Genomic DNA, 141,399 nt, shown 5'->3' with positions numbered 1-141,399 from the left:
TGCCTGGGAAACAGAAAGCCACTAATCCCTTCTGCCAGCACTGGCACTCATGGGGTTTTATTTCAGATTAAATGTGTCCTGACTTGTGAATATTTCACATCTCTACACTTCAGGGGTTTCATTCATTTATTTATTGTATTGGTTTAGTTTTATTTTACTTTATTGTTATCTGAGGCTGAGGAAGTTCTGGTTCTGCTGCAGTTCATCAAGGGAAAGCAGCAGGTCCAAGCATATGATTTCATAATGCATCAGAGGGTTTGTGGCTGTTACGCCGCAACTACAAAGCGAATGCTGTGCACTGCTTGGATGTGAATGTAGATGAAAATGGATTTAAACATATGCATGCAAGGGGTGGACACCACAGTCAAGCCATCAGGGGCTTGCTTTGTGAGCCAGCACTTTTCATGAGTCAGGAGAAAGCATGAAGTAGATGAGCAAAGCAACTGAGAGCTGCGGAGCTGATCCAGTGACCACATTTCAGACATAAAAAGTTAAGAGTGAGGAAGATGGCCAGTGAAGTTCCCAGGCAACCAGATGCTGTGGTAAAAGTATCTCAAACTCAGTGTTTGGTCTAGACATGAGTGAGAAGTGAGAAGGAGTGGGAACAAGACACAGTAATTTTGAGGCACAAGGCACTGTCATACCAGGTCAAAGAGGTTCCTCAGTCTGTTTCAACCCTTCTCATCCTCATTCACATTTAGACCTTTTTAATGCTTCTGATCAGCTCTCCTGCTCTTCTCCTACATCAGCTGAGAACTCAGTAGTGAAGTGACAACTGGGCCTGCAGCAAAGGTGAATTTCTTGCTGTCAGTCCCAGAAAGTGCCTTTAACAGCTCCAAAGATGTGTAATGTTTGTATACCGAGTCCTCAAACTCTCACCTTCACCTCTAGCAACAATTAATACTAATTATAACATTGGCATTTTTCAGGAGATTTTATTGTATTCCATCACATACAAAATAAAGGGGGGGGGAGTAGAAGTTGTGTATATATGTGTGTGTGTGTGTGTGTGCATGTGTGCTATTGACCTCAGTCTTGGCATGCTAAAAAAGTTTAACATCATTTAATTAACAGCTTGTAAGTTCATGTCAGTGTTGGAATGAATACCTGCAGTTATTTGGTGGTCATTCCCTAACTGCTTAGACAGATACTTGCTAAAACTCACCCAGCACTGAAACTGCAAGCTTCCTCCAGGCTCAACTAGCTTAAGCACATGGACTGCTCTGCTCCAGCACATCTGTGGTACTGTTGTTTATCTCCCTCTTGTACATAGCTTGGAGACTTTGGGTTTGACCTTCAAAAGCTTTGTTTTTCATTCATTTTTAGGTGTATGCTGCCCTGCAGCCTCTAAAGCTCTGATACAGTCCCCAGACTCTTTACAGAGATTAGAGACGGTCAGCTCTGCATCCCTAAGAGCATTACTCCTTTATTTACTAAATGGCTCACTAATTAGGTCCGTACCAAGGGACAGGCATCTGCCCATTAAGATTTATTCAAGGAGATTTCATATTACTCTTGAAAAGCTTTTCACTCTCCATGGAACTGGCTGATGCTTCTAGGTCTGCTCAGCAAAACAAATTGGGCAAGGCAGAGCTCAAGGCTGTGATGGCAGCCACACTCCTGGCAAAGGGGAAAGATCAGTTCCCTTGAAGCCAAAGCCAAGCTTAGTCAGCTGCTGCTTTACCCTTCCCCAGCTCGTCTGGACAGAGAGCCAGCTCTCAGGGCTGAGCTAGGTAAAGACTAAGTCTACCACAAAAACAGTGAGCTTCCAGCCATCTTGCCTCCCTGGCTGGGTTTGTGGTAGGGAGGGAGCAGGAACTGGGGAGGGAGGGAGCAGGGAGCTGGGGTAGGAGGCTTGCAGGTCTTCACTTGGTTGGTCACTGGGACTAATTTCCCTCTGGATCTGGGCTTTCAGGCACGTGAAGGTTGGGGAGGGTATCCTTATGTGGGGTTTTGAAGATCTTTTAGAGCAGAGAGTGTAACCATTGGGTTTCCACCCTTCCTTCTCCAGAGCCCTTGAGCCTTGTTTCTGCTCTCCACTTCACACAGAGAAGCTGTATGCAGCCAGCCAGGTTCAGCACAAAAGCAAATGTTGCTCTGTTTGCAGAGCTGCTCATCCGTTTGTTCCTCTTGCTTTCCAGAGTCCCCATCTCCAGCTGTGAACTGCCTCATGCTATGAATCTGAGCATTCTCAATGGCCTTTCTGTAAAAAAAAAGGGCACAAACCCTTCATTTGTACAAAACTCAGGCATCTTGACCTAAGAGCAGCCTGCCAGCTGCATGGGTTGGCCATGGAGAAATGTCAGGAGACTTTCTCTACTTCCCTCCTCCACGAAAAAGCTGGACACAGCAACAGCCCCTCTGCCATGGCCCTGTTTCTCCTTACTGCCCTTCATGACACAGACCACTTGAAAGGGGACTGGGAGGCACTTTGTCAGATTTCTGGGAGCACATCATGGATCAAGTTTGAGATTTTATTATTTATTTGCATTTCTTTTTCTGAACCAGAGTTACCAGCACTAATTGAAACCTGACCATGCTGCTGAGGCTAAATTTCATGAGAACAACAAAGTTGCTTAAAAAAAAACCAGCACACAACAAAACAACAACAAACCCCCCACCACCACCACCAAACCCCAAACCAAATAAAAACTGATTCATTCCTTACTCAGTGCACTGTCAGTTACTGGTACTCCCCACGCTTAGTGCCTGAGGTAGCTAAGGGCATTAACACATGAAAGAAATCATCAACATGCTTTTGACTCCCATTAGGATCCTCTATTAAAATAGTCCTGACACTTTTTTCCCCCCCCTCTGTTTGTAGAGCTGCCATGCCAGCAGCCACCCCAGCAGCACTCTGACCAAGGGAGGGAGAATTCCCAGAAATGCAGGCTTTGTTTAGACTGCTCCAGATCCACCTACCTTGACCAGATAACCTCTTCTGGGCCAAAGGAGTATCTGTTCAGGCAAGGCAGAGCCACTCTCCAGCAAGGAGCACAGCTCTGCTGGAGCTGCCTTGGGCAGGCACAAGGAAACAAAAGTGTCTCCTATTTATGGCCATCCCTTGCATGGAGGCTTTTCCATTCTATCCCTCCTGCCCCAGAGTGCACACGTTGGCATAGCTTGGCTCTGCTCAGGTCATGCAGTCAGGAGGACTCCACAGAGCATCTTAAGGGAAACCCCTGGTGCCAGGGAACTCCCATGGCTGGGCAAGCAATCCACCAGCCATTAGGGAAAAAAATAAAGGATGTGTGGGAGATACAGAGTGGTGGCAATATTGTCTTCTGTGGAGTAGAAGTGGTGGTGAGGTATGGCCAAAATAAATAATGTTCCAACAACTGAATGTCCTTTCTTCTGGAGAGGAGGGAAGGAGGAGAAGTTGGGTGCTCGAGCTTTCCCCTGCACTGTCCTTGTTTGTGGACCACTGCACCCTTGCTGCTTGCTTTCTCCTCCTATCCTCCTCCCCCCTGCTCTGCACCAGTCCTTTTTACCCCCAAAAAGCAGCAGGGAGGAGTGAGTCAATGGGGAACAAGCAATTCCTGCAGCAGGAGGCACTTCACCCTAATCATCTGAGCTGTGGCTTCACCTCCAGACCGTAGACAAGTGGTCTTTATCTAGCTGCTGATCAGAAGAGTTGAGAAGGGAAGTGAGCCTTAACCAGGAAGACAAAACATTACTTTGGAAAGATGCAGAGGCTTAGCTAGAAGGTTGTGGTGGTAAATGACCAAAGCACTCATCCTTGTGCTGGAAGGGAAAGCAGAGGGTTCTAATCTCAAATGTCAGCACACATTCGTACCTGAGCTCATGGCAAACAGCTGCTTACCTCTTGCCTGTCTCTTGGACCACTCCCTAATGCTTCACCACATTCAGAACCATAGCTCCTGAGATACATTTATGATGCTGGCCAGGTCCTTGTCTAACATCAGCCTGAGACGATCAATGAGCAGGAAAATAAAAGACAATAATCCAAAGGCTGATCAAACACAACTAAGTCAGTGGAAGTGTGTCTAAAATCAAGCCATAAATACCCCAGCTCTCAGCTATTTTGGGACAGCTTCAAGCACCAAATAATGGTAAAAAATCTTACAGTGGTGAATCTTCCTCTGCTGAACTGAAATCCCCAAGGATTTGTGGCAGAGATATGTTTCAGAAGTGATTCCTTTCTTTCCTCTGGTCTGGGGTAAAAAGCCACATTTCCTGCAAAGCAACAATTCCAAACATTTCAATTTGCAACCTTAGATGCATTTTGTTAGTGTCCTACAGAAAATTTGCAGAGACTTGCAGAGCCCAGGAAATTAGGGCAGATGTAGCATGTGCAGCATATTCAAGCTGCTTCATAGTAGTGATACTCAAGTACATATTTGCTATTCTAATGCATGATACTTTCAGTTCCAACACATGCTCTTTGCTGTTCCAATACATTATATTTTCATGCTTATAGGCTATCCTAGAAATTTTTACTTAAAAACCCCCAAAATAATACAGAATGCAGAATTACCCAGGGTGGAAAAGACCTTTGAGATCACCAAGTCCAACCTATCACCCAACCCCATCTAATCAACTAAACCATGGCACCAAGCACCTCATCCAGTCTCTTCCTAAACACCTCCAGTGATGGGGACTCCACCACCTCCCTGGGCAGCACATCCCAATGGCCAATCTCTCTTTCTGGGAAGAATTTCTTCCTTACACCCAGCCAAAACCTCCCCTGGCACAGCTTGAGACTGTGTCCTCTTGTTCTGGTGCTGGTTGCCTGGGAGAAGAGTCCAACCCCCTCCTGGCTACAACCTCCCTTCAGGGAGTTGTAGAGAGCAATAAGGTCTCCCCTTAGCCTCCTCTTCTCCAGGCTGAGCAACCCCAGCTCCCTCAGCCTCTCCAAACCCCTCCCCAGCTTTGTTGCCCTTCTCTGGACACCTTCCAGCACCACAACATCTTTCCTAAACTGAGGAGCCCAGAACTGGGCCATGATCATTCTCCCCCTGCCATTCAGCAGCAGTGAACTGGGCATGTTAGTTATACTCTGAGCTGCCTCCCCTTGAATAATTCTCCCTTGGTTTCCCTCCTGCCTCTCTTTTTCTCAGTGGCCTCTCTGCAGTGCTAGGCATAAGAGGCAGCTTGGAGTAGCTGTGTCAAGAGGAATTGGTTACTGCTAAGGGGAAAGAATTCCTGACTTTCCAGTGGCCCACAGAACTTGTTGTAAATTCAACAATTGACTTCTGCATGCTGAGCTCCAGCATACAGACCCCTCCTGTGGGCATGAATCCAGCTTTTGGACACAGGAAAGTTTCACTGTACCATCTGGCTGTGGTTAGTGGTGGGAAATGTTTCACCTCCACCAAAGCCTGCTCTGGCTGGACCTGCAGCATTACTGAGAAGGGAATTTGTCAGGACTGAAGTTTGGCATTGCTCTGGTGTGTAAATTCAGCTCCCTCAACACCAGTCCTCAGTTTGCCCAATCCATGAGTGCTTGCATGTCCAGTTTTAGGGGTGCTGTGCCCTAGTGAGAGCAGCTACCCCTGGGTGGATGGCAGAGCCTGAGACACGTGGCACTCAGCCTTCTACAGACCACTTCTTTTGCATTGCTTTGGGTTTGAATGCACTAGACCTATTTTTACCAGCCTGCATAGGCATTGTCTATGTCCTCTGAATTAGCTCATGAAGTAATTAGCCACTCATTTGTGATGTTAAGCAACCACAGCCTGGACTACTATTAGTGCATGTGTGAGCCTGGCTGGGGCAGGCTTGTCTCAGCACGTATCTATTGCTGCAGCTGCCATGGCTCACAGGGAACATGGAAGACTTTCTCTTGTTTCCTTCAGACTCGAGATAAGTCAAGTGGTTCATTCCAGGACTCTGCACACAGGTAATCAAAATGTCCATCTACCTGAGAGATAAATCTCCTGAGGTAGCACTGTGCATCCATAGCTAGGAAACAAGCTCCACAGCTGTAGGCCAGAGTTTGAGCTAAGTGCTAACTCAGCTTTAATCTACATCACCCCAGGTGTTGCTCACCAGGAGTAGCAGGAGCTTCTCTTCTGCCATGGCTCCTCTTTCTTGAGGTCCCAGCTCTGATTTGGTGCTTTCCCTTACTCACCCTCCTCTCTGCTCCAAGGGAGAGCTGTGCCCTTCCCCAGGTTGCTTGCACAGGGCTGCGCCTTGCCATGCATGGCCTCATCCTGGGACCTAACATACAAAACCAAACTGGTCACAAGAATGATCAGAGGATTGGAAGCCCTGTCATATGAAGAAAGGTTGAGACAACTGAGTTTGCTCAGCCTTGAGGAGAGAAGCCTTAGGGTAGACCTTGTGACCATGTACCAGTGGTCCCCCCCCTAAGGGGGACTCCAGGATGATGGAAGCTCCCTTTTCACAAGTCCTACAGAAAAGACAAGGGGTGACAAGTTACTGATTGGAATCCAGAAGGTTTTTCACCATGAGAGAACAGTTAGACATTGGAATCATCTCCCATGGGAAGCAGTGGATTCCCCTACATTGGTCAGTTCTAAGACTCAGCTTGACAGGCTGCTGGGCCAGATCATTTCAACTGCACCATCACCTAGAAAGGTTGGTCCAGCTGATCCCTGGGGTCCCTTCCAACCTGGCATTCTCTGACACACAGAGAAAATGTGGGTTTGGTTCTGGACATGTAAAATACATCTGCTTGGGTTTAGTCAAAAGCTCCTTTTCCCCTACCTGCTTCAGCCTCCACTTTCATCTTGCCATTCAAAAATGCCTCCCTTCTAAGCTTTATTTGGAAACATGAAGACCTCTCACTTTCTCCCTGGAGTGCTAACAGAGCACCACCCATAAGCAGTGCAAAATGTTCTTCTTGTCCCTTTCTTCTCTCCTAAGTGTTACTTTTGGTGGTGGTTGCTGTTTATTAACCCCGCAAGCCTCAATTACAAAGTCTGGAGTAAAACAAAAACATAACCAAAAATCAACAACAACACAGCAGTTGTGAAATCTCCAGAGCTGGCATTGTGTCCTTCTTGCCCACAGCACGTAGTGGTGTTGCCTAACAATCAATGTAAATACTCCTTGTCCCTTCACTGCTCAAGCCACTAAAGCCGTCTGCCGCCTGGGCTCCCAGAGCAGCTGGGAAGCTTAATTAACTCTGCACTTAGGCAACTGTCATTGCACAAAGCCAGGAAGGCTGAGCTTAGGTGGACCCGGTGCTACCTCTGAGATGATTGCTGTTCTGCCCAGGGTATCAGAGTTTCACAGCACATTAGAGGTTGGAAGGGACCTCCAGAGATCATCGAGTCCAACCCCCCGGCCAGAGCAGCATCACCCAGGGTAGTCTGCACAGGAATGCAGCCAGGTGGGTGTTGAATGGGTGCAGAGAGGGAGACTCCACAGCCTCTCTGGGCAGCCTGTTCCAGTGCTCTCTCACTCTCACTGCAAAGAAGTTTCTCCTCATGTTGAGATGAAATCTTCTATGTTCAAGCCTGTACCTGTTGTTCCTTGGCTTATTATTGAGCACCACCAAAAAGAGATGGGTCCCCTCCACTTGACACCATCCACTGAATGAAACTTGGTGTCTCCTCTTCCATGGTTAAGTAGGAGCCTGAGTCTGATGGATGGGAACTCTTTGTGGGCTCTAATTCCTGTTGAGCTGGGAAAACATCAGAACATCAGGAACCTGGCTGTGAACATCCACCTTTCTCCTCCAAATTTGAGTGGTCCCATAGCGGGCTCTGCTGGTAGTACTGGCAGTGCCTGAAAGGGAACCTCTAAAAAAGCCAGGAAACCTCAAATAAAAACCCAAGCTGGGAAAAAAAAATCATATATATATATATATATATATATATATATATATGCTTTCTTTATTATTCTGTCACTTTCTTCTTCTTGCTTAAAAAAAATCTAATAATAAAATAAAATAGAATATTATGCAACTTACTCCTCACTCAGCGATGCACTTAATCCCATAACAGAAACAAATGATTCATTACAGCTCAATGCTTCACCTCCTGGATGGGTGTTTTCTTCCAATTAGGAATGGGTAATTGCTATGAGGCTAAATAACTGAGGCTTTTTTTTTTTTCTGAGAACAAACAGCCTTCTGAGAGACATGAAGTATTGCTCTCCAGATTTTCCATCACCAGATCTTGGACAGAGCATCTGATGTCTTGCAAAGCTGCTGACACGATGCCATTATGTTCAGGGTCTGAGAAGATGGAAGTGGAAAATCCATACTGGCTCACAGGGAAGAAATGCAAATTCCTCAGGCAGAGCATGAGTTGGATGGAAATAATCTTTCACTTGGATTTAAACTTCTTTAAACTTTATATATATATAAATCACGGAATCACCAAGGTTGGAAGAAACCTCAAAGATCATCAAGTCCAAGCTGTCACCACAGACCTCATGACTAAACCATGGCACCAAGTGTCACGTCCAGTCCCCTCTGGAACACCTCCAGGGATGGTGACTCCACCACCTCCCCGGGCAGCACATTCCAATGACTCTTTCTGTGAAGGACTTCCTCCTCACCTCCAGCCTAAACCTCCCCTGGTGCAGCTTAAGACTGTGTCCTCTTGTTCTGGTGCTGGTTGCCTGGGTGAAGAGACCAACCCCCTCCTGGCTACAACCTCCCTTCAGGTAGCTGCAGACATCAATAAGGTCTCCCCTGAGCCTCCTCTTCTCCAGGCAACCAGCACCAGAAATAATTTCATACTTCCCAAACCAGTGTTTTATAAGAAGAGTGGAGAGGAAATTTGGCTTTCAAGGTAGGAAGGAAATTAAGTCAAGTCTGTCTGGGATCCTCTTACTTTCCACAATTCCCAGATAATGGCTTTTAACAGAATCCTAATCAAAAGGTTTATCTGCAGCCTGTCTTCTTAAAAGCATAAATAGGCAAAGCTAAGGGCAAGCAGGAGGATCTTTCACAGTGAATATTGATGAAATCAGATCTTTGATCAGATAGTATAACCCTTGTGCTGTCTTCTCTGGTCAGTACCGGAGGGAAGGAACTGTAGCCCTCACAACAGCTATTTTTTGCTTCAAGTATTTCAGGGATTAAAGTAAATCTAAAGCACCTAACAAAAAGGAAGTGTAAAATAAACTTAATTGTTTTCCAAAGCATTGAAGTGGGAGCTGCCAACTGATCTCCTGAGGGCTGACTCTCAATATTCCATTTATGCCCCCCCAATTTTCACTGACTTCTGTCAGAGATTTCATTGTCATTTCATTGTTGTGTCTTCCAGGAATAAAGAAAAAAAATCAGTTTCTGAGAAGATAAAAATAACCTTCATTCCTAAACATCAGTCTTTTATGCCCAAAACCCAGGCTCTGGAGTGTTAGATTCCATCAGCCATTTCTAAATACTTCTTCAAAATCCATCTACTGTGCAAGCACAAGACTAGTTCCATTTGAAATACCTCCCCTTAAACAAAATGTGGGGTTGCAGTGAGCCCCATTTAGAGCCCATGGAAGCAAATCAATCCACACATTTATAGCTCATCATTCAGCCCTGGGTTTGTTTGGAAGTATCTCTTTGTCTGTATTTATAAGGAACAAGGATGTCAGTGGTTTACTGCTGCTTGGGTTTGCTTTCCTTTGTTCATTAGTTAAGAATCAGCTTCTTGGGCATTTTGTGGTTTTTCTTTTAGAATCACAGAATCAATAAGGTTGGAAAAGACCTCAAAGATCATCAAGCCCAACCTGTCACCCATGACCTCATGCCTACTAGACCACAGCACCAAGTGCCACATCCAATCCCCTCTTGAGCACCTCCAGGGACGGTGACTTCACCACCTCCCTGGGCAGCTCATTCCAATGGCTAACAACTCTCTCTGGGAAGAACTTTCTCCTCACCTCCAGCCTAAACTTCCCCTGGCACAGCTTGAGACTGTGTCCTCTCATTCTGGTGCTGGTTGCCTGGGAGAAGAGACCAATCCCCTTCCTGGCTACAACCACCCTTCAGGTAGTATCTCCACCACCAATTGCTTAACAACTTCAGGCTTCCCCTGTTCACCTTACACCTTGCACATATTTAGATGCTACCAGGCATCCTGACAGGTAAAATTCATCCTGGCAAAAAAAAAAATTGTATATAGATATTCCTGTTTTGTGTTAACCCAAAAGCTGATGCAAAACCCTCCTGATTCTTTCTCCTACAACTCTCTGCTGATCTGGCTGGGAAGTGGTTGCTTTCTCCTGGAAAACAAACCAAAACAAACACAAAAGAAGACTGAAACAAGCAGATAAAAATTAGGCTCTTTATTTCATTTTTCCCCTCCTGGCACACTTCTCAGAGAACATTTGGATTTCAGCTCTCACTCTGCAAAGCAGAAGAGGCTAAGCATAGATTTACAAAGTGAGTTGTTGTTGTTATTGAAAAACGTGGCTGTGATGTCTCCTGCAGGTTTAGGTTGTGTTGGCCCTCTCCCAGGCTTTTAAATCTGCTCCATGGTCCTCTTTTGCAGCTTCTTGGACAGATGAAATACTAAGGGAAAAAAATTGAATTCAGTTGAAGTTGGCCACCCCAAACGTCTGTGCTTCCACTAGGACACTGGGGGGTGAGCAGACTGATCAGGCTCGAAAACTGTTGATCTCTAGCCTAGGATGGAGGTGATGGGCAGCTGCCCATCTGGACATCACCTTCCACTACAGGGCTAACAGGGTCAGTGCTGTTCTCAGACGTGCAAACAGGAACCTGGCACCAGGACAAAGGCTGACGTTCACTCTTTTCCCCTTTCTTTCGGGAGCCAAGCGTGGCTGCTGGCTGGGAATGCTCATCAGTGGAGAGGTGCTGGACCAGGCTGTTCCCAGGGGTCCCCCGGCTCCTCGCTTGGGTGGGTGACACAAACCTGAGTGTGTGAAACCCTCGGTAAAGGGAGATGGAGTTTCCATTCCGAGCCTGTCTCACCGCTTGTCTGGAAGTCTGCTCTTACCTGGCAGCCGGGGAGCGGCTGGCACCGCGCTCGCCCCTGCTGGTTTTCCAGGAAGGTGACGAGAGGAAACTCCCAGCAGCATTCCCCAAAGGCGACTGTGAGTCATGGCATCCTACAGCTGGGGTCAGAGCCCTACAGACTGGCTGGCTGTCTACAAGCATACTACAGCCCAGTTTGTATAACCCCATCTGCTGCAGCAGCACCATCAATCCAGCAGAAGGTAAACTGCCCCAAAACAATACAAACCCGAGGCAGGAGTCAGGCATGGATGGGAAAATCTTCTGCAACATCTGAAGGAAGGCTGGGGAAGGACTGTTTAGAAGGGCTTGCAGCTACAGGACAAGGGGCAATGGTTTGCAACCGGAGCAGGGTAGCTTTAGGCTGGACATCAGGAGGAAGTTCTGCACAATGAGAGTGATGAAACACTGGAACAGGCTGCCCGGGGATGTGGTTGAGGCTCTGTCCCTAGGGACATTCAAGATCAGACTTGATGTGGCCCTGGGCAGCATTCTGTAGTTCGAGGTGTCCTTGCTGAGTGCAGGGGGGCTGGACAAGAAAACCTTTGAGGGTCACTTCCAACTCGATGCAATCTATTAATCTGTGAATAAACATAGAAGAGACACCAGCCCCCTCAAGAGGGTAGGTATGGGAGCAATGGCCACCCATCTGAGAAAGAAATAGGAATCAGCCTTTGCAGCTGCCCTCTCACACTGCATCTGCACACGCATTGTACTGGAAAATGTCCTCAGAGAAATCCAAACGAGCTTGAAATGCAAAGCCCTGCAGTTGATAGCCTTCAAACTGCTCTTCAAGTGTTTAAGTGCACTGAAAAGCCTCGGGTTTTTTTCCTTTTGAAAAACTTGGTTGAACTTTTGCTCTGTCAGGAAAAAAAAAAGAAAGAAAAAGAAACACCACACAACTTGTCAGAGGCAGAAGTGCCAAAAGTTTTGTGGAGGACAGGAAAAAATCGTTAAAGTGTTCACAACTCCTCATACCCAGGGCTGAATCATTGTTTTGAGTTACAGGCAGTTACTTGTGGACAAGATGGCTCTGCTTTCTCAACAGAATACTCCTATATGAACAGAAAATGCATCAGGGCTTCAGCTGCTGTTGAGTTCCGCTGTGAGGGCTCAAAAATCATCCAATGTTTTCTCCAGGCTGGTCAGAGTAATTAAAAGAGAAGTGGTGTTGTTATTATCTCTGGTGGTAGCAGGGCTGTGGTCATCCCCAGCATGCTTGTTCCCATGAAAAGTCACACAGACTACAAAAAGAACAGATTCTGCTTGGGCTTGGGAGTCTTCTGCTTTTTTTCCTTTCCCCTGGACCACAGATCTGTCGGGTTATTGACTAAAAGAGCAGCATCAATCTTCTCCAAGGGCTTGGAGTGCTTTGAAAATGTGGCAATGAGAGACCATCAGAAGCAATGCTATTTCCAAAGCCTTTTCCCTGGAAAACACAGTGGTTGTGTGCTAGGGGTGAGCTGGGTGTCACTCAGTTAGGGAGCAGTAAAGTGTGATTTCCTCAGTCCCCTTTGTCACCCCCTATCAATACCCCTGTGATAACCTAATATTTATTAAGAGTTTGTTTTGTGGGTTTTGTTTGCTTGGTTTGGTTCTTTCTTTGTTTTCTGCTCATTTAAAAGGTGTGTTCTGCAGAACTCATTTTTTACCTTAAATTCCTAAGTTTCCTTAAATTCTTTGATTTCCTTAAGTTTCTCTCTCAATAAGAGAGATTTTATAACCATAAAGTGTTCAGCCTGGAGAAGAGAAGGCTCCAGGGAGACCTAATAGCAGCCTGCCAGTACCTGAAGGGGGCTACAAGAAGGCTGCAGAGGGACTGTGTGCACAGGCAACAGGGAGAGGACAAGGGACAATGGTTTGAAATGACAGCAGAGCAGATTTAGATTGGATGTTAGGAACAAGTTCTGCACCAGAAGGGTGGTGGAATGTTGGAACAGGTTGCCCACCAGGGAGGCAGTTGAGGCCCCATGCCTGGAGATATTCAAGGTCAGGCTGGACAAAGCTCTGAGCAACCTGATCTAGTGGAGGATGTCCCTGCAGGAGGTGTGGACTAGATGGCCTTTGGAGGTCCCTTCCAATCCAAACCATTCTATGATTCTACAAATGCAAACCCACTTGGGGAATATTTTTCACATGTAAAGCATTCTTACTAGAGTGCTGTTCCTCGTGATCTGATGTGTAACATCCTACCAAGGTGTCTTTATTTGGCTATAAGAGGAGAAAGCAGAATAAACCCAAGAGCACCAAGTAGCATATATGACAGAAATACTAAGAAATGCTGAGTGGATGGGGGAAGGAAATTACTTCAGAGGCTGAAGGGATGAAAAGAGGAAATTACTTCATTCCCCATGTTACCATGCAACATCTCAGCATCCAATCACAGGGAATGAGGCAGGTAAACAGGAAAGGAGAAGAAGAAGTAGGACATTCCCCAGTGAAACGGGAAAGGAGCACTGTTAGTAACTGGGGCGTCACGGTGGCCTCGGGAGATGTCCTGAGCAGTTGCAGCAAGAAAGGATGTTTACAGCCTACCTGAATTTGGTCATAGCTCTCTGACCTTCCTAGCAAGCAATCCAGGGGACTGGAAAAGCTGTGGGGCCTTCTTACTACTAAGTCTAAACAATTTGATTTTGGTTTAGGTTTTGAAACTTGATTTTATTGTTTTGAATGTATATGCTTTGAGCAAACCCATTCTTCCATACATAAATCTTCTGCTGCAGATGACTCTGAATAGGCTGGCAAGCAACACATTTCCTCCCTGTGGACACAACAATCTTTAAAATCATCATTATGGGCAGTCTCTCTCCTGCCCAGCACAGCTGAAGCAGTCCCAGTAAGTAAATTACTGTGAGCAAAAGAATCATGACCTAGAATGCTGCCTTCTAGGGGAGCCATCAGCACAGCAAGGCCCAAGTCCATTTGTCTCCAAAGTGGGACAGCTGCATGCAAGCTTCCCATCACCTGTGGTCTCTGCCCTCACTAACTGCCAGGTTGTGCCTGGGAATGGCTTGAGCCAACACCGTACAGCAGAGACTCTTCAAACCATTCAAGAGAGGCTCACCCCCCAATGCCTGGGAACACTTCCAGTCTAGTTTGCTCACCTGGGGCTGCAGTGCTCCTGTGCTGAGCTGTGTGATGTGGTGTAGGGGTTTAAAACCCAGGGTCTGGGCGTGTGTAATCTCTTCTAATACCTAACAGCATCAGGGGAAGGTTCTTTGGCAGGCAGCAGTAGAGTGGATTAGAGCCTGAACCACAAGGGTCTCTGAGGAATAGGTAGCACATTTGCAAGGCTCTCTTCTGACCCAGCCCAGCTAGTGGCAAAGATCTCAGAGGTTGATAGAGAGGCCGTTGAGTCTCTGCTGCCTGCTCTGCTCACCCACTTGGTGACTTCTGCCTGAACCAACCGCCAGGAAGCAGCAGTCTCTGGCTTTGGTTCTGTGCCAGCTTCTGCTGCTCCAATCCATCCTGGCAGTGCAACGTCCTGCTGCAGCCTTGCTTCTGCAGCATGGAGCAGGGAGGTTTAAACAGAGATGATTTTTTGTTTTACTTTCTGAGTATTCCCTCATTTCCTCTGGGGAATGTCCCAACAGCTGGACCAGCTGAATAACTTGGCTCAGAGATGCTCCATTTTGTACTGATTTCTGTGATTACCATGACAAAAAGCTGTGGTATCAGGCAGGGTTTCACTAGGATCCAGAGAGCTATAGGAAAGAGTGCTTTGGGGGCTTGCAGTGCATGCAACATATGACACTGATGGCTGCAGATCAGCCCTGTTCTGGCTGCTTTATACAGCTCCACAGACAGTTCAGGTCTGTGACTGGTTTGTATCATCAAGATGATGCAAAGCACCCCAACATGCCAGTGAGTGTGGCCCGTGGAATGTATCATCTCTCTTTGTACCTGGGGGAGATCATTGTTCTGTGGACCGGAATGCTCCTTGTGATCCTGAGCCCTTTTTGATTGCAGACATAGGAGCCAGCACAGGAAAAGCATCCTTAAGCCAAGTTATCCCACTCATCCAGCTGTTAAAAAATCCCCAGAGGAAATGAGGGAAAACCCAGACTTCAGGAAAGCCTGAAGCTTTGTATTAGGGCTGTATTAATAATTGATTTACAGTCCCCTTTTGGCCAGTTCTGGGTTAATTTTCATTTGTGTACTGGCCCTAAAGTTATAATGCTCCTAGACCAAAGCAGTCTGGCTTGTGTGGCTCAGGTCTGGATAAGCATCTGATCTCTGGAGAAGGAGCTGAACTACTCTGCCTTTTGATAGAGAATCAGAGAATCATTTTGGTTGGAAAAGACCTTCAGGATCATGGAGTCCAACCATTATCTAACTACCAAGCCTGGTATTCCTGCAGCTCTGAGCAACATCTCCTCCCAGGAAAACCATTTGGATGGTACATGAGGCAACTTGCTTTGGCATCTGAGGAGAAAAGCTTTTAAATGTGTGTGAACATCAAATAAGGAGTAAGGGAGCTCAGCCAGCAGGTGATACTGGAGAAGTCATCAACACTTTTCCTACCTAACCGGGGGGCCACCAGGCCCCCCGGCCTTTGTTGTCACCACCACCATCACCCAGTGTGCACCATGGGCACTCACCAGTGATGAGAGGAGGATCCCTCAGCCCAGATGGGCTCAGCTTAGGGCTTCTGCCTTTCCTGAGGGGGATTAAAAAGGGGAGTGGGTGGGGAGGACAAAGTGGCCACAGCTGGGGTGGGAGGAGACTCCAACAGAGCCCAGGTGCTCTGGAATTTAAGGGGGAAAAGGGGGTGGGTGAGGGACTTTGAGAGTGTCAGGTAATGGTAGAACTGGGGGGGATGGAAAAAAAATAGAAATGCCTAGATTTAGACTGGATGCTGGGAAGAAGCTCTTCCCCATGAGGGTGGTGAGAGACTGGCAGAGGTTGCTCAGGGAGGTGGTGGAAGCCTCACTCCTGGAGGTTTTTAAGACCAGGCTGGATGTGGCTTTGGGCAACCTGATCTAGTGTGGCAGGGGGGTTGGGACTGCATGATCCTTGAGGTCCCTTCCAACCCCAACAATTCTATGATTTTAAAACAGTTTTGCAGATGAGGCTGGATGTTAGGAAGAAATTCTTCACAGAAAGAGAGATAGGCCATTGGAATGTGCTGCCCAGGGGGGTGGTGGAGTCACCATCACTGGAAGTGTTTAAAATAAGACTGGATGAGGCTCTTAGTTCCATAGTTGATTAGATGGTGTTGGGTGATAGGTTGGACTTGATGATCTCAAAGGTCTTTTCCAGCCTGGTTAATTCTATGGCACAGAGAACGAAGGTCCTCCCACAAATCAGCTGAATTTGCTGTAACCACCTGACATTTTCTCCCTGTGTTCACAAGCTTAGGGACAAAAATTCTGTTTAAAGCACTCCTTTGTTTAAGGAGGCTGTTTTATGAGGAAAAGCAAGACCATAGCACATCGTATTAAACTCCTGACAACCTCTTTCTGGCTGCACATGAGTTAAATATGCTCCCGGATCTTGCATTTGGGCAGTCATGCTTCTGACCGTGCCTGCTTGATCTCGTTCCTGCAAGCTGCATAACGAGGAGGAAGTTGTAATGACTGGCTCCAGCCAAGCAATATTTTTCTGGAGGAGTCTGAGCCTTTGATACTTGAGACTTAGGTCTTGGTGATGCCTGTGGTGTATGGCAGGGTAGGGAGGTCACGGCAGCATGGGGGCTCAGGAGAAAGGTTGGCAAGAACCAGTCCTGTGTTAAGGCTTGCTGTACTAAAATGCTGATTTTGCTGACTAACTCACCTGTTTCCTATGAAGTGCTCCTGTTCAGAAGGCCATGTTCCCCTCCTCAGTGTCAGCAGAGGGATTAGACCTCTCTAGCCTCTTTCCTTTGTCCACTTCCATAGCCCTCAATGCATCTCAGAGGTGCCGGAGCTGATTCCCTCTGAACACTCTGCTCAAAGCAAAAACACGTTTGGAAAAAGGAATCAGAATGCTACAGTCCAGTAGAGGACATCTTGGGACCAAGGGATTGGGCAATTCTCTGGTGTGAAAACACACAGGTAAAACTCCTGGGAGAAAAATTATGGCCTGCCCAGGAAACTGAGAGAGCTTAGAAGGATTCCATTCGTCTGATGCTTTGGTGTCATCCTGACAACTGCTAAGGCAATAATTAAGTCATTAGTGCTGTGGCTTTTTGGCATTAATTTCCCCTGCAGAAGGACACTGCAGTGAGTGTGTTGGTTATGTTGGGTTTAGTGGGTTGCCCTGTTGCAACCAATTTTTATGGGTGTTTGGAGTGTCTCCTTCAAACCACTGAAAGCATTGAGTAGCTCAGCATAATAAAAGGGTAGCGATGATTCCACTGCTCTCCGTGCTTCAACTGTTGTCAAACGTAATTATTGACTACAAAGAAATGCTGACACTGATCTCTGTGGACATCTGCTCCACCCTGCTTCACAAACATATGGAAAAAGGGAGACATTTGCAACAACAACAGAAAATAATGTTCAGGGAAGTAGACCTTTACAATATCACTCGCTGAAAAAAAATGATTAAACTCTTTCTCCCTCGGGTGTTCAAACCCAGGCTCGATCACACCCTTAGTAGCTGGCCTCTGTCTCTGAGGGATCCTCAAGTGTCCCACTGGAGCTCCCAACCTTTCCCATCAGTTCCCTGCCCCAGGCTTCCCCCTGCAGTTGCAGCAGCTCTCCCTGTGGGGCAAGCACCGGGGAGCTGGGTGGAATTGAGGCCATCTGAGTGTAACCCCGAGGCAATCAATGAAAGGCTATGTTGCTTTGATCTCCACATCCAGAAGAGTTAATTGTGAGCAGCTTCGCTGAAGTAGGAAGGGTATTTCACCAGGGAAAGGAGCCTGGGATACCAACTGCACTCTGGCTGCAGAAGGGTTGTGCTCCCCTAACAGAGAGCAGATTTGCTGTTCTGCTTGGAAAAGATCAACAGCACAAGCAACAAACAAATGAAGCTAGTATCTTTAAAATAAAGGAAGGATTTCCAGTTGGCTGCTTCTCCTTCATGAAACTATTTATGATGCACATTTTTGTGTAGGGATGAGAATATTAACATGCAAATACATCAGAAGGAAATCAGTAGGGTTTCTTTTTATCTCTCTTTTAAGTAGAAAGGACAACAAAAAATGGGATGGGAAGTGGTGAGGAAGGTGAAGAGTCTAAAGTAATTAAGTGATCATATGTATTTCAACTCTGCCCTAATATCCAGCTCTCTAGCAGTTTGAAATCAATATACCATGGCCTTACAATCACAGACTCACAGAATGGTTTGGGTTTGGGTTGGAAGGGACCTTTAAAGGTCAGCTAGTTCAACCTCCCTGTAGTGAGCAAGGACATCTTTAATTAGATCATGTTGCTCAGAGCCCTGACCTTGAATGTTTCCAGGAAAGGGGCATCTACCACCTCTCTGGGCAGCCTGGCCCAATGCCTCACTGCCCTTCTTTTTATCTAGTCTAAATCCTACTCTCCTTTAATTTAAAACCATTATCCCTTGTCCTGTGACAACAGGGCCGTGCTAAAAAGTCTGTCCCCATCTTTCTTGAAGGGTCCCTTTTATATGCTGAAAGGCCCCAGCAAGGTCTCCACAGAGCCTTCTGCTCTCCAGGCTGAGCAACCCCAACAAACAGGTATCTGGAGAAAACTGGGAAGAGGGCAAAAACCTCTCTGTCCACCCTACTGGTGAGGAGATGGATGGGCTGCATGAAGTCACGGTGCCTTTGCCACCTGCAGCTCTCCACAATGTGTCTGAGCACTCCAGGCCACACATTCCTCAGCAGCTCTCTGTTCTCTGCATCCTGCTTGGGGCTTTCCATTTTGCTTCTTTGTTTTCAGGTACTTTATTTCAGCCTTTCTTCTTAGCTGTGCTAACAGTTGCATCAGTGGCATCCTCAAATGCCTGACAGTCTTGAAGTCTTAGGAAAGAAAAAGCAGGCAATTTCCCCCCTAGTTGACATCAGTCCTAGGTTAGCCACTTTTGTGCTAGAGACAACTTCACCTGCTGCTGCAATCAGTCTGAACAGCACTTTGCATTGCTCAGGTGTCTTCTTTAGACCTGCCTGGGGGTAGGAATATCAGCATGCAAATAAAAACTCTCCCATGAATTCCCTCCAGTGTTTGCTAGGGAAAATAAATCCCAACTCTTCTTTCCATGTCTCTCTGGCTCCAGTTGTACGCAGTCCTTCTGTCACTCTCAGTTTTTCACTTTAATTTGGTTTCTAGCTTGCCCTGCAAATGGTTGAGCTGCTGAGCCTTGGAATTCATAGTTTGGAGGAGGTGGGGTGAGAATATGTTGTCCATCAGCACTCCCAGGTCCCTTTGCACAGAGCTGCTCTCCAGCAAGCCAAGCCTCTAACCTGCCCTAGTGGCAGGGGGTGTTCCTCCCTGGCTGCAGCACCCTGCACTTGCCCTGGCTGAATTTCATGTCACTTGGTAGTGACTAAAGGACAAGTGACATGCAATGCAAGTTGCCTTGGTATCCTGCATCCTGAGCAGATTGAGCTCATCTTCCTGCCTAATTTCCTTTGTCTTGTTTGTAGCTCTTGTTCTCCTTAATGGCTGCTCTAGCTGGTCTTCAGAAATCGCATTGCCGCATGTTTACTGGTCAGGGGCACACAGTCCCCATGTGACAGGACGTGTGTGCTCCAAACTGACAACGTGTGTGGATCAAAGCCAGCAAGGCAAAGAAAAAGCTTCATAAACAATGCTGTAAATAACATCTGGGTTGTCCAAATATGGAAGAACGTGGTAGGGTTTTTTCCCCCCCCTCTTTGTTGTTGTTTTGCTTTGTCGTGGACATCTCCCTGTAGACACAAACAAGTCTGAAGGCAGTAATTATGGCACAGATTATTTTAAGCTAATTCTCATCACCCGCAGCATCTACCAAAGTGCTGCAGACGGAAAAACCAGACAAGGTGAAGTGAAACTTCAGGAAATGAATGAAGCAGTGCTGGAGAACAAAGCCAGCAAGAAAAAGAAAAGAGAAGTATAATAAAATAAATAAATAAACCAACCAAGCTAATTAAGTCACACGTGGAAAATGATTAAAAGGATCTCAGTTTAAACATCCTCACCTCATCCTGCCACAGGAGGTGTTGACACACAGTTTTCCCAGCTTATCTGACCCTCAGCGATTGGAATACAGACAAAGGAGAGATGTCCAAGCTCAGAGAAGAATGGGAATGAAGGCAAAATCAGTCTTGGGGCCTGAAAATGCTCCTGCTTTTGCTCTGAGTCAAAGTTGGACTGGATGCTGCTTTGTTAAGATTCCTGGCTGGGGGTGGTGAAGCTCAGCTGCTGCTGTTGCGTTAGCAAGTTGGATAAAAAGGATGGTGAGCAATTCATTTGCCCACAGTGCCAAGGTTATCAGACACCAGCTTTCTTGGGGAACCAGTGGAGAGATGAGCTGTGCACATTAAGCTCCTCCAGTGGGCATGTGGTGATAGCACAACATGGCAATTAGCACTCCTTCCTTCATTCCACTTGAGTTTTTAGCTTTCTCTATTGAGAGCTTTTCATTGTACAGGGTCCAGCTCTGCAGAGCCTGCTCTTGGTTGGAACCTCATAGAGGTAATGATAAAGCCAAATGTCTTTGTAAATGGATAAATTCATTTGAATGCCTGGATCTGTGAATTCAAAAAGCTTTTAGTCTCCATCAAGATTTTGGAGTGTTAAGACAAACTGGATAATACTGAAACTACTCTGGCTGCCAGTATTCCCTCTTCAGAGAGGTAAATGGATGTCTCTTGGATTGTGTTAACTCTAACCCAGAGTGGTGACTAAAACCAATACAACTAGAGGCTTTTCCTGTACCTCTCCTCAATCTTTGTGGTCTTATCTCAAGGGGAATAAGTAGTCCTCCTTGTTGTTGTGTAAGATCTCATGCATATTCAGGATAACCTGCTCCCTGAGGACCTGATTAAACATACCATTATATCTTCCCACAAATGTACACAGAGTTCTGGCTGGGTTCAGATAGTGCTGACAGGCTTGGGATTTGGCATTCAGTCACTGAATTTGCACTTTTTAACTCAGTTTCATTTGTCTGCCTTGTGCTCTGTTCAGAGGCTCTGTCACCAAGAGAGGAGATTGCAAGGAGCACTGGAAGGAAAGGGCTTAGTTGGGGGTTGGATGGGGAGAAACATCAGATGCAAAAGCTCATCTAGAGTCATAGGATTGTCAGGGTTGGAAGGGACCTCAAGGATCATCCAGTTCCAACCCCCCTGCTATGGGCAGGGACACCTCACACTAGATCAGGTTGCTCACAGCCACATCCAGCCTGGCCTTAAAAACCTCCCAGGGATGAGGCTTCCACCACCTCCCTGGGCAACCTGTGCCAGTGTCTCATCTGCTGGCTTTCTTCATGTTTCTTCATGTCCCATTTTAATGAGGGGACCTTGTCTTCTAAGTCATCATGGGGGAGCTGTGATACTCCACAAGGCAGGAACTGTGCTCAAACACCTTAACCATTGACATAAAAAATAGTTACTGCTGGCATCACATCAGAGGAAACAGGATAATCAGATTAATTCACTTTATTTTTAAACCAAGTAAACTTCTGCTGCTGATAGAAAAGCACTGATGAATGAAAATGAGAACATCTTTTCTTCTCTTTTTTTTTCCCCCTTCAAGATTTATATTGCCTAATGTTGGTAATGCCTTCATCAGGGCATTGTTTTGGTTGTGTTTTCTTCCATTCTTCAGCCCAAATGACACATGCCTGGAAATAGAATACAGAATTAACCAGGTTGGAAAAGACCTTTGAAGTCATCCAGTCCAACCTATCACCCAACACCATCTAATCAACTAAACCATGGCACCAAGTGCCTCATCCAGGCTCTTTTGAAACACTGCCAGTGATGGTGACTCCACCACCTCCTGAAGGTAAAACCTGAAGGTAAAACAGGAGGGTAGCATCCCACATTACACCTCCATCAGCAATCTTATTTGGTGACCCCATGGGTTCTGCCCTACATGAGAAGAGGATGGTTTCAATTAAAGATTTAAATAACAAAAACTACGAGGAGGGGGGAAATAGAGTGTGTGTGGGTGGGTGGGTGGGTGGGGGGGAAATATTTCTTTCTCATGAACAAACCAGAAAACTTTGGCAAAACATTTCCTCCCCAAAAGAGACTTATGAAATGATGGGCCTGATAATCTTCTTGCCTGTTTCAGTTTCCCTTTTGGAGCAAAGCCAATGGGAAGCTTGTGGCAGGAGAGCTATTCCCCTGAAATATTGATTTCCTTGAGCCTGTTGCTTTAGCTTGCAAGGCTGAGTATTAGACAAAAGTGTCATCAATCATTATCTGTGTGCAGGAGGCAAAAGTGTCTACAGAGTTCTCCAGATTTGTTCTAGCCTTTGATATCAGCGTTTTGAAGATTCATTGATCTGCCTCTGCTAGAAGCAGAGAACTTTGTTGGTGTCAAGTAGCTTACTTCTGATTTTCTCTAAAGAAATGCCCAGAAAGCTCCAGTTTTATCCCAGAGGCAGTTCTTCAGGCAGCTCTTCATTGCATTTCCTACAGAGCATGGGCAGATGATCTCTGCAAGATGTGAGGAGGAGATTGTTCTGAAGTAGTCACTTTGATGATCTAATGGAGCATGTCCCTGCTGACTGCAGAGGGGGTTGGACTATATGTTGGGGGTCCCTTCCAACCCAGAACAGTCCAGGATTCTGTGATTCTATGATTCTGTCATTCTGTCATTCTGTCATTCAGTCATTCTGTGATTCTGTGATTCTGTGATTTGTGATTCTATAATCATTCTACCATTCTTTGATTCTCTGATTCTATTGGTTCTATGGTTCTATGATTGCTTCTATCATTCTATGAATCTATGATTGATTCTATAATTGATTCTATCACCAGCAAATAAGTTTTTTCCATATCCATCTGGTGATGTATATAGCAGGTAGAAAGCAGAGAGCTTGGGTGAGAGTGTTTTAGACAGAATCTGAGGGAAGTGAGAGGCTTTATGCTTAGACATGCATGCCATGCCCCACTTGTGTCGCACCCACAAAGTCCAAGTGTGCTGCCCTGTCCTGGCAGTGAGGGGCTTCCTGGCCTCTTCCTTTCTGAACACCTGCAGAAGGACATTTATTAAGCTGAAGAGAGGAGTGTTTTCCCTAATAAGTGCATGTGCACAGGCTCTGCCTCCTCACTGGAGGGTTGTTGCTGTAGACTCTCGTCCCCATCCTGCCTGGTTTCCTGCTCCATGTGTAGCAAACCAGAATTTATACCCTCATAAAAACAAAAGCCAAGCTCTTGGTTCAGAAGAAAGAATGTCCCCAGTCGAGTTAGCAGGAATATTTCCTTCTGCATCAAGACTCCTGACTGAGACAGACACATCTGACTCTGGATTTGGTGCTGTCCAAGCACGTGTAGTTTTGACTTCGGGGTGTTAAAAATAAGCTGGTGATAACCGGATCATTGTGTGTTTTGAAACAATCCTTTCCTTGGAAACAGAGAGAGGGAGACAGCCTGTGTGCTGCTAACATCTGCACTGCTTCTTACATCTGAGTGCATGAAAACAGGAAAATGACATGAAAGGCCTGCAGTGGAATCTTTGTTGAATCACCACTCTGCCAATGGATTTCCACTGGAAAGAAATGGACAGTCTTAATTGTGTTCTGTAAGCGTGCAACACACAATTCAGCATTGTCTCATGTATCCTATGATTGTGAGATACTCTTTATTACTCATTGTTGTATCAGGCAACATTTCTCTCCCGCTTACATCTGGTTTTATATAGTTCCTAGGACTGGGGGAAAGAAAAAAACACAAAACACAACAGAGCACATGCTTTGTGGTATCTCTTCACAGCTGAGCTTCCTGTGCTTGCTTTTTAGAGAGTACTTAGCATTTGCTTGGAACTTGATATTTTTGAAGCGAGTCTTTATTTACAAGTGATGACATTAAAGATGAATAACACAAAGGCAATCAGTTCAGCAATATAATTTTGAAGTCAGTCAAGAAACTCGTGGTAATTAATAGACACTTCATTTTAATCTCTTGCAACAGATGCATGTGCTTCTCTTGGCAGTTAACTGCTTTCAGGCACTAATTTGACACCATATGGGTGTCAGATTTCTGATCTCAACAACTGCTTAATTAATTGATGTCTTTATCTTTGAATGGGTTGTGTCAGCTCAGACCAAAAACCCAAGCATGCTGTAATTGTAAATAGAGAGAGCTTTCTTTAGGGACTAATGCAGCATAACAGCAAAAATTGGGATATGTTATGTTTATGATTGATTTCACTTGGATATCATGTTGCCATAAGTGTGAGAAAGAGAGAGGAGCCAGAAACCAAAGACAGAGCTGGAAAGCATATACATTAGTATTGCTAACTCCCAAAATCATGAATCACTCTCCCTAATAAAAACAACTAAACAAAAGCAGGCCCCAGAGATTGCCCTGCAAGCTGTGTGCTGTGGAAAGAGATGAACAGAAATTTCAGGTCTACAAATTTCCTCTAGCCCATTCCCATAAATGGAGCTCAGGCTGGTATCTGGAGAAACTTGCAGCGTTAACTATGTGCTTGGACATTAGATGCTCCAAAGCTGTTTCCACAGCTGTTGCAGTTCCACTGCAGTTTGGTTCATTCCATCTGTAGAAGGCAGAGCAGAGTGAAAGAGATGCAGACAAAAAGGTTAAGAAAGATGCTGAGAGGTGTGGAATCAGCAAAAGAATTCTGTATCTTTGGCTGGTAAAAGGGATGGCTAATAGAACAAAACTGCTGTGTTTACTGATAGAGGCAAGGTGAGCAGGCACCATAGGTGAATAGGCATCACTTAGATGTCTACAGACATCTATTTCTTACCATGCAAGAGGGTACCTTAATTGTGTGCTAATTGTACAGTGCCTGCAAAAAAAACCCCAACCCAACAAAAGCAGCAAGTCACTTTTTCACCCAAAAGGATAATTAACAACTCGCTGCCACAGGATGTTGTGGAAGCCAAGAGATATAAATGGATTCAAAATAGGAATCCAGAATTTTGCAAAGAATAGGTCCATTGATGAGGATCAGAAACAATAGCCCAGATGCGGCCCTTGGCTCAAAGGTTCTCTGGACTCTTGGTTGCTGGCAGCTGCAGCCTTGCCCAAGGAAGGCTCAGTGGAGTTTGCCTGTTTGCTCCTGTTCTGTGCTTAGCCATCCTCAGCTGGCTAGTGTCAAAGAAAGGCTGCTGAGCTGTGTGGACTCGGTTGGTCCCACCATAGTCCTTCCCTTTGCCAAAGGAGTTAGCAGAGAAGTGGAGTTTGGGGAAAGTTCCACATTTTTCACCTCTGTCAGTTGTTTCTACTGCAACCACAAAGGGACAAAGAAAGATTTAAGCATCTAGAGTGAGGAGAATCTTGCTGGGGAGCAGCCTGACAGTTTACACAGGCTCTGCACATTCACAACCAAGAAATATGACTTCCATCAGGAGAACCAGAAGAACTGTGCCTTGGATCCTGCTCAGGAATTGTCACAAATGCTTCTCCAAATGTTCCTTTTCAGAAACCTCCAATTCTTCTTTCAAAAGAAAAAAAATAATAACTAGAGAATGATGTTGTTTCTTGTAGCTGTCAGAATAAAAATACTCTGTTGTTTCTGGCAGCTGTGTCAGAGAGGGAATTCCCTGTCTCTGTGAGGAGCACTGAGATTTCTTCTGAGTCAGACATGTTTCTTACACCACAGTCAGAGGAGAGTAAAAGCTAACTTGTGCTTTAGTTCCAGTTGGAAAGGGAGTTTCTGGATTCAGAGTCTGAGCTGCTGGGTCATCTCCAGGAGAAATGCCAAGCCAACACTTGGCACCTCCTTCCCTCCCATCCTGCCCAGGAATGTCCATCCCCACTCACCTGTTGCACGCCCATCCCAGGACCCACAGGCTACACTTCAGCCATGGCTAAGCAAATGCAGGGAACATGCTGCTGCCTAACATTTGATCTTGCTCTTTGCCAACAGCTCACTCCCACAGAGGATGGAGACCACTAGAAGCACTCTACACTGTTTACTTGGCTCCTGCCATTTCTCCACCAGATGGAATTCATGAGCTTCCAGAGCTGTGAGGCTGCCTGAGGGTGAGCCTGGTCTGAGGTAGGTGATCCACTGTGGTTCTAGTGTGTGACAGTGCTGGGAGGACTCTCAGTACTCTTGGTGCATCCTGAAGCTTAGGTCAGGAGTGACAAGGTCACAGCAGAATGGCAATGGGGACCACCAGCTCCCATCCTTGGGCAGAGAGAGAAAAGGAATAGCACCACCCTGCATCTGTAGTTTTCAGCCTCTCTTTTCCTGGAGATATGATAAGGAAGCACAGAAAACAACTGGGTTTTTTTGGATGAAACTGAGTAACTTAAATGCCAATTGTCTTCTAAATCACAGAACCACAGAATTTCAGGGGCTGGAAGGGACCTTGAAAGATCATAAAGCACCCAGGGGGGTGCGTTAGATCGACCATTCATGCTCCTTATCACGAGTTAGTGCTTTAGAAAGTATTGCCTTCACTTTGTACTGGGCCAGGCTGATGGTTTTCACCACATAAGGAGCAGTACACAAAATGAAAATGAAAATTGATTTGGTCTTGCAAGAAAAAGGAACATCCAAATGAAACAGCAGTTACCAGCAAGCGCCAAGTTACTCCAAATGACGTGTGACTAGCACTGGGTGAGGTCTGAACTCTTCAGGTTTGTGGTTTCATCTGCCTTAGCTATCAGGGATGCAAAACCAAACAACAACAAAAAGGAAAAAAGAGAAGCAGAAGTGTTTTCTTAAAGTAAGGCTTTCTCACCGACACTTGCTGGTGAGAACTGAACTCCAGCTGACACAAGTTGTGAATCATAGTTATTGGAAAGCACTAGAAATGTGTGCCTGTCCTTGCCTCTGCTGCTTCTCCTGGCAGAATGCTTCCTTGATGCTTCTCATCATGTTAAATGGTGGCTGTCATGCAAGCTATAACTGGAAATCTAAAAATGCACTGCCAGAGCCTAATAGTGAAACTGTGGGCTCAGACAACTGATGAAGCAGAAAGGGTAGGTGTGAGTTTCTAGCACAGCCTGCACGTTGACATGAGTCTGTTTCCTGCTCACCTTACTCACACTGAGTAGCCCTACTGAGATCAGCTACTTAATTGTGCAAGGAAAACAGCTTCTGAACCTCTTGCTTCTCTGCAGAGATCTAAAATGCAAGAGGCTGGCTTGTGATTCCATGTACAAAGCTCTTCTCTACTGTCCCTAGTAGAATCTTCCTCTCTTTTTGAGAAGTTAGTTCTTTCTCCCTCGTGTAGCTCTCCTCATCTCACTCTCTCTTTCATCTCTGCATCTGGTGAGTACAAGTGGAGCAGTGGTTTCTGGCCCCCAGACTAAGCAGTGTGTGCTAAAAAGGAGTGCTTATGACCAGTGCAAGCAACTAAATATGACACAAGTACTTGAAGCTGAAACCCAGAATTTGGAACAAGCAAAGCAGGCAACTGCAGTGACTGCACAGGAAACACAAGTACACAGCACCAGCAAACACAGATGACTGATCACATTTGGCCTTTTGCTTGGACTCATTCCAGATATCCAGCCACACACTTTCTGCTCAGTATCTCAGTGTGGGATCTCACAAAGGTGCTGCAGAAACTGCAGAGCTGGTGTCCAGCCTGATGCAATCTTGTCTAACCATTCTCCCACAGCCGTACATTGCAGCTCGTGTTTCCTGAGTCCCATGATCACAGCTCTTCTTCCCTTCCCCTTTTATCTTCATCTTCCTCCCCCTTGCTTCCTTTCCCTATTCAGCCAAACCCTGCTGCACCATTGCCTTGTCCCCTGTCCTCCCAGACACACATTCGTCAGCTGGTGTAAATCAGCTTCTCTGCATTGACATCGGGGCAGTGACGGCAGCTGAGAACCTGGCTTGTTTGAAATGCAGACATTCTGTCTGGCACCCTGCCTCTCCTCACTGTGAGTGCTCTGATTCTGCACTGGATGTGGGTGCCTGCCACAGCCCTTCCTCACCATCTCATTCCCTTCAAGTGTGAACCATTCACAGGGCTCTCTCTGATGGCAAGAGTTAGGTGCTGGGGAGAAAAAGGGACCTGACAGCCTGAGAATCACAGAACCATAGAACCATAGAACCATAGAACCATAGAACCATAGAATCACAGAATCACAGAACCATAGAACCATAGAATCATAGAATCACAGAATCACAGAATCATAGAATCATAGGATGGTCTGGGTTGGAAGGGACCTCCAAAGGTCACCTAGTCATCTCCCACCGCTGCAGTAAGCAGGGGCATGGTCAACTAGATCAGGTTGCCCAGTTCCCAGTGTCACAGCCTTGTGTTTCTGTGACACTGGTGCTGAGGAGTAACAACAATTGAGGTTGCAACAACAATTGAGGTTGCCTTCCTGCTCTGTCAGGGTGGCTACATTGGGGTCTTTGCACCCTCACCACCACTCAGCAAGATGCCCAAGCTCTCAGGATTTGTTCTTGCCATCTTCCCATCGTTTTTGAAGCTCCCTCCCAGCAGCCCTTCTGCACATGCGTATCGCACGCCGGCTGCAGGCTGCCGGCCTTGTCACGTTAAGCAAACAATGGCTTAGGTCCAACTCCTGTGTTTTCTTTCTGTGGGATGATCAAAGGGCTATAAACAAAGGCACGGAGAAGGTCTCCCAAACCAGTTTCTGCAGCGATTGCAGACAATGGGCAAAGTACAGTAGGGCAGTGAAAGTGAAGAGGGGGTGGCAGGGAAAACGATGTTCTCAGAGACCTCAGCTGATGAAAAGGTGATTTACTGGCCCCCTCTGATTTCTGATTAACTCAGTGACAGGCCTCATCAGGAGAGTTTTGGTTGAGCTGTTTCATTCTGAGGGTTTTTAATCTCTTTTACCTTATGACACTATTGTTCCAGCCCTCTGCCCCAGAGAGAGCCTGCTCGCTCCCCCCCAGAAGCATAGCGAGAATGATGGTGGATCCGAGGGTGCTGGACAAGCCTGTGGCATTGTTTTGCTGTCATGCAAACCTGGCTGCATTATCATTATTATCATAGACTGACATCTTTCATTGCCTTTGCTGTTTTCCAAGACAAAAGAGCCAGCTGAGACAGGGAACAAAGGAGAATACAGGGAAAAGGAGAGAATATGTCAAGCAAGAATAGTTTGGAAAGGGCCAAAAGTGGAAAAGGAAGTCTAATTCTAGCCTCATCCAGGGGAAAAAGAGTTTTTTGAGCAATGTAAACAAATCAGGAAATCCTGGCACTTACTCCAGTTCCGATTTGGCGAGGCACACCAGCCCTTTCCCTGTGTGTGAGCTGCTGTTTGTGAATGAAATCCAGATTAGGTTATTCATTCAGCCCTGCCAGTCCCCACAGCTTCCAGGTTTCCTTTTGCCTATGGCATAGCTTAAACCTTAAAATAATAATGATAATAATAATAATAACAATAATAAAATGGAAAAAAAAAAACCCCAACCCCAACCCATATGCATGTTATTAGCTCTCCATATTCAAATGGAAATACAATGCTATCATAAATCTCTCTTCTTTTTTTCCCCCCCTTCTTTCTTTTTCTTTCTCTCCCCCCCCCCCCCCCCAGTGTAAATTCCTTTCTCCAGCATGAAGCTGCAGGAAAGCCATTGTATCTGTGCAATCTAAACTTGAAAGGGAACTTTTGCTAAACTAGTTATGATAGGGGAAACATGTTTTGCACTGAGCTGAAAGATTAAAGTTGGCCATAAAAAGGGGCGGAGGGGCTGGGGGCAGGATTATTGCTTGCTCAACTAATGATTAGATACAGGACTTCAAGGACAAATTAAGGAGCAGGAAAAAAAAAGAGAGATTCCTGAAGATAAGTGAAACCAGTTCCAATAACACAAAATAAAAGATACCTTGTTTATCAGGGGGTTTGATCTCCCCCACTTCTATTTCACCCCTATTAGTCTAATAAGGCAAGGAGAATGTAAACCCCAAAAGAGACAACCAATCTTTTGTAGACCTTGAAGTCTGCCCAGCCTATCTGCCTTCCAGCTTGCTCTTCTTTTGCCTTTCTCTTCTCTTCTGATTCCAGCTCAAACTGCTGCTTTGTAACCTTTCTTCTCCCCTTGATTCTGTACTTGATTCCTTACAGAAATATGACACCAGCTGCCAAAATGCCCTTTACCCCCCCCCCAGTTCTAAATGTTTTCTGGCTCATTTAAGCTGCCTGTTCAGGGCAGGGAGAGAGGAGAAGGGATTGAGTATTGCTGCTCTTACCTCAGGCAGGGTTTTTCTGTGCTGTAGTACAGGGACTGTCGGGGGCTAAAGCAAAGGATGGGTCAGAGCTGATAAAAATACAACTACCCAGGAGAGGTGGAATTCATTGTGTAGCTCTAAGTGGCCAAAGCACAGGAGTGTGTGGCCTTTGTCCATGGGGAAATGACAAAAAGAGTTTTGGAACTAACAAGCAGTAGCAATGATGAGCTCTCCTTAAAAGTCTGCAGAGTGAATTGCAGGGAGTCAAGGAAAAAATCCCAGTCTATCCCAAAGGATTTGGGCCTTATGCATGGCTTTGACTCAGGACTGAGGAAGCCCAGCAGCAATTTCAGCCCTGCTCTGAGGTGGGCACACATGTAATGATGCAACTGAGTGGTTGCCTCTGTGTCTTTCATGTTCTCAGTCAAATCCCTGTGAAATTAATGCATCAGAAGAGCTGCTGGAATTGCTGGGGATCTGTTGGAGCCTTGATTACATCTCTTCTGCAGTGTGTGTGCGAGCAAGTGCACTGTGTGAGGGAAAAAAGAGAGGAGGTGGTGTTTGCACAATCAACTTTACTGTACAAACAAGATTACATCCCCTGCTTGGAGACAATCAATGGGTGTGAGCCATCCTGAGCTAAAATGTTGTGATAGTCCTTCAACAAAAGCAACTTCTTTACTTGAGGGGTGAGGGAGCACTGGGCAAGGCTGCCCGGAGAGGTCATGGAGTTTCCTTCCCTGGGGACTTTCAAACCCCAGCTGGACATGCTCCTGTGCAACCTGCTGTGGGTGACCCTGCTTTAGCAGGGGGGGGTTGAGTGGATGATCCCCAGAGGTCCCCAGCAATCCTCACCACACTCTCATTCTGTGAAATCACAGTGCAAGCAAGATGTCTTCATTTCACTGTGACAATATCAAAGCATCATGATTCTATGATTCTATGATCTTGGGGGCCCTGCAGTATAAGATCCTCACTCCTTTGACATCAGTAGAGGGCTTCCCATTGCCAGCTGAGGCAGAGGCAGTAGCAGTGAGTCAACTATCCTGAACAAGACACTGCCACTGCATTTCTGCATCCAAAAGAGGTATTTGTGGAACCTATAAAAATAAAATGCACATTTTTGGGTTTGGTTTTGTTTTGGGGTTTGGGGGTTTTTTGTTAGTTTCATTTTACTGCTGTTAGGGCTATAAAAACAATCCACTTTTTTTTTCATGCCAGGGTGCAGTTAATGGCAAAAAAAGAGAAAGAAATAAATCTGGAGGGAAATAAAGTTACAGACCCATCTCTGCCTGCCTTCTGTTGGTCTGGCAAAACCCACACCATAATGCAGCACATGTGGAGGAGCACTCAGAGGAGTGCTTGTGAAAGCCATAGATGGTACATCTCTGTTACCCTGTCAAGGGAAAACTGCAGCAGTGCTATTAATTTCAGGCTGTTGCTGTAACCTGCACAGTGCTGTGTTCTCCAGTGTGGAAAAGAAGGGAAACAGGTGCTCCATCTCCTCAGCATCTGGTTTGGATGACCACAATACTCCAACCACCTGCACTTTGCAGTCCTGCCAAGCCTGGCCTGCTATTGTATTAGGCAGGACTGGGCTGCCTGTAGCAATAAAAGCCCTTGTTTATCAATTGTACCAGAGGAACATGGGTTGGGAAGAGGCAACAGAACAAACAAACCTGATGGGGGGGGGGGGGGGGGGGGGGGGGAGGAGAAGAAGGGTAAAAGAAGGAAGGAAGGAGAGAAGTAAAGAGAGAGAGAGAGAAAGAGAGAGAGAGAGAAAGAAAGAGAGAGAGAGAAAGAAAGAAAAAGAGAGAGAGAAAGAAAGAAAAAGAGAATGAGAGAGAGAAAGAAAGAAATAGAGAAAGAAAGAGAGGAAGAGAAAGAGAGAAAGAGAGAAAGAGAGAAAGAGGAGAGAAAGAGGAGAGAGAAAGAGAAGAAAGAAGAGAAAGAGAGAGAAGAGAGAAAGAGAGAAAGAGAGAAAGAGGGAAGAGAGGAAGAAGAGAAAGAGAGAAGAGAAAGAGAGAAAGAGAGAAGAGGAAGAGAAAGAAAGAGAGAAAGAAGAGAAAGAGAGAAAGAGAGAAGAAAGAGAGAGAAGAGAGAAAGAGAGAAAGAAGAGAGAGAAGAGGGGAGGAGAGAAGAGGAGAAGAAAGAGAGAGAAGAAAGAGAGAAAGAAGAGAAAGAGAGAAAGAGAGGAAAGAGAGAGAGAAAGAGAGAAAGAAAGAAGAGAGAAAGAAGAGAGAAAGAGAGAAAGAAAGAGAGAAAGAGAGAAAGAGAGAAAGAGAGAAAGAGAGAGAGAAAGAAAGAAAGACAGAAAGAAAGAAAGAAAGAAAGAAAGACAGAAAGAAAGAAAGAAAGAAAGAAAGAAAGACAGAAAGAGAAAGAAAGAAAGAGAAAGAACAGAAAGAAAGGAAGACAGACAACCCACCCAGTAGGAAATCAAATCTGTCTGTAGTTTGAATGCTTTGGCCATGGAAGATCTGAGGTGCTGGGGGGCTGTGGTTTGGGGTTGGTTTGGGGTTCTTTTGCAGACACTGGAAAAGGGAAACCAACCTTGTGGCAAGTTTTCCTGTCTGAAACAGACAGTTGGCACTTGTGTTAAGAGAGAGAGAGAGAGTTTTTTAGTATCAGGGTTTAGGACTGGAAGAGGAGCTGTAGTTTCACATTTGAATGCAGGGTTGTTTTTACAGACTGTGCTGAGTTTTCTCTCTGTAGCTCTGACTATAAACAAGATGATTCACAGCTTGCTAAGAATGGATTTAGGGCTATTTAGGATTCAAACTGAAGCACTGCCCAGAACCTTAGACACTACAGCTTATTCTATTTTAGATTTTCACCGTTCGGGGCTGGCAAAGTCATCTCCCTGAACGTGAAACAAGCAATACACTCAGGGCAACACATTGCAGGGGATGCCGTGAGCTGTCCTGGTGGAGTCAGCGCTGCCCGTTATATCCTCACAGTCAGGCACAGATTCCAGGACCTTTTTAAGATGACAAATTACTCCATATTAAAACAAAGGATTGGCAGATGGTCTACCTACATCCTGCCCTGCAACCTGCAATGCTTTTCTTTCCTGCCTTTGTGAAAGCTGCTTAATTGAAGGGCATTTTACTCTTCCCTGCAAATCCGAGGCGGCTCGGCTGGTTCCGTCCCTTGGCCGTCAAGCACCAACTAGCGACAGACGGGCAGGACTGCGGCAGGCTTTGGGCAGCTGAAGCGGACACAGATTTTTCAGGGCGAAGTCATGTATGGTGAGGAAAAAGCTAGCCTAGCCCCCCCTGAACTGGAGCTAGGTCCTCTGGTCTTAAAATACCTGCCGCAGTGGTCTTGGATGCCAAGGAAAGATGACTGTGTTGTCTCTCGACTTCTTTTTCAGGTGGGGGCAAGTCAGTGCTCCACCAAGGTGGCTTTGCAGGGGAAAAGCTCTCCTCAGGCTGGCATGAGGAGCACTTTGCTGGCAGGAAATACTTTTGTGGGGTGGTGGACAGGGTGATAGAAACAGATAAAGAAAATCTGACAGAGCTTACGTGAAAAGTTAGAGCCATTAAGTACTTGAGTGGAGCACATAAAGGGACACCTGCAAGACAACCTATGGAGCACTGGATATTGTTAGATAACAGCTTCTTTCTTTGAGTTTGCAGCAATCCAGTTTGCTACATCTCACACATAAATGCCAGTGCTCAAAATCCACAGCTACCCTTTCAGGTGAATGATGGCACAAGACATAAAGCTGAAAGAGGAAAGAGAAAACCAAGTGGGAAAAATGGGACTAGATGGGAAATATCATCATGCTCATCAAAGGGTTGACATGCAGCACATGCATGCACCCACTGCTGCACTCCATGGACAGGGTTAAAGACAGAAACTCATGCTCAGAGAACTTTGGTGTTGCTCCAGTAGTGAAAGAAGTGCTTGCAGTTCCATGCAACTTGGGTTTCTTGGTCTCAGCAGATGCATCTTCTCAGATTCACTCTGTTTTTACAATGAACACTATGGCTAATTGCAGAGTAGGGTAAAGAAAGGGGAATCTTATTTGCAGCATATGAAGCATGGTGATTAGCCAATTAAGTGTTTCTCTTGCTGGTCCCTATCTACAAATCATGACATTTAAAGCTAAGATAAAATATATCTCATCTATTACACACAGGGAGAGAGAGAGATGAGAAAGTGTGCTTTTTAAACTGGTAGAAACTCACAGATTTAAACTCAGCAGTTTACAAAACACTCCTAACAATGAAGCTGTGCTTGGAGGCTGCAGAATCTTTATTCAGATCGGTGAAAAGATGCAGTTGCACTCAAAAGAAGAGTTTTGTTTTAAACCAACTTCTGATCCCCAGGGTCTGAGCACACTGGCTATTGCTTGTACAGCCAGGAAAATCCTGTTCTTAGCAGTGACCACTTACTCCTGGTAATGATTAAATAGGTTCCAGAGGATCATTTGAAAAGTGGTTTGTTTAAATACCATTTACTTGAAGGCCATTAAGTCTCTGCAGTTCAAGGGTAGCAAGGGAGATAATGTCAAGGCAATGATATCACACCTCTGTTTTATGACACCAACTGCCCCATAGATCATACTTTGTACATGGGTTAGGTGTGGAGAAAAGCTGCTCTATGAATCCATCTTATCTTTCACCTTCTGGCAAGACAGTTCATATGAAGAAAGGAGCTTAGAATAAGGAACTTAGGACATTATCCATCAGCAGTCTCTGTCAAAAGCTGCAGCCACTGCATTGCAAGATCTTTGGGGTTACTGTCATCATGTCACACACCTTTGGTTCACCATCCCCTAAGCCCCAGGTTTCTATATGTCCTTAAAATCAGTCTCCTGCTTGGCTGGCAGTGTTTGGATGCTTGAAGGCTCACTCCAGAGGTGCTGCTCTCAGAGGTACCACAACCTTGTTTGGTTAACAAAAAGCAGAATGGGTGGAAGTCCAGCTCTGAGGAAGTGGGTGGCAGAGCTCCAGCTGCATGAACTCAGGCCAGGATCTTTTTCCCATGATGTTCCCATAAAGTGAATAAAATAAAATTCTCTTGAACAGTGAAAGTAGAGTTCAGCAGAGAGCTCTTCACCGCCACAAGCTTGCACCATATCCTGCCATTCACACTCAGGCGCCAGCGCCTTGGAAATCACTGAGTCAAGGGGAGCCTTGCCTGACAAAGAGCCACGAGATTACATCCTCAGATTGTTGGAGTTTCATGAGTGCACCTCGACAGAATTTCCTCTGAAATGGGAGACAAAACCCCTTGGAAGGTTAAAAAGTGAATCTGAATTTCGTGTTCCTGGGAGTCCCTTAGCTCTGGCCTTGGGTCTCGTGTTCAGAAACACAGAGCTGGATGGGAACCAAACCTTTTTCAGCACCTCATCATTATTAACTCAGCCTTTCTGTGTGAATGTGAATTTTCCAGTCCTCACCAGACAGGCAGACAAAGCTAAATCAGTCAGGGCATGCTTGACACATCTGCTACAGTGAAGGAAGGAGAGTGAAGGAGCTTTAAAATGGGCATCAAAACATAAAGTAGGTAAAATGAATACTTGAATAGATATATGCATTCATTGAATTTCTCTGGACAAGAGAGGCTTGACAGGGCTCAGGGCTCTAGTGGAAGATGTCCCTGCTGACTGCAGGGGGGGTGGACCAGAAGGCCTTTGAATGTCCCTTACAACCCAACCTATTCTATGATTCTGTGTGGCACTCTCTTCATTCACATGCTAGAGCTCCTCACTTCTGCTTAAACCACCACAGCTCCCATTATCAAGCCCAAGCTGCAGCCACATAGGAGAGTGGCTGGAAATCACCCTGCACACCTGCAGATAGAATTCCTCTGCTCTATTTTAGACATGCACCTTTGACTGAGATTAATTGAACCCCAGATGTGCCCATTTCTCTTCACTGCTTCCAAAAATAGAGCCTTAAGAGCTAACTCAGACATGGCAGACATCTCATTTTGGACCAGAAGTTCCACCCAGTAGAGCAATGCAGCAGATTCCAGCATGGCTCCACTCTGGGCTAGGCAGACATACACCAGGTCCAGTCTGGAAGTGGTGTGGCTGTGCTGTCATGGCAGCAAGCCCAGGCTAATGAAGTGTGTTGGGGAGAAGCATGTGGCAACCATAAAGTGGCTACCTGACTTCTGGAAGGCAGTGAGCAGGGTAGGGCTGGCTCTGCTCTAAGCAGAGTAAAAAGGCAGCTGCCTGCACTTGTTTGTGCACCTTTTCTGCACTGTTCAGTCTTCACCAAAACTTGTGACTGGCACTGGGTCTGTTCTGCATTCAGGATTCAGGTTTAAGTGCCTGAATCAAGTGCCTTCTCCCATCTGCTCATTAGGTAAATTCTACTGTATCACATTAGTGCAGAGCAAGTACAGAAGCTTACACCCTGCCAACTCAAATGTTGCACAGACTACGACTTAATAGCTCTTAAAAGTCTTGCCAGCTCTGCTGTGAAGTGTGAAAAGCTCACCTGAAGCACATAACCATGCCAAAAGTGCTCTGATCTAGATACAATTAGATGGGCAAAAAATATCCTTCAGCTAATGCAGTTTATTTACAGCAATGAAAATCCCAGTCCCTTACAGCTGTAGTGTGCAGCTCGGTGTGCATCGACACCCACAGGTGCCAGCTGCGGAGCTACCGGCAGGCACACAGCAGGCTGTCACCACTGAGGGCAAGACACTGCTGGAGGAGGATTTCATAGATTCATAGAATGGTTTGGGTTGGAAGGGACCTTAAAAATCATTCAATTCCAACCCCCTGCCATGGGCAGGGACACCTCCTGCCAGCCCAGGTTGCTCAGGGTCTCATCCAGCCCAGCCTTGAACACCTCCAGGGAGGGGGCAACCTGTTCCAGTGTCTCACCACCCTCACTGTAAAGACTTTCTTCCTAATCTCCAGTCTAAATCTGCCCTCCTCAAGCTTCAATCCATTCCCCTTCATCCTATCACTGCAAGCCCTTGTAAATGGTCCCTTCCTGGCTTTCTTGGAGGCACCCTTCAGGTACTGGAAGGCTGCTCTAAGGTCTCGCCCAGAGCCACCTTTTCTGGGCATGCTTTTTGCCATGTGTGCCATGTGTGTTGTGTCTGTGGAAAGGCTGCAAATGTTTCCTCTTCTTGCTTAACAGGATATAGGTGCAGTGTTTCCAGTTTTGAACTTGTCAGGCTTTTTTATAGAAACTAATCCAGTTGAAGGACAACAAAGCTGGTGAAGGGTCTGGAGAACAAGTCTTATGAAGAGCAAGTGAGGGAACTGAGGTTGTTTAATATGTAGAAGAGGAGTCTGAGGGGAGACCTCATTGCTCTCTGCAATTCCCTGAAAGGAGGTTGGAGGCAGGTGGGGATTGAGCTCTTCTCCTTAGTATCAGGTGATGGAATGAGCTGAAATGGCCTCAAATTGTGCCAGAGCAGGTTTGGGCTGGATAGTAGGAAAAAAATCTCTAAGGAAGGAAGTGATCAGGCATTGGAACAGGCTGCCCAGGGAGGTGGTTAAAAAATCACCACCCCCACAGGTGTTCAAGGAATGTGTGTGCATGGCACCTTGGGACATGGTTTAATGGTCATGGTGGTGTTGGGAGTTGAAGAGAGCAAGAAGGTCTCCCCTCAGCCTCCACTTCTCCAGACCCTTCCCCAGCATCATTGCCCTTCTCTGGACAAACTTATGTCTCTCTTAGGCAACCTCTACAAAAAGCAAGGCAATGCAAACTAGGGCCTCTTTCTGACCTTGTTTTCTTGCTCACACAAACAAAGCTCTCTTGGGTTGTTTGGGACAGATTTTCAACTTGGGCCAAGCGGATTTGCCAACCAGTCTATTCACTACCCTAAAAAATTACCCCACTTAAGCAATCAACAAGCCTCATCCTGCTATTTCTATGTGCTCACTATCAAAGAAGGTGAGCTGTGATGAAGCCCTGTCTACCAGATGTATGTGGGGGATCCAGGCTGTCCTTCTAACAGACCATGTTCCAACAGGCTTTTTGGTACACTGCCACATTCCAGTGTTTCCCTTATGAAAGAGAGGCATGCAGCAGCACATCCTCCTGCACACCAACCCAGGAGCTGTTCATCAGGGCCCTAAAGAAGGGATGGGTGAAATTGTTTTGTCTAATTTCCAACCCACTTGAATGTCATGGGCTGTAAAGTTCAGCAGCCTCCAATGGTTATTTGGATTGCATTCCTCCAAGGTGAGGCTGCAAGGGTGGAGTGAAGCAGAGAGAGGTCTTGGATGGAAAATGAGCCAGAGGAGACAAACAAAACCAGAGAGAGAGAGTGAAAACAGGAGCAGAGGGGAGGAAGAAAAACAGTTTTTAAATTGAAGCATAGCTGTAGGTAGCCTCTGTAGGGCATCTCATTGTATGGGGCTGACATGAGCCTCTAAGCCAAATGCAGTTGCATTCATTTTGGTGAGACTCAGGGCCTTGGGGCCAGTAAGGAGGTGAAAGAGGGAAAGGAAAGAGGAAAAAGAGTTAGTCTTCATCAGACCAAGGCATAATGAGCTTCCCCCAGCTCAAGGGATTCTTTTAGTGTATGTAAAAAAACCAGAGATGGGATAAAGAAAACTGGAAATACTGAAAGCAGAGAGAAGAGTGATCGAGAAAGGAGCTTGGTTCTTGGGATGGGATTTAATTAGGAGGAGATTAGTTACATGGAAAGACAAGGAAGGGAGAGCAATTATGGGAGAAAGTCCAATGGCAAGGGAAAGAATAGGAGGGAAGTAAGAGGGGAGGTAAAAAGAACTGGGGTGCTGGCTGGAGGAGGCTGTGGTGACCTGCCCGTCAGTCACTGCAGAGTCACCATTCCTCCTGCAAATTCTGCTTTCATACAGAGCTGTCATCACCTAGGGGCTACCAGAAGACTCTTTGGAAGCTTTTTTCCCCCTCTAAATCCCTCTTTCTCAGGAGAAGCAGAAGCTTGTGCTTAGCTAGATGAACTAGATGATGGGCACTGCTTGCAGAAAAGTGTTTTCAAATTCCAGAAAGGACAACCGTAATTCAGTCTCCTGAATGAGCCCCCCAAAAAACAGCTCCTGGTGGCTCTTTTTCCCCCTTCAGCATGACCTGGATTCTCCAGGCAGCACATATGGCAGAGCAGCAAAATGGTTTACTCCCATTCCTGGAGGACCTGCCAGAGCTCCGATCAGAGAAGGGCAGAGATGGAGAGATAGCAGAGCCATCCTTCTGTCATCTTCCTCTCTGACTTCCCTGCTAGGGAAGCCCAGTGTGACAGGAGCAAAAGCACACAGCTTCAGACACCTCCAGGTCACCCTCTGCAGCCCAGGAAGATCCCTACCTCCCCTGACTCCCTTAACTGAGCTGCCCCAGGGCCAGTGTAGCTCTGCACCACCCCTGCTGCCAACCTGTATTTAGAGAGAACATCGAGTTCCTCGCTATTAAAGCAGAACCTGTAGGTGTTGTGTGTGCTGTGGGACACGTGCCTGGTGCTGGGGAGAGCACTTCTGAATAGAAGGAGTGCCATCAGCAGCTGAGCAGGTGGTGTGAGGTAATGGAACACTGAAAGAGTGGACAGTTTCTTGGCAGGCTCCAAGCAGAGCTCTTGCATCACTGACAGCGTTTGGCTTTGCTGGGAAGGGCAGATCAGGCACCTTGCTGCTCTGCAGCCTCACCTGCAGCTTGCACTTTTCTTTGGCACACGACTGCCCTGAGTGCCATCAGCAGCTTCCTCTGTTCTGCAGGAGTGCCAGGCTCCCCTTCACACCAGGGGAGGTTTAGGTTGGGAAGGGGAAAAATTTCTTTGCTGAAAGAGTGGTCAGGGATTGGAACAGCTGCCCAGGGAGGTGGTGGAGTCCTTGTCCCTGGAGGTGTTCAAGAAATGTACAGATAGGGCACTTAGGGGCATGGTTTAGTGGGAGGGGTGGTGTTGGGCTGATGGCTGGACTTGACCCTAGAGGTCTTTTCCAGCCTTACTGATTCTCTGATTCTTGTGCCACAGCCACCAGTTAGTTTGCAGCTTTCTGCTGGGATGCCAATGAGAAATGACAACCAAGAGGGTGCAGTAAGAGAACAAATGTCAGTGAGATCATATTCTACTTTCATTATCTCTACCTGCCTTCTGCATTCACCTACTTGCAGAGATAATCCCCAGCCTTTAATTTAATGACTTTTAGTGCAGCCTTACGAGCAGCATTCTTTTGATGAGTATTTTTAAAGCAGAAAAACAAGCTTCTCAGGCAGGGTTCATCAGGCTCTTGCAGCTGCAATTAAAATGCTTGCAGGAAAAGGAAAGGGGGGGAAGAAAAGGAGAAGAAGAATTATGTGTTAAATTTGTGATGAGATGCTTGTGGTCTGCATGGCTTTCTGGACTCAAACCCCCTGCTGCTCTCACTCACCTCATGTGATAAAATCTGCCAGATGAAAGCATCAACACATGATGCTTCCACAAATTCTCCAGAGCAGAGGCTGGAAACCACTGCATTGTTTGTTTTGTTTAGCTGGTTGGGTTTTTTTCATTTAGCCTTTTGAATGAAAGTTTTTAAATGGCCTTCACTTACTAGAAACTCATTGAGATGGCAGAAGAAAATGACTCTCCCTTTTCTTTGCCCTGCTTGATCAAGGAATATTTGCACACCCTGTCTGTTGGGCTCTTGGTGCTTTCCATTCCTCACTTTTCTGACTCCCACAAAGGAAGAGCTAATTTTTGAATCCCTAACCTTTCATTAGCAATCAGAGGCCCTGGCTGATGTCTGTCATGAGCTGGAAGTGGTTTAATGGCCATGGTGGTCTCAGGCTGATGGTTGGGCTTGATGATCTTAGAGGCCTTTTTCAACCAAAAACATCTCTGTGACTGAAAATTAAATTATTGCTATTGTACAGCTCTACAGTTTGAAAGACAAATTCATTAGCTAGCAATAAGCAGATGGACCAAGGAGTCTCTCCTCATTTTCTCATGGTAGCTTGCAACCTGGAGTAGCTACTCCATGGTCAGTGCCTACATCCAGTGTGAGACAGTGCCTGCCACACTGAAAGGATAAGGGGAAAGGAATCACAGGGTCAGAGGCTCGCAGAATCACAGCATCACAGCATGGTAGGTGTTGGAAGGGACCTCAGGATATGTACCAGTCCAACCCCCTTGCCAAAGCAGGTTCCCCTTAGATCAGGTTGCACAAGAACACATCCATCACTGGAGGTGTTTAGGAAGAGACTTGATGAGGTGCTTGGTACCATGGTTTAGTTGATTAGATGGTGTTGGATGATAAGTTGGACTTGATGATCTCAAAGGTCTCTTCCAACCTGGTCTACTCTATTCTTTTCTATTCTATTCTATTCTGTTCTATTCTATTCTATTCTATTCTATTCTATTCTATTCTATTCTATTCTATTCTATTCTATTCTATTCTAAAGCAGACCTAAGATATCATGAAGGTTATCTGATGATGCAGCCCATCATACCTCCTGGAGCTATTCTTTGACCAAAGGCATTGCCTCAGCCAACCCAGGCAGACAGAAGTACTCACTGCTGGGCTCCTCAGAGGAGCAGACATCACTTACTTCTGCCCTCTGCCCATGTCCTATTTCTCACAGCAGCCACCAAGGATCACTCCTGACCTGTCAGGATGTGTCTGTGGCATCGTTCCAGGCAAGTAAACAAGGCTGGACAGTTTGGGAATAGCGGAGCGGGAAGGGTTTCGAAGCACCATCATGGGCTGTCTCCTTCATTGTGTTAGCGACTGAACCACCCAGTGCTTGTTTCCTCCCAATAGCAGCCCTGTAATTGTTTCCTCTTGTCTAGTTCATTTTTAGAACTGTTTTAATTTTGCCCATTGTTGACCCTGCTGGTTTAGTCTATTAAAGCTTTACATACACATGGAAAAAAACAACAGCACCTCGCTTCCTGCCTTCCACCAGCCTCCAGAGTAGCTCTCAGGGCAACACACAGAGGGGGCTGGGAAAGGGAGATTGGAAGCTGTGATGTTACCACAGTGGGCAGGATTTAAGGTACGAAAGGGCAGCTTCTCCTGTGTGGTCTTCCCCCATGTCATTCACTCTGCAGGCACTGGGGCTGGGCTCACACCCTGCCCTTTGGAATGCTGCCCAAGGGCTGGCAGCTGTAGTGATCTGCTCTGGTTTTCTTTCTCACCTCTTTTTGTCCCTCAGAAAAAAATATCAGTTGCAGGCTCCTGATGAAATTGTTGGGACATGCTGCCTATTTCAAGATAATACTTCATGTTTTGATCTGAGCTCCCTGATAATTTCATAGAATCATAGACTCCTTAAGGCTGGAAAAGACCTCTAAGATCATCAAGTCCAACCTTCTACCCAACATCTCCATGACCATGCCCCAAAGTGCTACACCTCCACATTCTTTGAACCCATGCTCACCTTGTGCATGATGCCACAGTCCCCTCATCCAGGAAGCAGGAAATCTGGCTGTTATCCTCAGCCTCAGAAGGCTTGACTCCAGAATTCCCACATCCCAGAAGAACCCTGTAACCACCAGATTGGCTCTTGTGGGAGACAGACACCTCCACCCTTCCTGCTGGAGATGAGTCAGGGTCAACTACACCAGGGCAAGCCAAAGGTTCAACAGGAGGGTAAAGCAGAAAGCACGTGGTGCTGTGCTGGCCTGAGGAGGGCTTGCAGCAGGGCAGATGGAGTGTTCCCATCTGCCCAACAGCCTGGAGTACAAGTGGAGCTCACTGGGAACTTTCCTTTGCTGTTCAGAGAGCTGACTCCAAAGCTGAAGCACTTTGGTTGCAAACACTGTGGTGGGTTTTGTTTCTTTTCTTTTTTCCCCCCCAAGTCAAATCTGCTTTCAGTTAACTAAACATAAAAATCCTGGGAGAAGCTGTGAATTTTAGGCATTTATTATACTTGAACAAGGAATTTTAGGGCTTTATTATGCTTGAACAAGGAGGCATATAACATCTAGCCAGCAAGAGTGGGAGATGGAATGGGATACATTTATATACTGAGACCTTTTGTGGACAAAGCAATTATATCATCAGCAAGCACTAGCCTGACTCCTAACCTTAATGACTTTCCCTGGTACACAGTAGGGTGACAAGAAATGCACACAAAACCCTGCCTTGGGTTTTCTATACATATTTCTCCTCTTATCTTTTCATATCTTGTTGCTTTCCCAAAACCAGAAGGTGAACTGAGGTCTCCAGTCCTTTTCAACCACATGTTCCTGATTCCAGTTTCATTTCCAATTCTGTCTATTAAAAGCAACACAAAAAAAGGGGCCTTGAGTGAACAAAAATAATTGAGGTCCAAACTGAACCACAGAATCATAGAATGGTCTGGGTCAGAAGGGACCTCCAAAGGTCATTTAGTCCAACCCCACCACAGCAAAAAGAGACATCCTCAATCAGATCAAGGTGCCCAGAGCCTTGTTGAGCATCACCTTCAATATCTCCAGGGATGGGGCCTCAACTACCTCCCTGGGCAACCTGTTCCAGTGTTCCACTACCTTCATGGTGAAGAACTTGTTCCTCAAAGGTGCTCTCCGTAGGCAAAGGCACAGCTGGAAAAGAGGGATCAATGCCTCTCTGCCATCTGGTGCACACACTGCTGGAAGTGTGCTTCAGTCACAGTGGAAAGGATGCTTAGCACCATTAGATGGGAACAGAATTGCTGTGGGTAGGAAATGCAGCAAGTGTCATTCATGCTCATCCAGGCTGGCTGGCTCATTCCTGCCCATCCAGGCTGGCTCATTGCTGCCCATCCACGCTGGCTTATTCCTGCCCATCCACGCTGGCTTATTCCTGCCCATTCAGGCTGGCTCATTGCTGCCCATCCACACTGGCTTATTCCTGCCCATCCACGCTGGCTTATTTCTGCCCATCCAGGCTGGCTTATTCCTGCCCATTCAGGCTGGCTCATTGCTGCCCATCCACACTGGCTTATTCCTGCCCATCCAAGGCTGGCTTATTTCTGCCCATCCAGGCTGGCTCATTCCTGCCCATCCAGGCTGGCTAGCACCCTTTTCTTTGCTGCAGCTACAAGTTGCACTGTATTTTACACATAAGTTGAATGAGCAGCCTGGTCTAGTGAGAGATGTCCCTGCCTGTGGCAGGGGGGTTGGAACTGGATGATCTTTAAGGTCTCTTCCAACTCCAGCCACTCTATGACTTTTCAACAGACAGCTCCAAAAGTATCCCTGTGGAAGCCAAAAGGACATTTCTTTCATGTTTGGCAGTGGTATTGCTGCAACAGCATTTCATGCACATTTCTGAGCAATGGAGGCTTACTTCTTTCTATCTCAGGGTGCTGCATTCACTTATCATAAAACATGAATCACACGCCACCAAGGTTTACTTGAAGCACAAGAGGAAATCCAACAGTTCCCAAGTGCATTGAGCTCTCTTCTTCCCTCTTTATCTCACCACAGGCTTCTAAACACTCATGTATACTTCTTCCAGTACTTACACTTGGGTGAAACATGGCACTCAAGGTAGCACTGAGTTCTGAGGCGAGCCTGAAAACAGATTTTGCTGATAGAATGCAAAACAGCAATCAACAATGAAATAAAAAACTGAAAGCTTTTAGGTATTTTGAAACCAAATTCCTGAGGCCACTCACATTTAAAGTAGGAGCACAGACTTTCCCTGCTCAACAAGCATGGGTTTACCTCCACTGTAACTACATAGTGTTGGGGAAGATTATACTTTTACAACATAGCTCTTGTGGAAGCAAAGCCCTTGGAGCTCTTCACACAGACAGTGTACAACAGTTAGGTGTTTCAGCTCTTAGCAGAGTTTCAAGCCCTACCTGAACCACAACTCTTTAAGCACTCCTGAAACTCCAGTTCTTTACCTATCACCCTGAACAAAGGGAGTGCTGTATCAGGTAGAGCAGGGTGACAGTGTTTGCTGACATGCCCATTTGTAGAAAGCAAGAGGAAACCTAATCCTAAAAGGATCCTGAGCACACAGGTTGCCAGACTTGTTAATTTTCAAGGAGGGGAGAGCTGCTGGGCGTTGAATTGCATTTACCTGCGTGCTGCTGCTCAGAGAGGAATGCGTGAGAGAAAATCCATTTATCAAGGCTCTGGTTGCCTGTTAGTGTGCCCTGTGAGTAACTGTGACAGCTCCTCTCTGCCCTCTGTGCCACTTGGTATGACTACAACAGTGTTTACCCACCTGCACGTGCCTCAGGATGTCTGACAGCCTGTGCCAGGATGTCACAGCTTGTGCTGTGTCACTCCAATGCCTCTCGGGGCATTAATGACACAGTGCAACAAAGCAGAAAGACTGATGTGACACTTCTCAATAGGAAGTGTTTACCTCTGTCCATTCAGTGCTTCATTGACTTGCAAACCACTCAGGACTCCTCAGGCATTAAATGGAGAGATCTTTAGAAGGCAGCAACGCTTTGCATTAAGTGTCTTTAAGTAGACTTGTTCATAGGAGAAATGTCCAATAAAGGATCACAGAGGATGCCAGGTGGGAAGGGACCCCAAGGATCATCTGGTCCAACCTTTCTAGGTGACAGTGGAGTTGAAATGAGCTGGCCCAGCACCCTGGGCAAGCTGAGTCTTCAAACTGTCCAGTGTAGGGGAACCTACTGCTTCCCTTGGGAGAGTCACACTGAGTATTAACAATGACATTAACCTTTGGGTTCTCCTCTCTGTATCTCTGAAGGGAAATCATGCTAAGCAGGCTAAAAATATTTATGGTGTTAAACAGTGAAATCTCTACCCATATTACTTCACCTTACTCCATTCCAGTTTGTGCTTTGGAGTCTTACAGCTCAGTCATCACAAGCCTTTGAGTAATTAAGACATTACAAAGCACAGCTCATGTCAATCATATGCTGCTTGTTTTCTTGTCCTCTCCCCAAGAGGAGAGGCAGATAGTGAATGCTTTGGGGTTGGCACAGAGTTCTGGCCTTTGTCCTTTTTGCCTTCCATTTGTGTTGTGTTTTTTTAATACACACATTACTGTGTGGATCTAAGACTACCCCACAGAGTGCAGTACAGAGAACAGGTCTAAAAGGATGCAGAGCACATGGATTCCACATGTCTCCATCTACCACAAGCCATATACTTCCTGGTGTACCACAGGAAAAAAGACTTGCTCCCTTCTTGTGGGACTGTGGAGCACCACAAGAAGGGAGCAAGGGAAATCAAGATCACTGACAACTTCCTGTTTATCTTTGCTATTTGGCTTGCTCACAGGGTTGCAGGAAATTATTTATTTGCCCCTCAGTAAAGCAGCCCCCACTGCCTCCCAAACACCTCACCAGGATGGCATGAGGGAAAATGAGTTCCTGATTCCAAATCTGTTGACTACTTTGCATCCCAGGTTGGAGCCCCAGCACATCCTGCACGATGTCCTTGTCTTACTGCAGACAATGTGTACTGCTGGCAGAAGGAATGATTTTAAACCCCAACCAAGCTGGGGGCCAATCATAATATCAAAGAAGAGGGGGAGGAAATCTTTGGTCTCTGCAAGCAGCCAGCAGAAACCTGAAGCCTCCTGTTAGTGTGACACAACTCATCTCATGAAGCACATCTACTTTCTGTTCTGGTGGTCAGAAGGTTCAAAAATTCAGCAGCCAAAGACTGATGGCTCAAACATTAATCTGTAAACTGAGTTCATTGTGTTTTGCTGCCCAGGGAGGTGGTGGAGTCACCATACCTGGAGGTGTTCAAGAGGGGATTGGACGTGGCACTTGGTGCCATGGTCTAGTCATGAGGTCTGTGGTGACAGGTTGGACTCAATGATCTTTGAGGTCTCTTCCAACCTTGGTGATACTGTGAGACTGTGATAATCCCACCCATAAATTTATCTTGAAAGTCATTTGGGAGTCTTCCCCAGACAATTCTGTAGGAAGGCTGTTTCAGAACTGGCTGTTTCACTGACTGGAAAGTATTTTCTAATACAACTGATTCCTGCAGGGCAGGCAAGGATCAAGAAATGGGCCCCAATGTGCCAGACACTTGGAAGAGAAGCTGGTGACATTCATGGTAATCCTCAGAACCCTTCACGAGTTCATTCAGGAGTCAATTTGTCTTCTGCAAAGGTTGTCTTAGAAGCATGCAGCAAATTGCTTCTCTACCTTAAATTCCAGTCCCAGATTAGTGAAGTTTTTTGTCCAGTGCATATTTTTAGCAGCTGATACTCCACATAACTGCATGTTACAGCAGCAACCTCATCTCTTAATTCTACCAGCTCTGCAGGTCCTTCTGAAATCACTTGCACTGCAAACACAAACAGCAGTTCTATTACTTACAATCTCCTTTCAACTTTCATTGTCACCAAGACAAAATGGCTTAAAAAAACCCCCCACAACAAAACAACAACAACAAAAACCCCTCTCTAACACAAACAAACGAATGAAGGCTCATGGATCCTCCCAAACAACAATGCTGCTGCAGGTCTATTTTGGTCCTTCTCTTGGCAGGGTCATGTGGAAGCTTCTCTCAAAATGAACTGCTTCCAAGTTTCAAGGGAACAGGTCATAAATAGACTGTTCAGGAAATTCACAAAGTTTGGGGACAGGAGTGAGAAAGTTGTTAATTAAAGGCAAATTTGGAGCCTACCTATCTGGCTGGGTCACAGCAGCAGGGGACTTGTTGCCCAAGCAGGGCACCAGCTTGCTTCTTTTTCCTAACTCTCTGTGTTGGTTTTTGGTTTTGGTTGGGGTTTTTGTTTCCCCCTGAATTAAATCCCCATCCTTTCCTTAGCAGAGACTTTATCTCCAGAGCCAGAGACAGCCTTTGAGGCAGGCAAGGAGACGATACAGTACAATAAAGGACACAGAGGTCTTTGTGATGACAACAGGAAAAGCTCAAGGAAGAAAAGAGAGTAGCGCTGAAGGATGTGTGCCAGAGAGGGACAGGGGAGGGAGGGGATGCCGGAGTCAGAGAGGGAAGAAGGTGAAGGGGTGCTGGAAGTCACTGTTATTTCAAGAGATGGCACAGATAGGCAGGGAGCAGCCCACAGAGCGTGGCCACTGACCTTTCACAAGCTTCATGTTACAGCAGAGCACCCACAGAGCCGATCCGTCTGCGGCAGTACCCCAAGAACCCCTCACTGCCTCGACTCCTGCCTGTCTTATGGACAACACTCACCTTCCACAGCCTCCTATTTTAAACCCCTGTCAACCTCCCCGCTAAACAAGCAGGCAAAAAAAGCACAGCAGGAGGAAAGGACTTTTTGGTGTCTTCACCAAAACACAGCAATTTATCTTTAATCATTGTGAAAGGAAGCAACGTGGACGGCTGAAGCATTTCCAACTTTCCTTTTCTTATCAGAGGGGGAAACATAAACACAGAATTCATTCCACTGTCAGGAAATCATTTGAAGAGGACAGAAATCATGTGGGAAGACTTTCTCTTCCTTTTCAAAATCTTTTGTTTTCCCCACCAAAGAGAAGCAGCCTGCAGATTTTAGACCTTTTGTCTTTTTCTAATAGCATCTTTTCTTTAGAATATTTTCCCTTAGAATATTTGTTCTGTAGATTGCTTTCTTCTTTAGAATATTTTCTTCTGTAGAATATTTTCTTCTGTAGGATATTTTTCTTTGGAATATTTCTTCTTTAGAATATTTTCTCTTTAGAATATTTTTCTCCTTAAAATATTTTTCTCAGAATATTTTTCTCTTTAGAATATTTTTCTTTAGATTTTTTTCCTTTAAAATATTTTTCTTTAGAAGATTTTTTCTTTAGAATTTTTTCTTTGGAATCTTTTTCTTTAATTTTTTTTCTTTAGATTTTTTTCCTTTAAAATATTTTTCCTTAGAAGATTTTATTTTTCTTTGGAATATTTTTCTCTTTAGAATATTTTTCCTTAGAATTTTTTCTTTATCTTTTTTTTTCTTTAGATTTTTTCTGTAGAATATTTTCCTTTAGAATATTTTCCTTTAGAATATTTTTCTTTAGAATCTTTTTCTTTAAATTTTTTTTTCTTTAGTTTTTTTCCTTTAAAGTATTCTTCTTTAGAAGGTTTTTTTCTTTGGAATATTTTTCTCTTTAGAATATTTTTCTCCTTAAAATATTTTTCTCCTTAGAATATTTTTCTCTTTAGAATATTCTTGCTTTAGATTTTTTCCTTTAAAATATTTTTCTTTAGAAGATTTTTCTCTTTGGAATATTTTTCTCTAGAATTTTTTCTTTATCATTTTTTCTTTAGAATTTTTCTTTAGATTTTTTTCTTTAGAAGATTTTCCTTCAGAAGATTTTTCTCTAGAATATTTTTCTCTTTAGAATATTTCTCCTTAGATTTTTTTCCTTTACAATATTCTTCTTTAGAATATTTTTTCTTTAGAATATCCTCTCTTTAGAATATTTTTCTTCAGAATATTTTTCTCTTTGGAATTTTTTTCTTTAGAACATTTTTTTCTTTAGATTTTATTTTTCTTTAGATTTTATTTTTTATTAGATTTTATTTTTTATTAGATTTTATTTTTTATTAGATTTTATTTTTCTTTAGATTCATTTTACCTTTAGATTATTTTTTTCTTTAGGCTATTTTTCGTCAATATTTTTCTTCATAGTCTATTTCCTTTCTGTGTGAAAAGTCCCTCTCCAGCTCTCCTGTATCTCCCTTCAAATACTGGAAAGCTGCTCTAAGGTGTTCTCTTCTCTTCTCCAGGCTGAACAGCCCCAACTCTCTCAGCCTGTCCCCACAGCAGAGGTGCTCCCAGCCCTCTGACCATCACCACGGCCCTTCTCTGGACCTGCTGTACCAGTTCCACACCCTTCTTGTGTTGGGGAAAATCTTCACCAAACAACTTTCACTCTGATTTCCAGAGTTTCACAGAGTTTGCTCCCTTTAAAAGCAGGATAAATACCAAGTTAAATCCTGCAGCCAGGCTTGTCCTAACGTGCATGCGACTGAGCACCTCCAGTGAACACACAGCCAGGCGCTGCGGAAGGCATCGCATCAAGAAGGTGCAGCACAGCTTCCTGTGCTCTCAATAAAAAGCCTCTTGTGCTTGTTGCTTGGAAGCTTTCTTTTTGTAGCTTCTGGCCATCCCCTTGCCTCAGAACCGTTTTCTGAGCTCTGTGAAGAGCTATGTTCTCTTGTTCACCTCCCCCCAGCCTGTTTTGTGAGAGTAAGACAAGTTAATTGTGCTTGACGATATGGATGACCCTTTCAAGTCATGTAAAACGATACAGAGCAGCTTATCACAGGTAGATAGCCACTGATATCACGTGCACTGCCTATGGGAAGAGAAAGGGTCTTGTTTGTTTTGAATGTTTTCAAAGGTGGGAAACAAAGGGTCCAGTGGGGACAGCAGCAGGCAGCAGACAGTGCTGCCATACAAATGGAAGTTAAAAGACAGGAACCTGCAATAAACATGGGTGAAAGACAAAAACCTGCCTGGGTCTTCAGAATTGTAGCCAGGTGGGGGTTGGTCTCTTCTCCCAGGCAACCAGCACCAGAACAAGAGGGCACAGTCTCAAGCTGCACCAGGGGAGATTTAGGCTGGATGTTAGGAAGAAGTTCTTCATAGAAAGAGAGATTGGCCATTGGACTGTGCTGCCCAGGGAGGTGGTGGATTCACTATCACTGGAGGCGTTCAAGAGGGGACTGGACGTGACACTTGGTGCCATGGTTTAGTTGATTAGAGGCTGTTGGATGATAGGTTGGACTCAATGATCTCAAAAGTCTCTTCCAACCTGGTTAATTCTATTCTATTCTAATAAGGCTAAGTCATTTTTACTGAGGCACCCCAGCAATGTTGTATTGAACTCAAACAGAGCTCCTGGCCAGAGCCAGGAACTATTTTTAGTGGATGAAATCCTTGGTTCTTACACATTTTTTCAAACTGCCTTCGTGGGGGTGTGTGTGTTCATAAAATCTCTTAAAATAAGGGGCAGCTCTTAGAATCTGGGCTAGAAATAAGACCCAAAGAAAAAGAAGGGAGTCTAGAGCCTGAATTCTTTGCATTAGTGTAACATTATTCATTACAGCCTAGGATCACAAGCCGCAGTCCTTGGGCAACTACAAACACCACATCTCGGGGCCTTTCTCTGCAAGCGTGGGCACTCAGCTCCTATTCAACAGAGGGCCAAGGCAGGATGAGGAAGAAACTAGTCAGCTGGGTAAGTGATGGGAGGATTTATGAGCTTAATTTTCCCTTTGGGGAAATATCTAATACCCACAAGGAGAAAATTTTTTTGCTTGATTCAGTCTTCTGGCATCAGCGGATTTTGGAGCTAGCCTTTGAACTGCTTGTTTGAAATCAAACCAAACCAAACACAAACAAAACACAAACAGCATACCAAACCTCCCTACAAAGCCTGAAAGTAAAAGGCACCTATTTCTTTGTAGCATGCAACATGTATTGTACTCAGTGGAATCATTTTTAAGTCAGTAGAAAACATCTCAACAACTTGAGCTGGCTTTGAGTCAAGCTTCTGAAAGTCTTGAAAAGACTTTGCCAGCGTCTGAGAGCTTAAAACAGCCTCAATTTTGGAAGCAGAACATAATCCTTCTCAGGGCTATTTTGGGACTGTCTAAGGTGCACTGTGTCATCTGTGATACAACTATGTGGTAACAAGGATCGAGTTTATAATTCATTTGACGGATTTTGTGTTCTCTGCAAAACAAGAATGTCAAGTATAGGATTGCTGAGCAGGCAAAGAGCTGATTGAGGAAAGGGATCTCTCAACAGAGCTCAGTGGAAACCTCCCGTTCCAGAGGATAATGAAGATCCCAGATCCCCAGTGCCTCAGCCATTTGGAATAATTAGGGGTTCACTTACTAAGGGTCAGATCATCTCACTGACCTCTAAACTTTCTGATCTTTAGGAACCTCCTCAAAACAGGAAAAAAAATCAAACAAGAAGGCACTATTTGCATGTCTTAAGCAGGCACCAGTCTCTTCCAACTTCATTTTGCAACAGTAATAGGGACTGCTGGATCTCTGCTATTCCAAGGCAAAATTCTTCTTCAAAGCAGTTTTCATGTAAGGTTTCCTTTTATCTACCTGAAAACCCTCAGCTATTTTGCTGAATCCTTTAAGAAAGGCTCCACTGACCTACATGGAAAATAACTTGCAAAGATATACTGTGAGGATAGATTTCAGAGCTCTCATAAAACATTCTGCATGGGACAAGTGAGGCCATATTGCATAGAAAAATGGACTCTGTCCATAGAATTATCAGTTAGGTTAGCAGTTAATATGTAAGCTTCAATCTACAGACCCTGAAAAATGAACTCTATGCACTCGATATCACCTTGGAAAATCTGTAGCTATAGTCACTTTCCATGAGCTCTTAACTTTGGTGCTGATTTGGTTGAAAAACACATGCTGAAAAGCTGCTTTAATATCCTTTCCATGGTGAAAAAAAAGCTACTCAAATGCTCCAGCTACAAAACTTCTCACACTAAAAAGCCTCCTTTGCTGCTTCCTCTGCTGCATGCATTTTCATTATAACATTTTTACCTCGACAAAGCATTGAAACCATTTCAGGTTTCCCTAAATGATATGGCCCAGAGCTCTAACAGACAAATAGAGGAACATCTAGAAGGTGTATTTCACTTCTTTAAGGACCTGATACACCCTCTCATATAAGGTACTCCCCATTTTAATAACACTGTGCACACAAAGATCCACTGACTCTAAAATTTGGGGAGGGTTTTGTTTGTTTGTTCTTGCTTGTTTGTTTTGTTTTTAAGCACTGTTATAGCAGCCAAGCCTCTGTGCCAAGCCTCATTTAACTGCTGTCACTCTTTTACTGCCTTCTCTTCTCCTCACAAACCATGGGGCAGATACAGGCAGCGCAGAGCTATGCAGTTACCTTTTATAACTGTTTTATTTGTTGCTACTGCACCCTGGAACTGGAATTCCCACAAAACACAATCTGTGCCAGGTAAGAATGGGTTTGGCTACACCATTTTCCTCTGGTATCATCCATACTCACAGGAAACTTACTCAAATAGAAACAAAAGATCTACTCCAAGCTTCAGGGGGACATTGTGTTCCCTAAAAAACCCAAACCCTAAATAAAGACTTTTTTTCCCCTAAATTAAAACCCTATTCCCTAAATAAATACAAAACCCAACAAATCCTGCCTAGGAAACCATGAAAATGGCTGAACTTTTATTGAACCTCCAAGTTTTGGCTTATCTCTTGGGCAATGGCTGGGCTGGTTCTTATTTATATCCCCATTTAAAACAAGCAGATTAATTCTCAGGTTTGCTTTCAAATTTAGTCACACATGGAATGTCTTAATTGTTTGTTAAAGGAACAGCAGGTTGTGGTCAGGGTCAAATGCCCTTGTGCTCAACAGATTTTAACTTTGCATAGCACTTTACTCTTGAGACTGTGATAAGCAGGCAAAGCAAACCTAGAGGAAGATCTTCATGGTGTGTGTGAGGGAAGAGCTGAGTGTGCAGGTATGCAAGGGCAGGGAAAAGAGAGGAGAGGACCTGAGTTCGTGGGGCTGGGCATTTTTCACCATACCAGACTGGTAAATGAGCTTTTGGGGCATGCAAGTCAGGGAGGATGGCATTCTGCAAGATTAATAGTAAAAGAGAGTTAATTGCAGAGTTAACCTGGATGTTGGCAGAAAGGTTTAGGTCTATGGGCTGGAAACTTGGTTCTATGTTGTCCTTTTCAATATAAAGGTAATTTTAGTTGTTTTTGATGCCTGAAGACAGAAATCAGCTTATAAAGTCCTTTTGCAGCATACAACAGCAACAAAAAGAAGAGTTTGGAAAGGCAAAAGCAAACACACACACACACACACACACACACCCCGCCAAGCATTCCTCTTCCCATTTTACTAATACAGAGTCATATTATGGAAGAGATGGACATCATTTAGGAATCAAACAGTTGCAGAAAATCAGCAGGATTCAGGCTCTTGAGTCAGTGCTTCCAAAATGGAAATACAATAGAATCATAGAATGGCTCGGGTTGGAAGGCACTTTAGAGACCGTCTCCTCCAACCTCCCCACCATGGGCAGGGATGCCTCATCCAGCCTGGCCTTGAACATCCCCAGGGAGAAGGCATCCACAGCCTCCCTGGGCAGCCTGTGCCAGAGTCTCACCACTCTCATATTGAAGAACTTCTTCCTCAGCTCTAGTCTAACCCTGCTCTCCCTCAGCTTCAAACCATTCCTCCTTGTCCTGTCTCTAGACACCCTCATGAAAAGTCCTTCTGCAGCCTTTCTATAGGATCTCTTCAGCAATTGGAAGGCACCTATAAGGTCCCCATGGAGTCTTCTCTTCTCCAGGCTAAACACCCCCAGCTGCCTCAGCCTATCCTCATAGCAGAGCTGCTCCAGCCCTTGGATCATCTTTGTGGGCTCCTCTGGACTCACTCCAACAGCTCAGTGTCCTTCTTATGCTGGGGACACCAGAACTGGAGGCAGTATTCGAGGTGGGGTCTCAGCAGAATGGAGTAAATGGGCAGAATCCCTTCTCTTGCCCTGCTGGCCACACTCCAGATGCAGCCCAGGATATGATTTACCTTCTGGGCTGCATGAGGGCAGGGCTGGCACTGCCTTCTGCAACTGGAGTTAGTTGTACACCTCAGCACACGTTCATGGCAGTGAAAGACTGAGGTTCTGCTGACATCTGTTGGTAAATGTCTAAACATCAGGACTGTTGTCTGGCAATTAGGTCAATGAAATCATTAGATAGATATAAGAGAACAAGATTAAAAGGTACAGACCTACCTTCATCCCTACAGCAGCAAAAACATCAGTCATTGCTGCATCATGATGGTGGAGTGGGGTTGGGGAAGGGCTGAAAAGGAAAAGTAAACTCAAAATTTACTGCTAAATCTCTTCTTTCTTTTTTTCTCCCCTGTCAGACCTTCCCTGACAAGCATGCTGAGCTCACTTCCTACTGAATCATTACACTACTCGCAGTGAGTCATTGCGGAGATGCTGACTAAGCTGGGGGAGATTTGCTAATGACTGGGTGATCAGCAGATGTCTAATTAATATCAGCAAAGACCAGTATCTGTTTTGCAAATGGCTACATACATGCTAAGATGGAAGTGTGATAAGGTTGCAGGGACTACTGAGGTCTTGTCAAACTTTATCTATTTGTTTCTTTTATATAAGAGAGACTTTTTTTTTTGCTTACTCAGCAGCCTATCCTCAAAACTCAGCAAACATTGTATCTGAACTCTGCTGGCTTGGTGAGGCCCAAGAAAAATCATAGTTTAGGTTGGAAGAGACTTCATCATCATCTCCAGCTTCCCCGCCATGGGCAGGGATGCCTCTCAATTAGTCTCAGCTGCTCAAGGTCTCATCCAACCTGGCCTTGGACATCTCCAGGGAGGAGGCATCCACAAGCTCCCTGTGCCAGAGTCTCACCACCCTTGTACTGAAAAACTTCCTAAGCTCCAGTCTAATCCTGCTCACCCTCAGCTTCAAACCATTCCCCTTTGCCCTGTTTCTAGACACCCTCGTGAAAAGTCCCTCTCCAGCCTTCCTGTAGGATCCCTTCAGGTTTTAATCAAATTTTAGTTGTTACAACACTAAACAGCTGAGATAGGCTTCAAAGTTTCACATATGGTACTGTCCTGACGTGGTGTTAAGCAAACATACTGATCACACATGGTCTAGCTGGGGATGTCCCTGCTTACTGCAGGGCAGTTGGACCAAAGGACCTCTAAAGGACCCTTCCAGCCCAGTGCATTCTATGATTCTATGATGAAAAGGAGAGAAGGTTGCTGCACCATCCATAATAAGGATTTGTGTTACCAGGCTGCACTCCCTCTCAGTTGTACAAGGGGTGCGTGTCCCTGGTAGGAAAAACAAGTTTTTTTGGCAGTGTTTTACCCACCCTGTAGCCTGTATGAACTGGTTTTTCTGACATGAACAGAGCAGACAGTGTACATTTTCTCCTTTTCCTCTTCAAGTGGGATCCTCCCCCTACAGAAACAAAGGAGAAATGTACAGTAAAGAGAAAATTCACTTTCTGTCCCGGGTGCCTTTGAAAGAGAATTACTGCTTGTAAAATACATGCCCGAAGATCTTATCTGGGACAACCCCGCACTTGGGTTTCTGTGTATGTTCCCACCTTCTCCTGTATCCAGGATGAATTGGAAGGTATTGTCATGGATAATTACTGCAATTCCTGGATGCTTGCCATGCCTGTTCAGGAATTACCCAGCCCTGGATGGAAAGGGTTGCTGAAGCCTGAAAAAGCAGAGGCAGTGTCCTGTGTCAGCCGCACAGCGCAGCGCAGGCTGCCCTCCTCTGGCACATCTTACCTCTGCCTCTGCCCAAAGCACAGCTCCCCAGAACCTCCGGGGCACCTCAGTTTGGCTGCTCTCACAGCATCGAGCTGACCCTACCAAGATGCTGTGGACATGACCAGGGGACTGGATGCGCAGCTGCTCAGCCACACCTGCTTGTAAGTCTGAGCCAGCTGCTAAACACCCAGGGAACATAGAATCCAGGATCATAGAATCATAGGATCATTAAGGTTGGAAAAGCCCTCTCTAAGTGCCAACCCAACAACACCATGGCCATTAAACCATGTCCCCAAGTGCCATGTCTACATGTTTATGAACACCTCCAGGGATGGGGACTCCACCATCTCCCTGGGCAGCCTGTTCCAATCCCTGACCACTCTTGCAGTAATGAAAATGCTCTAAACATCCAATCTAAACCTCCCCTGGCATTTCCTCTTGTCCCATCACTTGTTACTTGGTAGAACAGACTAATCCCCACCTCACTACAACATCTTTTCAGGTAGTTGTAGAAAGCAATAGGATGTCTCCTCAGCCTCCTTTCCTCCAGGCTGAACAACCCCAGTTCCCACCAGGTCATAAGACCTATTTTCCAGACCTTTCACCAGCTTCTCTGCCCTTCTCTGGACACTATCCAGCACCTCAATGTCCTTCTTGTAGTGAGGAGCGCAAAACAGAACCCAGTATTGGAGGTGTGGCCACACAAGTGATGAGCACAGGGGAACAATCACATCCCTGGTCCTGCTGGTCACACTTCCTGAACAGGCCAGGATGCTGTTGGTCCTCCTGGCTGCCTGGATCAACATCAAGCTGATCTACCAAGACAATGTGGAAATTGCCAGGATAACTGGAGGTACAGATGTTCAGCCACAGCTACTTGAAAGTCTGACCAAGCCACTAAATACCCAGAAATTCTGAACAAATGTAGAATAGATTCATGCTGGACAACATCCTCATGTTAAAGAAGCAGATGTTTGCTTCAGCCAGACTACAGGTCTGAATCAAATGCCAGGAGTGTGGATTTGCAGTGAGCCTGCTCAAAACGTTCAGACAGAGTGTGCACGTCCAGCTTGTTTGCACTGCTCAGGGGCTGCACACAAGTATGGAGCTAATCATTCTCCCTCTGATTCAAACTTGCCTGCATACATAATTCTTTCTGGGAGGCTCCAGACAGAAAGTGGCAGCCTTTGCCTGCCAGTATTTACTTGAGCAAGTTGCTCAGACAGTTAGCAAGTTTCTATCAGCACTGGGCATGCCCAGGCATTGCTGTCAACTGCCTGTCTGGTAGGATGTTCTTGAGTGCCAGAACAGAAGGTGTGCTCCTGCTCTGCAAAGGGAGATTAACACAGAAATAAGGGAAGAAGGGGGGAAAATGACCAAAAGAGAAGGGATGAGAGGCAAGAAGCTGTGTAGGCATTGTTTAGGATGTAAACGGAGCTGGTGAACACAGTTGTGTCACTCAGTAATCATTCTAGGGCTCATAGACACACAACCCTCAGCCCTTCTCACAGGAGTGAGGAGTCCAAAACTGAACCCAGTGCTGAGTACTGGGGCATGATCCCTTCTGGTCCTGCTGGCCACACCATTGCTGATCCAAGCCAGGATGCTGGTGGCCTTCTTGGCCACCTGGGTGCACTGCTGGCTCACAGTCAGCCAGCTGTCAGCCAGCATCCCCAGATCTTTTTCTGCTGGTCAGTTTCCAGCCACTCTGCCCCAAGCTTCTAGCATTGCTTAGGGTTGTTGTGACCCAAGTGCAGGACACAGCACTTGTCCTTGTTGATCCTCATACAGTTGATCTCGGTCCCATCAATCCAGCCTGGACAGATCCCTCTGCAGAGCCCCTCTACCTTCGAGCAGATCGACACTGCCACCCAATTCGGTGAATAAAAAGCCGTGATTTTTTTCATGGTTATATTTCAACGTTTATTATCAGCAACTGGCCAGGTGCCGAGGGGCAAAGAGCACTGCCATAGGAGCAGCGCACGTCAGGAAGGGCGAGCAGGGAGCCGGGCAAGGCGAGCACAGACATCAGCGCCCCGGCCTCACCCGCGCCAGCCGGCAGCCGCCTGCGCGGTTCGCCGCGGCCAGCCGGTGCCTGCGTGGCGGCTCCCGGTAGGGGGAAGTGTCGGGCTCCTCTGCGCCGCGGTCGCCGCTCTGTGAGCAGGGGCGGGCTCGGGGCAGGCTCTATGGCGGCTGTGCTCCGCCTGGGCCGCGCTGCGCGCCTGCTGCCGGCTGCCGCCACGCTCCGACCGCCAGCCCCGCGGCCGCCTCCGCGCCTGGCTTCATCTTCCTCCGCTTCTCCTGGCCTCTCTCCGCCCGCCATGCAGGCCTTCCAGTACCCCGAGGTGTACCGCGACGAGACCGCCGTGAGTACGGAGCCCGCCGGGGCAGCCCCGCGGCGTGTGGCGGCCGCCGGGCCCGGCCGCGGGCGCAGCCTGGCTCGCCAGCCCCCGAGGGCCGCCGTGGGGGCGGGTGTGGGGCTGTCTCGGCTTCCAGGGCTTTGTTCGGCCCCGGCAGTTAAAAGTCCCTTGAAAGGCGCTGGGGGGTTTAAGCTCTGCGGGCCGCGGCGGCTGCAGGGGGCTTGTGGACGGCAGGATTCGTGGCCGCGGGGACCTGCCGGCACGACCCGCGGGGGCGGCGGGGCCGGGGGCGCTCCGGGCCGGGGGCGCTCCGGGGAGCCAACTCCCGGCAGCCAACTCCCGCAGCTTCGCCAGCGCAGCGTGTCCCGGGCAAATGCAGGCCTCCGCCTGGGCTGCAGCAGCAGGCAGAGCATCCGGGAGCTGGTTTGGTGTGCCGGCACATCAGTGAGACAGCCCGGCTCCCGTTCCCACCGCGGGGTTACAGTGGCGATGGGGCTAAAACGGCGTCTGGGTTGTTTGTTTTCCCCCCTCCTTCTGCAAAGGATTGGGCTGTTTGTCCCCACCCCAGGGACTATTTACAGAGCCAAGGTAACACTTTAACCGAAGTGTTCGCCGACCTGAGCCAACGCTGGCCAGGCTTCAGTGTTGGCTGGCTGAGCGCAAGGCTGAGCTCTTCAGCGGCTAACAGCAGGTAGCTCACCTCGCTCTGTGTGCCGGGGGAAAGGAGCAGATGAATTCAACCACGTGTGCCAGTCTCCGTCGGTTTTAATAAATGACCCAGCATGTACTTCTCTCACGTGTTTGTGAGCAGCAGTGGTGGGGAGGGCTAAGCCAGAGACAGATGTCTAACCAGCAACGGTATTTGGGCTGCTTCCAGTCAACAGGCAGATTTTGTCACCTGATTTGTACACCTGCATTTGGGTTTGTTGTTGGAGGGTTTTTATTGCTTTGCTAAGATGTTGTTGTTGGTGTTCTGCATTTCTTTGGTGCTCTGTCCTTTTATTATTATGTTTTCTAAGCAGAGCTCTGCAGCCTTGGTGCCATCACCAAAGAATGGCAGTATTAACAACTCACCTGGGAGCAATGTGTTGCTTGTCTCTATCTTTCTGTGGAACTCCAAATGACTGTCATTCCTTGATGAACAGAGTTTGGTTCTGTGCATGCCTTCTTTTAATGCATTGTCTTTCATACATTCAGGTGTCAGATTACCATGGGTGTAAAATAAGTGACCCTTACTGCTGGCTTGAAGATCCTGATAGTGAACAGACAAAGGTAACCTTGCTTTGTGTGGCTGTTTTGACATGAGCCTGAGACCATATTGCTGTCTACAACTACCTGAAAGGAGGTTGTAGCCAGCTGGGGGTTGGTCTCTTCTCCCAGGCAACAGAACGAGGGGACACAGTCTCAAGCTGTGCAGGGGGAAGTTTAGGCTGGATGTTAGGAAGAAGTTCTTCATAGAGTGATTTGCCATTGGGATGTGCTGCCCAGGGAGGTGGTGGAGTCACCATCCCTGGAGGTGTTTAGGAAGAGCCTGGTTGAGGCACTTGGTGCCATGGTTTAGTTGATTAGATGGTGTTGGGTGATAGGTTGGACTGGATGATCTTAAAGGTCTTTTCCAACTTTGTTTATTCTATTCTATCCTATAGACTAGGAGAATAGCTTTGTGTTGTTTAAGTGTCCTTTTTTTAAAGCACCTAACAATACTTTTTGAAGACCTAAATAGTAAATGTAGGTAGTGTTACATGCAGGGACACAAGCAGGGGTCTGACAAATGTCTGAAAGCACAGCCTGGCATGGAATGCCGCTCTTGGCTGTGTGTTGCTGTGGTGGTGAGGCAAATGGGAGGGGGAGTGTCTCCCTTCTTCTCTGCTCACTCTTTGCCATGTGCAATGTCTGTACAACACTACCTGAAAGAGTTTCATGTTCCAGTCTTTCCTCTTTTTTTTGCCTGAAGAGATAAGAAATGAGTAAACATTGATAGCAGTCAGTGAATGCATGCCAGGTTCTCTGTCCAGCAGCTGCAGAGCTGTGCAGCACAAGCTCTGGAACATGGACTGTAGCCCTGCTGTGGGTGGTGCCCTGTGGGGAAGCGTGGCTCTGATGTTGCCATGCACTGATCAGCTTGCTGTGGGGCAGTTCCAGGACAGGTAGAAACAACAGCTTCTTTCAGAGCAGCTGGGAAAGAGTCCTGTGGAAGCAAGAGATGAGTGGATGGGGGCTCAGGCTGGAGATGAGATACTGAGGTCCAGGGACGACAACCACAGCAGTCATTGCAATATCAGGCTCTGAGTTATGGCCACACACAGTCTCTTGTCCTTCCTACTCCATTTCAGAGACAGAAAAGCCTGCATGACTGGTTCTGGGCAGCTGTGGTTCACCTTAAGATGCTTAGGCATGAGTGTTATGGTAATGTGCTCTAAATAGGGATGGTGAAACACCAAGGGAGCACCATTTGTGCCGTGCATGCCATGGAGTGGCAGCCTCTGACGAACATCTGGAGTGGTGATGGCTTTGGCCACTGTCTTGAAGTGTTTGCAGGTGAAGTGTTAGAAAGACTCCTCCAAGTGCTCCTCTCAGAGATGAGGCATTCTTGCCTTGTGTAGCCAAGAACTGATCTGGGGACAGTACTTTGGCCTTTCCAAGAAATACTGGCTGGGACCAATCCTGTGTGTTAATAGGATGAACAGATGGTGGGTGAGACTGTTTGTATCATCTCCCAGCCCTTCACAGCTCCTGAAATGAAAGTGCAGCCTTTGGACTCTGTTCTTTATCTGTTTCCTAATGTACTTATCATAGACTGTTGTTTATTTGTGATGAAGTGAAGGTGATATTTCCTGGATGTGTGCTCTGAGTTAGCTTCCCTGTGCCACTGAGGAAAATACAGAGAGGTTTTTAAAGAGGAATGGCAGGAATCTAGCTTGTCCTTGGCTGAACCTCTGGTTGCCCCAGTGTGTGCCCTGGAGAGCTGTTACTCTAGACAGAAGCTCAGACCCAGTACAGTGTTGTGGCTTAATGCAATAAGTAAGACTCTAGGTGTGACACTACACAGCTTGTGTGAGGGGAAAGATGTCTGTGATGCATTACTTCAGAAAGTAGGCATTTTTCCTTGAGTTAATTGTCTTTGGGGGGGTGGGATTGTTTTCTTTTAGGCATTTGTGGAGGCTCAGAACAAGATCACAATTCCCTTTCTGGAGCAGTGTCCTGTCAGAGGACTGTTCAAGGAGCGCATGACTGAACTCTATGATTACCCCAAGTACAGCTGCCCCTTCAAGAAAGGAAAAAGGTATGTGAGGAATCCCTTTGTAGGTGCTGATGATGTGAAGCAAGTCAAAAAGCAACTGCTAGTTAGGAAAACAAGTTGTTTATTGCCTTGGAGTTGGGAGGCAGGAAGAGTAAGCCAGTGGCTGCATGATGCAGAGCACAAGGTGCTTGGCTGTCTCCAGTTCCCAGTCATTTTATCTCCTTGTTCTTTTATTGGCTTTTTGTAAGACAAATTGTGATTTTTATCACAGCTGCAGCAAGTTTGTAGAAGAACTGTTGTAAAAGTAGGACTTTGAGCTGTTCCTTTCAGGGCTGGTCACTGGCAGTGCAGTTGAAAGCACCTCCTGAAAAGGTCACAAGTCTGTCATGGGTGTGTGTTCTGAATCTGTACTACAATGCTCCTCTTAGGTTAGCCATACTTTGGGCAGCTTGTAGGGTGGGTGTTTAGTCACAACCAGTGAAAAGCAGAGGGAATTCCCTTGTGGAAGAAGGGAATAAGGGGGAAAATCACATGGAGGACTTAAGGCAACTGAAGCAAAAGATCTGTCTTCTAAGAAACAAAGAAGTCCTGCTGAATTCCACTACCCAGCCTGTTTGTGTCCCTGTTCTAGTTCAGTGGCTGGGTAAAGAGAGTGCTGCAGTGGCTTACCCAAGGGCTGGAGACTGCAACTGCTGCTCAGTTGTATGGCACCTCTTTCAGAAAGGCATGAAACTGCTGGGTAACTTAGTAACATGGAAAGGCTGTTTGAGCAGCTGAGGCAAGAGGTAGTGCAAGCAACCAGCCATTCTGAGTCATGGGAAGCCCAAATAATCTTTTTCAGGCTTTCCAGGTTGTTTCACCTCTGGTAAGTAGTTTGGAACATTGGGAAATGGAGATGAAACCATTTCAGTTTACTTACTCTTCCCTCTTGTATTCTTTTAGGTACTTTCACTTCTACAACACAGGACTGCAGAACCAGCAAGTTCTATATGTACAGGACTCCTTGGATTCAGAAGCCAAAGTTTTTCTTGATCCAAATAAGCTTTCTGATGATGGCACTGTGGCTTTACGAGGTTAGTGAGGCAGAGGCTCCTGATGAGTAAGTTTGGGTCTGCAGCAGAAGTTGGGAATGGTTTCCAGCTCTTCACCTATTGGAGTATGGCTGGAGGGGCTTGTTGTAATCCAAGCAGTCACAGCAGCCCTTCCTGGAATTGTGCACTGTGTCAGCAGGACTCTTGTACATCTACACTGTGTTCACAGTTAGTTCAGGTCCTCCCTGTCTTTTATAGCAACTCTGTAACAAGCTTGCACTGAAATCTGAAGAGTTTTTGAGGCTGTCCATAGCAAGGGAAAAAGAAAGTTGTTGTATTTATTTGACTCATTCTCTTAAAATTGTGGCTTGCATCTCCAGCACAAGCCAGCCAGTTACAGTGAGAGGCTGTGAAGGAGCACAGCACATCAGAGTTAACTCTTATACAAATCACAGAGTTCCTTGTGTTCACCAGAGCTTTACTTTGTCTTGGCAGCCCATCTTCTCACTTCCTCTTAGCTTCTTGTAGAAGCAAGACTCTTGGGCCTGTAATTCCTTTAAGTCTGTTCAAGGCCAGTTAATAAAAAGAGGATAGATTTAGTGGATACTTCAAGTGTGGCCTAGCTGGATTAATAAGGCCTTGTTTTTTAGTGAGGGGTCCTGCCTTGAACTGTGAGTACAAGGAATTGGCTTCATACAATCTTGATGTATTTCTAGAAAGCTCTGGCAAAGCCTCATTCCAAAAGACTTATGTCAGCTTTCCTGGCTTTGCAGGGCCAGTTTTCAGTGACTACAGGATTGGAAGTGGGATTTGATTTATTACAGGATGCATTGCTTGCCTCTCAGTTTCTGTTAACTTCTTTGGTAGTGTTTTTATCTTAAAATCTGACTGAGTTCTCCACCTGAGTGCATTTTCAGTCTCCAGCCCTTCCCCCCTCCCAGCTCAGGAAAGCAGAAGAGTTATTACTCAAACCACAATTGAGCTGTTGAGCATAAGTGCTGTTACTGAACATCCTGAGTGTTTATGCTTGCTCTCAGATCTGTGAGAAGTCCACAGGCTCTGGGAAAGAGCTGTGAAACCCAAATGCTGGCAGATGGAGTTGCTTGTACTGTCTGTTGGGAAAGAATGCCTCTTCTCTGTACCCAGTGACCACAGCTCTTTTAACTGCTTCCACTTTCCTAGGTTATGCATTCAGTGAAGATGGAGAATACTTTGCATATGGCCTGAGTTCTAGTGGCTCTGATTGGGTCACTATCAAGTTCATGAAAGTTGAAGGTCCTGAGGATCTTCCAGATGTGCTGGAAAGAGTTAAATTCAGTTGCATGGCTTGGACCCACGATGGAAAAGGCATTTTCTATAACTGCTACCCAAAACAAGATGGGAAGAGTGATGGTAAGCATGGTTGGACTAATTGCATGTGATGTGGGAGAGAATTGGTGGAACAAGTCATTGGCTCTGCTAGTTTTGGCTTGGAGGGGGAGTGGTTATAGACTCAAGGGGCACAGAAGGTTTTCTAAAGGTTTTGTTTGGGAAGTTTAGGCTGGAGGTGAGGAGAAAGTTCTTCACTGAGAGTTGTTGGCCACTGGAATGTGCTGCCCAGGGAGGTGGTGGAGTCACCATCCCTGGAGGTCTTCAAGAGGGGATTGGACGTGGCACTTGGTGCCATGGTCTGGTCATGAGGTCTGTGGTGACAGGTTGGACTTTTTGATGACCTTTGAGGTCTCTTCCAACCTTGGTGATTCTGTGATTCTTTGAGAACTAATTGGTTTAAATATCTGCATTCCACTAGGCACTGAGACCTCCACTAATCTGCACCAGAAGCTGCATTACCATGTACTGGGTACTAAGCAGTCAGAAGATATCCTGTGTGCTGAATTTCCTGAGGAACCAAAGTGGATGGGTGGAGCTGAGGTATGGTAAACAGCCTGAGTGGTCTGGGTGGGAAGGGACCTCCAAATGTAATCCAGGCCAACCCCCTTGCAGTCAGCAGGGGCATCCTCAGCTGGAGCAGGCTGCTCAGAGCCTTGTCCAACCTGACCTTGAGTCTCCCTGGAGGTGTTGCAGGAGCTGTAGATGTGGTGCTTCAGGACCCAGTTCAGTGGCCATGGGAGTTGGGTTGCAGTTGGACTCGGTGATCTTGGTGGTCTTCCAACCTTAGTGGCTCTGTGAGTCAAATCAGAGTTTGCTGTAGGCTCTGTGAATAAAGAGAACCTTTTATACAATCTCTCATCAGCCCTTTAACAGCTGCCCTGAGCAGTGGTGGAAACTTGCAGGGGGGGCTTTGAAGGTTGTTGCTTGTTTTTATTTGCTGTTCCAGAACTGAGCAGTGCTGTTGAGTTTCAGTGGCACTACAATGGAACTTGGAAATCTTGCATCCTTATTTTTCCCTAGCTCCATAAATAAAATGGGCTTTCTCTTGCTAACAGATGTCCTGTAGTGATGTAGCCACTGATTCACAGGGGTGATGCAGATCATTGTTATCACTTCTAGTGCTTTGCAGTGACATGAGCTGAACTACACATGCTGCAGTGAGGGCAGATTCATTTTCTGTGGGAGAGGGTTGTTGCAGTCTGACTCATTAGTCAATACAGCTGAAATTGGCAGGTTCAGGTGGTATAAGATCACTTGAAAATTCTGTCTGCTGTGTTAGGTATAGAAGCCTTGTCTTAGGGATAGCAAACCCCTCTTTGAGATAATAGCACACTGACAGAGCCTTTGTTACCTAAGCTGAAGAACTTAGACAAGAGCATTCCAAGATCAAAAATTCAGAGTTCCATGTGAGGAGGACCATGGAACAGAACCACAGCACAGAGCCTGTGGTGAGCAGCAGGGGGTTTGCCATGGCATTGTGCAGAGAAACAGCCCTGCTGCATCTCCTGGCTCTTCTCTTGTGCAAGAAAGGCTTGAGGAAGCCTTAAATGTAAAAGAAGTGGGGTGGTTCTCTTTCCTTCTGACACTGAAGGTCCCAGGTAATTTTTGTGGTTAGTGGGAATCTGTAGCTCTTATGTTAAATGATAAAAAGGTCTTCAGGGTGTGAAAAGAGGAATGGTAATAGTAACTCTTGCTGTAGAATAGGAAACTACCAGAATGTAGCAGCTCTGAAGCCACTGGAGTTGAAGCAGCCCCATAAATACTGGAGAAGCAAGGAGGTGAATAGAGAAGCAGCTCCCTGCTGTGGCTCCTTGTTCAGTAAACTTACTTCTTGACCTTCAGGAGGAATAACCTTCAGGAGATGTTGATATTTAAGAGGCAGTGGTGCTTAAAGAAGTGGTAAAATAGAGCTCCACCTTGGTAAATAATCATGAGCTTAGCTAAGTGCCAGCACTTCTAAATCAGTTTATACTCTGGGCTTGTGCTGGAGCTCCAGCTGTTAACTGAGGAGCTGCCATCCTGATACTGATGACAAAAGGGGTTCAATAGTCAGGGGAAAAAAGTGACAGTTAAACCCCAAACAGACTAAGGAAACAAAACCAACAGACACAGCCCTCCAGACAAAAAAAACCTCCACAAATAAACCCAACAACAACAAACCAAACAAAACCCCAAACACAAAGCCAGTAAAACACTGCAGCTGCACAGTGTGCACACAGCTGGCTCTTGTCCAGCTGCTCATCCACCAGCAGCCCCCAAACCCTTTTCTGCAGTGCTGCTCTCATTTTCCTCATCCTCCAGCCTGGACTGGTACCTAGGATTGCCCCAGCCTGGGTGGAGAACCTTTGCCTTATTGAATCCTTCAGAGACTGCACAAGTAATTGAGTGATCTCAGGTGCACTGCAGGCAGTGGGTGTGTGTGTGGGGGGTGGGTGTATGTTCAGTGGAGAGAAGAAACTGGGTCACTGATTAGGGCAAAGGAGGGTTGTGTAAAACTTTGTCAGCTTAATACATGCAAAAGGCAGCATGCACCAAAAAGCAGCTTCAGGGTTTGGGTTTTTTTCCCCCTTGCTACCCATTCAACACTAAGCCCTGCTATGCTTGATCTAAACAGAATCTGTGGTGCTGAGAATGGTGTTGGCATCAAAGTCTGGGTGCACTTCCAGCTCCTCACTGGAATGGATTGCTTGTGAGCAAATGCTCTGTTTATTGTTAGATAGAAGCTTTGAAAGAGGGGCTGGCACATCTTTTCATTAGACTAGGGAGAAGTGTAGTCCTGGTACAGAGTCTTGGATGGTAGAGGCTGTAGGAGTTCGTTGGAGGGCTGGAGTTTGAGTAGCATCCCAGCAGAGGGCAGCCTGGGATGAAGATTTTGAAACCCTTTTGCTCTGCAAGGAGCTTCCCATGCCTCTGTTGAAGTGCCATTCCTTGCTTCCTCTGCACACTCGCAGAGCCTAGCTCTCTGTCACAGCCAGCCTGTCATTCTCACAGCTCAACAATAAGTTATATAAGAGCCTTTCACAGTTGGTAGTGTGAGAAATCCCTGTAGTGCTGGCAGGAAAGTAAACAGGAGAGAAAGGAGGGGGTGAGGGAAATCCTCTAGAGCATCCCAATCCTGTCAGGAGTGGAAGAAGCACAGGTTTGCATGGTGCTGGCTAACAAACACTGTGCACAGCACTGTGCCTGGTCCCTGAATTGACTTCTATTTTTGTGATGTTTAGAGCTGTCAGTTCACATCAGTGCTGCTCAGCCAGGGAGATAATCTTGCAAATGACATTTGGAGCACAGGGGAGTGAGGTGTGCCAGATGTGTGCTGCCTGAGGTTAGTTTCCATGCAGGAAGGTGGAAGTGCAGCATCCACAGGGTCAGAGTGAGCAGCATGAAGGGGAAGGGCTCAGGACATTGTCATCTTGCTCAAGTGAGCCTGGCTGCAAAATGGGGCTGGGGGAGGTTTTCTGAAGCTTTACACTGCCTTTCTCAAGGCCTAACCTGGGATAGAAGCCTGCTGTGAATTCCTTCCTTTAGTCCTGGCAATAGGTCTGGAGAAGTTCCCTATGAAGAAACAGGCAGTGTTCTGGCTGCACATGGGGCTGGAGGGGGGATTCTTTATGCTTTGGTGCTTTCATTGCACTCAAAGAGAAGCTGAAAGCCACAGGAAGAGCAGTGTGATGTCTGTCTGTCACCTCAGAGGGTTGCTGCTAGATTTAGGAATGAGAATGCATGGGGGCAGGCACATTGCTGTGGACAAGGCTGCCTGGAGCCCTGTTGCACCTGCAGTGAGTCACAAGCATGTTCTAGGGATCTCTGGATAGTTTGCTATTCCCAGGACTGAACACACAGAGTCCAGTTACTAATTTGGCCCTGTTTGAAAGCTTTGATTCTGGCTATCAGTTTTGTGAGCCTTCCTCCTTTCAGTCTGTGATTCATTTGTTCTGTTTAACTGGCAGTGCATTAGACAGCAGTGACAGTGACCTTGTTCCAGATGCAAAGGGCAGTAGTGCATGAAGGGCAGTAGCTGGTGAGGTAAGCACAGGTGCAGCTCAGGTTGTAGCTGATTGCAGGGGTGATGCCTGCATCAGGAGGAGTTGGTTTGTCTGTTCCTCAGCACAAGCATATCAGCTATGAACTGACTGGGTGAATTTTTTCCATGTCTTGTTATTCAGCAATGAATTAGCCAGGGATTAGGGCTGCTTTGTTTCCCAGCTTGATAATAAAAAGGGCAAGGGTGGTAAAACTTTTAATTAGTTAGCTTCCAAGGGAATGATGTGTGTATAGAGAACCACAGAATGGGTTGGAAGGGACCTCCAGAGGTCATCTAGTCCTGCAGTCAGCAGGCACATCCTCCACTAGCTCAGGTTGCTCAGAGCCTTGTCCATCCTGACCATGAATAGCTATGGGATGGGGCCTCAACTACCTCCCTGAGCAACCTGTTGCTATGTTCCACCACCCTCATGATGCAGAACTTGTTCCTAACATCCAATCTAAATCTACTCTTCAATTTCAAAGCATGGCCCCTTGTCCTACCACTCCTTTGTGTGGTTGCCTTGATAATAACCCTGTGCCCTCAGAGGGCCCCTGTTTGTCAGCTAAAAATAGAGAGCTCTCCCTGCTCCTGAATCTTGCAGTGCTGACAACAAGGTAGCATTCAAAGAACTAATACTCAGTGGGGTTGTTCTCATGCACTGCACTTGGAAGCAAAGCTCTGCTCTGCTGCTGGTGTTTTAGCTGAAGGGTATTATACAAAGGCAGGAAGTCTGGAAAGCTGTCAGCCTCCTCCTCTCCATTCTTCTTCTTTTTTGCTTTTCTTTTTAATTGTGGATGAATTTTTGGTCTGAAATGTGCTTGCTTGTGGACAAAATACTTCAGTGCAGCTTTGCTGTGGAGCCTCACAGGTCATAGCTGCAGGACACACCACGCTTTGGGGTTCTTTAGATGCCGTGTATAATGCATCAGCTGTATCTTGTAAGGAAAGAAATGAAGTAGGTGGAAAACTTCTTTTATTAATTAGGCTTCAAATCATTCTTCTCTTGGTATCCATTGGTTTAGTGAAGCTGGAGGTAAACCACTTCATCTCTTGATTATTATTTCCTGAGCAGTGGTTACTTTTTCATCCACATGGAGATAACAAATAACACAGACAGAAACTTGCTAGTGAAAACCTCCCAGTGTGCTCCACTCTGACCCCAAACTTCTCTAGAAGGTCTTCCTTTGAAGAGTGTGATCCTTGCCAAACTAAACAGACCAGTTCCTGGGAGCACAGCTGCCATGAGGCTGGGTTTGTGTGGTGTGAAGGTGGTCACAGCAAGTATTTGAGAAAGAAGAGAGTAATGATCAATTCAGAACTGCCAAATGACTCAGTGGCAGCAGTGAAACTACAAACTGTATCCCAGCATCAGCTCTGGGGAATAATCCTTCCCTTGCTAGTGCTGAGCTAGGGATTAGTGCTGTGTTATGCCAATAAAATCATTGTGATGCTGAAGGGCTTTAAAAGCTCCAGCTGAAAGGCTACAGAATCTCCTCTGTCCTGTTTTGACAGAACCTAAATGTCACTCTGAGACGCTGGCTTGCTTTGTAACCTCCTTACCTTTTAGCAGTGGGTGGTGGTTGAAATAATAGCAATGATTTGGATGAGGGAAATGCACACTGACTGGCATCCTGGATCCCACAGAAATGCTTGGGCTGTGCTTCCTTTTCAGCTTGGATGTGGGAAAGCAGGAGAATGGGATTCTGACCCAAGCTGTCAGTTGTGACGTTACAGCTGTCTCCCTTGTGCAGAGCCATCAGTGCATTCTAAGAGTTGGGTGAACCACTGGTATGAAATTTCAGTTCCTAAGTTTCTGGGCCAAGAGCAAGGGCTGCAGTTTGATGGAGATGATGTAGCAGCACAAGAATAACACACAAATATTATCTGGGCAATCCAGTTGCCATTCTGAAAGCCAGGCTTCTGCCTGCCACAGGCGAGTCAGTGGCACTCAGGCTGTGATTGCAGTGCCTGCCAGCTCAGCTGCCTTCAGCAGGCCCTGCCCCTGGCATTCATCTTTCCAGCTGCTGGCTGCAGGCTCTCAGCTCAGCCAGTCCTGCAACTGCACACTGAACTGCCTGAGAGATTCCTCTGGCAAATGCATTTCTATTCTTTTGTTACCTTTTTATTATCTTGTTCTTTATTTTTTCCCTTGCTGGCTTGTTCTGTGGTTTATTCTCTGCTGGTTTTTGGTGGGGTTTGTTGGTGCTTTGCTTTGTTGGCTTTTTTCTTCTTCTTTCTTCTTCTTTGGGTTTTTTCTTTCCTTTTTGAGATTGTTGGGTTTGTGTGCAGTGCTATCTTCTTCAGCTGGGTCAGCTCCCCACTCTGGCTTACCACACAAATGGTGAATCACAGAATGTTTGGGGTTGGAAAGGATCTCCAGAGATCATCCTCTCAAACCCCCCCAGCCAGAGTAGGGTCACCTAGGGCAGGCCACAGGAGCACATCCAGGCAGGTTTTGAAAGTCTCCAGAGAAGGAGACTCCACAACCTCTCCGGGCAGCCTGCTGCAGGGCTCTGTCACCCTCACCATAAAGAAGTGTCTCCTCATGATGAGGTGGAACCTCCTGTGCTCCAGCTTGTACCTATTGCTTTTTGTCCTGTCACTGGGCACCACTGAAAAGAGCCTGGCACCTTCATCCTGACACCCACCCCTCAGACACTGATAGACATTGATCAGATCCCCTCTCAGCCTTCTCTTTTACTGACATGACTAGGACAATGAATTTGCATGGATTAGACTTCATGTGGCCCTAGGCAGCCTGATCTAGTTTGAGGTGTCCCATCTCATAGTCTGGTGTGAGGGAGACCATCTAAAGTCTATCTATGGTGTCCACAGAGTCACAGATTGCATTGGGTTGGAAGGGACCCTCCAAGGTCATCTTGTCCAACCCCCCTGCAGTCAGCAGGGACACCTCCAACCAGAGCAGGCTGCCCAGGGACACACCAAGTCTGATCTTGAATGTCTTTGGGGATGGGCCCTCAACTACATCCCTGGGCAACCTGTCCCAGTGTCTCCCTACCCACATGGTGTAGAACTTCCTCCTAATGTCCAACTTAAATTTCCCCTGCCCCAGTTTTAAACCATTGCTCCTCATCCTATCCCCACAGATCCCTCTAAACAGTCCCTCCCCAGCCTTCCTGTAGGTCCCCTTCAGATATGAACTGTAGCTGTAAGGTCTCCCTGGAGCCTTCTGCAGGCTCAGAGCCCCAGTCCTCATGTGTCAGCAGTCTACTCTTAATTCTCAGTGTGAGCAATGAGTGTGGCTTCCTGGTGAGGTCTCATATTCCTTACGTGTCTGTTCACTCAACTAGCATCAGCTAGGGGTGCAGGGCCTAACTCTTCAAGCTGGGCTTTTTGTGGTGGTTGTTCCTAGAGGATTAATTGTCTTTGGTTTCCCTGCACACCCTTCCAGGTCTCAGTGGATGGTCGCTATGTCCTGATGACCATCCGAGAAGGCTGTCACCCAGTGAACAGGCTGTGGTACTGTGACCTTCAGGCAGAGCCTCAGGGTATCTCAGGTATGTGTTTGCTGCTTTTGCTTCATTTTTAAGCCAGTGCAAGACTTGAGATCATCTTTGTGGAATACAGACATTTAAATATGTGCAGTGTTTAGCCTTCTGGCTTGTTTCCTTTGCCCTGCTCCTGCTAGCATCCCATTTTCACTTGTGTGTCAGTGGATGGGAAACTCCAGCTTTAGCTCTGTCATGTTTAAAAGGTCCCAAGGAAAAATGGAGATATTATAAAGATGCCAATTTTCCCCTGCATTGATAGTGCCTTCCTGTGTTTAATGGTTGTTTGCATTATGAAAGGCCTCCTGTGTACACCCAACAACCTTGAAGAGAACACGGGCGTCAAGCCTTGAAGAGGCAATGAAGCTTCTCCTCTGTACTACCCAGCAGAAGTTAAACCTGCAGCTTAACCTTTCCTGGGCTTGCAAATGCCTAAAAGTAATAATAATCTGTTCTCTGAACCAGTCTTGACCTGTTTACAGTGATCTCTGTGTTCAGAAGTCTGTTCCAGTGTTCAGAATCTTACTTTTGAATAACTGTACAGACCAGCAGGAGAGCTGGTGTTTTTCCTGTGTCCTAAGATGCTCCTTGATACAGAGAAATAATTACATTTTCAGACCCATTGTTTTACTCCCTCCTTGCTCTCTTAATCCAGGTTGGCCAGGTAGTCACTCAGGAAAACAAAATCACATTTGGTTTTATGGTTTAGATTTTGCAAGCCTCAAGACCCTGCCACTGTCAAGTCCCTACCACTGTCCTCTCTTCCCCAGACTGCTATCTGACAGGAAGAGTGTAAAATAGTCGAAGACCAGTGGCTTGGAAAGATGCACTGAAAATGGAGCAGCAACTGGAGTTCACAGCTTGCTGGTTGCTTACTCATTGCCAGCTGGAGCTGCTGTGTCCTAGACTGGCAGAGACAGGTTGCAAGAAGGAAGTGAAGAGCAGAGTTACCAGCCATAAGCATTCTGATTCTATTCCTTTGCTTAGGACATTGCTCTTTTGTTGTTGTTGTTCCATGCACACACTCTGAAGAAAGGTGGGAAAGCAAAGGTGATGTTTGTCCACCTCTTTTGCCAGGAGGATTATCTGGCTGCTTGTGGTTGAGTTTAGTTAGGCAATTCATAGGACTTTCTTTTAAAGCAAGGGGGAGAAGAAAAAGCAGTTGCTATATACAGTAACATGAAAGGAATGAGTCACTCTGTGCTGTGTGGCCTGAAAAAGTGGATCCCAACCTTTGTAATGACAAAGGAGAGTGAGGAGACTGTGAACAGGCTAGAAAGAGCAATGGAAATTGGTGGGAAGGAGAATACTTTCCTGTGACTGGGAGGTGGGGTTTGAAAGTTGCCTCAAACTTTGCAGTTGAAACAAGGCCACTCTGCTAGTTCCCTACCAAAGAGAGGGGAAAGAATCATTTGAGTTTGGGACAATATGTGGAAACCTCAACAATGGAGTGTCTAAGAAAACACTTCCCTGAAATGACAGTTCCAAACAGTTTTGCTTTCAGTGTTTTGAGGGTTTTTTTTTCAATTGGAGGCAAATCATTAGCAATAAAATTAAGTAGCTAATTATTAATTGGAGCAGAGAGATCTTCATGCTACTGGTGTCTGGCTGGACATCCCATTTAGGGTGTTTGCAAGGCAGTTGGTTCTTAGGTTATCACAGAACATTAGGGGTTGGAAGGGACCCCCTAAAGATCATCCAGTCCAACCCCCCTGCCAGAGCAGGATCACCTGGAGTAGGTCACACAGGAGCACATGAGGTGGGTTTTGGATTTGTGCTTGGTGTATGTTGGAGAAAGCTAAGTGAGAGATCACCTTTGGTTCCTGTTTTCCACTTACTGTGTTCTGCTGCTTGAGGTCATTAAGCTCTAACTCTCTCCAAACAAAGCATCTATCTTCTCTTTTGAGTGATCACCCAGGTGGAAGGAAAATAGAAGCCTTGAAAGTGATTGAGAAATCTCTGCTCCTGAGTGCTTGATTCCTTTCTTCTGGGCTCATCTTTGATATATCTTGGCATGTCTGAACTTCTTAACTCCAAGGAATAAATATTGCTTCCTTCCATTTATTTGTTTTGTAAACTGCAAAGACATTGACTTCCCATGAGCTGGGTAGCAGCCATCCATCATCCTGCAGGGTACTGAGAGCCCTCTCAGTACAAACACAGCAAAGCTGGATTCATAGATTCACAGAGTGGTTTGGGTTGGAAGGGATCTTGAAGATCATTCAGCTCCAACCCCCTGCCATGGGCAGAGACACCTCCCACCAGCCCAGGTTGCTCAAGGCCTCATCTAGTCTGGCACTGAACACCTCCAGGGAGAGGGCATCCACTGCCTCCCTGGGCAACCTGTTCCAGTGTCTCCCCAGCCTCATTCTCAAGAACTTCTTCCTAATCTCCAGTCTAAGTCTGCCCTCCTCAAGCTTCAATCCATTCCCTCTCTTCCTGTCACTACAAGCCCTTGTAAATGTGCCTCCCCAGCTTTCTTGAAGGACTTTCACTGGTGTGTGTGTCCGAGTTCACTACGGCTGGATGCTCTGTGTTTCTCTGGCCATCAGAGTAGGGTTTCTCTCCAAGTTCTAGAGTAGCTAGAGGGACTTGGCAGGGGGTTTCTTTGACATAAAATCTCTTGAGAAGGACAAAACTTAGGAGCTCAGCAAAACTTTAGATTTAACATGCAGTTGGTTCCCTCAGAGGCAGGACACTAAGTTGAGTGGCTTGTCTGGGAAGTTTGTATTCTGTGGTATGAAAAGTAGCATTTAATTGGCTAATCTATCACTTTGCATGTAGAGACAGGGAAGTTTGCCTTACACCAAAATGGCAATTAGGAGTTATGAGCTTTGTGAATGTACTAAGCCTGGCTATACTCTCATTACATTTAATGGCTTTAAAATGACCTTAGCTCTCTCCCTGCTTCCTCAATTACTCTCTCTCTCTCTCTTTTTAAACTTAATTACAGCTCAGCTGTGATCTATTTCCATTATTCTGCTCAGCTTTCAATATGACAGGATAACCTGATGTGCTGCTTCATTGAGGCAGGCACTAGAGAGTTCCCTGAACAGATTGGTGCACAGTTGATTTGCTTGTACTCAAAAGCAAAGACCTAGGCTTTAGTTTTAGGGAAGAGGCAAATTGTGTTTTAAGATCTAAAAGCTTTAATTTCATGGATGGGTGAGTCCTGTGATCTTTCAGCATAGCTAATGCAGGATGCTTAGAATAGTAAGTTGGGCTGTAGATGTAACAAGCATATTATATATCTGAGCTAGCCCTGCTGGTTTTTCTTCCTGCTGGCTCCTAACCTTACTGCCAAGCAGTAAAATATGGATGAAAATCAGTAGAGCCTTTCAGTCCAAGTCCAGGTGAAGAGTGATGGCACTGAGACCTCCACTCATCTACACCAGAAGCTGCATTACCATGTACTGGGTACTGAGCAGTCAGAAGATATCCTGTGTGCTGAATTTCCTGAGGAACCAAAGTGGATGGGTGGAGCTGAGGTATGGTAAACAGCCTGAGTGGTCTGGGTGGGAAGGGACCTCCAAATGTAATCCAGGCCAACCCCCTTGCAGTCAGCAGGGGCATCCTCAGCTGGAGCAGGCTGCTCAGAGCCTTGTCCAACCTGACCTTGAGTCTCCCTGGAGGTGTTGCAGGAGCTGTGGATGTTGTGCTTCAGGACATAGTCCAGTGGCCATGGGAGTTGGGTTGCAGTTGGACTCGGTGATCTTGGTGGTCTTCCAACCTTAGTGGCTCTGTGAGTCAATACTAAGGCTGTGGCACAGAGTGAGTAAACTGAGGCAATTCATACTTGAGAGAAGGGCACTTCTGTTAGTGAGTGTGATACTCTAAAAGGCTGCTAGTGAAAGTGCAGTTTCCTTCTTAACAAGCCCAGAAGTTAACACCTTAGCTGTCTGACATTGTCCTTCGCTGGGGACAGGCTTCTGCAGAACGCTCCAGGAAATGGTCCTGAGCTGACAGGGGAATTCCTGATGTTGAAGTTCATTGTGCTCATCCAAAGAGCATCTGTTCTAGTCTGTGGGAAGTTCTGGGCTTTTAAGGAGGATGGAAAGCTTTCCAGTTGAAGAAGAGAAGAAAAGAATCTTCTGTCTCTCCTAATTGAGTAACTTTCAGAAGGCCATTAAAAATGAAGCTGTGCTTGGAAGCTTAGTGCAGAGGCTTTTCACTCAGCTGCAGCTCCCTGTTCCAAGAAGTCTGTAGGTGGGAGCTTGTGAGCTCTGCTGGCAAAAACCTGATGTGCTCAGCAGCATTGGCTCTGTGGCAGTCAGTGCAGAAGCAGCACATCTGTAGCAGACATCTGAGCTTGCCAGCAGCCCCTAGGGAACGCTGGTGCAGTGCTGGCCACGGGCAGCCAGGTTCTGGCAGTGTTCTGGGGGGGGGGTTACTTAGAAATTCCTCAAACCCAGTATGTTGACCTGTCTGTAAACTGTTGTTTTCCCCCTGCAGCCCACTCATCTGGAGAACTCTGGGGAGGTTCTTCCCACTTGGTGCATATTCAGCCCTTTCCATACCTGTGCTCGCAGTCGCTGTGCTTGTTCAAGGAGGCTGCAGCAGCTGCCAGGCAGAGCCTGCCCTCGGGTGTTACAAGGTCTTGTTTGAGGAGCTCAAGGTTGTATGTTTGCTCCTGCAGGAATTCTTCAGTGGGTGAAGCTGATAGACAACTTTGAGGCTGAGTATGAGTATGTCACCAATGAGGGACCAGTCTTCACTTTCAAGACAAACCACCAGTCTCCAAATTACCGCCTCATCAACATCGACATCGACGACCCCGAGGAGGCCAAGTGGAAAGTTCTTGTCCCTGAACACGAAAGAGATGTCCTGGGTAAGAGCTGATGTCGCAGAAAACTTTTTCTACTTTGCTTTTTCTCATTCTGTTGAGTGAAAGGTGATTCTCCACCTCTGCTCTGGTGAGAACCCACCTGCAACACTGTGTCTGGTTGGGGTGCCTCCAGCATAAGAGGGACATGTTGCTGCTGGGAAGGGTCCAGAGGAGAGCCATGAAGGTGACCAGAGGGCTGGAGAAACCTTCCCTTGGGGGACAGGCTGAGAGACCTGGGGCTGTTCAGTCTGGAGAGGAGAAGGCTCTGGGGAGACCTTAAAACAGCCTTCCAGTACCTGAAGAGCACTACCAGAAAGCCAGGAAAGGACTTTTTAAAAGGGCTTGTAGTGATAGGAAGAGGAGGAATGAAGCTTGAGGAGGGCAGATTTAGACTGGAGGTTAGGAAGAAAGTCTTTCCAGTGAGGGTGGGGAGAAACTGGAATAGGTTGCCCAGAGAGGCTGTGGATGTCCCCTCCCTGCAGGTGTTCAAGGCCAGGTTGGATGAGGCCTTGAGCAGCCTGGGCTGGTGGGAGGTGTCCCTACCCATGGCAGGGGGCTTGGAGCTGCATGATCTTTAAGGTCCCTTCCAACCCAAACCATTCTATGATTCTCTGTAAAATGTTTCCCTTCCCTCAGCCAGACTCTGCCCTCCAAGTGAAAACCAGTATTGTTCTCCACACCTTTAACCTGCTGGCTGGTTCATAAGTGCTCAAGGGTTTGGGGTGTTACTGCAGCTGCATTCTGCCTCTTGGCACTGGTGAAAGCATGAGGGAAAGTCTGGAGTGAGCACCATGAAATTGTTGATCCTGCATGACAAGAATGTTCATGGGTGTGAGTAATCCCTCCTGCACTCCCTTGCCCTGGGGTGGTTTTCAGAGTGTCCTTAGCTTTACAGGCTTGGGACTGTGGGTTGCAAGGCAGATGCATGAGGGATTGTGTGACTCTTCTAAGGAGTAGTTGTGAGACCACCTGTGTGTAGCCCAGAGGAAGCACCCTGTGGAGGGAGACAGTGCAGAAGTGTGGCAGAGAGGGGGGAAGTTGGCTGCAGTGCAAATGGCCAGATTGATCAGCTTCTGCTGTGAAATGTGGAGAGGCAAAAAACCCAGCAAACCACCTGGGATGTGGCTCAGCTCCAGTGTCTCCCAGCAACAGAAAGCACCCTCTAAGGTCTAGCCAAGTCAGATTCACTCCCTCAGTCACTGGGGGACATGGGGAGAGGATGTGGTGCAGATGCCTGTCTCTGACTGGAAGTTTTCTTCTCCTCCCTTGGCAGTGCTTTTGTAGCTCTGCTAACTCTGTTTACCACAGCAAACCTGCAGCAGTTACAGATGACTAAAGCCTGTGGGCTCCTCATGGAGGCATTGCTCCTGATGTTTGCAGCTCCAGAACAGCTTTGCTGTCCTGACTCTTTCCTGTTTGTGTGTCTCATACTGGGAGGATGTGGGGTATAAAATCTTTCTCTTGTTGAAATTGGTTGGAACTTCTGCAGCATTTTCATCAACATTTACTCACCATTGCTTTATGTTTTATGCTCTAAACTGCTCATTCTTTGCTTGCAAGTCCTCCCATAAGTAACTTTGAGTAGTGGTTCTGGGTCAGTTGAGTTGAGGTCAGCACAGGCACCTGTTAATCTGCAGAGGCACTCAAGGTTGTGGTCACTGTCTGTGATGACTGAGGAAAACAAAATGATCCTCCAGGTCTGTTTTCCAGTCCAGTGAAACACTCTGCTCACTGTTTGCTGAGTGGACACACAGGCACAGGGAACAGCAAGTAACTCAGCAGTTTGTGCTGAAGGCTTGGGGCTGCCTAGCTCTTGGAGCTTGGCATGTTCTCCTCCATCAACATTTCACTCTGCTGAAGGCTTGGGGTTGCCTAGCTCTTGGAGCTTGGCATGTTCTCCTCCATCAACATTTCACCCTGCTGAAGGCTTGGGGTTGCCTAGCTCTTGGAGCTTGGCATGTTCTCCTCCATCAACATTTCACCCTGCGTCTGTCAAAGCATGTTTGTACAGTTGGACACTCCACATGCTGGAGCTGCTGCTGCAGAAATGAAAGGTCAGAACTGTCATCAGTAATTAAGGTTAGTGGCACAGATGCTTGGTGTCAGGATTTAACCTTTTTTTTCCCCCTGAAACTGTTTCAGAGGATTCTGTGCACTGTGAGTAAAGGGAAGCCTCCAGCAGTGGGATCAGTTTAGCTTCTAGACCTCTGAGGCTTGCCAGCACACAATCTGCAAAGCTTCCAGGAGGAGGAGAGGCAGGCAGGATGTGTTCTGCAAAGCATGAGCAGAAGCAGGGAGGCTGACTGCTAAGGCAACAGACTCTGCAGCTCTCAGTGCTCAGCAGGGCAGTGGCAGAGGGTCTGCTTGTAGCTTGCAGTCAAAAAGCAGCTGCTGTTAATAATTCAGGGCTGGTTTGGCTTGCTGTGTGTCCAGGTGTGGGGTCTTTGTGTCTTCTCTTGCAAACCTGCTTCAATGTTTTGCTCTTCTGGAGTTCTGTGTTTCTTTGTAGCTTCTGTGGCTGCAAGTGTTTGGAGGCAGTTAGCAGTTACAACCCCGGGGTTGCGCACACACACACACACACACACACACACGCAGACACACAAGCTGAGTTTGAAAGTCTGATGGAATGCTGCCAAAACATTTTGTGTTGCCTTTTCTCATTGTGCTATCTTCACCCTGCTAAGAGCATCTCATTTGCAAAGCAGAGATGTGATAGGAAGTTAATATCATGGCTTCTTAGGTTTTTCAGTCATAGAATTGTTTTGGCTGGAAAAGGCCTCCCAAAATCAGCATCCAGCCATGAAGCCAGCACCACCAGGGGCATTAAACCATGTCCCAGAGTGCCATGTCCCCATGTTTCTTGGACACCTCCAGGGACAGTGGTGACTCCACCTCTCTGGGCAGCCTGTTCCAATCCCTGCAGTGAAGAAGTTTTTGCTGACATCCAACCCTAAACCTGCCCTGGCACAGTTTCAGGTCATCTCCCTCATCCTGGTCTCATCTCCCAGGCAACCAGCACCAGAACAAGAGGACACAGTCTCCAGCTGCACCAGGGGAGGTTCAGGCTGGATGTTAGGAAGAAGTTCTTCATAGAAAATGAGATTGGCCATTGGGATGTGCTGCCCAGGGAGGTGGGGGAGTCACCATCCCTGGAGGTGTTTAGGAAGAGCCTGGATGGGGTGCTTGGTGCCATGGTTTAGTTGATTAGATGGTGTTGGGTGATAGGTTGGACTCAGTGATCTCAAGGTCTCTTCCAACCTGGTTAATCCTGTCCTGTCCTGTCCTATCACCTGATACTAGAGACAAAACCTACCCCCACCTCACTCCAACATCCTTTAAGGGCTTGTAGAGAGCAATGAGGTCTCCCCTCAGCCTCCCCATGCAGGCCAGCAGCAGTACCCTTGGGCAATTGAATCTTTATTACAAAGAGAGTGATGTCTCTTCATAATATGGAAGTAGAAGTAATGATGTCCTTAGCCTCTTAATGAAAACATCATTAAACTGCAGTGCTTCATCAAACCTCCATCAAACTGCACTGCTTCATCAAGTGATTAGTGAGGAATTCAGGGTCATTGCATTTTCATTTTAAACTAAAGATTGCTTAAGTGGTGTTTTTGTTGAAGCACAGCTACATTTGCTATGCATTTGAATTAGATCTAAGGGTGTCTGTAATTCATTTTGTCAGATTTTTAACTGCCAGGAGTTCCAATGGCCATTTGAAAATGGCCAGCTGCTGAGACCTGACCTGGACTACTGCATCCAGTGCTGCAGCACAGGAAGGGCATGGGCCTGATGGAGTGGGTCCAGAGGAGGCCACAAAGATTATTGTTGGGCTGGAACACCTCTGCTATAAGGACAGGCTGAGGGAGCTGGGGGTGTTCAGCCTGCAGAAGAGAAGGCTCTAGGGAGAGCTAATAGCAACCTTCCAGGAGCTGAAGGGGGCTTCAAGAAGGCTGCAGAGGGACTGTTTGCAAAGGTCTGCAGGGATAGGGTGAGGAGCAGTGGTCTGAAATGAGAGAAGAGCTGATTGAGATTAATGTGAGGAACAAGTTCTGCACCATGAGAGTTCTGGAACACTGCAAGGGGTTGCCCAGGGAGCAGGCTCCATCCCTGGAGCTATTCAAAGTCAGTCTGAGCAGCCTGATCTAGTGGAGAATGTCCCTGCTGACTGTGGGGGGGTTGGACTGGAGGAGCTCTGGAGGTCCCTTCCAACCCAAACCATTCTATGATTTCAGAGTTGACTCCAGTGCCTTTCAGGCATTTTTGGTGTGTGTACTGAGGCGTGTATCTGAGCATGTCTGAATGTTTCCTTTGGGACAGTCTGGTGACCCAGTGCTTTCTGTGGCTGTGTTTTGCACCCTCTGCAGAATGGGTTGCTTGTGTGAGGTCCAACTTCCTGGTCCTGTGCTACCTACATGACGTGAAAAATGTCCTGCAGCTTCATGACCTGGCTACTGGTGCACAGCTGAAGACTTTCCCCTTAGAGGTTGGCAGTATTGTGGGATACAGTGGCCAGAAGAAGGACACAGAAATATTCTATCAGTTTACTTCCTTTTTATCTCCAGGTGAGTCTGGGGCTTCCTTTTCCTGGGATCAATCTCTCTCCTGTTTTCTGTTGCTCAGTAGTTACCAGGTATGTCTAAGATGCAGGTAAAGCTGAGTCCCCTCATGCAGTAAGTAGTAGTTGTGCACTTCAGAATGTCCCAGTCCTTGGTCCAGGAAGCCTCAATACCATGGCTACTGGTATTTGAGAGACCTGCAGTGAGAAATTACTCCAGACTGGCTTGTTCTACAGATGGAATTGTAGCATTCTCATAGCTCTTGCTCCATACATCTCTTGTGCACCTCTCCTGGAGCATGATGTGTGTATTCAATTCCATGTTCTGTGTCTGCAGCTGCTCTGTATGGGCAGTGAGAATTATTCTTTCTGTGCAGAAAGCCTGTGCACCTCTCCTGGAGCACAGTGAATGTGCTGTGTTCAATGTCTGCAGCTGCTCTTTTTCACCCTGCTGAGTTACTTCTGCCATTCATAATCACAGTGCCTAAACCAGCATCCTTGTAGTGATGGCCAGCCACTGAGCTGACAGACTTGCCCTCTGTTTCAGATATTATATATCACTGTGATCTGACCAAGGAAGAGCTGGAGCCAACAGTTTTCAGAGAAGTGACTGTGAAAGGATTTGATCCCTCAGCTTACCAGACAGTTCAGGTAAGAAACATGAATCCTGCTGCCTTGGTGTGGTCACTTGTGCAAGAGCTCAACAAAATTCCACTTGGCTGAGGGTGAGAGTGCTTCACAGCTCCTGGGTTGCAGGTCTGTGTGTGTGCTCTGAGGGAGCTGCACCAGGTCTCTGTGTGTGTGTGTGCTCTGAGGGAGCTGCACCAGGTCTGTGTGCTCTGAGGGAGCTGCACCAGGTCTGTGTGCTCTGAAAGGAGCTGCACCAGGTCTGTGTGTGTGTGTGTGCTCTGAGGGAGCTGCACCAGGTCTGTGTGTGTGTGTGCTCTGAGGGAGCTGCACCAGGTCTGTGTGTGTGTGTGCTCTGAGGGAGCTGCACCAGGTCTGTGTGTGTGTGTGCTCTGAGGGAGCTGCACCAGGTCTGTGTGCTCTGAAAGGAGCTGCACCAAGCCTTGTTAGAGAGATTGGGAGATGCCACTACAACTAACTGGGGCAGACTCAGTCCTCAGCCATCTTGCATTTTGCAGCAATATCTTCTTTACTTTTTCCTCCTGTTGTGGTATTCTTTGATATTTGTTTTGGCATCAAGCTGCTGCTTCTCCATGTTTATGTGTTCCTTCCACCAGGCAAATGTTGGTGTGTTTAGTTGCTTTACATGCAGGAGAGTGCAAGTAGGATACAGGATTTTTTCTTCCTGGACAAAGGTGCAAGAAGGTGCAGTGCCTAAAGGGGCACTTAAATAAGCTTAGCCTGGAAAAAGGGGAGATGGCCTTAGGGGATAAAGTTAAGCAAGAGTGTGATAGCATGGCTTGGAGTCTGCCCCAGGAGATCAGGTGTTCCTCCTCATTTCTTCTTTTTGATTGTGCCCCTGGCACATACACAGTTGAGAGTCTCTAAAAGCATAAAGGCAGTGTACATGAGGTGGTTGTAAACAGCCCCCATCTGCTTGTCTCTGCATCTCCAGACAGAAATAGGAGTGATGTAAAGGGCAGATTGCTGGAAATGTTCTCACTGAAAATCTGTTTTTACCACTTCACTCAGATTCATTAAGGGACTTCCACAGGATAACTGCAGGGCAGAGTGAGCTGAGAAAGGGAAAGCAAGCAGCATTCTCTTCAGGAAAGAGCTTGGTACAACACTGCTGTCAAGCTCAGATCCTAGTAGAGCACAAATAGCCATGCAATGAAGAGGGTTGAAAAGGGCTTGCCATGCCTTGGAAAGAATGCCTGCTGCTGGGAAATCAGATGCTGTGAAATAAATGTCTGGAACCCCCAAATCTCATTTTGCATTGCAATCAATTAGATGCTAAATTAAGGTAAAGCAGGAGAGCAATACAGATAATTTCAAGGAGGAAGCCTGCTGTTGCTATGCTCCTGGAAAGCTTCACTTTGTAGATCACTGGCAGAGCTTCACTGCTTGGCTGTAGAGGGGTGGAAGTCAGTAGCAGTGGCTCTGGTTCTCTCTTTATTCACTGCTGCTCAGTCCCAGCTCTAGGGAGGTGTGACCTGTGTAGCTACACTGAGATTGGTGCTCACAGAGAGCACTCTTGGCTCAGCACTCATCCACTTTTGCCTTTTATTAACAAGTGATCTCAGTGTGGCAACATCTTGGAAATGAGTTTCCCATGGGATGCAGATCCATGGAGAAGTCTCAGCTGGGCTGTGGCAGAGGCTGTTGGTCAGGGCCAGCTCTGGGACTGCCTGCACCCTTGTGGAGCAGCTCAGCCTGCCAGTGCTACACACTTCTGCCAGGCTCCAGCCTGCCTTTATCTTTATGGGCTCCTGCTCAGGCCTTTGCTGGTGCTTCTGCTTGGAGGAGTGAAAGGGAGGTGGCAGTTTGTCAAAGCAGTTTATCAATGGCTGCTGGCCTGGGTGAAAGCCTTGCATTGCCTTGGCAGAACTCAGGCACCGTTGCAGGGAGCCAGGGAAGAAACTCAGAATTGAGGATGCAAGAAATATGCTGAGAAGAGGCAGAGATTGCTGATTACAGGAGGATGAGCAGCACTGCAGAACTTATTTCAGAGTTTCAATTTCCATCAGGATTTGCTAAGTAGCAAAGCAAAATGCTGCTGACTGTGCCCTGATCTTTGTCCTTAACCAAAGGCAGCTCTCCTGCCAAGGTCCTTCCTTCCTTTTTTTCTCTTGTGTCTGAAGGAGCACCTACTAAGAGGAGCAATCTTCCTGGCTTTGTATAGCACACATGAAACTTTAATGAGTTCTTCAGCAGTCTTTGAACATCCCTGAGTTCAGAAGATTTGAACTGAAGTGGAAGGTGTCATCTGTATGTGAAACCTGACTTACTGGCAGTTGGAAAATGCCACAGTGCTTGGGTTTTGCTCTTTTGGATCCATTTAGGGTGTTTCACAGATGCTGTGCAGTGCAAGTGTGGACTGGTGGTCAAGTTTACAACACTGTGTAGATCTGTGGTAGTGCAGCTGCTTTGTAGTACCTGAGGTTAAGTTCTTACACCTTGGCAGCCCAGAGGCAGAGCCAATTGGCCACCTTACCCTGCATTGAAGGGAGAGCTGTTTCATCAGAGCTGACATTTGCAGCAGGGTAAGAGCATGCCTGTAGGTGCTCGGCTCTGGGGCACCCTGCAAGTGCACAGTCTGAGCAGAGCTTGTGCAGGTGCCCTTGACTTGAAAGGTTCTGTGACCTTCATGGGGAAAGCCAGGCTGTTTAAAATGCTTGCCACACATCAAAACTTCGTCCTGGCTGCTTTTGCTAAGTGATACATTAAGTTGCACTAATAACTTCCTCTGCCAAATGCTCCTTGAAATTTTGGGGGTTGCTTCCCTGCAAGCTTCCATCCATCACAGTGTCAGAGTGCTTCAGGAAGTAGCCTGGGGTGAGTTGCACAGGAGGCAAAGACACTTGTGCAGGAACTCACAAATGGCACTTGCCAGAAGCTCTTTGCTGCATAAATAACTCAACTGCTGGTGGAAATACAAAGCCTTTCTTTTCTCTCCACAAAGTTGCCAGCCAAGTTGCTGTGTGCCTCTCCATATTAACACCTCACAGTGAGACTCCCTCGTGGGTGAGCAGCCTCCTTGCCTGGCTCACCACTCACCTACTTCTCAGCTGATACGCAGGCTTGCAAGTGCTGCAATGGCAGCAGTCAAAACGCTGTTTGGCTCCTTTTGCCATTCTTTGAATACCTTCCAGCACTGGCCTTAAAATAATTTGCCATCAGCCCAAAATAGATGCTGCTATTGACAGGCACACTTTGGATGAGCTCTTGCAGAAGAATGATGACATTCATAACACAACATGGTTTTACAACTTGGTTTGATTTGAAAGCAGCTGCTGTTTAGATATTGTTGCAGGGATGAAAGCAGGACAAGCCTTGAGGAGGATATTTCTTGAGGCTGGGATGAGTTTTCCTCCTCTTTCTTTTGCAGAAATGAGAGGCTGAGAGCACTGGGACTGTTTAAAAGAGAGAAGACTGAGAGGGGATCTTATTAATGTTTGTAAATGAAGGGTGGGTGGCAGGAAGGGGCCAGGCTCTTTTTGATGGTGTCTCCTGTGGTAGGACAAAGGGCAATGGATACAAACTGGACCCCAGGAAGTTCCACCTCAGCATGAGGAAAATCTCCTTTGCTGTAATGGCCTTGGAGCAGGCTGCCCAGAGAGGTTGTGGAGTCTGCTTCTCTGGAGAATTTCAAGACCCATCTGGATGTGTTCCTGTGTGACCTACCCCAGATGATCCTCTGTTGGCAAACAGGTTGGGCTTGATCTTCAGAGGTCCCTTCCAACCCCTAACACTGTATGATTCAAAGTCATTTTCATGAGGAGTTTGAATTATGGCTCAATCTTCCACCCCCATCTTCAAGCCCTGATTCCAAGTCTCAGGAGTCCTTGGGAGGGGAAATTTGTCATTCTGAACCCTAGCAGAAGTTGACAGCAGAGTTTGGCACCGTGGTTAATCCCTGTTTCAGGAAAAACACAACACAGAGATGATGAATCAGACCTGAGGCTGATTGGCAGAGCTGTGGGAGAAACTCGTGTGCAGCACCTGCCACTGCTATTCCTGGATCTCCCCACTGCTGATGCTGTCATGCCACTAGATGCTCCCCTGAAAAAGGGACAGAGGGCAGCAGAGGAAAGCAGTGTCCTGTGAAAGCTGCAGTCAGCTCATCAGGGCAAGTATTAGCATTGGGTTTTCAGTGTACTTACAGAGATGATCATCATCTTCTTTCTTTCCCTTGTCTGTGTGTGCATGAATAGATCTCTGGGGCTTGGAGAGAAACTTGAGCTGAGAAAAAGCACTCCCATGGCAGAGAAGAAAGGCATTTTTACAATGATTCTGAGCAGAGACAAAATTCTCCCCTTTCCTCCATGGGATTAGGTTGGTTTGGCATCATTTTCTTCCCCCTCCTGAGAATCCACCACAGCCAGAAGGGGAATGCTTTTTTTTCTTCCCCTGAGGAGTTGGATTTTCTTGCCTCCAACAGTATTTGGAGTTTGAATCCTGCCTCCATCTCCTGGAATGTGAGAGTGGAATTAATACTTGGGGTAAACAAATGGCTTGCTGTTGTTTGTTTCTACTCCATTCCCTTTACTTCCTTGTGGTTCCATATTGCAGTAAAGAAGAAAATGAAGAAATAGTGAGGGGAGGAGGGAGTGTGAATGAATGATGTGTTTGTACTGCTTACCACAGTGTGGCAGACACCAGCCCTTTTGCAGGGGGAAGAGGAGCTCCTGGGAAGAAGGCTGAAGTCCTCAGCTCTGCTCTCTGCCTGTGTTCTGGCAGTGGCTCTGGTTCTGGCAGCCAGACAACCATCTCGCTCTGGAGGACATCAACAAAATCCCAGTGACAACTGTGGCAGTGCTGGCTGCCTGCCTGTGTGAATTTAGCATCTTACACCCTTGGCATGTGGCTGTTACAAACACCACTTGCATCTGCCATTACCTCTTCTAATTGCAAGGTAGTGAAGAAGCTCAACCTGAAGACAAGGTCCTCCAGTTTTAAGGTCCTGCCTTGCTTGAATCGTGTGATGAATGGTGCCTGTTTGCAGCCACTCTCTGCTTTAAGGGGTGAATCCTCAGCATGAAGTGCTTCATGTCTAGGAGAGTATCAGGTGAAGGATTTGCTGTAATGACCTTACATGCTCTTGAACTTTGGAACCCTTATGCCTGAGCAGAGGAGTTGGCAGCTGGCTCTACCCCCATTGTGTTTACCCAGTCCCATCCAGTGCACTTCAGATAATTCAGACCAGGGATTCTCACAAGCAGTAAGAGTCCCTGAGCTTCCCAAGTAGAAACCAGATCTCTCAGTTCTGAGTAGGAAGATGAAATTAGAGGACTTTGCATTGCTCTCTGCACCCATCCAGTTCAAACCCTGTCCAGATGTCTGGGGTTGATTTATCCCCTCCTTGCAGAGCACAGGAGGCTGCTGCACAGCTGAGGACATGGGGAGCTTTTGTTCAACAGAATGCAGAACAATGGCCATGTGGTTTGGGCTGGAGGAGTGCAGAAGAGCTCTTTGGAAGAATTAGCACAGTGCCAGAGCACACAGTGTGGGGGATAGCACCCAGTTCATCTGGATCAGCACACAGGCTTTGTGATCCTCTGCTTCTGAGCCTTTAACATTAGATGGGTTATTTTTCTGGGAAGTGTGCAGGGAACTGAAGAGCTGCTTGAAATGTTAATTTGGTTAACCTTCATGCTGAAGATACTGTAAAAAACCTTCACTTGCTTTGAGCCTGTGAAAGAAGCACTTGCTTAGAACTAAAACTCACTGCAAAATATTCTTAGGCCTTCTGTAGAGCTTTTCTTTGAACTCAGAGTGGTTTGGTTCCCACTTTTGTAGTGAATGGAGATGTTAGTTGGCATGCTTGATCCCAACATGCATCCTAGGCTCCATTGTTTCCCCCTCCCCCCTAAGAATTTCTTAAACCCCAATGTGAAATGGCAGGGATTAAATCAGAGCTGTCACCACTGAACATAGAGCAGAGAATCCCTTCCATCTAAATGGTTTGGTGGATTGTTTCTGCTTAAATTGGCCTTCACTGGGGAGGAGAGAGGGCAAATTAAACACCTGATAATAGAATGGAATAGAATTAACCAGGCTGGAAGAGACCTTTGAGATCATGGAGTGCAACTTATCATCCAACACCATCTGATCAACTAAACCATGGCACCAAGCACCCCATCCAGTCTCTTCCTAAACACCTCCAGGGACAGTGACTCCACCACCTCCCTGGGCAGCACATCCCAGTGGCCAATCTCGTTTTCTATGAAGAACTTCTTCCTAACATCCAGCCTAAACCTCCCCTGGCACAGCCTGAGACTGTGTCCTCTCCTTCTGGTGCTGGTTGCCTGGGAGAAGAAACCAACCTGGCTGCAACCTCCCTTCAGGTAGTTGTAGAGAGCAATAAGGTCATCCCTGAGGCTCCTCTTCTCCAGGCTAAACCCAGAGATGCAGTTGTGAGCTTGTACAAGTAGAACACAGAGGAGTGGGAGCCTTCAGGAGACTTCTCTCTTGTCCTCCCTCAACAGAAGCAGGAACAATTTTAAAACACACAATATTTGGCATTCTGAGAGGATGTTCTTTCCCAGGGAGAAGGCAGGCAGCAGTTCACTTTCTCCCCAGGAAAAAAAGCAGTTGCTGCCATGCTGCTCTTGGAGCATTTTTCAGCTCTATTTTCTTTTCTCCTTCCCCTCCCTTCTCCCACCCCCCTCTGAGATGCCTCCCTGCAGTCATCTGCAGCTAGGCAGCTGAAGTTAGTGCAGAGGCATGTCTTCTAAAAGACCATCTCCTGGCACTTTGCCTCTGTCAGCAGGAGGCTGCTTTCTGTCCCAGTGGGTGGTGAAACAATTTCTCCTAAAAGGCTTCCTGATTATTTCCCTGGTGCTTTTGCAGATGTCTCTGGTGGATGTTCCTCTCTCTGGGTTTTACCTGCATGAATTGGAGTTGCTTTGGCCCCTGTCCAGTTCTCTATTAAGCAGCTTTGCAACCCACACAGAATTGCTTTGAAGCTAATTTAAGAGGCTTAAAGAAGATTGATGAGGATTCCCCTCTGAAGAAAGGAAACCTCTGGTCCTGTGGATTTGCTGTGTAGTAGGCAGAGTTCTTGATTGCTTCTGGCTTGTTCTAGGTGTGGGAGAACAAAAACTGGTGGTTAGTGAGAGCTGCTTTTGCAGGTGGCCATTGGCTGGGGCCACTGCTGGTCTTCTGCTTGGGTCCATGCCCCTGCTGCAGTAAACAAAGCATTCTGCTTGTGCTGTGCTATGCAGTCCTAGCCCCAGGCTAGTATCAGGGGTTTGTAAGGTCGGAGGCAATGAGGGATTGAATGGGCTGTGGGGAGGGGGTGTGGAAGAGACACATGATACTGTTTGAGTTGATGAGATTTCTGCCCTAGCATCTCGAGGAGAGGATTTCCCCCTGCCTACCAGCCCTGAAGTGTTGAGGCTGGCTGGTGTGAAGGCAGGGCCTCTGTGGTTTGCCTTTCTGAAGCCCTGAGCAGCAGCTCTGAGGGCTTGTCAGTGGGAGGTGTTGCTGTAGCATTATTCAGCCTTGGGCACCCTTGTCTTTGTACCTGATTACAGGTTTCAATGCCCTGATGCCACCATCTTTGTAGGAGAGCTTTCTCCAGGGGCTAATCTCTGAAGTTTGCTCTTCCAGACATCAGTCAGAGATAGCTGTGTTAGGTTTTTCCAGTGGTGAGCCTTTAACAAAGCCTTTGCATGGCATAAACCTTGTGGGAGGTTAGGTGATTCGCTACAAATCCCATAGGGAATTCTTCCTGTGTCCCACCTAAACCTCCCCTGCTGCAACCTGGGGCCATTTCCTCTCCTCCTTCTCGTCTGGAAGCAGAAACAATTGTTAAGTTTCACCCCTGCTCCATCCTGGGTTTGTTTCAAACTGAAGGGAATTGTCTCAGTAAAACTACTTAGGAGACATTGGAACAAAGCTCATAAAGGCATTGTCTTGGTGTGACTAAAGCTAAATCACTGAACATGCCTTTTTTTCTCTTGAATCAGTATTCCATCATCATTTCTGTGCCTTTTTAGTTGCTCTTTGTAAAGCTCTTCCACATTTCACTCCATGGATGTCAATCTAATGCCAAGTGTAAGCCTTACCTGCTTTTGATCAAGCACACGTGGAAGGAATTGCTGTCTCTGGTCTGTGCTGCCTAATCTTGAAAGAGAGCTTGAGAGAGACATTTTTAGAACCACTAGGAACTTTCTAAGAATAATGCATCTGTGTGGCCTGAAGAAGGATGGCTGAGACTGTTGTTTGTGTGGCTTGTGTAGCCTAACCTCCATGTGGCTTCCAGTAATGAGTGACTGTGTGAGTAGTCTTGCTTTCTCCCTGGGTCCTAAGAAGAAGAATAGGAGCTATAAAATTGTGCCTCAGGTTCTGGCATCTGAATTGAAAGTGATTCTTTCTGGCTCTGCCGTGTGACAGTGAGACAAAGTCAGCTACAACTCTTCCAGGGCTGCTGTGCTGCTCCCAGATCAGCAGGCAGGGCTGCAGGCAGCAGGAGTGCCCTGTTACCCACACAGCTCTGCTGCTGCATTCCTAGAGGCTGAAAGTGTCTATTTGTAGCCTATCCCTCCCTGCATGGTGGGCTTCAGCATTCCCAACCCTGTTTCTGAAGCGTTATTCTCCATCCTTTCCCCTCCCAAATCTTTGTCCTCTTCTTCCATGTGCTCCTGGCTGTAGTAGCATGAGTGTTTGAAAGTATCTGAGCCCTGGGTAGTAGAACACGAGCAGTACAAGTGGATCACTGCTGTGTGATAAGGCAGTAAACAGCAGTACCCTTTTATGAGCATTTGCTGCTGTAAAAGCTGACAGCTTCTAAAATTAGGCATCAAACACCATCTTGGGAAATTCTTTTTAGGGCTTGCCCTTTGCAGCTTACCTTAATCTTTGAGATAGAAATCCATCCCTTTATTGGTGGCATGCATAAACCATTGCACTTGCTTCAGAGATAACACCTGAAGGTGAGAATAAGCAGTTGTTGAAAACAGCCTTGTTTGGAGGGGCTTAAACAGCTTCACATGCCTCTGGGTCTCACTGAACTGATTTCCAGCCCCCCTGGTGTTTGCTCAGCTTGGAGGGAGAGGTGGTCATTACTTCAGCAAAGACAGGAGTGGAAACTCTTGCATTGCAAACTCCACCTGGACATGCACCTTTTGGGGGAGTTCTCTCTTAATGGTTTGTTATTGAATCTTAGCTGGTGATGGTGACAGGGTCACAGGTTGCATTGGGTTGGAAGGGACCCCCCAAGGTCATCTTGTGCAACCCCCCTGCAGTTAGCAGGGGCACCTCCAACTAGAGCAGGCTGCCCAGGGCCACATCCAGTCTGATCTGGGGTGTCTCCAGGGAAGGGGCCTCAACCACATCCCTGGGCAGCCTGTTCCAGTATTTCTGTTTGTGAAGAACTTCATCCTGATGCCCAACCTAAATCTGCCCTGCTCCAGTGCCCTGCCATTACAAGCCCTTCTAAAGAGCCCTACTGAAGCCACTTTTCAGAGAGCTGTTCTCAAAACAACAAAAACCCTCTTGTTCAGAAGGCAGCAGTGAAATGAGTGGCATCCTTGAATCATCAGGAAAGGTCTGGCCAGTGTCAGTAAGTTGTTGGAGATGTGGGAGGGCCAGGTGCTCACTTGGTGTGAATTGCCAGCAACAACAGGAGCTGATGGATGGCATTTCAGAGAGGAGTCTCTTTGGAACGCCTCAGCAGCAGCCTCAGCAGTTCTCCTGCCCATCAGATACTTCATTTGTTTATGGAGTTCAGCTAAATACTTCAATGAGAATCCTTCCTGCTCTGCTGCAGTGAGTTCTGCAGAGGGACTGCTTCCACAGGCCTTCAGTGAGAGGCTGAGGGGCAATGGTTTGAAATGAGCAAAGAGCAGATTCAGACTGGTTGTTAGGAACAAGTTCTGCACCATGGGAGTGGTGGAGTACTGCAACAGGTTGCCCAGGGAGGTAGCTGAGGTCCCATCCCTGGAGATATTTGCAGACAGGCTGGGCAAGGCTCTGAGTAACCTGAGCTAGTGGAGGGTGTCCCTGCCCATGGCATGGGGGTTGGAACTGGAAGACATTTGAGGTCCCTTCCAACCTAAACCATTCTATGAATCTATGAGTCCTGTGAACTGAGTTTGGTCTAGAATGATAGACCCAGGTTTTGCTGAAGCCTTTGGAGGTCAGTGTGTTTCCCTGGGAAATTTCTCAGGTTCTGATGTAACTAAATTTCCATGTGATGATTTTGGTTTCAGCAGGGCATGTGGCTCTCCATGTTTCACATTACAGGCAGTGCTCAGAATAGACATCTTGCACAGGTTCAGGTTACTGTTGAGGTTCAGCTGTACCTCTAAAAATAGATCCTGTTGATCTTGTGCTCTGTGAAGCGTGGTAGGTTTGTTTCCTTTAGGAACACAGGGCTTGTAAGCATGGCACACAATGAGGAGGGTGCCATTCCTCATTTACTGCTTCATTCTAACTGGACCACCACTCTTCCCTTGCAGAGAGCTGTGTGGATGTTGCAGCATCTTCTTAACCTCCTTGTGTGCAGAGTTGACTGAGAACACACACAAATGACACTGTCAGGCCCTTTGTGTTGCCTCATTTTGTTCCATTTTCCACAGCCTGGTGATGGCCTTTACTGAACCTGAGCTGGCCACGATGGGAGGGAGGGATCCCCTCAGATTCTTACTGACAGCAGATGTGGAGAGTTAAGACCAAGAACAGCATTTCAGACTTCTTTTTCTCTTGCCCTAGGTTTTCTACCCTAGCAAAGATGGTACTAAGATCCCAATGTTTATTATTCACAAGAAAGGAATTAAACTGGATGGTTCTCATCCTGCCTTCTTGTATGGATATGGAGGCTTCAACATATCAATTACACCAAGCTACAGGTAAGCAGGAGAATTTCCACCTTCTGAAGCATCTAGTGGTAACAACTGTCACAGAGGGAGGGCAGGATGGGCTACAGGCATTAGAAAGTGATGCATTTCAGGTCCTTGAGAAGCAAGGTGGGGGCCATAAGGGCTGCACATCAGTGTCCAGGCATCATTTGTCTGCTTTGTCAGCTCTGAGTCAAAGGAATGTGCCTGGGGTCACAGAAGGAATCTGTCAGAGCAAAGAAATGCTGCACTCCTCTGAGGTGTAGAGCAGACAGCACTTTGGATTACACCTCAACCTCTTCCTGCTCTGGCACTGAGCCTGACAGAAAAGCATGTGGGCATATATTAAGCAAAGATTGGAGTCCTTTGTTGAGCTAATAACATAGGAAGTTCTCTTTTTTCCCAAGTTATACAGCTGCCTATGTCTAGGAAGCCAAATGTTTGTGTAAATGAATATAAATCATTACACTTTGGCTTGTATTTCCATACTGTACTTTTGGGGAGGCTACATCAGAAGCAAAATCCTGCTGTGTTCCCCCATGACTGGGGAAGAGGAGAGATGATTCTGCCTTCAGATGCACATCACACTGGCTCTGCACATGCCAAGCATTGTAAACCGAAACTGCTGTGTGCCAAACGAGCTTTGCAGCCCTCAAAAGCCAGAAGCTTTATTCAGAGGATGAGCTCTTTAGAGAAAAAGCTTCTCTCTTCCACGAGGGAATTTGAATAGACTCACCAAGAGGCAGTGATTGTAACAAGTGAAAACTACTCCTGGGTGAGGCAGGGGGAAATGGAAATGCACAGGACTGAATGGAGAGCACTTTCTCAGCTATTAGAAGAGCAGCTCACCAACACAAACCCAATCTATTATGAAACAATCTTATTAAGCTTAGGTGCTCCCAGCCTTGCTTTGGAGTCAGCACATTTGAGGACCCTTTGTAAGGCTTTGCCAGGTCACTGTGATTGGATTTCTGCAGGGCAATTTACAGTTCCTCAGCCTCCCCAGCACATACCTTGTCTAACAATGGGCTTTTCATCTTGGGTTCTGTGATTATCTGAAAGCTTTTTATCTGCCTTGTAAAGCTACATTCTTTAATTTCCTGTGTGTTTGGTTGGTTTGTTTGTGGTGGTTGTTTGGTTTTTTTGCTGAGGGACACAACTGCATAATCAGCAGAGGTTTTAAATCCTTTTTTCGATGAGGCTCAAGCACTTCCTCATTACAGCTTATTGAGGCTGCTGAGGACTGTCATCAAACTTGGGATGGTTTCTTTTTTTCAAGTCATTAAGGTAAAATTTCACAAGCAACTGCCAGCTCTGCAGGCAAAAGGAGAAGGGATCTCAGTGCCTCCCATCCAGTGACCTGGGTGCTTGCTGGAGCCTTTTCTAAGCTGCTTTAAGCCACAAGAATGGCAGAAAATGATTCTAAGCACAACGGAGTTGCTGTGTTTCTGCCCTTTGTCTCTGGAGGTCCCTTCCAAGCCTTAGCATTCTGTGATTTGGCAAGTTACAAATTGGAATCCAGCAAACAGCAGCAAGAGGCTGCAGCTGACAGTCAGAGGGAAGGCAGGCAGGAGGGGGGAAAAGTGACCTGTGCCTTCCTGAAGCCTAGGAAATAAAATAAGAACAAAATCTGTAACAGTCTTAAAAGTAAAAGCAGAGAGAACTCAGTCACCTCCAGATCAAGGTACTTTATCCCATGGACAGTGTAAGTAAACCACAGTCAGCCACTCCTCCCTCCTTAGTCTCTCCCTGTAGCATCTTTCTAGCCCTTCTCAGCCTTTCCAAAAGAAAGATAAGAGAAACCAAAGCCTTCAAATGCATCTTTATGGTTAATAACCTCAGCGAGGAGGTGTGTTCCAAAAGCAGGCAGGCAAGATCAGGCAAAGGAAATGATGCTGGAGGATGTGTGCCAGGAAGGCAGGAGGATGTTCTCTGCTCACCTGGCAGATTCAAGTAATGTTTGACTGCATCCCTGTTGCTGCATGCTGCAGTCTTCCACAAGGAATTCCCAGGTCCAAGTGCTGTTCCAGCCCCAGCCCAACACCACCATTTGGTCATTTTTTGTACAGGCAAAACTGCTGGAAAGCAGCCAGAGGATGATCAGGAGTGGGACTTTCCACATCATTCACCTGATCCTGAGCTGTGGCTGTGGAAATGCAACCACGACTCTCTTGGGGGGTAAAAAAAAGCAAGACACAAACAAAAGCAACACAAAACCCTCCTCAACCAAACACACAAATGCCCCACAAAAAAACCTCAAACACAAAAAAAACCCAACCCAAACAAACAGAAAACCCAGCCAAGCAAAAACCAAATAACCAAGCCCACACACCCGCCCCTGAGAGGCAAGCAGGGCCACCAAGCAAGTGCATAAATATTCCTGATCTCTTTTCTTTGAACTTGAGGCTCTTGCAGCTTTTCTCAAATCCCTTCATCCTCTCCTTCCCAGTGGTTTGTTTCTGTCCTGTGTTCCTCCAAGCCACAGTACCACTGTTTTGAACTCGCTGCTTGGGGAGCTTATTTGTGCTTGATTCAGAAACTGATCTTGCTTTTCATTGTGTTTTTCCTCCCAACACACACGCAAAAAAAGCAAATAAAGTCATTTTTCCCTGGAAGCAACAGGCCCAAACCCCTAGGTTCCAGAAATAGCTGTGACAATGATAGGCTAAAGTCATTAAGCCAGTTACAGTGGTGGATTATTTTGGAATGCAAGCATGCATCTTTTATATGCTCCTCTGGACTGGAGAGCTACGTTTGGTAGCCTTTCAAGTGTGGTGCCCACTGGAGCACCCTCATTAATTATACAGCCTGCATGGAGTGCAAGTGAAAGCTGATGGAACTGACACCAGTGCCTTGGCAGAGCAAGCTGCTGGGGAAATGCCATCTCAAAGCCCCACCACTAATGGCCTCACATTCAGCTAATTACCCTGCAGGAGCCGTTGTGCTGCCCTTCATGGTTCTGTCTGTGCCTTGGGTGCAGGAGGGGCAATTCCTGCTGCATCCTGCAATACAGCTGATGGTGAAATTGCATCTCACTGCTACAGGACCGGCTTGTACCAAGCCGTTCAACAGACAGACAGTGGGAGGGAGAGGCTGTAGGCTTACAGAGAGATCAGCAGGACAGCAGCCAGGGCTGCAGGGAACAAGATTAGTCTGGTCCTTTGTTACCGCTCCCTCCTGCTCCTCAAAAACCAAGTCCAGTGACTGGAGGGTTTTTTCCCCATCACCAGTGCAGTAGCCTGCATTTCTCTGTCAGCTGTGCTAGCTGGCAGCAGAGCAGTCATTCTGTGAAAGCATTCTTGCTCCTCACCTTGTTCTGGTTTAATACTGCATCCATATGAGACCCATTGTAGGGCTGCTGGCGTTCAAGACCTGTCTGACAAGGAGTAAGGAGGACTTACAGGTACCAACACCCAATCTTTGCTCTTGTGGCTGAATAGGATTCATTTCTGCAGCCAGTGGTTTCTTGCATGAGCTAAGATTTCACACAAAAATGAAATTTAAACCTACTAGAGGGAAAAAGAAAGAAAGAAAGACAAAGACTTGTTGGGATTAAAGGTTGACATTTTCTTGGCCTGTTTGCTGTTATTTGTGGTTTGCTGTCTTCAGATCCTGCTTTGTTAAGCTGCTGCCTCAACAGACCAGAGATTTATTTCTCTCCTTACTGGTTAACTATAAATTACTTCAGTCCCTTTTAAAAAGACAGCTTAACAGCTTTGATGCTTTTGCAGTGTGGCATTTAAAATTATGAGGCAGAACTTGGAGTTTTAATTATTTTTGTTTGTTTTTTGTGCTATTTGTTTAGCATTTAGCAATGCCAGTGGAAAATAAAGCAGAAGGGGATGGGCCAGAACTTGTCTGCAGGGGCTGGCACAAAACAGTGGTAGAAAGAGAGTTTTTCTTTGCAAATATAGTCTTAGAAAGGTCCCCAAACATTGCATGAAGCAGAAGTTGAAAAGACCTCCTCATAAACCAAGACCAAGTGGTGCTCTCAAGCCTTCATTCTTTGCTTTCTTCATATGGGCTGAGACATCCTTTCCTCTCTGAAAAAGTGGAGGACCCTCGACAGAGGAGCAGTTCAGAAAGCTGTGGGGATCCAGGGGAACTGCATAGCTCCAGGCCCCCCATTGAAGGCTTTGAAGATAGTGAAATGAAAAGGTGACATGTCCTGGGGGCTCTTCTGTTAGCCAGAGCCACTGGCCGCTCTCCTCTGCCGTGCAGAACTGAAGGGAGAACGGACCGGCGCTGGTTCCTTCCTCTCTCAGGGCTGCAAAGCGTTGGACAACCATTGAGAAACGCCTGGCCACTCAGGTTTGTCAGTCACCACTTGTCATTGATCTGGGCAGTGCTAACCCTCTACCTGTTTGCTTTCCTCAGTGTCTCCAGGCTCATTTTCGTGCGGCACCTGGGGGGCGTCCTGGCGGTGGCGAACATCAGGGGCGGCGGTGAATATGGAGAGACCTGGCACAAAGGTAAAGCAGGCCAGGCAGGGCAGCAAACCTGCAGGCTCAGCAAGGACCAGCACAACGTTCTCTCTGTGTTCCCTCTTCCATACTGACATCTCCTTTGGTCTTTACTTGCTCTGTGTTTTCCCAGCTCATACATGAGGTCTGTGCACTGCCCAGGGTCATCTGGTGGTTTTTGTTAGATCGCTTCAGGTTTTGCAGCCTGCTCAACAAGAGCTTTGCACAAACACAGAATCTTTTCTTTCCAAGAAAATTATTGAGGGCTTTTTAAAGTGAGCTCAAGTTCCCTAGACAAGGATTGGCAAATGCAGCTGTTTATCTTGAGCTGCTTATCCAAACACTGCTTGCATTGCAGCAGACCTTGCTTTCTTCTTTTCATTATTTGCAGGTGCACATGGCCCCACTATTCCACATCCCCAAGAGAGCAGCACAGTTTAGACTCCCTTGGTGTCACACACACACAAAAAGCATTACCAGAACCTTACAGGAGATGTAGAGTTTTGAGTTCAGAAGGCGAGTTTTGAGCTCAGAATGTGACTCCTCCAGATTGCTTCTGCGCACTGTCAATAGTGAATGTGGTTGAAGTGCATATGAACGCAGTCAGCTCCACAAGTGCAGTGCCAGGTCTTCCCTCCACACTCTCTTAGGGAGTTCAACATCTTATGAGCAAGCATTTGACCATTTTGGCTCTTCAAAGCTGACTCCTCTGCTGCAAGGAAACCAAGTCACTCACAAAATCCTGCTTGTCTCTTGTCCTCTCCTCACAGCACCTGTGCTGCGTTTCTCTCCATGTCTTTCCCATGCAGTCCTTGTCTTAATCCTTTGATTTTCTCCATCCACTTGCCTTGCTGTTTGGAATTTTCTGCACCCTTTCACCAGAGGAAGAAGCTGGGAAAAGCCCTGCTCGTGTCTGTAACATACCCAGCATTATTTAATGGTGCTGCCTTGCTCCTATCCCAAGAATCTTGGTGAACAGGCTGCTGGGATGCCAGCAAGGCAAATGCACCAAAGTGAAGGTGTTTATGATGCAGCAATTTGCCATGGGAGCAACCTAAAATAACTTTGTGTCAGGCAAAACAGTATTCCCTGGATCATTAGATCTTGCTTTTACTGTTTCATCTGCAGTAACTTTCTGGCTGGGTCATTTCCTCACAATTGAGTTAAATATGTAATAGTTTCATAAATAGAAGCTCTCTATGCAGGATATTGTTGCTAAAGACAAAGGATCCTTCATTCATTTTAATTTGACAATTGGTTTGTAATAGGTTTTAATAAAGCTTACCTTAATGCTATAATGCTTCTTTGGTCCACCTATTTCCTGCATGGTTGTGACCCAAGCCTGTTACTGCAGTTCCAGAGTCAGGCTGTTCTGTGGCAATTCCAGGAGCAATACAGAAGTCTCTTTACTCAGGCTGAATTGTCTAGCTAGGATTCTGAGCTTACACCAGACCAGGATTTGGGGCAGAGAATAAGATTTATTTCTTCTTTCCTGCCACACATTTGAAGACTTTGTGGTCCCAGGGTGCCTGTCTGCAGTGGTCTTGTTGGTGGGGGAGTGGTGTGTGCTTGTGAACAAAGGAAGATGAAAGCATAGAGCACTCCCAGTTCTACCAGCCTCCATCAACAAGCATCAGAGTTACCTCACCACATTTTAGGATCGTAGAAGAGAAGCATCCAGTGTAGGCTGAGTGTCTGGGATCCCTGGATGGACAGAGAGACACCTCCAGCTTAGAGCTCATCTCACTTATTTTGGGGTAGTGTGAACTGTCCTGGAAGTTCCTGGATCACAGTGGAAACCTTAGGCAGTCAGCTGGGAATAAACATCCAGCTTCTAAACAACGTGGAAGGGACTGGAATTCCACTTCTGCATCCACTGAGCCACTCTCACCTGGCTGGACCACAGCCTTTGCTAGAGGAATGTGAGGATTTTCTTCCTAGTTCCTATGTCTTACTTGGCATTTAATTGCCTGAGAGAGACCATACCAGGTCTTAAGGAAGGATAATCTTGGGGGAGAAGCCAGTTTTAATCTCCTGCCAAACAAGCATCTAAAGTGGGGAGATTTGATCAACTGTGAGTCCTCTGGGTTGATTCTTTTCTGCTCAAATAGTTGAAAGGTTGTAGGGCAAATCAGTCCCTTTTCCTTCCTCTATCCCCACACTTTTTGTTTTGTTTTGAGAACTGGAAGTCTAACCACTGATGTTACCTGGGCCTGCTTTTTCAGTCATGATTTATCCCTCATGCACCTAATGGCATCAGGGATTTTATTGAACAGGGTGGCAGCATCTTGGATGTTTTCATGTTGACAGTTAATGAAATTTCCAACCAAGAGGCAACTCTGAAGTCCTTTGTTGTTTGTTTGTTTCTATTGGATGGATCTGTAGCTATGGAAGCAAACACTAGAACAGAATTACCAGCCACATACTCTACCTCTAGGAAGTTAAAGTGCTGCTTTTATACAGTTTGGTTTAGAAGTTGAAGCTTTGTTGCCTCTAGAAGCTGTCACTGAGTTTAGTGCTGTTAAAAGTCCAATCAGAGCAAACCTCCAGTGGGTTGGATGTGGTCACTCTTGTGTGTATTTTGCAATGCAAGGCTTTTAGCTTTAACTTGACTGGTTAGGAGCCTGGCACTCATTCCACAGTGTTAGGTATGTATTATTCAGAGCTTCTGAAAGCCTTGGAGATATTGACAGAACCATCTTGTCCCCTCTCTGTGTTGAAAGAATCTTTCCCTTTTGCTGTCCTTCTGAGCTGGATCAATTATTAAAAGGTTCATGGAACTGGAACTGCTCCCAGCTAGTTTTGCACACATGTTGTTCTGAAGAGATGGTATCAAATGGGTTTTATGGCACCAACTGATTTGTTTTATTTGTCTGCTAGGTGGTATCTTGGCCAACAAACAAAATTGCTTTGATGACTTCCAGTGTGCTGCCAAATACCTCATCAAGGAGGGCTACACATCCCCGAAGAAGCTGACCATTAATGGAGGCTCAAATGGAGGCCTCTTAGTTGGTAAGGACTGCCCATGTCCTGGGTTTGCTGCAGGGTTTATCAAAGTAACCAGGCAGAGCTCTGTATCAGAGCCTCCTTTCAAAAGCTCCAGAGTGCCAGGGGAGGTTTAGGTTGGACATTGGGGAAAGCTTCTTTACTGAGAGCATGGTGAGGCACGAAGGTGATCTGAGGGCTGGAACACCTCCACTGTGAGGACAGGCTGAGGGAGCTGGGGGTGTTCAGCCTGGAGAGGATTCTGGGGGAACCTTAGAGTTGCCTTCCAATACCTGAAGGGATCCTACAGGAAGGCTGCAGAGGGATTTTTCATGAGGGTGTCTAGCAGTAGGATAAGAGGGAATGGTTTGAAGCTGAGGGAGAGCAGGGTTAGGCTGGAGCTTAGGAGGAAGTTCTTCAGTATGAGGGTGGTGAGGCTCTGGAATGGGCTGCCCAGGGAGGCTGTGGATGCCTTTTCTGGGGGTGTTCAAGACCAGGCTGGATGAGGCCTTGGGCAGCCAAGTCTAGTTGAAAGTGGCTTTTCCCACAGTGGGGAGGTTGGAGCAGATGATCTCTGAGGTCCCTTCCAACCTAAGCTGTTCTATGATTGTGTGATGTCATTCCAGTAGGAGATGGGTGGTAGGAGTCTAGACCTCCCTGCTCCAAAAAGTCTGTTGTTAGAAACATTCCCTTGCCCTTGCAGATGGATTATAGTCCTCCTGGATTCCCATGTTCTCAATGAGCCAGACAGAGACTGGGTACCCTTGACTGGGTAGAATTAGGTGAATTTAGGAAACTCCTCTAAGTGCTTTTTGATCAGAGCAGAACAAAGCTTTGCAGTAGTTGTTGATGCAACACCAGTGAGCATAACTCCTGCTTTACATGCAGGGACCCCCTGCCAGATTTCCTCAGTGCTCACTGACTGCAGACAAAGCTGACAAGGAAGAGCATAGTGACTCTTCCAAAATGCTGTTTCCTTTGAGTCAGACTAGCAGGAGGTGTCTCTGAAGGGTGCAGGGCCCTGGGCTCTTGCCTCATTCAACTGCAAAACAAGAATTCCTTGTCCTGCAGCGTGATCCCCGAGCTGAGCAGGGCAGCACAGCTGTGAGCTGAAAACCTCCTTCATGCACACACTGTGGCTGACCTCTTGTTTGCTCACACCAACAGCTCTGAGGGTTTGAAATCTTCATTTTGTACTGAATCTTATGGCTCAGTGTATAGAGGAGTAAACTGCTGGTCCGGGTTACAGTTTATTAAGGCCTATAATTAAGTATTATGACTAATGAAAGGGGTGCAGTGGGAATGGCTGAGTGGCTCCATAAGGGATTTCTTACTGAAGTAACTATTTAGGGAACCAGAAGCAGCAGTTATTTGCACTTCAAGAGCCACTGCAATAAAGAGTGCTCAGATTAAATGTGGTGAGAGTTGATTAGGGATGTTTGTTTTTCCTACCAGAATATAATATATGGTGATGAAATAATATGGAAAGGGATCTAATCAAAAGCTTCAGTTGAAAGGTTAAAGAGCAGCTCTTTAAGGTACACAGTGTGCAGATGGCTCAGGAAGGACCCAGGAAGAGTCAGCACAGATGACCAGAAATTAAATCACATCCTTGAGAAAACAGGAATCACATCCAGCTGGAGAAAAGAGGGTAAATTCTGACAGGCACTGCTGGACCACAGGAGACTTATGAGCTGTTTGCTTCCACTGTATAAAGATCAGCTCTCTGTGCACATCAGAAGCAGGAAGCTGGCCAGAGGATCTGTGGGACTTGAAGGTTAGTGAGGTGTAAAAGGAGCACTGAAGAAAGATAATGGCAGAGCAGAACAAGTAAATGGTCTGTTTGCTCTGATGTTCCCTCCTGAGGAGCGTGGGGAGTTCCTTGCACCAGAGTCTCTTCATGGGGGAATACTCTGAGGAGCTGACTCAAGCTGAAGCATCAGCAGAAGAGCTTTTGGAATCAATCAGATGTAAAGCAGGGTGTTGCCAGGAGCAGATGGTGCACACACAAGGTCCTAAGCAGGCTGCAGAATGAAACTGCAGGCTAAAGCCTGAATATCTGAAGAACAGAAGGGGGCAAGTGTAATGCCAATTTTGAAGTGGTTCATGGTGAGCCACAAGCTGCAGATGAGTGAATCTGACTTCTCCAACGAGTAAACCAGTTGAGACCAGTAAGCAATAGCTGACATACAAGGGATAGTTTTGCAGGCTGGAGTTACATCCTGCTGTTGGAAGGAGTCGGGCAGCATACGGTGCCTGTAGCAGTGAGCCAGGTGATTTTCAACAGCTCTCAGCAAGGACCTTTGAAAGTTCTGGCTGAGCTGGAAGCAAGGTCATGTCATGGCAACATCCTGGCTAGCAGGAGGCAAAGAATGGGAATAAATCCATTCCCACAACAGACAAAAATGAGGAGATACAAGGAAAGAGCATAGCTATGTGTGAACACAGTGATCAGCTCTGAAGCAAGAAAGGGATTCTGAGATCCATTGCAATAGTTCTGTGAAAATCTCAGTGCTCTTCTTGACATTTAAAAACAGGAGTTTGTCAGGGCACCAGGCAACAGATTTACAAAGGCAAGTAGCACTAGGACAAGGGGCAGTGGTTTTAAACTAGAGCAGGGAGGTTTAGGATGGACCTTTAGAAGCTCTGTACTATGAGGGTGGTGAAACACCAGAGCAGGTTGCCCAGGGAGGCCCCAGCCCTGGAGACATTCTAGATCAGGCTTGGTGGGACTCTGAGCACCCTGATCTAGTTGGGGATGTCCCTGCTGAGTTCAGGGCAGTTGGACTGGATGAGCTCTGGAGGTCCCTTCCAGCCCAGTGCATTATATGATTTTTCACTGCTGAGTTTCTCATCCTTTCAGCTCTGAAAGCTAACAGAGTTGTTTTCTGTCCAAGCTGCCTGTGCCAATCAGCGCCCTGACCTGTTTGGCTGTGCCATTGCCCAGGTGGGAGTGATGGACATGCTGAAGTTCCACAAGTACACCATTGGCCACGCTTGGACCACTGACTACGGCTGCTCCGACTGCAAGGAGCAGTTCGAGTGGCTGTGCAAGTAAGTGACTGCAGAGAAATGCTTCAGCAGAGCTTCATCTGCTCCACACTTTCAGCCTCTCATGATCAGTAGTTTTACTAAGAGTTGCTTCATCCTTTCCCACACTGGGTCTGGGGAGTTCAGCATTTCCAAAGTCAGTGTGGCATGCAAGGAGATCTTCAAAGCCCTCTTGAGTCAACTGGTCACTTTCTCACAGATCCTTTACCAGCAGCTTGGAAGGATTTCTTTCTGCATAATGACTCCTTTAGGCTGTCCCAACAGAATGCTCTCGAGTGAACCACTACACAAACTGGATTTTTGTAGAGTGGAGGAGAGGCAATCACCACTGGGAATGATTTCAGACAGTGTGGATGGAATTTGTTTGTGGGAATTGAACAGCAGCACAGCAAAGTTCTGCAGCAAAGAAAGGCAATTTTGAAAGTAATCTGAAGTTGAAATGTTGAAAGTAATATGTTGAAAGCAGGAAAATTCACAGGTCTCCCTTCAGTTTCCTGCATGGTGTTCCCTCAGAGGACAGGCATGTTCTGAGATGGCCTAAATATTGGAGGGGGGAAATTTAGTATCTGTACAGCACCTGTGCCTTACCATCAGAAGCTGTTCCCAGGTGTGAGGAAGCCATTCACATGCAGGCCTGGACTGCACACACGTGCTGGGACAAAGTCTCCATTGCCCTGTTTCCCAGCAGGATGGATCCTGCTGAGGGCTGGACAGCTTTTGCTGCGGTTTTGCTGCTGCCCATCCCTGCTGTCTTTGGTGTTGTGGGAGATGTGTGCACATTGCCCTCAGAAACTGCTTCACCTTTGAGAGCCAGACAGCTGCGGGCACTGCCACACATCAGCTGCCAGTAGTGCAGTTCTGATTGGCACAGCTGAAAGCTGTGTTCTGAGTGTTACCAACAATGCCACTGTGTTGAGGCCTTGAGCACCCTGGGCTAGTGGAAGGTGTCCCTGTCCATGGCAGGGAGGATGGAACTGGGTGATCTTTAAGGTCCCTTCCAACCCAACCCATTCTATGAGTCTGTGGTTTCAGTGTGAGAGGATCTTCTTGGTGCATCTTGAAGGATGGGGGGAAATAAAAAACCATGAACATCTGTGTGCTCTTCTCAGGTACTCTCCACTTCACAACATCAAGCTGCCAGAAGAAGATGGCATCCAGTATCCCTCCACACTGCTGCTGACAGCAGACCACGATGACCGCGTGGTGCCCCTGCACTCGCTGAAGTTCATTGCCACCTTGCAGTACGTGGTGGGCCGCAGCCGCAAGCAGACCAACCCCCTCCTCATCCACGTTGACACCAAGGCTGGGCACGGGGCAGGGAAGCCAACTGCCAAAGTCATTGAAGAAGTCTCGGATATGTTTGCTTTTATAGCACGGTGCCTAAACCTGGAGTGGATTGAATAGGCAGAGAGCTCCTCCCTGTCTCCTCTAAGGGCTTTAACACCAGTTACGACCAAGCAGACTGCTCCTCGGTGTAGTACTTACATTTGAGAACTGCAGTTTAATATTTTATTGACCCAACCTGCTGTGGAGTTTTGATCCTCTGTGCTTCCCTCTTCTTGGTTTTGGGTTTTTTTTGTTGGCATTTCTTTGAGTTTCTTTTCTACTGCCTCCCTTTGACGAGCATGTTGAGGTAAATAGCTGCTGTCAGTGCCGCTGCAAACTCTTTCTAGATGGCAGAATTAGTGCTAGTTGAACTCCTTTCCTGTAAACAATTTTAATGTATTTTACACTATAAACTCACCCAGGTCACCTGTAATTAAATGTAAGCACTGTCTGCATACCAGAACTGTCAGCATACTTTCTTTACACAGGTACTTATTTATAAGAATGTAAGCTGAAGGTGTTCAGCGCTGGCCATAAAAATACTAAAGAGGCAGCAACCTGGATCATTAAATACCATTAAAAGGCTTCCTCCCCTGTGCTGCTCAGAAGTGTGTTACAGTCTGTAGAATAACAATGCTGGTAAAGCTCTCCTTTCTTTCCAGAGAGGCTTCAAAGTGCCAACAGTTTGCTCTTCTATCACTTGTTTCCACACGGGAGAGAAAAATGGGAGGCTGGGAAAGTTGAAGAGATCTTAAGAGTCTTACTTGGATTCTTACTCTGCAGAACCAAGCTAGTAGTGGCTGCAGCAGCGTTTCTGCAGCGCCTGCAGCAGAGGTTCCGCAGCGCCTGCAGCAGCGGTTCCGCAGCGCCTGCAGCAGAGTTTCAGCAGCGGTTGCAGCAGCAGTTCTGCAGTGGCTGCAGCAGCGGTTCTGCAGCGCCTGCAGCAGCGGTTCCGCAGCGCCTGCAGCAGCGTTTCTGCAGCACCTGCAGCAGAGGTTCAGCAGCGCCTGCAGCAGAGTTTCAGCAGCGTCTGCAGCAGCGGTTCCACAGCGCCTGCAGCAGCGGGTCCGCAGCGCCTGCAGCAGCGGTTCCGCATCGCCTGCAGCAGCGGTTCAGCAGTGCCTGCAGCAGAGTTTCAGCAGCGCCTGCAGCAGCGGTTCCGCAGTGTCTGCAGCAGCGGTTCCGCAGTGCCTGCAGCAGCGGTTCTGCAGTGCCTGCAGCAGCAGTTCCGCAGCGCCTGCAGCAGCGTTTCTGCAGCGCCTGCAGCAGAGTTTCAGCAGCGGTTGCAGCAGCAGTTGCAGCAGCGTTTCTGCAGCGCCTGCAGCAGCGGTTCCGCAGCGCCTGCAGCAGCGGTTCCGCAGCGCCTGCAGCAGGTTCAGCAGCGCCTGCAGCAGCGGTTCCGCAGTAGTTTTATTACTATCTGTGTTAGGTTTAGTTGGCTTGCTCTTAGTATTTTAATTTAGTCTTGTAAGTAGTATTTTAAACGACTAATAGTAAAGCTATTAATAATTATCTTTATTATTATGTATTATATGTAATAATAATACATAAGATAAGTAATATAAATCATATTATGTGTAAGACTCTTCAGTTCTTAGATTCTTGTCTGCAGAGTCAAGCTAGTAGTAGCAGTATTAGTTTTATTAGTAGTAGTAGAATCATAGAATCAGTAAGGTAGTTTTATTCTTAGTTTTCTTGTTTTATTTGTGTTAGGTTTAGTTGTTGGTTTCCTATTAGTATTTTAATTTAGCATTGTTAGTAGTATTTTAATTAATAATAGCCTTACTGGTAGTAGTTTATCATTATGTATTATTATATGTAATAATAATTAGGCATGTAATAACCTAGGGATTAGACATCATCATCACATTATGTGTAAGAATCTTCAGCTCTTAGATTCTTTCTCTGCAGAGCCAAGCTAGGGGGAGTGGTGTTGGGGGGAGTGGTGTTGGGGGGAGTGGTGTTGGGGGGAGTGGTGTTGGGGGGAGTGGCTTTAGGGGGAGTGGCTTTAGGGGGAGTGGTTTTAGAGGGAGCGGTTTCAGGGGAGTGTCTTTAGGGGGAGTGGTTTTGGGGGGAGTGGTTTTAGGGGGAGTGGCTTCAGGGGGAGTGGTTTTAGTGGGAGTGGTTTTATTATTGTTTGTGTTAGTCTGGGTTTAGTTTTATTAGTTTTATTAATTTTTTTTTAATTATTATTAAGAAGAAGAATCCTAAGTTCTTAGATTCTCATTCTGCACAGTCAAACTCTTAATTAGTAATTATTAAGAAGAAGAATCTAAGCTCTTAGGTTCTTATTCTGCACAGTCAAGCTATTTATTATTATTAATAGCAGTAATAATAATCTACCTTCTTAGGTTTTTATTCTGCAGAGTCAAGCACTTTGTTATGAGCAACAATAATAATCTACCTTCTTACCCTGCTTAGTCAGGCTATGGGGATAGCTCTTCAGCAGCCCATCTGCTGCTAGCTCTGTAACTATTTCTGAAGACACAGGTTTAAACAAACAGAAACACAAAGGCAAACAAAGGGAAACCAAACCCCAGAGCCACAGTTCTGTCAAGATTGTTTTCTTCACATGCAGTTTTTTCCCCCTCCTGCCTTTCCCAGTGCTCTGTGAGGAGCCCCGGTCTGCCCATACATGTTTAACCTACTTCTGACTGCGGAACAAGAGCTTCCACGCAGCCTCCCTGATGATTTGACACAGACACAGCTTTTGAGCTGCCATTTCCTATCTGTCCCAGCTTAGGATGTAGCTGTCAAGCAGGTGGAATATTTGCCTGCTCGCTGTCTGCACTCTGGTGCACTGCACCAAGCAGGCTTTGATTTTGCAGGGACCAAAAAAAGAGCTATCCTGGCAGTTGTTCTTAGTCTTGTTGCCCCTCCTTGCTGCTTCCCACTTGGGCATAGATGGATGCCTTCTCCCAGAACCATGCTTGGCATTACAGTCATCCTTAGACCCTCTGGCCTGTGTTCTCACCAGGCTCAGGAGTTTCTAAACCCACCTGGAGCCAAACCATTCCTGCTGCACAAACCCTAATGGCATCTCCGGTGGCCTGGTGGTGAATTTAGCTTCTTCTCTCTTCTATTTTGTGAAGAAACTCTGTGTTTTGTGCCTTTCCTTTCCAGTGCATGAAGCAAAACTCACCAGCTGGGCAAGGTAATGTCCTTTTTCAACATCATTTCCTCTTAGAAACATAGATAGCAGTGGTTTGTGCCAAGATCAAAACCCAAAAAAACCTTTTTAGGTCCTATGAGAGGCTTGTGCTACATGAACCAAACTCTGGCTGTAGGTGGAAATAAATTAACTTTTCACATAGTGCTCCTCCTGATACTCTTCACAGCTCATGTGAAGATCCTCCTAGTTGAATTAGCTCCCATGAGAATGCATCTGCATTAGTGTTGATTCATGTGAAAAAGGTCAGAGGTGTTTTTAAAAGCTGAGAGTCTTCATATTCTTCACAGAAGGAGAGGCAGGAATTGCTTTACACCTGACTTAATTTGCATTTTAGCAGCTGGGGCAGAAAGAAGAAAGGAAAAAAACCCTCCCCAAAAATCCCTCAAAGAACCTGAATTTAGCTGAGGGCTGCACCCTCCCCAGCAGTACAACCTCCCAGATCTATGGGTGGAAGAAGGGCAGCTGTGGAGATGTAAAAATAAAGGCCACCCAAGACAGAGCTTGGGGACACCTGCTCCTGGCACTTGGGGCTTCTCCTGTTTCACTGGGATTCTCCTGACTGCTTTGCCATCTGCCTGCGGGAAGGCAGGAACATGAGCAGCAGGACTGCTGGGTTGGATGTGGCCACCAGCAGCCTCCAAACATCTCTCTTGTCAGGTCACTCGTTTATTTTTAGCCCGAGGTGGCCCCCTCAGGGTTGCCCCAGATCTGCTCCTCGACTTTTCCTAGCAGCCTCTCCTGTGACAGGGGTTTTCCAAGGGGGGAGGGCCAGGGGAGGGACTTGGAAGCCAAGCAGATAACCAACCACCCCATTTCCTGCAAAGCTCTTCAACGGTCCTTAGCAGACAGCTTTTGTGCAAGTGCCTCTGTGCAGCTCCAGGCTGCCTGAGCAGCCAGCTTGGGCAACTTTGTGCTTTTAGTTACTTCTGCCTTAGGATCCTGCATGCCAGGGAAAGAGGAAGCATTCCTCTGGCTTTTCCTTCAGGTGCCCTTGCAAGAGGGGGAGGTGGGGCAGGCTTCTGCAGATAGTGGGGTTTAGCTCAAGGTAACGTTATTTCTAAGTTCATGTCTTCAGTTAATTAATGAGAGAGGAGTCCCACTGATGGAGTGCTTCAGTGGAAGCTGGGCTGGCCACTGGCATCTGCAGGAATGAGCTGGAGGTCAGAAGCAGGGCTGAGATTTGGCCATTCCTCCTGATTTGCTGTAAGCAGCTTCACTGAAAATGCAACATTTCACCCCAGAGCTGAGCAACAACATAGCAGTGAGAATCCCTGTTCTGCAGGCCTCCTCCTGCCTTGCTAGCAGGAGCAGCAGAGGCAAGGGACAAACCTGGTGCCCTTACCCACAGCAGGGCAAGTTTCATGCTGAGAGTCTGAATGGCCAGAGGCAGTTTGTGGTGATTTTCACTGCAGGCTTCTGGCTTCCCTGGCAGAGGCAGGATGAGGGCTGGAGTCAATGGGTGGGTGTTGTCTCTGCAAAGGTGACATCTCCAGCCTGCCAGTGCTGCTCAGAAGACAACAGTTTGTGCATGTGCACTACTTGCATTGCCTCCCAGGCCTTCTGCATGCAAAAAGGAAGGAGATGTTATTCTTGAACTCCTTAATGAGGAGGAGGAGGCTGAGAGGAGACCTTCTTGCTCTCTGCAACTACCTGAAAGGAGGCTGGAGAGAGGTGAGTTGTTCTCCCTAGCATCAAGTGATAGGACATGAGGAAATGGCCTCAAGTTGGATCAGGGGAGGTTTAGGTTGGATATTAGGGACAATTTCTTTGCTGCAAGAGTGGTCAGGCATTGGAACAGGCTGCCCAGGGAGGTGGTGGAGTCACCATCCCTGCAGCTGTTCAAGAAAGGTGTGGACACGGCACTTGGGAAATGGTTTGATGGCCATGGTGGTGTAGGCTGATGGTTGGACTCGGTGGTCTTAGAGGTCTCTTCCAGCTGCATCCATCTGATGGTTCTGATTTAAATAAGTGTGCTAGGTAGCTATCTGCTGGTGGTAACTGAAGCTTTACATTTTTCTCTCTAACCTAAACAGGTCAATGTTGGGCCCAGAATATTATCTGCAGCTTTCATCTTGACATCACTGTCAAAATACTGGGGAGATAAGGAGGAGAAAAGCAATAGAAAGGGCTTGATTTTGTGGTATTGAAACTGATTTAGCCCTTCCAGGAGACTGGATGAACACTCACTGTGTGGGCTCCAAAATAAGCATTCCTCTAGGCATAGAGGGGGGTGGAATTTCCTGGCTTTAGGAGAGAAGGTTGTATGACAAATGTAAGCTTGCCCACAGTGAGGCTACAGAGCAGCTGTGGGCTGAGCTGCATGAAATAGGTTAATTCAGCAAGGGCAGCTGGTAATTCCATTTGGATCTTAGCACCAGCATCTTCCTGCTGCTTTTCTCTGCCTCTGCTTAACCTCTGACATCTCCTCAGCAGAAGAACAGATGAACATTAAGCTACATTGCATTTCAGTGGTGCCATCAAATCCATTCTTTTCTTCCTCTGAGGCTTTGAAAGTGTCAGAAAACAAAAGCCACAACAGAGAAATTCCTGTTTGCTTTGCCCACCTAGCAGGCATTGAACAGCTGTGAGCATCCCAATATCAGAGGCACTTATTGTTATCATTTATTCATAGATCCACAGAATGGCTTGGGTTGGAAGGGACCTTAAAGATCATCCAGTTCCAATTCCCTCCACTGTAAAGAATTTCTTCCTAATCCCCACTCTAATTGTCCCCTCCTCAGGCTTCCATCCATTCCCTCTCATCCTATCACTACAAGCCCTTGTACAAAGTCCCTTCCCAGCTTTCTTCTAGGCCCCTTTTAGGTGCTGGAAGGTTGCTCTAAGGTCTCCCCCCAGCCTTCTTTTCTCCAGGCTGAAGAACCTCAACTCTCATTTGAAGCTGCTCAGTATGAGAAATGTGATGGCTTAAACTCTTTTTCTACGACCATTTGTAGGCACCCAAGCTGCAGCTCTGCTCTGGTTTGCCTCTCACCTTGTCTTCCACTAGAAAATTGGTTTTGCAAGACATGGTTTAGTGAGCATGGGGCTGTTGGGTTGATGCTTGGACTCAATGACCTTGAAGGTCTTTCCCAGCCAAAGCAATTCTGTGATGCTACAGACACAGGGACTAAGAAACTGCATGGCTGTCATGAAGTGGAATAAACATCCACGACTGCTGCCCATAAACCTCCGAGCCTGGGAAACCTCTGTTGTGGACCCTCCATAAACAAACCTCCAGCTGCATTTTGAGACTGGAGGCCTTACTTTCCCTCCTTGGAGATGCTCACATCTCCCTGAGCTTCTGGGAAGTGGCAGATCCCCATCTGCTCTTTGGAAGAGGACTCAAAGGTGCCTGAAAGCAAAAGTTCCTGCAATGCCCTGGACTCACAACGTCCTCATCCTCCAGCCAAGCTTCAGCTGCCAAGGACCAGCTGGAAAACATCCTCCTCTCACAGATGACAGTCACTCCTCACACAACAACCTAGCCACAAAACAGTTTGCTGCCCTGGGCCTGCTGCCCATTCTTCCTGCTGGGTAGAGCCTTCCAGGGCCCTCCAGCTTGCCAGAGGAAGTGGATTGAGGGGGAGGGGTATCAGAGGGGACAAAACTGCTCCTGGCTAATGAATTGGAAAGCTTCCTGAGCCCATTTCATTACAGGGTTTGGACACTTGTCATTAATTTTGCTGCTTTTTCCCTTGGGTGAGAATTAGGAAGTCTGTTCTGCCAAGGGGCCACAGCCACCCTGAGCCAGAGGAAGACTCACCCTGATGGTGGGCATCACCTGGAGAGGCACTGTGGAAAACTGCCTTCTGCTCACCAGGGTGCTCTGATTCCTGCTGCATTAACTGCAGGGGGGTGAGACAAGACCCCCATTGTAGCAGGACCTGTCAGAAACACCAGGAGTGATCACCAGCCCAGCAGAGATGTGGGTGCCTAGATGAGACCTGGGTACTGCTGGTTTGGGTGCACAGTTCTGCTCAGCTCCTGCCTATGGAGCTGAAGGAGAGGCTGTTCCTCCTAGCTCTCAGAGCCTGGGGTTGAGATGTGTTGGTTGTAGCTCATCCCAAGGTTCTACAGCAGCTGTCAGGCTGGTGCTGAGCTGCAGTCACCCATCCATGAACATTCTCTACTTGGCTGTTATTTTGGGAGCCAAGGATGATGTACCAATGACTTGAGGAAGGATGTGACAGACTGCATCATTTCACTGCTCAGCCACTTCACCCTGCTCTGCAGGCTGTGGTGCTGATAGGCTTCACCAGGCTGCCTGCAGGGCAGCAGAGTTGAAGTGGAGGGTAGGTTCTTCTCCTTTGTGCCTACCTGTGATATTCTTTAGTGACAGGACAGGGAACAAAGGGTACAAGCCAGAACAGAGGGTGTTCCACCTCAACATGAGGAGGCACTTCTTGGTGGTGAGGGTGACAGAGCCCTGCAGCAGGCTGCCCAGAGAGGTTGTGGAGTCTCCTTCTCTGGAGTCTTTCAAAACCTGCCTGGATGCATTCCTCTGTGACCTGCCCTAGGTGACCCTGCTCTGGCAGGGAAGTTGGCCTCCATGATCTTACCCTCCAGCAGCAGCTCCGTCCTTCTCACACTCCCAACCTGTTCTCTCTGCACTGTATTACATGTTAGAGGCATCTCTTATTTTCCTTACCTACTTCCCACTCCTCAAGGCTCTCTCACCTTTCCTAACCATCCCCATGCCTGCTCATTTTTCATTCTTTGACCTTCTTGCTGTTTTAACCTTGTCTGCTCCTTGAGCTTCAGCATGCAAGAGGCACTATAATGATTATGGCAAAGCCAAAGTAGCTCCAGGCTCACACTTATGCAGAGACCTCTCCTTGGGGCTTTGCTGAATGTTCTCTCCCTTGCTCCAGATCACTCCTCAGCAATGCAGGAATCCCTGGAGCCAGTTTCTGAAGGCTGGCTGTTCTCCTTGAGTGGCACATGGTCCCCACATGCATGGCCCTCCAAACGACTATGCCTCACTCAAATCTTCTTTCTGGGATGCAGAAGGGACTCGAGGCAGTGCTTGTTTCCCATGGACCACTGAATCTCACCTGCTGGGAATGTCTGCTACCAGCCTTACAATTCCCATTCTGCCCTCTGCTTTTAATCCCAACCTTCACTGCACTTTCACCACCTGCTGCTACCTCCAGCTGTCAGCTTTTAGAGAAACACTCTCTGAGCCTTAGCTGTGGCTCCAACAAACCTTCTCCCTAGGTGCTTCTGTGGGAATGGGATGTCCCTGGCCAGCAGTCAGCTCTACCCAACACAGGGACATGCTGCTGCTCTGAACCTCCCCCTGGGCCCTTTAATGAGCTCCTCTAGCTGCAGCTAGCTGTGGTTTAGCTTCTGTTGTTTTCTTCCTTTCCTTCCTCATTTCTCCAGGGCAAGCTGTCCCTGCAGACTGCTGCCACCTCTTGTGCATCTCCTTCGTCTTGTTCCTTGGAGCTGCCAACAAAAGCACTTGGTATGAGTTTTGCTCTCTGTGCTGGAAGATGGGCAGCTCTCAGAGCTTTTGCCCGTGCTGGTGGGTTTGCCTCTGCAGCAGCCACTTGTCCCTGTGTCTCTTGTCACAACGTGGCCTTCTCCTGCAGCCTCCATCATTTCCATTACTGCATCCTTTCCAGAGACCCTGGAAATGAAACCTGCACTTTCCTTAGAAACAGACATCAAAAGAAAATAATAACCACCTGAGGTAGCTGAAACTTAGGGGGAAACCTACAGAATTCCTAGAAGGAAGCACAGAGGGTGGGTGACGGTGCAGAGCTCCACGGAGGTAAGTGAGGGCAGTGCCCTCTGAGCTGAGCCCCTGGGGGCTGTGTCTAATTTACTGGTGAAAGAGATTTTGAAAAGGCATGAGCGTTCTCAGGGCTCCCTGGTACACCCTGAGGATTATCCAAGTGAGGATGTAAAGAGGAAACATTTTGCTTCATCCTTAAAGCCCTTTCCCGCCCTCATGATCTCTGCCAGATAAAAGAGCCGTGGGAGACAGTGACTGAAGCCATTTGGCAGATGAAAAGCAGCAGAGTTCTAAGGAGTGAGCTCAAGTTTTCTTTGAATGTGAAGCCTCACCAGTGACAAGATGCTCAGCCCTCGGGTTTCTTCATCCCCTGTGGTGACCTGAGGCAGCTTTGCCAGCCTGGGGGAAGGTTAAGAGCAGTGATTGCAAAGAGGGAAATGGGTACAGTGCTCAGAGGTGCTTAATGCCAAGGGCTGTGCAGTACCTGTGTGCTGCTGCTCTCTGTCCCCTGGGATTCATGCAAAAGTCTGCTGAGGAGTTTCCTGAGCTCTCTGCCTTCTGAACAAGATAGAAATGCTTTTGATGCCAGCTCCTACTACTAGAAATGCCTTTAACCACCTACACATCTTTTGCTCTACTCACACTTAATTACGAGCTCATCTGACAACTGACAATTAGTTAAGGTGACTTCCTTTCATTCTTTTTCCTCCTCTCTCCTAACTCCTAACTGACTGTGCCACAGATGCCAACACTGATGCCAGTGCAGTCTTGCTCTTTGCCTTTTCCCTTCCCTTTTCCATCCCTGCTACTTGTGCCAAACATGGCTTTCCATTCTTCTGGCCACGCTCAGAAACAAAGGGTTCAAGATCTTTGTTTTCTTTTGTTTTGTTTTTCCCCCCTCACTGAAAGGCACATCCCAAAATTCGTTTGTAATGGAAGAAAATGTCCTTTTTTTCAGGGGAAAAAAAAGAGAGAGGGAGAGGGGGAAAAAATTTAAGCACCTCTCTCCCAAAAGAGAAGCCATTTGAAAATGAAATGACTTGGCTTTGCCAACACTTTGTGAGACTCTCTTTCCAACAATTCACTGAACTTGCCACTGAATCTGTGTGGTCCGGAAATGTGGGCTCCTGCTTGCTCCTGTTGTTGTCCTTCTCAGTCACAGAATCAGTCACAGAGCGTTAGGGGTTGGAAGGGATCTACCATCCAGTCCAAGCCCCCTGCCAGAACAGGATCACCCAGGGCAGGTCACACAGGAATGGATCCAGGTGGGGTCTGAAAGTCTCCTCTCTGGGCAGCCTGCTGCAGGGCTCCAGCACCCCCACCATAAAAGTCTCTCCTCATGTTGAGGTTGAACCTCCTGTGCTCCAGGTTGTGCCCATTGCTCCTTGTCCTACCACTGGGAACCACCAAGCAGAGCCTGGCACCTTCATCCTGACCCCCCACCCCTCAGATATTGGCAGACATTGATCAGATCTCCTCTCAGCCTTCCAGACTAAACAGCCCCAGGGCTCTCAGCCTTTCTTCACAGCAGTGATGTTCCTTCCAGTCCCTTCATCATCCTCAGAGCCTCCCCTGGACTCTCTCCAGCAGGTCCCAGTCTCTCTGGGATGCTGCTCCCTTGCTGGGAGCTGTATATGCACCAAGCTCAGTTTAAAGAGGCTCAGGACAAAGTTCTGAGCAGCCTGCTGGCAGGTTTCTCTGAAGCCTTTCAGACAGTTCAGGTTGTACCATTTTCAGTTCATTCATGCCCACTTACCAGGGTGCCACAATGAACCTCACAGATACATTTCAAGAGGGAAATGGAAAATATCTTTCAGTTTGCCAGCAGAGGAAAAAAAAAGGCAAGTTCAGCTGAACTGCTGCTGCCAGCTCTGTCTTCTGCAGCCTTCTCCAAACCTAATGTTCTTTTCACACCCAGTGAAGAATTAGCTATTGTCTCTGTCATAAGCAAAGAAAAAATCCCTTTCTTTAGCAATGGGCTAAAACCTGGGGGAGAAAAATTGTCCTTCATAATTCCTGACAAGATTCCATTCTTCTGAAAGGGAAAAGTGATCTTGCATTTTACCTTCCCCCCCCCCCAAAAAAAGAAGAAAGACGTCTCAAAGGCTGTGGTGTCTGTTACACAAAGACTCTTCTCAGACAGCTCATCCATTACTCCCCTCCAACTCCTTATTTCATGGAAGGCAGGAGGGTGACACAATGGTTTTCTCAAGATCTCCAAACCTATTAAAGCCTGGACAGGAAGCTGTGGTTTATAAGCAGCAGATCATTCTTGGCTGGCTGAATCAGCTCCACGGTGCTCTTTCAGCCTCCAGTTTTGCACCTCTGGAGTATTAGAGCCAAGAGAGCTGGGAGAAGCCCCCACAGCTGAAAATGACTAGACAAAAATCCTTCCCTGATAGAAATTCTCCCAACTTCATCAAATGCAAGGAAGCTGCAAGGATTTACCACCTCTCCAGGCTGTTCCCAGCACAGTCTCATAAGCAGGAGGGCGAAAGTGGGAATAAGAAAAGGCAGCATTCCAGATGAATAAAAGAGACAGGAGGCTGCCTGAGGTCTGCTGGGGACCCCTGCCCAACTTATTCACCTCTCCAGTAAATAACAGCTTTGTCTTCATCTGGAGACAGGGTGAGCCACACCTCTTCTTCCTAAGTGTGAGGGAAGGAAGGATGGGATCCATGTCCAGTCCTGTCTCACAAGGGCCAGTGGGGAAAAAGAGGGCTGAGGCCAGCTCTGGTGCTTATCAGATCCTCATGGCAAGGTCAGCCAGCCACAAACAGTGTCCTGGTTGGAGCCCTGAATCTGTCTAGGTCCTAGGGAATTGCTTCAGTGGGGTGAAGGAAAGAAAGAAGGAAGGAATTCAGAAGGAAAGAAGGAAGGAAGAAATTCAGAAGGGAGGAGGAGAGGGATTGGGGAGAAAGCTTTATCTAATGCCATTCTATTACAGATCATGGTCACTGGAGCCCAGGCCCCCTGCTAGAGCAGGATCCCCCAGAGGGAACACATCCAGGTGTGTTTGGAATGCCTCCAGAGATGGAGACTGCACAGCCTCTCTGATCAGCCCAGGTCAGTGTTTCCCAAGCAGCTCATGCAGCTTCCCAGGCACTGTGCTGGGCTTCACCAGGGGCTTTCCCTGGTGTCCATGCAGGGAGTGGGGATCCACTGAGTCAAATCCAGTCCCAGAAAGTGCTGAAGAGCCACAAGCTTGAGTGGTCTGCTCTTCGGGCTTGCTGCCCTATGCAGTCATTCTGCTGGTGTTTGTGACACTGATCTAAAAGCAGCTTTTTGTCTGAGGGATTCCTTCAGGGAGCAATGATGGGTTTGGTCACCAAAGAGAGCAAAGAGCTTCTGATCCATGCAGAGAAAAACAAGCAGCTACTTGTAAACCATTCTGTCTATCCCTCTGCTGTGCTTGGTTAAATCCCTTCTCTGGTTCCATCTCACTGTAGCATTGTTTCAGGGAAATGAGATCTTTTGCTTGTAAGACTTCATCTGCTCTCTCTTGTCATGATTTTGAAGCTCAGAATCCTCCTCATGACGTCACACACACTCACTGCAACCCATTTGGCCAAGGACAGAGTGTGACAGCGTCAGGCGTGGGGAATAAGAACAAGAGATGAGAGACAGCAACAGAAGCAAATGTAACTGCTGCAGACCGAGGATGATGTTGTTGCCTTCCTTGAGAAAGCTCCAGGAGGAAGGCAAAGAGCCCAGCAGTGCTGTCTGCACCCCCAAGATGCTTCCTGAAATCCCTCACCCGTCATTACCAGCCACAGAACTGATCAGAGCAGAGCTGCTCTTGCCAAGCAAATGTGGAATCAGAGAATCTCTCAGCTCAGCCAGTCCAACCATTCTCTAGCTCTACCTGGTGCTAACCCATGGCCCTCAGCACCACATCACTGCCTCTTCCACACCTCCAGGGATGGAGATCCAAACACCTCCATGGGGAGCCTGTTCCAGTGTCTGAGAATCCTCTCAGTGAAGAAGTTTTCTCCTAATATCCAACCTAAACCTCCCCTGGTGCCACTTGAGGCCATTTCCTCTCATTCTATCACTTGTTTTGAGGGAGAAGAAACCAAGCCCCACCTCTCTGCAACCTCCTTTCAGGCTTTGCTTGTGACTGCACACTTTTCACAAGCACAAATAGGTTGCATGGAGCTATCCATCACAACCCAGAGCTTTTGCTGCTGAGGGAAGCAATCAACTCATCTCATATATATATATAAGAAATTAGGGTTGGTTCCCCCCTCCACCTCCATATTTGCCTACATCATATCTAATCTGCAGGTTTGTTGCCCACTCCATCTAGCAAGATCCTCCTGCAGCTTTGCACAACCATCTTCACCACACTGAACAAATGATTAACTTCATACCACCAGCAAACCCCACTCCCCACCCCCCGCTTTCATCCTCCCATGGTTGCTGTCACACAGCACAGGGCCCAGGACAGATTTTTTCTTGCAGGATTCCCCTTAAAATCTTGCATCAGCATGAAGAATGACCCTCCCTCTGCTCCCTCCCTCTGCACCCACCCTCTGCTCCCTCCCTCTGCACCCACCCTCTGCACCCTCCCTCTGCTGCCTCCCTCTGCTCCCACCCTCTGCTCCCTCCCTCTGCACCCTCCCTCTGCTCCCTCCCTCTGCACCCACCCTCTGCACCCACCCTCTGCTGCCTCCGTCTGCACCCTCCCTCTGCACCCACCCTCTGCTCCCTCTGCTCCCTCCCTCTGCACCCACCCTCTGCTCCCTCCCTCTGCACCCTCCCTCTGCACCCACCCTCTGCTCCCTCTGCTCCCTCCCTCTGCTCCCACCCTCTGCTCCCTACCTCTGCACCCACACCCTGCTCCCTCCCTCTGCACCCTCCCTCTGCACCCACTCTCTGCTCCCTCTGCTCCCTCCCTCTGCTCCCACCCTCTGCTTCCTCCCTCTGCACCCACCCTCTGATCCCTCTGCTCCCTCCCTCTGCTCCCTCCCTCTGCACCCATCCTCTGCTCCCTCCCTCTGTACCTACCCTCTGCTCCCTCCCTCTGTACCTACCCTCTGCTCCCTCCCTCTGCACCCACCCTCTGCACCCTCCCTCTGCACCCTCCCTCTGCACCCACTCTCTGCACCCACTCTCTGCTCCCTCTGCACCTACCCTCTGCTCCCACCCTCTGCTCCCTCCCTCTGCTTCCTGTCTTTGAACAAATTATTCCATCTTAGCAGGGGTGAGGGGGGAAATTAGCACCAGGTAGTTTTCATTTACTCACAGGGACAACAAAATATTAGCACCAGGTAGTTTTTATTTACTCATTGGGGGGGGAGGAACCATTAGCTCAAGGTAGGTTTTGCTTATTCTCAGGGATAAAAATATTAGCTCAAGGTAGTTTTTATTTACTCAGAGGGGGAAAAATAAATAGCACAAGGTAGTTTCCATTTGCTCTTCAGGGAGAACAAACATTAGCACAATGTGGGGTTTTATTTACTCTGAGGGGAAAAATATTAGCAAATAAAAACTCCCTTGTTCTAAGAGGGGGGAAAAATAGCACAAGGTAGTATTTGCTTATCCACAAGACAAAAAAAAATAGCACAAGGTAGTTTTGATTTACTCTTAAGGGGGAAAAAAAGAGATCAGCACAAGGTAGTTTTGATTTACTAAGAGGGAAAAACCTTAGCACAAGGTAGTAGTTACTTATTCACATGAAGAACAAATAACACAAGGTAGTTTTTTATTTACTAAGAGGAGGAAAAAAAAAATAGCACAAGGTGGATTTGGGTTTTTTTTCCTCACAGGTAAATGAATTGGCACAAACTAGAGTTTATTTCCTCACAGGGCAATGAATTAGCACTAAGCAGTTTTTATTTACTCACAGGCCAATGAATTAGCACAAGGTAGCTTTAGCTGGGGTTGCTTAGCCTGGAGAAGAGGAGGCTCAGGGCAGACCTCATTGCTCTCTACAACTACCTGAAGGGAGGTTGTAGACAGGCAGGGGTTGGTCTCTTCTCCCAGGCAACCAGCACCAGAACAAGAGGACACAGTCTCAAGCTGCGCCAGGGGAGGTTTAGGCTGGAGGTTAGGAAGAAATTCTTCACAGAAAGAGAGATTGGCCACTGGAATGTGCTGCCCAGGGAGGTGGTGGAGTCACCATCCCTGGAGGTGTTCAAGAGGGGATTGGATGTGGCACTTGGTGCCATGGTTTAGTCATGAGGTGTTGGGTGCCAGGTTGGGCTTGATGATCTTTGAGGTCTCTCCCAGCCTTGGTGATTGTGTGATTTCCATGTGCAGTACCTGAGCTTGCCATCCCTGTCAGGACATGTCGGTAGAGCATGAGACTCTAAATCTCAAGGTCGTGGGTTTGAGCCCCACGTTGGGTGGGTTTCTTTTAAGGGGAGCAGGGTGGCTCAAAGGGGAGCAGGGTGGCTCAGCTTGGTAGTGCATCAGATCCTTAATGGGAAGGTCGTGAGTTCAAGCCTGCAGTGGGCAGTAGTGTCTTCCCTACTCTAGTCATGTGGTCTGTGGTGACAGGTTGGACTCGATGATCTTTGAGGTCTCTTCCAACCTTAGGAATACTGAATACTGACACTCAGCCTGGTTTCCTGGGCACGCAGTACATGCAAAAGCAGAGCACTTCTCAGCAGTGTTTCCTCACCCTTTGTGTGCAGTGGTACACAGCCTGTTGGCACCAGGGCAGGCAATCTGCATTAGCAAGCAGGATGACCTTCCCAAAGTCCCAGGCTCCAAGAGCACAATTAAATTGTCAGTTTCACAAACACTTCCAAACAGCTTCATTTTGGGAGAGGGATCCCTCTGAGGCCCCGTTTTAGCCTTTGCAGTTAGATCTGTAACTCCACAGCTTGACAGGGGTGGAATCTTTATGAGTCTTACAGAATAGAATGCAGAATTAACCAGGTTGGAAAAGACCTTTGAGCTCATCCAGTCCAACCTATCACCCAACACCATCTGATCAACTAAACCATGGCACCAAGTGCCTCATCCAGGCTCATTTTGAACACCTCCAGTGATGGTGACTCCACCACCTCCCTGGGCAGCACATCCCAATGGCCAATCTCTCTTTCTGTGAAGAATTTCTTCCTAACCTCCAGCCTAAACCTCCCCTGGTGCAGCTTGAGACTGTGTCCTCTTGTTCTGGTGCTGGTTGCCTGGGAGAAGAGACCAACCCCCACCTGACTACAACCTCCCTTCAGGTAGCTGTAGACAGCAATAAGGTCACCCCTGAGCCTCCTCTTCTCCAGGCTAAGCAACCCCAGCTCCCTCAGCCTCTCCTCACAGGCTGGATGGAGATCTTCACAGAAAGAGTGTTTGGAATGTGCTGCCCAGGGAGGTGGTGGAGTCACCATCACTGCAGGTGTTTAAGAAGAGACTGGATGAGGCACTTGGTGCCATGGCTTAGTTGATCAGATGGTGCTGGGTGATAGGTTGGACTGGATGATCCCAAAGGTCTTTTCCAGCCTGGCTAATTCTGTATCTGCCTGTGTCACTCTTTTAGGCTGAGTCTGTTTAGGCAGACCACACACTACAAACTGTGAAGATAAAACCAGAGACAGAAATGTACTAAAGAAGAAGAAAAACATGTTCCCAGCTGCTGTAAACAAGTGCAGGCAAAACACACCTGAGCAGAGGTGATGAAAAGAGTGAGTGAGATACTCTTTTAAAGTAGTTAAGCACCAGGAGAGTTAACTCAATTGGAGGGCAATATCCTTATTAAGGGAGAGCAAGATGAAGGGGAGTGTTGAAGGGGATGACAGTTCCATGGAATAAGCTCTTTCTGAGGGCCCCAAATTGAATTTCAGACCTTCCCCATTTTCTTAGCTAAGCTTGTACCTGCCTGCCCAGCAGGAGTGTCTGTGTTCTAACCTCCTGCCCCCCTGAACGGCCCCTGGGCTGGCTCCAGAAGGTATTTGTAGTGCTGACACACAGCCCAGGTGCTCCTGTACGTGCTGGTGAGAGCAGCACCGTGCTCCTGTTTGGGGAGGAGAGGTCCCCAAGCCCTGATGCACCAATAGTTGCTAACTTGTCATACTTTGTTGCACTTGCACCCTTCTGCTGATTTCCATGGCACAGACACATGATTTGTAGTCTCCAGGGAGCTCATTAACCCAGTGACTGCTTCTTTGCAGGCTCTTGCAGTCTGGTCATGTGTAGAGGCAGAGTCCCTGTAAGCATCTGGAGGTGATGTTCAGAAGCCAGATGTTCTCTGATGCCACAGAAGCCCCAGGGGAGGATTTTGGAGGCAAGGACAGCTGTCCTGATGCCACACCACACACTGGTTCTGCTTTGCTTAGAACTTGTTTCATCTGTGCCCCAATGGATGAGGAAGCCAGAAGCAAGCTCCTGTGTCGGGAAGCAGGGATGGCTGCTGCCCCAGGCTGAGGAGCATGGCCAGCCTGGGGCTTTCTGGCACTAAGAGGGAAATGTGGACTTTGCCAGCAGTGGCTGAGTAGCATTCACAAGGACTGCTCTGCCCAAGCAGCCCAGGGAGATGGTGCCAAGCCAGGGCCTGGCTCCAGGAGATGGCTACCTCCCTGCAGCCAGCATCTCTGCCCTCCCTCATGCTGGCTCAGGGGGAGCAGCCATGCCCAGCTCTGCTCAGACAGACTGATGGGCAGCCTGCAAGAAGAGAGCAAGGGAGGTCACAGTCTCCCTAGCAGCCTTTGCTCAGGTTTTCCCTCCCTCATTGCCACACAGCCTGTGGGAGCTGCAGGAGCCCTGACCCAGGCTTCCCAGACAGGTTGTGGAGTCTCCTCTGGAGGCTTTCCAGACCCACCTTGACATGTTCCTGTGAAACCTGCTCTAGGTGAACCTGCTGTGGCAGGAGGTTGGACTGGATGATCTCCAAAGACCACTTCCTACTCCCACCATGCTGTGATTCTGTGACCTGAAGGTGCTCACCATCCTGCCACCTGCTAGCTTCAGCCCAGCCAACTGGGCTATGGCACTCAGTGCAACACCTGGGGTGTGGGGTTTGTCCCAGGTGAGGCTTTTCAACAATAGGACCTCCCCAAATCTTTCCTCACCCAGAGCATGCTTCAACTCCCCTGCACTTCAGAAGAGTCTCCTTTTTGATAGAGGATTTGGAGAGAGCTCTCCCAGAGGACCACTGACTTAAGTCCCAGGAGCTGCCTGTGCAAAAGCAAAGGCAGGTTTGAACCAAGGAGGGGAGCAGGCGAAGGAACTGTGTTCTCCTTGCTGTTGTTTGGGGCTTTTGTCTAAATGTCATTCTCTCCACATGCAAATGTTGCACTTTGAAGATAAAGAGCACCATCCAATGCAGTCAGCTCTGGTTCAGACCTCTGCCTTTTCCTTGTCATCCAAAACATTTACAAAGTAGTCACATTCTTAAGCCTTGACTTTCCTCTTCCGTGAGATATTGATTCTCTTTTGCCACAGCCTCCTTGCAAGACAACTCTGAGTATTTCCCTTTTTGCTGAACATTTGCTTGGATCACATATTTTTACTACAGGGAGTATGTAAAGGATGGATCCTTCGTGGATGGGATGGGATGGGATGGGATTGGATTGGTTGTCTTTAACTTTCATCCATACAGCCCAAAGACATCACATCCCACAGCCACATGTGGTACATTCCTGCTTGCTTCTGCCCTCCTCATTTCCCATCACTGCAAGCTGGCCACTTCACATTATGCAAGATGAAACACTGAATTGATTCTCCAGGGCTCCTTTCTTTCCATGTAGATGCCCATGTTGACTTACTAGACTGAAGTAACCTGCTAACTGACACCTAACTAATTGGGTATCTGAACCAGCATCACTAATCATCTCCACTGATGGGAAGGACAGCTGGCAGGGAAGGCTTTCTGTGTGTCTTGTGCTTGGAAGCCAAAAAGCAATAGTGAAGCTTGGGATCTGCTTATTTCAATCCACTGTCAGAGCATCCTCCTCTCCTCCTCCCCTCCTCCCCTCCTTTCCTCTCCTCCTCTCCTCCTCTCCTCCTTTCCTCTCCTCCTCTCCTCCTCTCCTCCTCTCCTCCTCTCCTCCTCTCCTCCTCTCCTCCTCTCCTCCTCTCCTCCTCTCCTCCTCCCCTCCTCCCCTCCTCTCCTCCTCCCCTCCTTTCCTCTCCTCCTCTCCTCCTCTCCTCCCTAATCTTTCCACAGGGATGCAAATGTCATCATGCAAATAAGCAACTGCTTTTCAGCCTTGCAGAGATGACGACACCTACATGAAGGTTCCTGAGGCTCTTCCACAGTGGCACTCTCTGAACTTTTCATAAACAGCAATCTTTAAGCACTGCCTCCAGTGATGATGGGGTTTTCATATTTTCCTGTGAGGCTGGCCACATTTAAAGCTGTATCTTGAAGCCAGGAACTAATGAAATGTTTAATACTCTGGAATAATTCACCTCTGTGCATCGGAGTGCTGTAAAAAGGCTCCCATCTGATGATGGCTGTACCTGGCAGGGTACAGCCTGCATTTTATCACAGGGCTCCAGATCATCTTGGTATTTAATGACTGTGCACTGATCAGCCACAGCTGGATGAACAGACTTGCTCCCATCTCATTCTGCTGAAGGTGACAGGAGCTTTCCTCTGTGTCACAGCCACTTGCAGCTGTCGGGATACGCTCTGAAAGGGATCACTCTATCAACCCACAACTGAATGGGCAACCACAAGAATGAGTCTGTTGTCTTACTCTCTCTGGATAAAGCATTTGTATTCCAGGAAGGAGGCAAGAATATAATTAACCATTGACACAACTGAATAGGCACATTGTCCAAGTGATGCATTAGGAAGCAACTTCAAGAATATTTATTTTGATGCTATACATTTTGTAATTCATTAGCACCACAAGAAAGGCAACACTCAAAGGAGCCCATTTCCTGTTTTGTGCCTTTGGATTAAACATCACTCAGGCCTTGCTGGCTGTGCCTGTGTCTGAAGTATCTCTGAAGCAAGATGCAAGAGCAGTGATTGTGGTGGGTATGGCCAGCAGCTCAGGGAACCTGCATTTACAGGGGTGAAGTCCATTTTGTGTTGGTGACCACAGAATTAGGACATGGAGGGTGAATTTCAGCCCCACAGTTCAGTACTACTGACAACCACTTTGGCAGGCAAGTCTAGAACTAAATGAGTGCAAGGATAGGATAGGATAGGATAGGATAGGATAGGATAGGATAGGATAGGATAGGATAGGATAGGATAGGATAGGATAGGATAGGATAGGATAGGATAGGATAGGATTAACCAGGTTGGAAAAGACCCTTGAGAGCATCCAGTCCAACCTATCACCCAGCACCATCTAATCAACTAAACCATGGCACCAAGCACCTCATCCAGTCTCTTCCTAAACACCTCCAGTGATGGGGACTCCACCACCTCCCTGGGCAGCACATCCCAATGGCCAATCTCTCCTTCTGCAAAGAACTTCTTCCTAACATCCAGCCTAAACCTCCCCTGGCACAGCTGGAGACTGTGTCCTCTCATTCTGGTGCTGGTTGCCTGGGAGAAGAGACCAACCTCCACCTGGCTACAATCTCCCTTCAGGTAGTTGTAGAGAGCAATAAGGTCTGCCCTGAGCCTCCTCTTCTCCAGGCTAAACAACCCCAGCTCCCTCAGTCTCTCCTCACAGGGCTTGTGCTCCAAACCCCTCACCAGATGCAAGAACAGATGTTTGCATGGACTTAAGATTATTCCAGCTGCACTTCTTTGTGTGCAGAACATGGGCAGAAGGTGGAAAACAGCAATGCAGAATTCCCCACACTGCTGTGCTGCTCCCCTGTACCCCCATGGCTGGAGTACAGCAGCTTGATACGCTACAGGATATTTGTCCCCTTGAATGCTTCAAGGTTAAGAGTTAATACTGAAGAGAGAGGGGGTTTGACAGATATTTGAGCAGTATTTCTTCAGCTCCACAAGCCTTTAGGGCAAGCCTGCCCACTAGGGCTCACCTTGGCTCTGTTCACTGCTAGGGCTTCCGCCTGCAATTAATCTAATGCTTTTTTTTGTAGGTGCATCTTCCTAGCACCAAGAAACCCCAGACCCTTGCTTATGAAAACCTAGGTGGAGAGCTTCTGAAAACCTAAGGCTCTTCCCTTGACTGCAGCTGAGGATACTCCACTGAATCACAGATTTGTCAGGGTTGCAAGGGATCCCAAGGATCTTCTAGTTCCAACCCCCTACCATGGGCAGGGACACCTCACACTAGAGCAGGTACCCCAGAGCCACATCCAGCCTGGCCTTAAAAACCTCCAGGAATGAGGCTTCCACCACCTCCCTGGGCAGCTTGTTCCAGTGTCTCACCACCTTCATGAGGAAGACCTTCTTCCTAACATCTAATCTCAATCTCCCCTCCTCTAGCTTGGATCCGTTCCCCCCAGTCCTATCACTACCTGACACCCTGAAAAGTCCTTCACCAGTCTGTTATCTGAAAGCCTTTACAACTGTAAAGGATAAAAACATAAATGCACTACTTAGCATTTTATTTGACTGATGGACACTAGAAAACCAAACCTCTTTTGCCTAAATTGAAGCTATTTCCCCCATCCCTGCCAGGGAATGCTGTTAATTGAAGGATGCTTCTAAAAAGGTTTTCAGCTGGAGCTCTGCTCAGTGCTGCAGGATGATTCCAACCACAGGACTACATCGTGTTACAACATGACTTTGCTGCCTTGCTTGCAGGAGGTGGAAAGAAAAAGTAATTTGCTATCAAAGTGCAGTTCTGGTTCTTTTTACTTCTGCTGCATGCAAAAATGAAGGGAGGAAGGGTTTGTGGAGCACTCAGCTACACAAAAGTGTGCCAAAACCTTTCCCAAGTACAGGTAGGGTTTGATCCTCATTCTGAAATCAGAACTCTTACACCAGAAGCCTTTGCAGCTCTCTGGGAAGCACAGTATTACCTCCAGAGAGGGAAAGCACATTGATTCTTAAAGAGGTCATTCATCACCTCACCTGCTACCACATTCCCCTGCTCCATGCCTTATTTTATTGACCAAGGACAATGCAGGGGAAGGAAAAAAAAAAGCTGCAGCAGAGATTTATTAAACACTAAGACATATATATGAAAAATATAAAAATGATCTCCTTAAACAGAGTTATTGATAACATCTCCTCCCAGGGGACAGCATGTTGTAAGAGACACCATTACTTCACTTCAGAGAGAATGGAGAAGGCTGTAAGGAATGTCCCTGCTTAAGAGGTTACTGGTGGGGCTGTTCTCCAGACAGTGAAATCACACACTAAGCTTCTTTCCATCCTCTGCCTGGGGGAAATCACCAGCACAGCCAAGCAGCACTCCTGGGGCAGGTTTGGGTGCGTGCTGGGGTACCCCTGCCTTGGCTGCAGCAACACTGCAAGTGGTGTGTGGAGGCAGGGCTGTGGATGAGCTGACAGCAAGGCAGTCTGCACATTTTATGGAGCTGTCAGGCTTTCCATAGGGTGGATCATGCCCAGAGATAGGTGCATCTAAGGTACCCTCATAAACCTGAGAGTGGGTATGAGAAGAAAGCTGTTTACAACCAGCCAGAGAGTCCTGACCAGTTTCACAGCTGAACAGTGTGACTGCCTCAGAGATGCCAGTTCAGGTTCCTCTCCAGCACACCTGCAACACATCTTGCACTTTCTGCTGCCCTTTCCCAGCTGGCCCTTGGTGGTCCCTTGGCCAGGTGCCTTCCCACTATCTCTGCACGGTGTTTGCTAAGGGAGACTCTCTTCCTCAACCCAGGACCACAAAGTCTCCTACAGGCTTTTCAGGTCTGATGTTGGGGGAAGGTCGGTGGCAGGCTCAGCCTTACAGTGCTACAGAATATTTGATGTAGAATTGGTGGAATTAATTTTGTAATAGCAGAACTGTTCCTTGGTGACCTCTGTGTCTGTGGTGAGTTATGATGGCTTGACTGCTGCTTCCAACCAGGCACAACTCAGGCCCCATCTTTTTTTTATGATGAAGATGAGGGAGGAATATGTTTCAAATTATCTAAATGCTGGTTTATTAGAACACTGCAACCTCGACAGATGAGTAGTAGGAATAGGAAACTTCAGCAGTACCAACAGCTTCTGCAGCAGCAGGAGCTGCACATTCCATATGCTGTGGTTTGTTGTGCATTAACTACTTGAAAATCTGTCTCCTCCCAACAACGAATTCTTGTTCTGGTGATCACTTTGTGTCTCCCATCAACAACAACGCATTCGTGGCTACCAGCGCTGAGGAGCTGGTGTGCTGACACTGTACCGACACCTCTAAGTCCCTGCTGAAGATCAGGCTGGTTCTGAAAGGGGATCACTGAGGATGATTTTGTTCAAGGTATTAGCGATTCTAAGATTCTATGGTTTAGCGCCAGACTTGGCAGAGTTAGATACTGGTTGGACTCGATGACCCGAGAGGTCTTTTCCACCCGAAAAGACCCTGTTGGGGTGCGTGGACAGGTGCGGTGCCCACGGAACGCGGACTGCCTCGGGGCCCCGTGTCCCTGCTGCAGAAAGAAGCTGCTGGGGGGGAGTGGGTGGAAGAGAACAAATCTGGCTTTTTATTTACTCCAAACCGATCGTTTGACCTGCGGCACCAGCATCTCCTGCCCGTCCCAGGAGCGGAGGCTTTGGCGTGCGAGTCCCGGGCTCGCTAAGCGTCCGAGCTTAGCGGTGGCACCGCCGCGGGATTCGCCGTCCCAGAGCGGGCTCTGCAGCCAGCGTCGGTCCTCTCTCCTCCACCCTCCAGACCCCGCCACATCTCCGGGCTCGGCTCACCTCGGTTCGGTCGGATTCAGGTGGCCCTGCCGCCCGCAGCCCCCCGGGACCGGCGGGAGGCGCCTGCGCGCTGCGGCCGCTCGGTGCCGGCTCGCAGCTGGCGCCGCCCGCAGCCTCCTGCCGGCTTCTGCCTATTTTAGTCACAGCGGCGGGACGCGGTGCTGGCGGTGGCGAGAGCGGCGAGGAGCGGCAGCCAGAGCCGGTCCCCGTCCCGCCGGGGCGGCCGGGAAACTTTTCCAGGGATACGGCGCAGGTAAGGGGCGCGGGCAGGGCGGGCGCCGGGGCGGGCTGAAGCTCCAGCGCTGCCTCCGCCCGCCCCTCGTCGGCGCCCTCCAGTCCGCCCCGTTCTGCCGGGCACCGGGGAGGCAAGGGCGAGCCGGGACCGCCTCCTGCGCCGCTGCGCTCCGGGGGCACCCACCTCGGGGACAAGGTGGCAGCATGGGGCTGGCCGTTGGGGGAGGACCCGGCGGCGGCCCGGGCGGTGTGCGACGGGGTCCCGGCGCTGGGGGAAATGCGCTCGGTCCCGACATGGTGCGGCCCCGACGGTAGGAAGCGGAGCGCCCGCTGCCAGCCCCGGCTAGAAGTTGAAGAGCTTTGTCGTGTCCCCATTACACGGACGTGGGGCGCAGCGCCCGGCGCTCCCCTCTAGGGCTTGTTTGAAGTGAGAGTCCCCGGTGCGGAGCTGGGTCTGTGGGTTCAGCCGGGGTGCAGCCGCTGCCCTTCGCACAGGAGCAAACCCGGGGACCGTTTCGGCTGTCGTAAAACCAAGTCGGGATCCGGGATTTCTGACACTGACAAGGGGTTTGCTCCATAACCTGCCGGTACTTGGCGCTTCCCTCTCTCCGTTAGCAAACGGTAAGAGCAGATGAACACTGAAATTTAGATCTGGTTTTGTATTTCATAGACTCTTAGCTTTGGTTGGAAAAGATCCTCAAGACTATCGAGTCCAACCATTCTCTAACTGTAACAACTCTGGTTTGCATTTGTTTCTTTCAAAGGCAGAACAAACAACACAAAACACTTGCTCTTCCCCCAACGATAATATTTCTTTCCAAACTCTAATATTTGCACTACGTTTTCTTCAGCTGTTCCCTAAAGCTTTGTGTGTGCTTAAGCTGCCAATCACTTTATGGGCAAATGTTTTATACAGCTGATCTCTTGTGATACTGAATCATGGTAGTGTTATAGAAGATGCCATTGATGAAATCTGGCTCCCAGAGCTAGGGCTTCTTGCCACTTGGTTGATTGATGGGAATCTAATTGTAAACATGCAAGGAAAAACATCTTCCCTGACCACAGCGAAGAAGTGACTTCCACATCTGCAGAACTCTCGCTCTTCAGGCTTTCCACAAAGTTCTGTGTGGTGCCAGGTTAGAAAGCAGTCCAAAAATGTGGAGTTTTCTTTTGAGCAATGCCTTGCCTGCAAAATAGCAAACCCTGGAGGGAGGAGAACAGGGGTTGAAACAGAAGGAAATGTGTACAGGTAACCATAAAGGCAAAGCCTGTGGCAGGAGAACCTGTGGTGATGGAAGCTGAGGACAGAAAGTTGAGGCATCAAGAGAGGGGTTGTTAGCTGAAGCTGCATTTAATCTTTTTGTTAGGTGTACAGGCTCTTCAGAGGTGAGGTTTTGTTTTACCTTTTTGGTGTGTACCTAGTGAGATGAACTCTGAGTCCAGGTGATGATACAGCACCTGTAAGTGGATGTGCTGCTGCCCAAGCAGAAGTTGGTTATTGTGCAGTGAGCAAAGCCTTGATTTATGTTATGTGGTGAAACTGAGAGTCTTCTGGCTTTCATAGGCAGCAGACTAATGAAAATTATGTTAAACCAGTGCCATATGCATGCTTGTGCCCAGCTCTTGTTTGCATGTAAAGCCTTGTGATATTTGCTCCAGTAAAGCAAGGAGCAGAACTGAACTTCTAGCCCCGAGCCTTTCAGTCAAGATAAATATCAGCAGCTTCACCAGGGCATCCTCACTACTTTCAGTGGGTTTCACTCTGGTTGAGAGCTCAGAGGGCACACAAATGTGGTGGGTTTTATGGCTCAGCAGGTGATAGAATGAGAGGGAACAGCCTCAGGTTGTGTCAGGAGAGGTTTATGTTGAAGATTAGGGAACATTTCTTTGCTGCAGGAGGGGTCAGGCTTTGGAACAGGCTGCCCAGGGAGGTGGAGTCCCCATGCCTGGGGGTGTTCAAGAAACCTGTGGACATGGCACTTTGGGACATGGTTTAATAGCTGTGGTGGTGTTGGGTTGATGGTTGGGTTCTATGGTCTTAAAGGGTTGTTGCAGTTGAAACAACTCTATGGGTGTGTGCTGTCTGAACACATGGCTCATGGCACAGCTTCTCTGTAGTCCAGCTGGAGTTGTTGGGGGATAGTGCAATGAACCAAGCCCCTGTGAACTTCATTTCTCGGAGAGGACTGCATTCAGGTGGTTGATTTCATGTGCCCTTCTGAAGGCACTGTGACATCCTACAACCTTGTTGAAGCTGAATCCTGCAGAGTTCAGCTCGAGTTCATTAACTCTAGCTCTGAAGTGCTTGTGGAATACACAGTAGCTGCTTTCTGTTACCAATTTAAGAGCTGAACTGCAGAAAATCTTCAACTTTTGCTCCCCTTTGCAATTTTTTGTTGTTGTTGTTATAAAACACAATAAAGCAGACCCCCTGCATTAGTATTTGGCCACTATGCAAGAGCTCAAATAGACCCAGGTGCTAGCAATCCATAGTTTAAAAGATGCCCAACAGGCATTCCCTGCTCATGTTTCCTAGGAGCAGAAGATTGGGGGGGGGAGGAGGGAAAATGAAAGGGGGGAGGGGGAGGAAGGAAGGAAGGAAGGAGGGAGGGGATTAGTCTTCTTAATTTGGCAGGAGTACAACATGTACTCATGGTTCATCAATTCTGATTCAAATTGGAAGAAAATCTGTAATATATTTTCTTTTAAATGCCAGATACTGTCTAGATGATAAAATAGGCAACATCTTCAATGTTGGCTTTGCAGCCACAGAGGATTGCACTGGGGATTTGTACAGTGATAAATGAGGAATCATTCAAGTACTGGAAGCTACGTCTAGTAAGCTGCTCTTGAAATATTTAAAGACTAAATAATAGCAGCTCCACTGTATGCAGTGCTTCTAATGAACCTTAAGCTGCTGTGTATTGATGTGGAGTTTCTTTCCCCTCTCGATGCCTTCTCCCTTGCCCAGCCTTTTTCCACTTAAAAATATTAGCAGGAATTTGAGGGCATTGTAGAGTAGCATCAGGCCTTCCCAAGCTCAGTGAGCTATAAATCCCATGGCAAGGCTCCTGTTGTAGAACTGCTTCCTCCAAACCAGAGTGCTTCATCAGCCTGGTGAGGACAACCAGTCGCCACCCTCGTGCTGTTGGGGGGTGGGATTGTGTGTAGCATTGGCTTCGATGTAGAGATGGCATTGGGGTGTCTCCAGGGTTAGGCAGCAGCTCACTGAGGAGGGTTCTTGGTTGAACAGTCTTGAAGGCAGGAACATAAATTCTGTCTGGCCAAAGCAGGGGCTTGTCCCCAAAAGGTGTCACTTCCCCGGTGGTTATTTCTCAGAGCTGGCCCGAAAGCCCTGGAGCACCACTGGTGGCTGCGTGTGCCCCAGCTCTGAGCATTCCCAGAAGGCTTGCTTTCTGAGAAGCAGGAATATTCCAGGGTAGGGTCCCATTCAGCAGCTGGAACCCACCAGGGTACTGGAGGGACTGGCAGTGGTGCAGTTTGACCTCTTTTCCTAAGGCCTGGGATGCTTTACCTTCCAAGTGACAGCCTACACTCGGAGCACCGAGCCAGGGGGTGACACACAGTGATGAGACATCAGTCAGACACAGGATGCCTCCCTAAGCCCAAGGGAGAGCAAATCCATCCTCCTTCCTCCCATGAGAGTGCCTTGAGTGACTCATTTTGACTCATGTGGCTGGGTCTCTTGCTGCCCTTCCTGTTGAAGCTATGCTGTGTGGAAAGGAGACTGCGGGAGGGAGAACTGTGCTGCAGCCACTCTGTTTGGCACTGGGGACACTCACCCAAGCAGCAGGATCCTGAGGCTTGGCTGCTGCAGTTGCAGGCATGTCTCTTGTTAAAGCCTTTGTTGATAGACAATCCCTTCTTTGAAAAGCATTGGCAGGGAGGGATACTGGCTCCAGGGGGTGAAGGCTGCTTCTGGAAGGTCTAGGGAAGGAATCATTTCAGAGATCTACCTGTCCTCAGTGTTTGAGGTTTTCTCAGGTAGCTGCTTAGCTGCTGTCTGAGATGGGCTCCTAGGCTGCTTTGGAGAAGTCAGCTACAGAACAACAAAAAAACCCAGAATTGCAGTAAATCAATTCATTATTGTTTTAATAGCACAGCAGCCCCAGCAGTACTTCAAGCATTGACTTCTGTGGCTCTTGAGGGCAACAAGAAAGCTACCTTTGGTATTCTAGAGAAGCTAATCATTCAGATTGCAAGGAACTGCTTAGCTTCCCTGCTGCCTACCAGGAAAAGAAGCAGACAGTAAAAGACTCTGGGTTGCCATTCTGATGGCACTACTGATCGACTCTGGCCTTGCAATTTCAGCCATGTCTGCTCTCAGGTGGGAGAAGGTGTTTTGACTTCAAGAGGCAGGCACAGAGAGCTGCCTTTGGTTTGAGCTTGATGCATTGTTTTTAAGTTTATTTTGTGGGGGTTTGCAGGCTTTTTGGTAGTGTGTTTAACTCTTCATTTGCTATATTTTACAGCATTAAACAATAAAACCTGGTCTGTGGTGTGATGGCAGAAGTTGCAATGGTAAATGCTTGGTGAATGCCCTTTGAAAAGTGTTTTTTCTTTGTTTTAATGAGAGAACCTCTATAGACCTGTCTTTAAGCTTTGCAGTCTTCCTTACACAGGACAGCTTTGTACACGTGACCCTTGGAGGAGGAGGAAAGGCCACCTCCCATGGTGCCAGGATTTCCCTTTTTGTGCTGTTTGGAGGCGTAGCTCTTTGCCTCTGATACCAGAGAGCAGCTTTGCTCAACTCCATGAGAGTAGCTTGGCCAAACTCCAGAGTGGCTTGGAGGAGGTGACAAAAGGCCAAGAGTTTGTTGTCACTTCTTGCCCAAGAGCTCTGTAGGGCATTAAGTGAGACCTGCAGGCAGCAGATTCAGGTCCAAGTGGTTTCCCAGCAGTCAGGCTTGTCCCAGGATGTTGTGGATGTGATGTGCAAGTTTGCAGGGATTCAGTGGTGATTCTACAGTAGCTACAAGGTCCATAGATACAGAAGCTTCAACCGCAGTCGAGTGAATCTTAAGGGCTACAAGGGGGATTGGAAGATTGCAACGCAGTCGGTGGTGTGAGACAATAAAAGCTTTGATAGAGTTTAAGTGATGAGAACATGTATAAATTATAAACACTTTTTTTCTTCACTCTTCCAGATCAGGTGAGGCTCCAGATGACACAGCCCAAGCCAAAACAGTGCATGAACTGATGAGAAACATCATTGCCTTCTGAGAACATCAGCCTCCTAGCTGCTGGAAACCCTCCCTCCCGAAGCTGAGCATGACCTTGCTGAGCAGAGTCTGCAAGCATGGGAAAGCAAAGGACCCTGGAAGCTGCACCTGGTGAATAAAAGCTTCCAAGGTCCAGCTGAACTGAAGAATTATTCCAGCCATGGGAGAAAATGGAAGTTTCTGGGAAAGCTTGATATATGCCCACCCAACATGTACCACCTGGAAGCAGGAGGCAGAGGGATCCATCTACCACCTAGGCAGTATTCTCTTTGTTGTGGGCTTCATGGGTGGAAGTGGATTCTTTGGGCTTCTCTATGTCTTCAGCTTGCTTGGATTGGGCTTCCTCTGCTCCTCTGTCTGGGCTTGGCTGGATGTCTGTGCTGCTGATATCTTCTCCTGGAATTTCATACTGTTTGCTATCTGCTTCGTCCAGTTCATATACGTTACCTACCAAGTTCGGAGCGTTTCCTTTGACAGAGAATTCCAGGAGCTCTACAGTGCTCTCTTCCAGCCTCTGGGAATTTCCTTGACTGTTTACAGGAAGATTGTCTTGTGCTGTGATGCAGAAGTGGTCACCTTGGAGAAGGAACACTGTTATGCCATGCAGGGCAAAACACCTATTGATAAACTGTCCTTGCTTGTGTCAGGCAGGTTTGTATCAGTGTTCAGACTTGCTCTTTTTTTTCCCCCCCATCCTTCTTGGAGATGAAAGCCAAAAAAAACCCCAACCCCAACCCCCCAAATTTGCCTGATTTGTATGTATTGTTTGTTCATTTTCCAGTACAATAGATTAAATATTAATGCAAGGAATATAAATATTAATAGGCTAAATAGACTTGTCTGGGGCAGCACCAGCGTGGAAACACTGAGCACAAAGCCTGTAATAGCTTAAAGAAAAGGATTTAAAGGTTTGGGCTTTGTTCTTTGGTTGGTTGGGTTTTTTTCCCAGACCACTGTATCATAGCACTTAGCAGGATGGGCAAATGAAGGCAACAAACGTGCTTCAGCATTGAGGCCATGGTTTGCTAGCTGCTGCCTGCTTGAGCACAGCATCTTGCTTATCATTCTGTGCTGCTGTCATCTGAAGCAGGACTAAAAGTTCCTTCTGGAACTGAATGTTGTAAGGGAAACTCTGTGTAGTGGAGAAGTTGACTTTGATACAGGTTGTATTTGCTTGCTTGCTTGCTGGGGAGGAGAAGAGGAGTAAGGGAGAGCAGGAGGCCTGGAAGTGCCCTTCAGTAACAAGGGGACATGTTGAGCCCTATCAAGACCTGCAGAAGTGAGACTACAGTGACCCTTAGGTACACCCTGAGGCAATTAATCCACCTGCTGGTACCCCCTGCTTACAGAAGATCCTTCTGGAAGCCTTGCTGATGCTTTCCTGAAGGCAAATAGTTCTTGTAATGTACAGGAGATGATACTGGAACAGCACCAGAGTAGAAGGCATATGATGGCCATGGGCTTGTCTTTGGTGGGACACTTTCTAGGTTCATTTTGACAGCCTGCTGCCTGGACAGATGGAATCTGTAGGCAGCTTGGAACACAGATAATGTAGGAATTTTTGCAGGGAATAATATGGATTTGGGGCAGTTGTCCTTAGTGATGCCCTGGTTCAGAGAGCTGTCCAGAAAGTAGCACATGGAGGTTGCTTTTGGTCATCCTGAAGCAGAGGTGTCCATCCTTCTCCCTGCCCAGCCAAGTTGTAAGCATGCAGGGAGTTCCTGCCACCCTCCCTGGTGCAGGATAGGGCTGCTGCTGCTTATTTTTTGCAGAGCAGGCATAAAAAGGGGACTCTTGCAGCTCTTGTTTTTTCCTTTTAGCCTGTGAAGTTCAAGCATATGTTTCCTGCTTGTGTGCCTTCAAATGTAAATAGCATTTTAAAAGGAGAAGAAAAGACCCAAAACATGTTCTTTGGCACCTGTGGAAGGCCACAGCATTCACACAGAGGTCCCACACCTCCATGCTGCTCTGCTGGCTCTAGAGGCAGTCAGGTGGCCATGTAATTCCTGTTAGACATTGAGAGACCTTTACCTAACACATGCTGTGGGGATCTCCTGCTTCCCACTCCCTCCTTCTGCTGCTTTGTTCTCTCTAAAATGCATATTTGCCAAACCTAGAAGTATATCCCATGGCTTGCAAGTGAAGGAGGCAGACAGGGTTTACATGCAGTGTTTATTTTCCCCTCTCCTCATGACACAGCTTGCATGTAGCTGCATGGACCTGCCCCAGAGAGAATAGTTTGTCTTGAGCAGGGCCTGGGAAGATTTGCTTTCCAGCTGCAGAGTTATCTTTCCCTTTCCAATGGCCCTGATCAAGTTGAGTTTACAAGTACAATTAGGATGCTCTTGGCCACTGACTGCTTTTCCATGCCCTCAAAGCTATGTGCAAACTCCTCAGAGAGTAAAAATAACTCCACCTTCTTGCAGCTGTTGCTGCTGCACAGGTAGTGCTAACAAATTACCACATCTTACCTCACTAGGATCAGAGTGACAGTCGATGGGGAGTTCCTGCACTATATTTTTCCTCTTCAGTTTCTGGATTCTCCTGAATGGGATTCCCTGAGGCCCACAGAAGAAGGAATTTTCCAGGTAAAAGTGGAAGGGGTTTGGTTTTCTTTTATTATCTCATTTATGAATCCTACAGAAAACTGTTCAGGCACTAATTGGTGTAGAAATAAGTTCATTTCGTTGTGGGTTTCATCTGGGAAATGAAGCAAACAAGTGGAATTCCACTAACTTGGGAAGGGAAGCCCTCTCTACCCCCTGGGCTGGTTATGCTGTTTGCCTCTTGCTGCTACACCTTGGGGCTTGCTTGAAGACTCCATCTGCATTCTTTGGCTGTGCTAAAATCCAGCCTTGAGAAACCAAGTTTGGAGGAGGTGGGTAGAAGTTGGTGCTGAGCAGGTGAAGTGGGGAAGGGTGCTTGTGGGACAGCTTGGCATACAGTGTGAGTCAGGGCTGCCCCTGGGTGATCCTGAGCCCTCCCACTGCTGTCATCTGACTGATACGCTGGCCCCTGCCTGTGTGGGATCTGATTTCTCGAGGCACCAGGGCAAATGGCATTTGTTGAGAGCTTTCTTTAGACCTGCCTTTCGCACTGGGGCTGCTCGAGGGAAGCAGGGAGTGCAGGGTGGAGGCTGGGGTGCTGGCATCCTGCATCCAGGCTGGGGCTGCTGGTCAGTGTGGGCACAGGCACCTTGGCAGTGTCCAGTCCCTTCCCAGGGTCCCCTTTCCCATGCAGCAGGCTTGCAGAGCGCTCAGGCTGCACTAAAGAGCTTGACGTGCAGTGGGTGTGAGGATGTGAAGGGCACGCTGCAGAGAGCACCGGGGTGCTTTCTGAGCAAGGGCAGCGGCAGCAGCAGCAAGCTCTCCGCCTTCTCACCCAGCTGATTTTGCTGTTCTGTGCCGCAGGTGACGCTGACAGCAGAGACAGACTGCAGGTACGTGGCCTGGAGGAGGAAGAAGCTGTACCTGCTGTTTGCCAAGCACCGCTTCATCTCCCGCCTCTTCTCGGTTCTCATCGGCAGTGACATTGCTGAGAAACTCTATGCCCTGAACGACAGGGTGCAGGTGGGGCAGGGCTTCAGGTATGACATTCGCTTGCCCAACTTCTACCACGTCTCCCTGCCAGAGACCCCCCGAGTGCAGCCCCCCCACCGCCTGCAGAGAGGCTCCCCCCGACGCAAGCCCACGGGGGTTACAAACTGCGGCTCCTAGGAGGGGAAAGCTCTGCTGCAGCCCTTCCCAAGGGGACGTGAAGGGAAATGCCAAGTGGTGAAGCAGGATGAGATCCAGTCGAGCCAAATGTGACTGCCAGGTGCCATCTCACTTCCATGGGAGCAGCTTGGATTCTCCTCTCAAGAGCCAGCGGCTTGGCTTCTGCGTTGGGACTGTCTGTGCAATATGTTTAGTTCCTGTTGATTCTTCTTCTTCTGATCCTTCATCTCCTTACTTTTGGAGGAAAACAAATCATCACAGGCTGAAGTTCTGTTGTAACTGTTGTGGCCTCTGTGTTGTGTTTGGGGTTATGTTTGTGGTTTTCTGTGTTTTGGGGTTTTTTTTAACGGTATTTACAGCTCTCCCCTCTCAGAATGAGTTGCCATAATGAGGTATGGTCAGTGTGCAGTCCATGCAAACAGGGAAGTTGCTTCAGAATGCAGCAGCTTGTCTCTAACTCCCATGTTTGATCATAGAATAGGTTGGGTTGGAAGGCACCTCTTAAAGATCTTCTAGTTCCAACCCTCTCTTATGGGCAGGGACACCTCCCACCAGCCCAGGTTGCTCGAGGCCTCATCCAGCCTTGCCTTGAGCACCTCCAGGCAGGGGGTATCCCCAACCTCCCTGGGACACCTGTTCCAGTGTCTCACCACCTTTACTGTAATGAATTTATGCCACATTGTCTCAGTTAACATGAAGAATATTGCAAGGGGGAGTGGGGGAGAGAGAAGACTAAGAGCCTTTGTGTTGGCTTTAGGGTTTAAAGAAATGACAGGGGTTTGATATGTGCAGTGAGATCCTTAAACAACAGCAAAGAAACAGCAAATCCTGTCCCATGAGTGGCTGGTTTCTCTCTGGCTGTCCTAAAGAAGTATTAGGTGAAAAACAAATGTGAATGTGATGGCTGGCAGCAGAAAAGTAAAGCAGCTGCTGCAAATGGAGAGCTTAGGGCAATGATTGTGTAGGGTTTCTGCCAGGCTGTGATGCTATAGGAGCTCTAAAGGACCCAGGCTTCCCCAGTGCCATTTGTGCCATCCACAGCACACACTCTTCATCAGCCAACTGCCAAACAGCTGGAGTTCGGTTCACAATCTTTCTGGGCTTTTTCAGCCAGGTAGAAACTGAAAGACCAGCCACAGCAATAAACAGGTTTGACTGAAACATTCTCCTTCAGCTTCCAGAGTTGCATTTCTGTGCCTAGGAACTCTTGATCTTTATAGAAGGTATTTTCTCCCTCGTTCTGTGGTGGGTAAAGGGAGCACCAGCTCATGCTGCAGTAGGAGAAAGCTATTTTTGACCCTTGAGGTCACTGTGCCTTTGGGAGAAGTGTCTGAATGTCTTTGCTAACTCCCCTTCCTGCTGCTCTGCCTGGTGCCTGCCAGTAATCAAAAAATCAGAAGCATTACTATTTTATGAGACTATTGCTGCTTGGTAGATCTGGAAGTAGATCACATTGTCAGTATTTATTTGCTGAACAGCCACTGTGTGCTTGTGTGTGTGTGTGCAGGTATCCATTTGAGTTTAGATCTTGGGAGTTATTATTTTAAGCCCTTCAGCAGTGATACAGCTTTGTGCTTGAAAGGTGATCACAGGATGTATTGGGTGGGAAGGGACCCTGAAAGGTCATCTTGTCTATGCAGCTATGCATATAGATAAGTGTTGAGCTGGGAGAGTGGATACATGCTTGGATAGAACTGTGCAGTTTTGCCCCATCACAACAAAATTAAAAGCCACAAACTAACCCACAAAAGGCATGGGCTTAATGTGGGGATGCTACATTTGCAGTGGAAGAACTGCTCTGCAGTTCTCAGTTATTGCAAGTGATAAATATTGAGCCCAGCTACATCATATACACATGAAAAATTGAATGGCAGCACTAACTCTGCTGGTATAGAGTCATAGAACTGTCAGGGTTGGAAGGGACCTCAAGGCTCAGCCAGTTCCAACCCCCCTGCCATGGGCAGGGACACCTCACACTACAGCAGGTTGCCCCAAGCCGCATCCATCCTGGCTCCAAAAACCTCTAGGGATGAGGCTTCCACTGCCTCCCTGGGCAAGCTGTGCCAGTCTCTCACCACCCTCATGGGGAAGAACTTCTTCCTGGCATCCAATCTGAATCTATCCACTTCTACAAAGAGGTCTTCCAGGCCCTGTGTTAAAATGAAACAGAGGTAGAAGAAAACTATTGATATGCGAAAGGGAAAAATGAATCTCTCTTTGCCAAATGCAGGAATTAACAGATCAAATGTGTCTCCTTTCTGTAGGAACTGAATGCAGATTCTCCTACCCCAAAGTGTTATTTTCTAACAGATTATTTTTTTTGTACAGCAGAACAAAATAAATACCTTGAGCTGATTTGTTAATCCCTCCTGAAAAGAATTACTTTGGTTCTGTTAATATGCATAAAAATAGAGTAGGCTCAGGGCTCCCCAGGGAAAGCACCTTCTTCTCTCTCCCCCCTCTTTAATTCATGCTCATTTTCCTTTCTGTAGATTCTGTGTCTCTGTCCCTTCTGTTGCTGCTTCCTCTAATTCCACTTCTGTGACTCAAAAAGACTTAATTGAACTTAGCATGTAAATCAAGCCACCTCATCCTCATGAATCAAACTGTGTAGGTGGAGCTTCAGCAGCAGGACTGTGCAGGAGAAAGGCAGCTCGAGCACATCAGCTGCAAGCCCCAGGATTGGAGATCATGTTCCTCCTAGGGGGTAGCTTTGCAGGTGGTTCTCCTAGCAGTGGGTTTGGACCCAATTCATCACTCTGCAAGCCATGAATGTTGTTAAACATTGTCATGGTCTGGGAAGAAGGCAGGAGAGTCCCCAAAGCTTGTGGGAGCAGAAAGAATTTTATTGCAGTTATTCTTCTGCTGTGGATTCCTAGGGAGTCTTATTCAGTTGTCAGTTCCACCACAGCTCCTAATTTAAGAGCTCTCTGGTGTGGGGACAGGATTATTTCCCTACCTCAGGTTTGAAGCTAAACAATGATAAAAAGGGTTGAGAACTCAGACACTGAAGTCATGCAAATAAACAACTGCAATAAAATCATGGTGGTAAATAACTGCTTTAAGTGTGACTCCCATTGGGTGTGTTGTGTACACTAACAATTGTCCAGCAAAGCTTAGCTGGAGCCTGAGGGGTGTAATCATTTTCTGGCACTGAGAGACACCAAAGCCAACAGTCCCATTTCAAAGATAAATGCTTTAGCTATGTAATTGTATAGCAGTGAGCACCACCACCACCTTCTGTAGCAACCACATGTCACAGGCAAGCATTAAAGCATCTCAGATCTGTGAAAGGAGGTGAGTAGATCCCTGTCCCCAGGCTGGATTCATGCTGGATGATCCCAGAGAGCTTGCAGCATGCTGGAGCTGGGGACTCAGCACCCATCTCTGTTTAGTGTTTCCCATGTGCGGGTTTCAGGGACTCCTAAGAAGCGTACAAGACAATCAGGATCCCCAGTGCTGGGTTTGGACTTCCAGGGGCCAAGTGTAGGTTATGGGATACCAGCAGGTGAGCTGTGGGAGGGGTTTAAAATGCATTGGGTATGAGCCTGTATCTTCCCATGTGCATGACCCCAGAGATACACACAAATACCTTTATTCTGTAGCAAAAGTGAGGCAAAGCAGTCCCTGCCTGCTGGGGGCTGAGCTGCAGCAGTCCCTGCCTGCTGGGGGCTGAGCTGCAGCAGTCCCTGCCTGCTGGGGAGGGCACAGGGCTGAGCTGCAGCAGTCCCTGCCTGCTGGGGAGGGCACGGGGCTGAGCTGCAGCAGTCCCTGCCTGCTGGGGAGGGCACAGGGCTGAGCTGCAGCAGTCCCTGCCTGCTGGGGAGGGCACAGGGCTGAGCTGCAGCAGTCCCTGCCAGCTGGGGGCTGAGCTGCAGCAGTCCCTGCCAGCTGGGGGCTGAGCTGCAGCAGTCCCTGCCTGCTGGGGGCTGAGCTGCAGCAGTCCCTGCCTGCTGGGGGCTGAGCTGCAGCAGTCCCTGCCTGCTGGGGGCTGAGCTGCAGCAGTCCCTGCCAAGCAGCTGCTGTGCTGGAAATCCTTAATGTGCTTCTATACAATCATAGATTGGTTTGGGTTGAAAGGGACCTCAAAGATCATCCAGTTCCACCCCCCCTGCCATGGGCAGGGACACCCTCCACTAGAGCAGGTTGCTCAAGG

General features: G+C 47.4%; 2 protein-coding genes across 4 annotated transcripts; both read left to right on the top strand.

Annotated features, from left to right (window-relative positions):
* Positions 1 to 58,453: 58,453 nt before the first annotated feature.
* PREP (prolyl endopeptidase) lies at positions 58,454 to 104,903 on the top strand. The gene is made up of 15 exons (XM_068160461.1): positions 58,454 to 58,594; positions 59,786 to 59,860; positions 61,738 to 61,871; positions 62,772 to 62,902; positions 64,043 to 64,252; positions 64,650 to 64,771; positions 71,668 to 71,773; positions 76,401 to 76,592; positions 80,957 to 81,154; positions 81,695 to 81,798; positions 92,497 to 92,633; positions 96,999 to 97,093; positions 99,965 to 100,096; positions 102,967 to 103,123; positions 104,230 to 104,903. The coding sequence occupies exons 1-15, from the start codon at positions 58,550 to 58,552 to the stop codon at positions 104,522 to 104,524; spliced, it is 2,133 nt and encodes a 710-aa protein (XP_068016562.1). The 5' UTR covers positions 58,454 to 58,549; the 3' UTR covers positions 104,525 to 104,903.
* Positions 104,904 to 127,598: 22,695 nt separating this feature from the next.
* POPDC3 (popeye domain containing 3) lies at positions 127,599 to 140,854 on the top strand. 3 transcript variants are annotated; one of them, XM_068160460.1, is made up of 4 exons: positions 127,599 to 127,610; positions 133,453 to 134,178; positions 136,007 to 136,115; positions 136,938 to 140,854. In XM_068160460.1, exons 2-4 carry the CDS (start codon positions 133,688 to 133,690, stop codon positions 137,241 to 137,243), a joined length of 906 nt encoding a protein of 301 aa, XP_068016561.1. In that variant the 5' UTR covers positions 127,599 to 127,610; positions 133,453 to 133,687; the 3' UTR covers positions 137,244 to 140,854. The 3 variants fall into 3 exon arrangements, with proteins under 3 accessions (XP_068016561.1, XP_068016558.1, XP_068016560.1); XM_068160457.1 differs by lacking the exon at positions 127,599 to 127,610 and adding an exon at positions 128,135 to 128,303; XM_068160459.1 differs by lacking the exon at positions 127,599 to 127,610 and adding an exon at positions 128,846 to 128,905.
* Positions 140,855 to 141,399: the final 545 nt, after the last annotated feature.

Source organism: Melanerpes formicivorus, unplaced genomic scaffold (assembly GCF_026170545.1).
Source record: "Melanerpes formicivorus ecotype bairdi unplaced genomic scaffold, bMelFor1.0.p_v2 SCAF_50, whole genome shotgun sequence".
In the NCBI taxonomy this organism is placed as follows: domain Eukaryota; kingdom Metazoa; phylum Chordata; class Aves; order Piciformes; family Picidae; genus Melanerpes; species Melanerpes formicivorus.
Note: the sequence above shows the minus strand (reverse complement) of the source record. Positions and strands in the feature narration are given on the sequence as shown.

Excerpts from the sequence above, each read along its gene's own strand:
- POPDC3 (XM_068160460.1), top strand. The coding sequence starts at position 133,688 with ATGGGAGAAAATGGAAGTTTCTGGGAAAGCTTGATATATGCCCACCCA. Across the intron at positions 134,179-136,006 it reads TCCTTGCTTGTGTCAGGCAG|GATCAGAGTGACAGTCGATG; the intron begins GTTTGTATCAGT and ends TTACCTCACTAG. Across the intron at positions 136,116-136,937 it reads CAGAAGAAGGAATTTTCCAG|GTGACGCTGACAGCAGAGAC; the intron begins GTAAAAGTGGAA and ends TCTGTGCCGCAG.
- PREP (XM_068160461.1), top strand. The coding sequence starts at position 58,550 with ATGCAGGCCTTCCAGTACCCCGAGGTGTACCGCGACGAGACCGCC. Across the intron at positions 61,872-62,771 it reads CCCTTCAAGAAAGGAAAAAG|GTACTTTCACTTCTACAACA; the intron begins GTATGTGAGGAA and ends GTATTCTTTTAG. Across the intron at positions 100,097-102,966 it reads AAATGGAGGCCTCTTAGTTG|CTGCCTGTGCCAATCAGCGC; the intron begins GTAAGGACTGCC and ends TTTCTGTCCAAG.